The sequence below is a fragment of the Hypanus sabinus genome, unplaced genomic scaffold, assembly GCF_030144855.1.
Source record: "Hypanus sabinus isolate sHypSab1 unplaced genomic scaffold, sHypSab1.hap1 scaffold_450, whole genome shotgun sequence".
Classification (NCBI taxonomy): Eukaryota; Metazoa; Chordata; class Chondrichthyes; order Myliobatiformes; family Dasyatidae; genus Hypanus; species Hypanus sabinus.
In genome coordinates, this window is record NW_026781325.1 from 243,297 (window position 1) to 387,475 (window position 144,179).

Sequence of the window (144,179 nt, forward strand, 5' to 3'; positions counted from 1 at the left end):
CCCATCTCCACACCCAGAGAGACAAAGTTCCTTCCCATTCACTCGCATATCCACACCCTGAGTGACACCGTCCCTTCCCATTCACTCCAATATCCACAATCAGAGAGACACCGTCCCTTCCCATTCACTCCCATATCCACACCCAGAGAGACACCGTCTCTTCCCGTTCACTAACATATCCACACCCAGAGACACCATCCCATCCCTTTCACACCGATATTCACACCCAGAGAAACACCGTCCCTTCCCTTTCACTCCCATATCCACACGCAGAGAGACACCGTCCCTTCCCATTCAATCCCATGTCCACACCCAGAGAGACACAGTCTCTTCCCGTTCACTCCCATGTCCACACCCAGAGACACCGTCCCTTCTCATTCACTCCCATGTCCACACCCAGAGAGACACCGTCTCTTCCCGTTCACTCCCATATCCACACCCAGAGACACCGTCCCTTCCCTTTCACACTGATATTCACACCCAGAGAAACACCGTCCCTTCCCTTTCACTCCCATATCCACACGCAGAGAGACACCATCCCTTCCCGTTCACTCCCATATCCACACCCAGAGGGACACCCACTTCCCATTCACTCCCATATCCACACCCAGAGAGACACCGTCCCTTCCCATTCACTCCCATATCCACACGCAGAGAGATACCGTCCCTTCCCATTGAAACCCATATCCACACCCAGAGAGACACTGTCCCTTCCCATTCACTCCCATATCCACACCCAGAGAGACACCGTCCCTTCCCATTGAATCCCATATCCACACCCAGAGAGACACTGTCCCTTCCCATTCATTCCCATATCCACACCCAGAGAGTACCGTCCCTTCCCATTGAATCCCATATCCACACCTAGAGAGACACTGTCCCTTCCCATTCACTCCCATATCCACACCCAGAGAGACACCGTCCCTTCCCATTGAATCCCATATCCACACCCAAGAGACACTGTCCCTTCCCGTTCACTCCCATCTCCACACCCAGAGAGACAAAGTTCCTTCCCATTCACTCGCATGTCCACACCCTGAGTGACACCGTCCCTTCCCATTCACTCCAATATCCACAATCAGAGAGACACCGTCCCTTCCCATTCACTCCCATGTCCACACCCAGAGAGACACCGTCCCTTCCCTTTCACACCGATATTCACACCCAGAGAAACACCGTCCCTTCCCTTTCACTCCCATATCCACACGCAGAGAGACAACTTTCCTTCCCATTCACTCCCATATCCACACCCAGAGTGACACCATCCCTTCCCATTCACTCCCATATCCACATGCAGAGAGACACCGTCCCTTCCCATTCAATCCCATGTCCACACCCAGAGAGACACCGTCTCTTCCCGTTCACTCCCATATCCACACCCAGAGACACCGTCCCTTCCCATTCACTCCCATTTTCACACCCAGAGAGACACCGTCCCTTCCCATTCAATCCCATATCCACACCCAGAGAGACACCGTCCCTTCCCATTGAATCCCAAATCCACACACAGAGAGACACTGACCCTTCCCATTCACTCCCATATCCACACCCAGAGAGACTCCGTCCCTTCCCATTCACTCCCATATCCACACCGAAGAGACACTGTCCCTTCCCGTTCACTCCGATCTCCACACCCAGAGAGACAAATTTCCTTCCCATTCACTCGCATATCCACAGCCTGAGTGACACCGTCCCTTCCCATTCACTCCAATATCCACAATCAGAGAGACACCGTCCCTTCTCATTCACTCCCATGTCCACACCCAGAGAGACACCGTCTCTTCCCGTTCACTCCCATATCCACACCCAGAGACACCGTCCCTTCCCTTTCACACCGATATTCACACCCAGAGAAACACCGTCCCTTCCCTTTCACTCCCATATCCACACGCAGAGAGACACCATCCCTTCCCGTTCACTCCCATATCCACACCCAGAGGGACACCCACTTCCCATTCACTCCCATATCCACACCCAGAGAGACACCGTCCCTTCCCATTCACTCCCATATCCACACGCAGAGAGATACCGTCCCTTCCCATTGAAACCCATATCCACACCCAGAGAGACACTGTCCCTTCCCATTCACTCCCATATCCACACCTAGAGAGACACCGTCCCTTCCCATTGAATCCCATATCCACACCCAGAGAGACACTGTCCCTTCCCATTCATTCCCATATCCACACCCAGAGAGACACCGTCCCTTCCCATTGAATCCCATATCCACACCCAGAGAGACACTGTCCCTTCCCATTCATTCCCATATCCACACCCAGAGAGACACCGTCCCTTCCCATTGAATCCCATATCCACACACAGAGAGACACCTTTCCTTCCCATTCACTCCCATATCCACACCCAGAGTGACACCGTCCCTTCCCATTCACTCCCATATCCACAACCAGAGAGACACTGTCCCTTCCCATTCAATCCCATGTCCACACCCAGAGAGACACCGTCTCTTCCCGTTCACTCCCATATCCACACCCAGAGGGACACCGTCCCTTCCCTTTCACACCGAAATTCACACCCGGAGAGTTAACGTCCCATCCCTTTCACACCCATATCCACACCCAGAGAGACACCGTCCCTTCTCATTCACTCCGATAACCACATGCAGAGAGACACCGTCCCTTCCCATACACTCCCATGTCCACACCCAGAGAGACACCGTCCCTTCCCGTTCACTCCCATATCACACCCAGAGAGTCACCGTCCCTTCCCATTCATTCCCATATCTACACCAAGAGAGACACCGTCCCTTCACATTCAATCCCATATCCACACCCAGAGAGACACCGTCCCTTCCGATTCACTTCCATATCCACACCCAGAGAGACACCGTCCCTTCTCATTCACTCCCATATCCACATGCAGAGAGACACCGTCGCTTCCCATTCACTCCCATGTCCACACCCAGAGAGACACCGTCCCTTCCCATTCATTCTCATATCCACACCCAGAGAGACACCGTCCCTTCCCATTGAATCCCATATCCACACCCAGAGAGACACTGTCCCTTCCCATTCATTCCCATATCCACACCCAGAGAGACACCGTCCCTTCCCATTGAATCCCATATCCACACACAGAGAGACACCTTTCCTTCCCATTCACTCCCATATCCACACCCAGAGAGACACCGTCCCTTCCCATTCACTCCCATATCCACAACCAGAGAGACACTGTCCCTTCCCATTCAATCCCATGTCCACACCCAGAGAGACACCGTCTCTTCCCGTTCACTCCCATATCCACACCCAGAGGGACACCGTCCCTTCCCTTTCACACCGAAATTCACACCCGGAGAGTTAACGTCCCATCCCTTTCACACCCATATCCACACCCAGAGAGACACCGTCCCTTCTCATTCACTCCCATATCCACACCCAGAGAGACACCGTCCCTTCTCATTCACTCCGATATCCACATGCAGAGAGACACCGTCCCTTCCCATACACTCCCATGTCCACACCCAGAGAGACACCGTCCCTTCCCGTTCACTCCCATATCACACCCAGAGAGTCACCGTCCCTTCCCATTCATTCCCATATCTACACCAAGAGAGACACCGTCCCTTCACATTTAATCCCATATCCACACCCAGAGAGACACCGTCCCTTCCGATTCACTTCCATATCCACACCCAGAGAGACACCGTCCCTTCTCATTCACTCCCATATCCACATGCAGAGAGACACCGTCGCTTGCCATTCACTCCCATGTCCACACCCAGAGAGACACCGTCCCTTCCCATTCACTCCCATATCCACACCCAGAGAGATTCCATCCCTTCCCGTTCACTCCCATATCCACACCCAGATAGACACAGTCCCTTCCCATTCACTCCCATATCCACACCCAGAGAGACACCGTCCCTTCCCATTGAATCCCATATCCACACCCAAGAGACACTGTCCCTTCCCGTTCACTCCCATCTCCACACCCAGAGAGACAAAGTTCCTTCCCATTCACTCGCATATCCACACCCTGAGTGACACCGTCCCTTCCCATTCACTCCAATATCCACAATCAGAGAGACACCGTCCCTTCCCATTCACTCCCATATCCACACCCAGAGAGACACCGTCTCTTCCCGTTCACTAACATATCCACACCCAGAGACACCATCCCATCCCTTTCACACCGATATTCACACCCAGAGAAACACCGTCCCTTCCCTTTCACTCCCATATCCACACGCAGAGAGACACCGTCCCTTCCCATTCAATCCCATGTCCACACCCAGAGAGACACAGTCTCTTCCCGTTCACTCCCATGTCCACACCCAGAGACACCGTCCCTTCTCATTCACTCCCATGTCCACACCCAGAGAGACACCGTCTCTTCCCGTTCACTCCCATATCCACACCCAGAGACACCGTCCCTTCCCTTTCACACTGATATTCACACCCAGAGAAACACCGTCCCTTCCCTTTCACTCCCATATCCACACGCAGAGAGACACCATCCCTTCCCGTTCACTCCCATATCCACACCCAGAGGGACACCCACTTCCCATTCACTCCCATATCCACACCCAGAGAGACACCGTCCCTTCCCATTCACTCCCATATCCACACGCAGAGAGATACCGTCCCTTCCCATTGAAACCCATATCCACACCCAGAGAGACACTGTCCCTTCCCATTCACTCCCATATCCACACCCAGAGAGACACCGTCCCTTCCCATTGAATCCCATATCCACACCCAGAGAGACACTGTCCCTTCCCATTCATTCCCATATCCACACCCAGAGAGTACCGTCCCTTCCCATTGAATCCCATATCCACACCTAGAGAGACACTGTCCCTTCCCATTCACTCCCATATCCACACCCAGAGAGACACCGTCCCTTCCCATTGAATCCCATATCCACACCCAAGAGACACTGTCCCTTCCCGTTCACTCCCATCTCCACACCCAGAGAGACAAAGTTCCTTCCCATTCACTCGCATGTCCACACCCTGAGTGACACCGTCCCTTCCCATTCACTCCAATATCCACAATCAGAGAGACACCGTCCCTTCCCATTCACTCCCATGTCCACACCCAGAGAGACACCGTCTCTTCCCGTTCACTAACATATCCACACCCAGAGACACCGTCCCTTCCCTTTCACACCGATATTCACACCGAGAAACACCGTCCCTTCCCTTTCACTCCCATATCCACACGCAGAGAGACACCGTCCCTTCCCATTCAATCCCATATCCACACCCAGAGTGACACCGTCCCTTCCCATTCACTCCCATATCCACACGCAGAGAGACACCGTCCCTTCCCATTCAATCCCATGTCCACACCCAGAGAGACACCGTCTCTTCCCGTTCACTCCCATATCCACACCCAGAGACACCGTCCCTTCCCATTCACTCCCATTTTCACACCCAGAGAGACACCGTCCCTTCCCATTCACTCCCATATCCACACCCAGAGAGACACCGTCCCTTCCCATTGAATCCCAAATCCACACCCAGAGAGACACTGACCCTTCCCATTCACTCCCATATCCACACCCAGAGAGACTCTGTCCCTTCCCATTCACTCCCATATCCACACCGAAGAGACACTGTCCCTTCCCGTTCACTCCGATCTCCACACTCAGAGAGACAAATTTCCTTCCAATTCACTCGCATATCCACACCCTGAGTGACACCGTCCCTTCCCATTCACTCCAATATCCACAATCAGAGAGACACCGTCCCTTCTCATTCACTCCCATGTCCACACCCAGAGAGACACCGTCTCTTCCCGTTCACTCCCATATCCACACCCAGAGACACCGTCCCTTCCCTTTCACACCGATATTCACACCCAGAGAAACACCGTCCCTTCCCTTTCACTCCCATATCCACACGCAGTGAGACACCATCCCTTCCCGTTCACTCCCATATCCACACCCAGAGGGACACCCACTTCCCATTCACTCCCATATCCACACCCAGAGAGACACCGTCCCTTCCCATTCACTCCCATATCCACACGCAGAGAGATACCGTCCCTTCCCATTGAAACCCATATCCACACCCAGAGAGACACTGTCCCTTCCCATTCACTCCCATATCCACACCCAGAGAGACACTGTCCCTTCCCATTGAATCCCATATCCACACCCAGAGAGACACTGTCCCTTCCCATTCATTCCCATATCCACACCCAGAGAGACACCGTCCCTTCCCATTGAATCCCATATCCACACCCAGAGAGACACTGTCCCTTCCCATTCATTCCCATATCCACACCCAGAGAGACACCATCCCTTCCCATTGAATCCCATATCCACACACAGAGAGACACCTTTCCTTCCCATTCACTCCCATATCCACACCCAGAGTGACACCGTCCCTTCCCATTCACTCCCATATCCACAAACAGAGAGACACCGTCCCTCCCCATTCAATCCCATGTCCACACCCAGAGAGACACCGTCTCTTCTCGTTCACTCCCATATCCACACCCAGAGACACCGTCCCTTCCCTTTCACACCGATATTCACACCCAGAGAGACCCCGTCCCTTCCCGTTCACTCCGATACCCACACGCAGATAGACACCATCCCCTCCCGTTCACTCCCATATCCACACCCAGAGGGACACCGTCCCTTCCCTTTCACACCGAAATTCACACCCGGAGAGTTAACGTCCCATCCCTTTCACACCCATATCCACACCCATAGAGACACCGTCCCTTCTCATTCACTCCGATATCCACATGCAGAGAGACACCGTCCCTTCCCATACACTCCCATGTCCACACCCAGAGAGACACCGTCCCTTCCCGTTCACTCCCTATCACACCCAGAGAGTCACCGTCCCTTCCCATTCAATCCCATATCCACACCCAGAGAGACACCGTCCCTTCCGATTCACTTCCATATCCACACCCAGAGAGACACCGTCCCTTCTCATTCACTCCCATATCCACACCCAGAGGGACACCCACTTCCCATTCACTCCCATATCCACACCCAGAGAGACACCGTCCCTTCCCATTCACTCCCATATCCACACGCAGAGAGATACCGTCCCTTCCCATTGAAACCCATATCCACACCCAGAGAGACACTGTCCCTTCCCATTCACTCCGATATCCACATGCAGAGAGACACCGTCCCTTCCCATACACTCCCATGTCCACACCCAGAGAGACACCGTCCCTTCCCGTTCACTCCCTATCACACCCAGAGAGTCACCGTCCCTTCCCATTCAATCCCATATCCACACCCAGAGAGACACCGTCCCTTCCCATTCACTCCCATATCCATACCCTGAGAGACACCGTCCCTTCCCTTTCACACCGATATTCACACCCATAGAAACACCGTCCCTTCCCTTTCACTCCCATATCCACACGCAGAGAGACACCATCCCTTCCCGTTCACACCCATATCCACACCCAGAGGGACACCCACTTCCCATTCACTCCCATATCCACACCCAGAGAGACACCGTCCCTTCCCATTCACTCCCATATCCACACGCAGAGAGATACCGTCCCTTCCCATTGAAACCCATATCCACACCCAGAGAGACACTGTCCCTTCCCATTCACTCCCATATCCACACCCAGAGAGACACTGTCCCTTCCCATTGAATCCCATATCCACACCCAGAGAGACACTGTCCCTTCCCATTCATTCCCATATCCACACCCAGAGAGACACCGTCCCTTCCCATTGAATCCCATATCCACACCCAGAGAGACACTGTCCCTTCCCATTCATTCCCATATCCACACCCAGAGAGACACCATCCCTTCCCATTGAATCCCATATCCACACACAGAGAGACACCTTTCCTTCCCATTCACTCCCATATCCACACCCAGAGTGACACCGTCCCTTCCCATTCACTCCCATGTCCACAACCAGAGAGACACCGTCCCTTCCCGTTCACTCCCTATCACACCCAGAGAGTCACCGTCCCTTCCCATTCAATCCCATATCCACACCCAGAGAGACACCGTCCCTTCCCATTCACTCCCATATCCATACCCTGAGAGACACAGTCCCTTCCCATTCACTCCCATATCCACACGCAGAGAGACACCGTCCCTTCCCATTCAATCCCATGTCCACACCCAGAGAGACACCGTCTCTTCCCGTTCACTCCCATATCCACACCCAGAGACACCGTCCCTTCCCATTCACTCCCATTTTCACACCCAGAGAGACACCGTCCCTTCCCATTCACTCCCATATCCACACCCAGAGAGACACCGTCCCTTCCCATTGAATCCCAAATCCACACCCAGAGAGACACTGACCCTTCCCATTCACTCCCATATCCACACCCAGAGAGACTCCAACCCTTCCCATTCACTCCCATATCCACACCCAAGAGACACTGTCCCTTCCCGTTCACTTCCATCTCCACACCCAGAGAGACAAATTTCCTTCCCATTCACTCGCATATCCACACCCTGGGTGACACCGTCCCTTCCCATTCACTCCAATATCCACAATCAGAGAGACACCGTCCCTTCTCATTCACTCCCATGTCCACACCCAGAGAGACACCGTCTCTTCCCGTTCACTCCCATATCCACACCCAGAGACACCGTCCCTTCCCTTTCACACCGATATTCACACCCAGAGAAACACCGTCCCTTCCCTTTCACTCCCATATCCACACGCAGAGAGACACCATCCCTTCCTGTTCACTCCCATATCCACACCCAGAGGGACACCCACTTCCCATTCACTCCCATATCCACACCCAGAGAGACACCGTCCCTTCCCATTCACTCCCATATCCACACGCAGAGAGATACCGTCCCTTCCCATTGAAACCCATATCCACACCCAGAGAGACACTGGCCCTTCCCATTCACTCCCATATCCACACCCAGAGAGACACCGTCCCTTCCCATTGAATCCCATATCCACACCCAGAGAGACACTGTCCCTTCCCATTCATTCCCATATCCACACCCAGAGAGACACCGTCCCTTCCCATTGAATCCCATATCCACACCCAGAGAGACACTGTCCCTTCCCATTCATTCCCATATCCACACCCAGAGAGACACCATCCCTTCCCATTGAATCCCATATCCACACACAGAGAGACACCTTTCCTTCCCATTCACTCCCATATCCACACCCAGAGTGACAGCGTCCCTTCCCATTCACTCCCATATCCACAAACAGAGAGACACCGTCCCTCCCCATTCAATCCCATATCCATACCCTGAGAGACACAGTCCCTTCCCATTCACTCCCATATCCACACGCAGAGAGACACCGTCCCTTCCCGTTCACTCCCATATCCACACCCAGAGACACCGTCCTTTCCTTTTCACACCGATATTCACACCCAGAGAAACACCGTCCCTTCCCTTTCACTCCCATATCCACACGCAGAGAGACACCATCCCTTCCCGTTCACTCCCATATCCACACCCAGAGGGACACCCACTTCCCATTCACTCCCATATCCACACCCAGAGAGACACCGTCCCTTCCCATTCACTCCCATATGCACACGCAGAGAGATACCGTCCCTTCCCATTGAAACCCATATCCACACCCAGAGAGACACTGTCCCTTCCCATTCACTCCCATATCCACACCCAGAGAGACACCGTCCCTTCCCATTGAATCCCATATCCACACCCAGAGAGACACTGTCCCTTCCCATTCATTCCCATATCCACACCCAGAGAGACACCGTCCCTTCCCATTGAATCCCATATCCACACCCAGAGAGACTGTCCCTTCCCATTCATTCCCATATCCACACCCAGAGAGACACCATCCCTTCCCATTGAATCCCATATCCACACACAGAGAGACACCTTTCCTTCCCATTCACTCCCATATCCACACCCAGAGTGACAGCGTCCCTTCCCATTCACTCCCATATCCACAAACAGAGAGACACCGTCCCTCCCCATTCAATCCCATGTCCACACCCAGAGAGACACCGTCACTTCCCATTCACTCCCATATCCACACCCAGAGAAATCGTCCCTTCCCATTCACTCGCACATCACACCCACTGTCCCTTACCGTTCACTCCCATATCCACACCCAGAGAGACACCGTCCCTTCCCTTTCACTCCCATGTCACACCCAGAGAGACACCGTCCCTTCCCATTCAATCCCATAGCCACACCCAGAGACACCGTCCCTTCCCATTCACTCCCATATCCACACCCAGAGAGACACCGTCCCTTCCCATTCACTCCCATATCCACACCCAGAGAGACACCGTCCCTTCCCATTCACTCCCATATCCACACCCAGAGAGACACTGTCCCTTCCCATTCATTCCCATATCACACCCAGAGAGACACCATCCCTTCTCATTTAATCCGATATCCACATGCAGAGAGACACCATCCCTTCCCATTCACTCCCATATCCACACCCAGAGAGACACCGTCCCTTCCGATTCACTCCCATATCACACCCAGAGAGACCGTCCCTTCCTATTCAATCCCATATCCACACGCAGAGAGACACCGTCCCTTCCCATTCACTCCCATATCCACACCCAGAGAGACACCATCCCTTCCCATTCAATCCCATATCCACACCCAGAGAGACATCGTCACTTCCCATTCACTCCCATATCCACACCCAGAGAAATCGTCCCTTCCCATTCACTCCCACATCACACCCACTGTCCCTTACCGTTCACTCCCATATCCACACCCAGAGAGACACCGTCCCTTCCCTTTCACTCCCATGTCACACCCAGAGAGACACCGTCCCTTCCCATTCAATCCCATAGCCACACCCAGAGAGACACCATCCCTTCCCATTCAATCCCATATCCACACCCAGAGAGACACCGTCACTTCCCATTCACTCCCATATCCACACCCAGAGAAATCGTCCCTTCCCATTCACTCCCACATCACACCCACTGTCCCTTACCGTTCACTCCCATATCCACACCCAGAGAGACACCGTCCCTTCCCTTTCACTCCCATGTCACACCCAGAGAGACACCGTCCCTTCCCATTCAATCCCATAGCCACACCCAGAGAGACACCATCCCTTCCCATTCACTCCCATATCACACCCAGAGAGCCACCGTCCCTTCCCATTCATTCCCACTGACCACACTCTGATTGCGACCCCCCCTTCCCATTCACTCCCTCCATCCGCACTCCCAATGGGACCAACCCATTGCCACCCACCTCTACAGTCCATGGGGTGTGGAATCTCAGGAAATTTCTGCCCTGGTGGGAGGTTGAGGGGAGTATCGGTGGGATAATCTAAGAGCGAACGTCCGTGCTGGTCCAGAATGAAAGAGTACAGGTGTCCCCCGCGTTACGAATGTTCGCTTTACACCACTTCGCTTTTCCAAAAGACTTACATTAGGAACCTGTTTTCGCATTGCAAAGAGGATTTTCACTATTAAGAAAATCTTTCCCATATATACATTAATGGTTATTCGCTTTATGCCATGATGACTTAAAAAGATTTCGTAGGAACGCTCTACCTTTGTGGGGTGGGAGAGCCCCGTACACAATGACAATAAACTGCAGAATGAAGTGTAACAGTTACACAAAAAGTGCAGTGGGGGTAAACAAATAAATGGAAGGGCCACGGTGTTAGCTCAGGAGATAACATTGAATTCTTCTTTTAACATAAAAGAGGTCTGTCTGATCACAGCGGGATAGAAAATGTCCTTGAGTCTGGTGCTGTGTGCTTCCTGTCCGATGGCAGGGAAGGTAGTGAGAGTGTCTGGAGTGGACAGGGTCTTTGATTATGCTGGACGCTGTACTGGGACAGTGGGAGTGCGGACAGAGTGCTTGGAAGGGAGGATGATGTGACCTCAAATCTCTGAAGTTGCCATATCAAATCGTGATGCATCCAGACAGGACGCTTTCTCTGAAGCATCAATAAAAATTGGTGAGGGTGGATGGGCACATGCCATATTTCTTAGCAGAGGTGTTGGTGAGCTTTATTGGCTGTGGCAATGGTTGCACCAGCACGGATGTTCGTTCTTTAGTAATCCCACCAGTGCTCTCCCCCACCTCCCTCCAAGGCAGAGAATTCCTGAGATTCCCCATCCTGTGCCAGGTTCCAACCCCCCCCCCCCACCAGTGTTTAATGACCTGCTCCACTAAACCTGTAATTTTGTCCACTTGATCATGACTGTCTCACTGGGAAGACATCTCCTCATCTCCTCTGTTCTGTCCCCTGAATATCTGAGATGTCTATGTGTTTGCCCCTCATGTGCGTGTCTAACACACTAATCCCCTCTGTCTACACAATGTCCATATCCCTCCATTCCCCACACATCCATGTGTGTGTCTGACACACTAATCCCCTCTGTCTACACAATGTCCATATCCCTCCATCCCCCACATATTCATGTGCGTGTCTGACACACTAATCCCCTCTGTCTACACAATCTCCATATCCCTCCATTCCCCACACATTCATGTGTGTGTCTGACACACTAATCCCCTCTGTCTGCACAATGTCCATATCCCTCCATTCCCCACACATTCATTTGTCTAACACACTAATCCCCTCTGTCTACACAATGTCCATATCCCTCCATTCCCCACACATTCATGTGTCTGACACACTAATCCCCTCTGTCTACACAATGTCCGTATACCTCCATTCCCCACACGTTCATGAGTCTAACACACTAATCCCCTCTGTCTACACAATCTCCATATCCCTCCATTCCCCACACATTCATGTGTGTGTCTAATAGCTTTTAAAACACCCCTATTTCTGGGTGGGGTTAGTCCATACACTCCATATCGGTCACATTACCTGGCCCCCATCTACAGGTCAGGAGTGTGGTGGCCCCCCCCCCCATCCAGCCCAGCCCATCACGTGAAGCCCGTCTCCCGGGCGTGTCGCCATGCGGGCCGGGTGCTCCTCCAGTCTGGCCACCAGGTCCGGGAACAGTCGTGCATCCGGTTCCGCACTTGGACAACTGTCTTCCTAAGATTATTATTTGCCTTAAGTTCTTCTATAGTTTGGTTGTTTATCAGTGTTTGCTTAAACATAATTTTCATAAAGGTTGTTATATTTCTTTATTTTCCTGTGAATGCCTACATAATGAGTCTCAGGGTAGAATAGGGTGACAGATAAATACTTGGATAACACACTTCCTTTACCTTCTATGTCACAAAGGGTTAACACTTTCATTCCTAAATACCAGCCACCATGTGACCTCGTTAAGCAATTATTCGAAACCGTCTGATGCATCCACCGTATAAAGCCGGAGCTGGGACGGGACGGGAGTTAACGGGCACCATGGCGGATCTCAGCGTGGAAGTGGCGCAGGTGGGGATGGCGGTGACTGCCACTCTTTTGTAAGAGGTGGAGGTTATGAGGCATGGTTGGGAGGGACTGGAGATTAATGGGTGGAAAGGTAAGAGAGAAGGGTGGGACGATGGAGGAGGGAAAATAGTGGTTGAGTGGAGACAAGAGGAGGTGGGTGGGATAAATGTGTCAATGGGGGAGACATGATCTGGGTGGGAGATGGGGAGATGTCCTGCCCTTTAGACAGGCCTATGGAGGGATATAGGCCTCGTGCACTCGAGAGAAACTTGAATCATTGGAACATCGTGGCCAGCACTGGTGTCTCGGGCCGAACGGCCTTTCCCTGTTCAGTTCCCGGTTATACGGGTGAAGTGAGATGGAGAAACCGGTGAGGTCCGGGGGTGGGGGTCTGCACGGATGGGCCAGCCCCGTTCCCGGGCGCAAGGGAGGTCGCACCGTGGGCGATGGACGCGGTGCTCTGGGCAGGCTTGTCCGAAACGCTTCTCACGCCACCGCTCTCTCCGCAGCTAGCCATGGAGCAGGAGGTGGATGGGATGCTGCGGCACTTGACGGATGCCATGGAGAGCGGCGGGTTGCCCGCACTGGCCAGGGAGGTGCGGGAGATGCGGGAGAAAGTCAGGGACGTGACGGCGCAGGTGGCGGTGACCGGGCCGCCCGGCGTCGGCAAGACCACCTTCATTACCACGGCACTGCGACTGTCGGCGGAGGCGGCCGCCACTCTGCAGCAGGCGCCCAAGCCCGCGTCCTGCGCGCAGCCCGGCCAGCCCCGAGCCGTCTTCTGGGAGCTGCCCGCTATCGACGAGGCGTCGTTCTGCGCCGACGCCTACCTGCGGCAGGTGGACGCCGGCCAGTACACCGGCTTCCTCATCCTCTCCTGCGCGGAGTTCAGCCGGGAGATCCTGCGCCTGGCCTCCGAGCTGCGGAGCATGGGCAAACCCTTCTGCCTGATCCGCTCCAAGATTGACCTGCGACGGCGTTGCTACAGGAAGAGGCAGTTCGCGGATGAGGTGCTGTGCGCCCTGCGGAGGGAGCCGCTGCCCCACCTGGACCTGGAGTATGCCGTCGGCCGCCTCTTCCACGTGGATTGCAGGGACTCCGAGGACTTCGACTTCAAGCCGTGCGTGCAGGCGCTGCAGGACGCGTCGCCGTCCGCCCTACTGAGGCACTGCCTCCTCGTCTCTCTCAGTTACCTCTCCAACAAGTTCCAGCTGAAGACCTCCCTCAAGCAGCTCACCCCGATCTGGGCCATCCACAGCCTCGTGGTGGACCCAGTGGGCTCGGCCGGCCTGCCCTACCCGGTGAACGCGCGTTTCCTCGTGGACGAGATCTACCTCTACCGCCTGATCCTGGGCATCGACTTCCAGACGCTGCGGCTGCAAGCCCAGCGGCTGCGGCTGCCCGCCTTCGTGCTGTCGGACGAGCTGTGTGCCGGTCTGCCCTGCGCGCTCAGCGAGGTGGACGTCGTGGCCGAGCTGAACAAGTGGACTTCCCTGAAGGTTCCCGTCGCCAACAGTAAACTCAAGTGGGTGCCGCTGCTTCGGCAGCTGCCCGGCGGCCTGCTCTCCGGTGCCGCCGTCATCCGCCTGCTGGATTTCATGGTGACCCAGTACATGATCGATGTCTACAGGATCGAGAGCAAGATCGCGGCCGTACTGAGGGGGGATTGAGGCCGACACTGGGGAGGTGGTGGGCGGGGATTGCGACGCGAACGGGTTTGGAACGGGATCTGGTTTATCTATTGCAGGGTGGGTTGGCTTGATTCGGACTCTTGGGACTGCAGATGTCTGAAGTCACCTTAACAGAATCGTCTCTGAATCACCCACCAATGTTTTGTAGTGTTGGACCGTCTCCTGGGAAGTGGTGGTGGTGTAACCCATCCCCAGTGGATTGGGAGAAGGTGGTGTTTCTTCCTGGTCTGAAGTGGAGAGGTTGCACCCCGACCATGATAAAGTCCAAATATGCACTTTAATTTATTCCCCTTCCAACCTGACTTACAAGCACTCCAGGGATCATTTAAAAAAAAAGCAGATTTGAGAAAAACTGGTGTCCATGGTGTGGACAAATCCAGCAGAGATGGTTCTTTTTTTGGGGGGGGGGGGGGTCAGCTGGATTTGCCCACTTCAATGGGGTTTAATTGGATGTAGTCTTCTCCAGGGATGATTACTAATGCCACTTCACAAAGCCTTGTGGAAACGCGGGCTGTTTACCAGGTTTGGCATCTCTTCCTTGCTGGTGGCAGATCTCAGAAGACTACACCTCTATGACTTGACAAGTTGTGTAACTGGAGTGTGCGTTGCAAGCTGCCTGTCATTAAATGAAGTTGATGCTGGAATACTTTCGCTGCACTTGTCTAGCACTTTTGTACTTGTCACTTGAATTTAAATGGTTAATAAATGAAATTCACTAATTTATTTTGAAGCCTACATGGGTTTTTTATGAGCAGTTAATCACCAGGTTTACAAATTTTGGGATCACCCTGTGCATAGTTCATCTCCAGATCCCCGGGTCAGACTACGCCAGGAGCTCAGTTCCTCTTGGCACATGAAGGGTTTGTTATTCTAATAACAGCAGGGTAGAAGCTCTTTTGAGCCTGGCTTTCCTAACGGCAGAGAAAGTCTGCACGGAGTCTTGGATATCCAGACTGAAGATGTGCAGCAGACTGTTGTGTCCACAACTGTTGTGAGCTGAGGAGTTGAGCTGCCAATGAGTGATGCACTCAAATACAATGCTTTCTACTCCACATTTAAATGCAGAAACAAGCATGCCCCTCCTGAGGAAGTAGAGGTGTTGGTAGGATTTCTTCTTGACATTAACATGCTGGACCAGGACAGGCAAATGATAATGTTCACTCCTAGGAAATTTAAATAATCTCCAAAGAAGCTGGGGCTACGTTTACACTACACGAGCTGGACACTCCTCTTCTGTCCTACCTTCCCATCCATTATGATGAGATGAGGGCTCATCCACCTCAATCTTTCAGCTATTATCCTCTTCTATAATTAATCCTCACCTTCCTCTGGGGCAGAGAATTCTGATTCTACACAAGTCTCCACTTGCCCCCACCCCCCAGTGTTAAATCACCATTCTCTCACCTGTCCTGTTCCCTCTGGGTCTGAGATGTCTACTTGGTCAACCCTTGGATTGTCTGCCGAAGGACAAGTTTTCCACCAAACCAATGTTGTACTCCTGAGATCTCCAGAAAGGTCTTGGACGGTGTCGATGACCTCCACGCACCTGTTCCCAATCTTTGTGTTGCCCCTTCTAGGGTCTGGAATAGAGATGTGGTGATTTCTGGTCCAAATTAATATACATCTTGTTCTCCTGATTTACAAGGATGTCAGAATTCTATTTTTAATGTACAGTATTTCTGTTTTTGCACATTTTTAATCTATTTGATATACATAATTGATTTGTTTTATTTTCTCTCTGCTAGATTATATATTGCATTGGACTGCTGCTCAGTTAACACATTTCACATCACATGCCAGTTATAATAAACGTGATACTGACCAGCAAGAACTGGGAGAAAATCTTGTCCACGGTGTGGACTAATGCCAAAGTCAAGTGTTTGGGGTCAACTGGATTTGCCCATTTCAATGGCATTTAACATGGTCCTCTTGCAAGGGTTATCTACAAATGCTGCTTCTCTGCCCCCCCTTCCACCAGCATTCAAATGCCTTGTGAAACCAAGGGTTGTTTAGAAATGGTGGAATCTTTGCTCCGGGTCAGCAGGGAGGGGAGGATGTGGAATCTTGGAAGATCACATTTCCACATGGTCAGTCTGTGCCCGGGCAACTGGGGTCCACATGGTCAGTCTGTGCCCAGGTCATTTCCACATGGTCAGTCTGTGCCCGGGCAACTGGAGTCCACATGGTCAGTCTGTGCCCGGGTCGTTTCCACATGGTCAGACCGTGCCCGGGCAACTGAGGTCCACATGGTCAGTCTGTGCCCGGGTCATTTCCACATGGTCAGTCTGTGCCCAGGTCATTTCCACATGGTCAGTCTGTGCCCGGGCAACTGGGGTCCACATGGTCAGTCTGTGCCCGGGTCGTTTCCACATGGTCAGTCTGTGCCCGGGCAACTGGAGTCCACATGGTCAGACCGTGCCTGGGCAACTGAGGTCCACATGGTCAGTCTGTGCCCGGGTCATTTCCACATGGTCAGTCTGTGTCCGGGCAACTGGGGTCCACATGGTCAGTCTGTGCCCGGGTCGTTTCCACATGGTCAGACCGTGCCCGGGCAACTGGGGTCCACATGGTCAGTCTGTGCCCGGGTCGTTTCCACATGGTCAGACCGTGCCCGGGCAACTGGGGTCCACATGGTCAGACCGTGCCCGGGCAACTGGGGTCCACATGGTCAGACCGTGCCCGGGCAACTGGGGTCCACATGGTCAGTCTGTGCCCGGGCAACTGGGGTCCACATGGTCAGTCTGTGCCCGGGCAACTGGGGTCCACATGGTCAGTCTGTGCCCGGGCAACTGGGGTCCACATGGTCAGTCTGTGCCCGGGTCGTTTCCACATGGTCAGTCTGTGCCCGGGCAACTGGGGTCCACATGGTCAGACCGTGCCCGGGCAACTGGGGTCCACATGGTCAGTCTGTGCCCGGGCAACTGGAGTCCACATGGTCAGTCTGTGCCCGGGCAACTGGGGTCCACATGGTCAGTCTGTGCCCGGGTCTTTTCCACATGGTCAGTCTGTGCCCGGGCAACTGGGGTCCACATGGTCAGTCTGTGCCCGGGTCATTTCCACATGGTCAGTCTGTGCCCGGGCAACTGGGGTCCACATGGTCAGACCGTGCCCGGGCAACTGGGGTCCACATGGTCAGTCTGTGCCCGGGCAACTGGGGTCCACATGGTCAGTCTGTGCCCGGGTCATTTCCACATGGTCAGTCTGTGCCCGGGCAACTGGAGTGGGGATGGGAATTAATGCGACTGATGTTGGATTTCTTCCACCACACTTGTCCAGCACTTTTGTACTTGCCGCTCAAATTTAAATTATTGATAAATGGAATTAACTAATGCATTTTGTTTATCTTGGACAATGGATCAGCTAGGTTCACAAACACTGGAACTGCACACAAGGTGATCCAACCCCAATATCCCTGGGTAAGACCCATATCAAGAACACCATGTGCAGTTCCAAATCTTGCTTTCATCGGCTCAGTAGTGGTCCAATGATTTGTCATGAAGCTGTAACATCACCCTAAACAGAGTTGGCCTGGTTCTGATTGAACATAGAAGATGGTTGACTAGCTTGGGTGATGGTTTTACAAGTACAGGTTGTGGGACACATTTACCTTCTCTCTCTCTTCCCCCCCCCCCCCAGTAAGACCTGTGGGGACTGTTGCTATCCTCATCCCTCACATTAGGATGTCCCTGTAGAACTGAGATAAATTGGATTTTCTTCTGTCGGTGGGTGGTAAATGTGTGGAATTCATTGCCACCAAGGGCAATAGAGTTTATTAGATATATTTTATGCAGTAATTGATTAAATTTTTGACAGATTAACAATTTTTGTACTGAAGTTTCAAAACAGTGACATGCAGTCCCAGGCTGTGCACGTTCTGCCACAATTCCAGCACCGACATAGCATGCCCACAACTTAATATTAAACAGTGACATGCAGTCCCAGGCTGTGCACGTTCTGCCACAATTCCAGCACCGACATAGCATGCCCACAACTTAATATTAAACAGTGACATGCAGTCCCAGGCTGTGCTGTGCACCGTGCATGTTCTTCCAGCGTTGCATACGTATTCCTCAACACTACCTGCCTCTTCATCTGTCTTTGTATCATCCGAAAACTTGGCCACAGCATCATCAGCCTCATCCGAAGCATTGGCATATAAAGAAGTGGTTCCAAAATCTGCACTGTGATACTGGCAGCCAAGAGGGAAAGGCCCCCTTTATTGCCACTTTGCCTCCTGCCAGTCATCCGATCTTTTACCTATACTAATGTCTGTCTGATAGTACCACAGGCTCTAATTCTGTTAATCAGCCTCCCATTCAGCATCTTGTCAAAGTCTTTTAAAAATCCAAGTATACAACTTCCACTGACTCTCCTTTGCCTATGCTGCCTGTTCCTTCCTCAAAGAATTCCAACAGATTTGACAGGTAACATGCCACAAAACTCCATCCCTAATAAAGGACTCCAGCACCTTCCTGAGTACTGAAATCAGGTGAACACGAGGAGATCTGCAGATGCTGGAAATTCAAACAACAACACTCACAAAGTGCTGGTGGAACACAGCAGGCCAGGCAGCTGGTCCTGACGAAGGGTCTCGGCCCGAAACGTCGACAGCGCTTCTCACCATAGATGCTGCCTGGCCTGCTGTGTTCCACCAGCATTTTGTGTGTGTTGTTGTTTGAAATCAGGTTAACTGGCTTTTAATTTCCTTCTGCCTCTTCCATTCTGAGAGTGCAGTGACATCTCCAATTTCCCAGTTCTCTGAAGCTACTCTGGAATCCAGAGATTCTTGAAAGATCACTACAGATGCCTCCATAATCTCTTCAGCTAACTTTCAGAACCCTGCAGTGCAGTCCAGGTGATGTCCCCACCTTCACACCCTTCAGTTTCCCAAGCACCTTCGCTTGAGTAATGACTTCTGTATCCGACACTCTTAAATTTCTGGAATACTGTTGGTGTTTTCCACAGTGAAGACCCATGAATAATGCTCGTTAAGTTAATCTGCCATTTCTTCATTTTCAAGCCGTCCAAAATCCACCCAATGCGCTTTCAATTTTTATACAGTATGTTTGATAAAACTCCTGGTATCCTCTGTTATTGACTTCATATTTAATCTTTTCTATCCTTTTTTGTTACCTTCTGTTAGTTTTTTAAAGGTTCCCAATCCTCTAACTTCCCACTGATTTGTGCTATATAATATGCCTTCTCTTTAGCTTTAGCCGTGTTTTTCACATCCATCGTAAGCCGTGGTTGCCTCATTCTCCCATTGGAATACTACTTTTCATTTGGGATATATCGATGCCGCACTTTCCAAATTGCTTTCAGAAACTTCAGCTCATCACTGCTTGTGTTTAGTTCCAAACAACTTTAGCCTGCCCCCCTCTCATGCCTCTTTCGTTCCCTTTACTCCATTATAATACTGATATATCTGACTCCCTCTCAAACTGCAAGGTGAAATCATCATATTTACGATCACTACCTCCAAAGGATCCCTAATCAACACTGCTTCATTACACAACACCCAATCCTGAATTGCCTCCTCCCACCCCCCCCCCCCACCTTACTGGGCTCGACCAGAAGCAGCTCATAAAAGCCACTTCATCAGCATTTACAAATTCCTTCTCCAATACCAATCTGAATCCCCGTGACTGTCATAACATTCCCCCCTTTTTGTTTTTGCATGCCTTTTCTTTGTCCTATTGTAATTTGTATCCCACAGCCTGACTACTGTCCAGAGGCCCGTATATAACTCCTATTTACCATTGCAGCTTCTTAACGAGGATTCTACATTTTTTCAATCCTGTGTCACCTCAATCTCTGAGTTTGATTTTTTTTCAAACCAACGGAGCCACCTTACCCCCTCTGGCTGCCTTCCTGTCATATAGCAATTCCAGCACGGAAACAGGCCATCTTGGCCATTCTAGTCCGTGCCGAACGCTTACTCTCACCTAGTCCCACTGACCCGCACTCAGCCCATAACCCTCCATTCCTTGCCTGTCCATATACCTAACCAATTTTACTTTAAATGACAATACCGAACCTGCCTCTACCACTTCTACTGGAAGCTCATTCCACACAGCTTCCGCTCTCTGAGTAAAGAAGTTGCCCCTCGTGTTACCCCTAAACTGTCCTTCCAATGCAATGTGTAACCTGGCATGTTAAGCTGCCAGCTGTGATCTTTTCAGCCACGTTGCTGTCATGTCTACAATCTCATATCTGTCAGTCTCTAACTGTGCTACAAGGTCATCTACCTTATTCCGTATACTATGTGTGTTCAAGCATAACCCCTTCAGTCCTGTGTTTCTCATTCTTCTCAATGTTGCTCCCATGTGACTGGAAGTTAAATTCTGATCGCTTTCTAAACTGCACACTGCGTTTACTTGTAAACCAACAGGCCCATCCTCAGCTCTATCACTCCAGTTTCCATCCCCTTGCCAAATTACTTTAAACCCTTCCCAACTGCTCTGACAAACCTGCCCATAAGCATGTTGGTTCGTGTGTAACCTGTCCCTTTCGTACGGTCCTCAGAAAAGACCCCAATGATTTCTGGATCCCTGACCCCTGCACCAGCCTCTCAGCCAGGCATTCATCTGCTAAATCATCTATTCTTGCCCTCGCTGGCACAGGCAAGAATCCGGAAATTATTTCCATTGAGGTCTTGCTTTTCAACTTTTTACCTGACTCCCTCAATTCTCCTCTTCTACCACACGTCATTCATACCAGCATGTTCGATGAATTCTGGCTGCTTCCCTCCCCTGTCCCAAGAACGCTGTGGACCGGATTACAAATGCCCCAGGCCCTGGCATCTGGGAGGCAGCACACCATCTGGGTCTTTCCTTCACATACACAGAATCTCCTGTCTGCTCCTCTACGGAGTCTCCAATCACTACTGCTCCCCGCTTCCCTGCTGAGCCGCAGGGCCAGATCCATTTGCTAGGGCTTTCCAGGGATAGGTTGTCCCCAGAGCAATGTGGGAAATGGCCAAAGGGGTGCTCTGCTTGTGGTTCCTATCTACCTCCTCATTTGTCTGTAGGAACCAAAGGTAATCCAAATATGATTTGTAAAGAGCTGCAAGTGGATGCACCTTGCACAAGTGTAGTTATTAGGGAGACTGGATGTCTCCCAGAGCTGTGTACAGTAAGAAAGCTTAGCAGAAACCTGCCTATTGCCTTTCGCTCTTCTCACTAAAGACCGAAGCTAACCACTCTGAGACCGGCTCACTCCAACAATGGCTGCGCCACCCAAACCTGATTTTTTTTTTATTCAGCTTTTCCCAGGTGCTTGTTAGATCATTATGATCGCAGCCTGCTGAAAAGTCCCTAAATGTCCTGAGAGTTTTGAAAATCTCTAGCTACCTCAGCCAAACAAGCGATTGGTCACAATAATTGAAGCCTGCAGAAGAGTGGTGATAACTATAGAAATTTGCGAGAGATTTTGGTGATCTCCTAAACTCCTAACGAAATATTACTACAGGTGTGCCTTTGTAATGACTACATCAATATGTAAACCTAGGAGAGATGGTCAGATTGACACCTGAGGCGTGAAATTGCTTTTTGTTTTGGTGAGGACTTGTGTTCTCCCAACTTCCACCATCCACCATCAATTTCTTGGTCTTGCTGACACTGAGCGAAAAGTTGCTTCAGCATCTATCTCACTCCCGTACACCTTGTCACCACCTGAAACTCTGTCGCAGTTATGTCATCAAGGAATTGATTAGGTGCTTGATCTGTATCTGTCACACATTCATGGCGTAGAGAGAAGAGAGCAGTGGGCTAAGTACAGTCCCTCGAGGTGCAGTAGTTGGCAAGGATCTGCACTGACTGTGCTCTCACGATAAGATCGTCACGGATTCAGTTGCTGAGGGAAATGCAGATGTTTTTGAAACTTGTCGATTAGTAATGAGAGAATGATTGTGTTGAACATTCTGATCTTATCAATGATGAATGTATCCAAAAGACTTCCAGCAATTCATAACATCCTGCATTACAATGTCATCAATAACTCACTTCTCCATGTAGTTTAAACTCTTTATCTCTGTAGTGGTGTCCTGTGACTGCCTGACAAATGGGCCACTACCTCCTGTTGCCTATCAGCAGATTTCATTCCTTTTCTCTGCGGTTTGTGCTCTGATTTATGGTCTTGTTTTCCTGTAGTGAGTCAGATTATCTCACCACCATTTAAGCTGTATCCTCGCTCCAGCTGTTTTCATGCCCCCCACACACCCCACTTTTCATCTTTGCTCCAGCCATCTATGTTTTGCATTCAAAACATGACCCACTTCCCCTTTGATAACTTTTTCCTCCAAGTGACCTTTAAGACTTTTAAAGTTGAAAGTAAATTTATTATCAAAATACATGTATGTCACCATGTACTACCCTGAGATTTCTTTTCTTGAAGGCACTTGCAGTGGAACAAAGAAACGGAACAGAATCAGAGGAAAAACTTCACACAAAGACTGGCTAATGTGCAAAAGGGTTATACAGATAAAGCAGTATTTATAAAATAGAAGTGATTCTTAGAATGAGTTGTAGAGTCCTTGAAAGTGACCTTTAAGCTATCTCCACTACTGGCCAACTTTTCTATTGTCTCTTTCCAGTTTGTTTATTATTGAGATCAGTACAGCAACCCCTAGCTTAAGCACAAAATAATTTGCAATGACTAATTAACCTAGCAATTGGTGTATCACCATTTATTTTTATTGAGACACCACAGAGTTGACTCTTTTAAAAACTTGGAGACACTTTCTTTGTAGTTGGATGTGTAACCCTTTCACTGGGGCTCATGTATAAACTCTGCTCATTGACTAGCTCTGCGAACAGCCATGTGACTCAGCAGTGACAAGGCCACACTTCATAAACAATATGTCTAGGGTCGGTATGATTTGGAGTTCAGCCAAACAGGAACATTGTGAAGCCCCAGCTGGAGAAACCTCGATTTGAGCAAATGCTGTGTAACCACTGCCCATACACAATTATTGCTCGGCAAGGAATAACAGATCGTACACTGCATGAAGCCATAAAGAAAGTATATTTACCAATCTCGGCTTTATCAAACAGTTAAGAGGGAAAAGAAAAGGGCCCAATGTGGACATAACGTTGGAGGTCATGCTGCAGTTTTCGGGTTGTATCTCCTACTCACGTGTTGGACCATGTGAAAGCACCTGCCACAGTCGGAGCTTCTCAAACACACTGGCACACCCTCTCTGGAGTATCGGCCCTTGCTCAGAGCCACTCCTTTGCACAAAGCACCTATTGCAATGGAGACTCTCCTTCCAACAATGATCTGCAGCATCTTCCTTTCTGTCCTGCTCTGCAGCTCCTGCCAAAAGACTTCAAACCAGACTGTTTGTCACAAATCTCTCCCTGACCCACTCGCTCTAGAACCTTCTCCCAATCCCACCATCCTGACTAGCTGACACAACATTCCTCAGTTGTACAGCACAGCTTATCCTTAGCCGAAACCAGCAGGACACACTCATTTTGCAGGAAACTGCTAAAATGAAACACCTTGGCATAGAAACCTCAACCAGGGCATTATCGGTTTATATGCTGGGCCCAAGATAGATCCTCAGAGATGTTCCACTCAGGAAATTGAAGCTGTTCAAACTTCCTCAAGAGGTTAAGGAAATGTGGTACGTAGCCATGAAACCCTCATTTATTTTTATTTTTTATGCAGATGCACCATGCTCTGTCCGTGAGCACATGAAATGGACAGGGCTCAGCACTCCGTGGAAACCAGTCTCTGACTTGGTAAAGCAGCCAGCTTAATCAAAGACCCCACCCACTCTGGACACGCTCCCTTCTCCCCTCTCCCACTGGGCAGAAGATACAAAAGCCTGAAAGCACGTCCCTCCAGCTTGAAGTCCCGGTCCTGTCCTGTCCTGTCCTGTCCTGCCGTTATTAGAGTCTTGAATGGTCCCCTTGTAGGATAAGATGGACTCACAATCTATCTTGTACTTTACTGTTTACCTGCACTGCACTGTTTTGGTGCTTTTACACTGTTACTGTTTTACTTTATCCTAGCCCAATGCATGGTGTATATAAGACTAATGTGTATCCTGGTACATGTGCCAATAACATACCAATACCCTAGCCTTTGGCAACTGTGTTCACTAGCCAGTCTTGGTATGGTCTGCAAACCTACTAATCCACCCAACACACACAAAATGCTGGTGGAACACAGCAGGCTAGGCAGCATCTATAAGGAGAAGCACTGTCGACGTTTCGAGCCAAGACCCTTTGTCAGGACTGACGAAGGGTCTTGGCCCGAAACGTCGACAGTGCTTCTTTTTGATACTGCCTGGCCTGCTGTGTTCCACCAGCATTTTGTGCTTGTTGTTTGAATTTCCAGCATCTGCAGATTTCCTCGTGTTTGTTACTAACCCACCCATCTGTTTTCCTCCAATTCATTTACATATACATCACATCTAGTCGAGGTCCCTGTGTTTCACAGGGATCCATTCTATCGGTCACAGACATCCAGCCAGAGTAAATCCCATTAACTGCCACTTTCTGTCTTCGATGGGCAAGCCAGTTCTCAACCCAAGCAGCCAGGTCTCTTGGATCCTGTGCAACTTCTTCTGGAAGAGTCTCCCATTAAGGGCCCTGTCAAACACCTCACTAAGCTCTTCCTTTCTCAATCACCTCACTTAAAAAACTCAATCGTTAATAATGCATGACCTGCCACTTGGCATGGAACATTTTGGGCGTGCTATGTTGGTGCCGGACTATGTGGGTGACGCTTATGAGCTGTCCCCAGCACGTCCTTATGGTTACCGATAAAAGTGGCACATTTCACCCTGATTCAATGTACAAGTGGTTCCTTAAGGTTGTTATTGCCACAGGTGGTAATGCAGACAAGCTCCCACTACCCATTAAATAGTCCCCGAGAACCAAGTCCAGCTCCTGGCCTAGCTTGCGCAGTCATTTATACTGACAAGAGAAGGGGCGAAGGTGAGATACTGGTGCCTTGAAACCACTCGTTTTTGGCAGATGGGGCTCATCATGGAGAAGGAAAACTCTGATCCCAAGCCTCTGCTATCTAGCAGATATACCCACTAATGGCGAGGTCTTTGGGAGTAAACCCTGAGGGAAAAATCTGGAGCTGGAATCCCTAAGGCAGTCCTTCACTGAGTTCAGCTCGGACTGGCAATGCCTGCGATGCTGCTGGTACCAAACTATATCTGCCCCTGTTCTTCCTTTGGGTTCATCAGTTGTGTGGAGAGCAGAGCTTGCTCTCCATATTGTACTGGACAGGCTTGCGTATCTAACACGGCTAGAAAGCAACATCCACGGGTGACCCTGACTGATGGAGGTCTCACTTTCTCTCTCACTAGTGATAGAGAAACTTCTGCATGCTGACTGTTCGTTCAAATGCTCATAAATCTAATACCTGAGAATCTTCTCCCCAGCCACTGATTTGAGACTCTCCAGTGAGACATAACGGAAATTTATGGCTTATATTTGGATTCCTGCTTGCTTGGCGTTGGTCTTGATCATCCATCAAGTACAGTACTAATGTCAATCCCCCTTCCCCTCCTCCCCCCAGAAAATGCTGCTGTGGTTTTGACTATCTGTACTGAAGTGCTAAAATGGTGGGAATGTAGACCCATCTCACAGTTTGGAATGATCTAACTGAAACTTACAAATTTCTCGATGCATTTGATGTTGGGTGTATGTTTTCCAAGGCTGGGGAATCTAGGACCAGGGTCCCATTCTGGCATGGTGGTTTTTGTGATTAAGGACAGTGTGGAAGCAGGCTGCTTAACCTACTGAACAAGGTGCCTCCTTGCACAAACAAGAGAAAATCTGCAGATGCTGGAAATCCAGCAACACACAAAATGCTGGAGGAACTCAGCAGATCAGGCAGCATCCGTGGAAAAGGGTACCATCAATATTTTGGGCTGAGACTCTTCAGCAAGACTTCTCCAATTGCTCATGAAGGACCTGTTTCTGTACTCAAACAAATTTTAAAATATCATTAACATCAATAGTACACCCTTGGAACCTCTCCACTAAAAGGTAATAAATAAAACAAGGGCAATTTGACCCTGAACCCCAAATGGTGGACAAGTGTAGCTCCCGGGCGGGGTCAGTGTGAGTGAGCTTCCCCAAGGCAAATTAGCTGCCAACACTTGACTCAATTTGTTCCCTGTGAGTTGCCTCTTTTGTTCATAGATTAGTTGCTTCTTTGCACTTTCCTCCCCTCGAGTTCCCAAATCCCCATTTGCTCCTTGGATCTGGGCATTTATTTATTTTATTTTTCCTAACTTTTCCTTCAGAGCATGTTTTTTATCTTGGTGAGCCTGTCCCTTTAAGAGGCGGAAAGAAAGGCGCGAACAACCGCCTGCGGCCAGTGGATTCCGCCTTAGAAATACGACGGTTGGGCCGGCCGCGCGAGGTGGCGGAGCAGCGGGCGATTGGCTGGCGTCCGGGCACGTGGGTGGGAGCCGCTTGCTAATTGGGTTAGGGGGTTCCGAGTGTGTCCGCCCACTTTGTTCCCATCGCTATTTAAGCCCTTAGCCAGTGTCGGCTAAGCGGCAGAAGACAAGGAGGGTCCCGAGCTTTCAGGGATAGCGGAGACAGGTGTTGGCTTTAATTTATTTCTTTTTTAGGGGTCTCAGGCTACTAGGACAACGTGGACACCTTTCATTAACTTTTCTCGTTTTTGGGAGGGGAAGTAGGGGTGCAGGATGTTGGGGCATCACAGCAAGACGCCCCTTTTCATTTAACTTTTCTTTTTTGCGGCATCCAAGATCCCAGAACTTGTTTTTTCCTGAACGAAAGGACATACCTCCCAAGAATTGACCTTTTGTTGCTTGCCTAGTAGGCTTGGAAGTCAACCTTTGAGTATTGGCTAGCAAACTGTTTAAAGATCAGTTACCTGGGAATTTGCTACTGGGGTAGATTAAACAGGGTTTTGCTGAGGGGTAAGGTCAATATGACTTGAGGACATTGGCTGGTGGGCCAGATTGAAGGTCACTCACCATTGAGTGGTGGGCTGGGTTAGTCAACCTCGTGGGTATTGGCTAGAGGGCTGGGCTGAAGGCCAGTGGCTTGAGTATTGGCCAGTGGACTATGTTGGTTTTCTAAGCATAAGCTGAAGAGCAGGGTCAAAGGTTAATGTTAAGGGCATTGGCCAAAGGGTTGGGTCAAAGGTCAAGCTTTTGTACATTGTGTGAAGACAGCCAAAGGACTAGTTAAAGGTTAACCTCGACATTAGATAGAGGATTGGGTTAAAGAGCAACACCCTGTGGCTAACATTAAACTGAAGGATTACGTAAACTGTTCATCTGTTTGTAGAAGGGCCGAATCGAGGGTCAGTTGGCCAACCTGTGGCCATAAGTTGAATGTGCGTGGTGGAGAGAGTGGGTCACACTTCTGGGGACGTCACTAGTCAGGGAGAATAGTGGTCTAAGGTAGCAGCCTGTTGGTGGAGAGGTCCAGTTCTGAAGAACAAACTGGACTGTAGATAGAGATCTGAGCAAGGTGGGTGACACCATCAATCCTGTGGTAATCAGGAGAAGGCACAAAGTGACAGCAATAGTATTTTCTACATCTTGAAGCACCTATCGCCTTCCATGCAACTGAGGAGAAATGGCAATCAGCCAATCCCGGCAGCATAAAATTAGCAGTCATAGAGCTTATGGAGGACAGGCTCTTTTGCCTACCTGGTTAATGCTGACCTGATTTCCCACCCAGTCCTATTTACCTGCACCTAGCTCTCCATGTACTTCACATCCATCAACCTATCCAAACTTCTCTCAAATTTTGCAACCAAGCTCTCATCCACCACTTCCGCTGGTAGCTTGTTAATACTCACACCACCTTCTGAGTGAAATTTCCCCTCATTCCCATTAAGCTTTCCATCTTAAACCTTTGACTGCTGGTTCTAGTCTCACCCAACCTCAGTGCTCGCAATTACCCCCTTTCTACCCCTTACAGTTCTGTATACATCCATCAAATCTCCCCTCAATTTTCTCCACTCTAGGGAATAATGTCCTAACCTATTCAATCTTCCCTCAAAACTCAATCCTCAAGACCTGGCGACATCCTTGTAAATTTTCACTCTCAATTTTATTTACACCTTTCCTGTAGGTAGGTGACCAGACTGCTCACAATACTCTAAATTAGGCCTCACCAATATTCTATACAACTTCAACATAACATCCCTATCTCCTGCATTCAATACTTTGTTTATAAAGTTAAGTGTGCCAAAAGCTTTCTTTATGGTCCTATCTACCAGTCATACCACTTCCAATGAATTATGGGCCTGTATTCCCAGATCGCTTTGTTCTACCACACTCCTCAGTGCCTCACCATTCATGGTGTCAGACCTACCGTGGTTAGTCCTACCAAAGTGCAACACCTGACACTTGTCCGTATTAAATTTAAATTCCGTCTGCCTCTTCAACCCATTTTTCCAGCAGTCCAAACTAGACTTGCCATTATCTGGTGGACTAGGATAATCTGGATGTTGGCTAGTAGACTAGGGTAATGTCCTAGCCATTGGCTTGTAGATTAGGGTAATATGAGCACTGGCTTGTCGACTAGGGTAACCTGGCCATTGGTGAATTGTTTAGGATAATAACAGGACTAGGTAGAGAACTAAATACCATAAGATATAGCAGCAGAATTAGGCCATCTGGCCCATCAAGTCTGTTCTACAATTCCATTATTAGCTAGTAGACTAGGATAATTTGGCAATTGCCTCGTGAACTGAGGTAATCACCTTGGCATTGGATAGCAGACTAGGGTAACCTGGTCATTGGCTAGTGGACTAGAGTAATCTGGCAATTGGGTAGTAGACTAGTGTAATCTAATCATTGACTAGTGTTCTAGGGTAATCACCTGTCTGCCTGTCTATTGGCCAGTGGACTATGGTAATCTCTTGGGTGTTGACTAGTGGACTAAATTATTCTCCTGGTGGATGTTGGCTAGTGGACTAACTTGCTCTCCTAGGCATTAGCTAGTGGACTAGGATTATCTTCTATGCATTAGCTTGTGGACTGGGGTAATCTTGTCATTGGCTGGTGGACTACAGTAATTTGGCCATGGTTTAGGGCACTGGGGTAGTCTCCTGGCCTTGGTCTAGTGGACTAGGATAATCTGGTCATTGGTTAGTGAACTAGGGAAACTACTGGGCATTGACTGATTATTAGGGTAATTTCCTGGGTATTGAATATTGGAGTAGGGTAATCTCCTGGGCTTTGGATACTGGACTATGGAATCTCATGGGTGTTGGCTAGTGGACTAGGGTAAATTTCCCATCCATTGTTCAGTGGGCTATAGTAATCCCCTGTGCATTAGTTCATGGACTACAGTAACAATGTCCATTTCCTTGTGGACTAGGTTAATTTCCTTGCCATTGGGCAATTTCCTGGCAATGTCTTCTTAGGCTGGGGCAATCTTCTGGCATTGTCTGGTGCGCTAGGGCGATCTCCTGGTATTGTGTAGTGGGCTGGGACAATCTCCTGGCTGTTGACTAGTGGATTGAGATAATTTCCTGGCCATGGGCAAGCAAATTAAGGTAATCTTCTCTTCATTGTTTAGTGGATTGTGATAATCCACACAAGTGTTGACTGGTTGATTAGTGTCATCTCTTGACTATGGTGATGGGCTAGTGGACTAGGGTAATCTCCTGTCCATTGGCTAGTGTACTAGGGCAATCTTCTGACTAGTGGACCAGGGTAATCACTTGGGTGTTTGCTGGTGGACTAGGTTATTCTATTGGCTATTGGACTGGGCATCGCCTAGTGGACCAGGATATTCTGTGCATTTGCATGTGGTCTAGGGTGAACTATCCATTTGCTTGTGGACTTGGTTAATTTCCTTGCCATTGGCTAGTAGATGAGGATAATCTAGGCATTGGCTATTGGACTATGTAAGTATGAGTATTGGCTACAGAACTAGGGTAAGCTATGTTAATTTCTTTGTCATTAGATTAGGTTAATGAGAATCAGGTTTATTATCACTGGCATGTGTTGTGAAATTTGTTAACTTAGCAGCAGCAGTTCAATGCAATACATAATATAGAAGAATGAATGAATAAATAAATTCCAGTATACTTATAATGAATAGAATAAAATGCGTGCAAAAACAAATAATATATATCAAAATGTGACGTAGTGTTCAACGTCCATTTAGGAATCAGGTGGCAGAGGGGAAGAAGTTATTCCTGAATCGTTGAGTGAGTGCCTTCAGGCTTCTGTACCTCCAGCCTGAAGGTAACAATGAGTAAAGGGTATGCCCTGGGTCCTGGAGGTCCATAATAATGGACGCTGTCTTTCTGAGATGCCACTCCTTGAAGATTTCCTGGGTACTTTGTCGGCTAGTACCCAAGATGGAGTTGACTAAATTTACGACCCTCTGCAGCTTCTTTTTGGTCCTGTGCAATACCCCTGCCCCCATACCAGACAGTGATGCAGCCTGTCAGAATGCTCTCCACAGTACATCTATAGAAGTTTTTGTTGACATACCAAATTTCTTCAAACTCCTAATGAAATGTCTTCTTTATAACTGCATCGATATGTTGGGACCAGGTTAGGTCCTCAGAGATCTTGACACCCAGGAACTTGAAACTGCTCACTCTCTCCACTTCTGATCCCTCTATGAGGATTTGTCTTCCCCTTCCTGAAGCCGACAATCAGCTGTTTCATCTTACTGATGTTGAGTGCATAGTTGTTGCTGTGACACCACTCCACTAGTTGGTATAGCTCACTCCTGTACACCCTCTTGTCCCCATCTGAGATTCTACTAACAAATGGTTGTATCATCAGTAAATTTATAGATGGTATTTGAGCTATGCCTAGCCACACAGTCATGGGTATAGAGAGAGTAGAGTGGTGGGCTTAGCACACACCCCTGAGGTGCACCAGTGGAGGAGATATCATCACCAATCCACACAGACTGTGGTCTTCCGGTTAGGAAGTCGAGGATCCAATTGCAGAGGGAGGTACAGAGGCCCAGGTTCTGTAACTTCTCAGTCAGGGTTGTGGGAATGATGATAATAAATGCTGAGCTATAGTCAATGAACAGCACCCTGACACAGGTGTTTGTGTTGTCCAGGTGGTCTAAGGCCGTGTAAAGAGCCATTGAGATTGTGTCTGCTGTAGACCTATTGTGGCAATAGGCAAATTGCAATGGGTCTAGGTCCTTGCTGAGGCAGGAGTTCAGTCTCATCCTGACCAACCTCTCAAAGCATTTCATCACTGTCGGTGTGAGAGCTACTGCACTATAGTCATTAAGGCAGCTCACATTATTCTTCTTAGGCACTGGTATAATTATTGCCTCTTTGAAGCAAGTGGGAACTTCTGCCTGTAGCAGTGAGAGGTTGAAAATGACCTTAAATACTCCCACCAGTTGGTTGGCACAAGTTTTCAGAGCCTTACCAGGTACTTCTGCCTCCTTAAAGACTGCCTAACATTGGCCTCCCAGATAGAGATCACAGGGTCACTGAGTACGGCAGGGATCTTCACAGCTACAGTTATATTCTCCCTTTCAAAGTGGGCATAGAAACCATTCATGCTATTGGGTTTAGCTTTGTTGGTAGTAATGCCTTGCAAACCCTGCCAGAGTTGTACATCTAATGTCGCCTCAAACCTCATTCGAAGTTGTCTCTTCACCCTTGAAATAGGCCTCCACAAATCATACCTGGATTTCTGGTACAGACAGATCTAGCCTTCATCAGATTATGTACCTCCTCGTTTGCACACGGCTTTTGGGAACGTACAGCAAGTCTTTGTAGGCACACACTCCTCTTGGACCATGGTAATATAGTCATTAGCTATTAAACTAGGTAATCTTATGCACATTGGCTGCTGAACTAGGGTAATCTGGCCATTGGCTACTAGACTAAGATAATTGGGGCATCAGCTAGTAAACTGTGGTAATTTTGCCGTGGTATAGTGGACTAGCATAATCTCCTGGACATAGTCTAATGGATTAGGGTCCATTTGTCCATTTTGGACAAATTTAATTTCCTTGCTATTGGCTAGTGGACTAAATTAATCGAGGCATTGGCTGGTAGGGGTAATATGGGCGTTGGCTATTGAAATACAGCAATCTCCTGGCCATTGGCTAGTGGACTATGTTAATCACGTCATTGGCTAGTGGACTGGTAATCTGGTCATAATCTAGTGGACTAGGGTGTTCTCCTGGTTATTGGTTAGTGAACTAGTGTAAACTACTGGGTGATGGCTAGTTGACTAGGGTAATCTCCTAAATGTTGGCTAGTGATCTATGGTAATGCTCTGGGCATTAACTAGTGGATTATGGTAATTTCCTGGAAAGTAATCCCCTGATTGTTGGCTCTGATCATGGTGATCTCCTAGGCATTGGCTAATAGATTATGGTAATCTCCTGGACATTGAATATTTGCCTAGGGTAATGTCCTGGGCATTGGATATTGAACTAGGATAATCTGGGTGCTGGCTAGTGAATTATGGTAATACCCTGGGCATTAGCTAGTGGACTATGGCATTCTCCTAGGCATTGGCAAATGGATTAAGGTAATCTCCTGGCTGTTGGCTAGTGCACTAAGGTAATCTCCTGGGTTTTGGCTATTGAACTAGGGTAACCTTCTGGCCATTTTCTAGTGGACTAGGGCAATTTCCTGGCTGTTGGCTAGTGGATGGCAATAATTTCCTGGCCATGGGCTAGTGGACCAAGGTAATCTCTTGTTCATTGTCTAGTGGATTGTGATAATCTGGGAATTGACGAGTAGATCAAGGGTAATCTAAGCCATGGTCATGGTCTATTTGTCTTTGGTAATCTTCTAATCATGTGGGTAATCTCCTGGCCATGGGCTAGTGGACTAGGGTAATATCGTGGGCGATGGCTACTGGACTCAGGTAATCTCCTGGCCATTGATTGAAGAGCAGGGTCAAAGTTTGACCTCTCAGCAATCATCCAAAGTACCAGCTTGAACATCTACCTGTGTATTGGTCAGAGGTCATACTCCAAGATGTACCAGAGCGATGTACAGGAACAAATCAAATGAATTTCACATGTGACGCCTGGAAGATGGAGGAAGACCGCAGCAAGCATGAGGCGGCTGATTTTCTTCCATTGCTGTGTCTGGACACTATACTTCATGTACTTCACTGGAACGGGCTCCTTGTCCATCCCATACTAACCCCACTGACCTACCCTTCTCCACCAAGGCTGTTTAAATAGTACATCAATGTATTGAGAGGCTCTGCCTTCACCATTCCTTCAGGCAGTGCATTCCAGATCTGTCCCTTCTGGAGGAAGAAAAGAATCAGCTTCTCTGAAGCATTTATCCCAGGCAGCATCGTAGAATTTGGAAGAGTACAAGAACAGGCCTTTTGACCCAGCTTGTTTGTGCTGACTATGAATCCCATTCTGTCTGCAGACAGTGATTCTACCCCTCCTTGTCTGTTCATGTAGCTACTCGGTGAATTCTTTCTGGGAACTTTGGCTTAGGATAGGGAGCAATTCCTTCCCTCCTGAGGTTGAAAGTCCTCTCCCCTCCCCTCCTCCAATGCCCACCCCAACAGGCTTGGGAATGTTCGGCACCACGATTGGAAGATGAGACGTAGTAAAGAGTCTGCACGTGTTCTTGCTGAGTGGGATAGCATGTGGAGAAGCAGCAGAATGGCTGTTCCTGTTCCTCTGCCCTGGCAGCTTTGAGCAGCTGGAGATCTGCTCCTTTCCACTGAAAGGTCTCTCTCTGCTACAGAAGACGTAGTCAGGCTGTTCCTGTCAGTGGTGTAAGTCCCAGCGAAAGCAGTGACAATGCTGCCCCAGCTGCCTGCTCACTCTCCCAGTGTAATCTCTGGACAATCCTCCTCTTCCTGCTCACACTTCTGTTTCTTGACTACCCCCTCCTCCCTCAGTTTGTGTTGGATGGTGTCCTAGAGAAGCCAAGGTCAAGAGTCCATCTTATTCAAGAGGTCTGATCAAGTGATACCGGACAATCTGTGGCAGACAACCCCAGACCATGGCACTGCAGATTTGAGAGGGATTCCCACTAATTTCAGAACAGTCAGCCTGGCAAATCGAGGCACTTTCTTGTATACTGACACATTGTCTCAGCAACATATCTTGACTTCCCAATTTACTCAGCATTAGAATTCTCCATAATTCCTTCCTCATCTGAAGATGCTGTAAGTCCTTTGATCAGGTTTTGGTTGCCTGAACTGTTGGGTCTATAGTTGATCAACCCTTGGTAGTAATGTGTGCTGCCCAGTAACAATGTTAATGTTATTTTTCCTGTTTCTGTCCCTCAGTGGAGGAAGGCATTGAGACAACCATGAGAGCTTTGCTGGCAGCTTCAGCCCTTCTTTGCCTCTTTCTCAGAGGTAAGATTACCCCAATAACTCACCCAATTTACCCATGTTTCCTGCCCCGTTGCAGGATTTTGACAGATAACATTGACAATTCCTTACCCACTAAACTGCTGTTCAACTCACTACAGTTTCTTGCGTTCATCACTTTCAGCTCCCTTCACGATTCCCTGGCCCACTGCATTCCCACCTGCTGCTCCTATTGTGCAGCACTTCTGCATGCAATGCCTACCTTTTCTGCTCTTCCTACCCACCTGGGACTGAGGCCCAAGCAAGATTCACCCGCTTGTAGAGTCATAGAGTAGTACTGAATGGACACAGGTCCAACCAGTCCATGTCCACCCAGCTACTCCCAATTTCCTACATTCAGATCGTATCCCTCCAAGCCCCTCCCCTCCATTTATCTATCCAGGTGCTACTTAACCACTTCGTCTGGTAGATTATTCCATATACCCACCACCCTCTCCTTGAAAAAGTTTTCTCTCAGATCCCTTTGAAATTTTTACCCTCTCACCATTAACCTATGTCCCCCATCTTGGGACTCCCTACCCCAGGAAAAGACTGGCATCATCCATATTATTCTGCTCTTCAAAACTTTAAACACTTCCATAAGATCACCCTCATTCTCCTGTGTTCTAATAAACAAACACAAATAGCCCTATAACTCGGGCCCCCTAGTCCTAGCAATGTCCTCGTGAGTCTTCTCTGCACTTTTCCTGATCCAGTACAGTGTTTGATGTGTGGCCTTCTCTAGAGTGGAGAGACCAAACACAGACTGGGTGATCAGTCCACAGAGATGACCCTGACATTCTGTTCCTAGTCACTTTAAGTCCCTGTCCCTTTCCCACCTCTCTGTCAGTGAGCTCCTGGACTGTTACACTGAAGCCCAACACAAGCTTGTGGAACAACCCCTCGTCTGTCTGCAGGACTGGATATGAAACCACAGATGACTTGCTCTCTTTTCCCATTTTGCCTGGCTTCCCTCTTTGGCGTGGGCTTATCCCAGGAGACAAGGCACCACATCACACATACAATTGAATTTAACTGCCATAAATGTCATAAGACACAGGAACATAATTAGGCTTTTCAACCCATTGCATCTCTTACATCATTTGATAAAAGCTGATTATTTTCCCCCTCAACCCCATTTTCCTGCCTTCTCCATGTAATCTTTGACATCCTTGCTAATTAACAACTTATCGATCATTGCTTTAAATATACCCAATAACTTGGACTCCATAGCTGTCTGTGGCAATGAATTACATAGACTCACCATCCTCTGGCTAAAGAAACATTTCCTCGTTTCTATTCTGAAGGGTTGCCCCTACACTGAGATGGTGCTCTCTGGCGCTAGACTCCCCCACTAGGAAACATCCTCTCCATTTCCATGCTATCCAGGATTTCAATTATTTCACCCATCTTCTGCACTCACTCTCCCCCCTTCTCCAATATACAAATATACTTGTTTTGCTAGTTTCCACAGTTCTCAGACTGAGGGAGACCAAAGACAGGAATGGGTTATTTGTCTGAAACTCACCTGGCAGGACTTTGAGGATAACCCGGGAAGGAACTCCCAGCTTCGGACACTCATTCCACAGCCACTGTTAATCTCACTGCTGTCCTCCCACTTCAAACAACTGTCTTGTGATACCTTACAGTCACAAGTCATACAGCACGGATCAAAGCATGAACTGGAAATCAGTCATGCAGCATCCATGGAGGCGAATAAACATGTTGTAGCCGGGGAAAAGTACACACTCAGGACAATGACTACTTTTTCGGGTTTTAATTCCTTTATCTGTTTTAGATGTTTAAGTGCCAGAAGAGGGTCTTAAAACAAAACGAACGACTTTACAATCAGGTCCTGCTGTTACAATCTCCGTTTCACCTTCAGTCCACACACTTGTGTCTTGACCAATTGCGTATGCAGTATAAAAATACAAAGAAAATCACACAAAACTAATACGGTAGTGGCAATTCTACTTGGCCGGTGAGGAACTTAGCAAGCCACGCTATCCAGCGTCGAGTCCTTTACTCGTGAAAATCTTTCCTCACCATGCCTAGCACTTCTGGGGGAACTCAATTCCAAAGCCCTACTAGCTTCGGCAGCAGAAAGCAAAATGGTCTCCTCACTATCCCGCGCGTGTGTAATGACGTCACCATCTCCACTTAAAGGCACAGGTGACTATTCTAGCATTACCCGGATGAATACCTGAGTATGATAATGAGTAGCATTCGATTGTCACCCGGTTACATTCTCCTCTGCATTCAAGTAATTGTCCTCGATTACTCACTCACTACAAGGGTACTTTTAACTTCCTTAACTGCTTCTCTAAAGTGAACTGACTAAGACTAGCCAGTATCTCCGACGCTGCTGCCGGACTTATGGAGGCCTCAGCAAGGACTGATCTTGGTTCGTGATGTGGGTTAGGGTGCTGTCCAGCACTTACTCATTTACTCCTGCGGGGTGCTGCCCCAGGAGGGCTACCTCCCCCCCCCCCCCCCACCCCCAGCGTCAGCTTCCCAGTCTCAGTCCCAGAAGATGTCATATTTTTGGAAGATATGCTGTCTAGGCTAGAGTCAAGGTTCTGTACACCCTGTTCTGACATACCTTCTACCACTTTCACACCATTTTCTGAATCTTCAGAATCTGATTCCTGCCCCAGCGGTGAGCCGGCCTGAGTTACTGAAGTTTGCAGTCTCCTTCGGGGAGCTGGAGTGAGATGGTTCTCACAGGGCCTGATGTCTACCCTGTTCACCCTCCCAAGGTTCCACAGTGTATGTGATGCCCAGTACCTCTACCACCCTGTAGAGGTTGGATTCCAAGCATCCTGGATCTTGGATGGCCTAATGGTCTGTTCCTCAGGTAAACCAGCGCATTCACATCAACTTTGGGACAGTAAACTTCGTCCTCCTGCCAGGCAATGCGTTCTGCCGGCTTCTGTTCAGAGTATTCTTTTGCTCTGGCATGCACATCCCTCAGTCGGCTCTGCTGTACAGCTAGCCAGTGTGGTAAACTACATATACCTGTCTGGACACGCCCCCTGCTGACTGCTCCTGTGGCTCCTCCCACAGACCCCGGTATAAAGGCGATCGAGGCCTGGGGCCGGCCTCTCAGTCTCCAGGATGTAGTATGGTGGTCACTCACTGCTTGTTCCTTCTTCCAGTCAATAAAAGCCGATATCTCGCCTTTACGTCTCAGAGTGAGTTATTGATGGTGCATCAGCCAGTCATGTTTCCGGTCCACAGTCTGTTCTTGCCCCAGCAGAGCATCCATGGGCAAGTGGGGATATACCCCGAACAACAGATAGTAAGGTGAATACCTGGTGGTGGCGTGAGGGGTCGTATTATATGCATACTCCAACTCGGGTAGATGTTCTGGTCACCTGCATTTCTTTCCTGGAGGCAATGTATGCAACAAATCATGCATCGTCCGGTTGAAACGCTGGCACTGCACGTTGCCAGTCGGATGATGAGGTGTGGAACGGCTTTTCTTTACCCCGTATAGTTTGAAAAGCTCAGCTATGACCTCACTTTCAAAGTTATGGCCCTGGTCAGAATACAATCTCTCAGGAACCCCATACTTCATGAACCATTCCCTCAAGAGCAGCCTTGCTGTGGCATCTGCCTTTTGATCCCGATTCGGAAACGCTTGGGTGAATTTAGTGAAAACGTCCGTGACCACTAAGACATTCTCACGCCCGTCAGTCACCAGCTCCAACACAGCGAAATCTACAGCCTCAACTTCAAAAGGCCTAGAAGCCAGAAATGACTTCGTGGGGGGACAGATCCTAGGCTGCGGCATCTTAGTTAGCACACAACGTGGACAATTTTTGATCCACCGTGCCACATCCTCGTGTATGCCCACCCAAAAGCATCAGCTCCTCAACAACTGCAGAGTACGTCCTGTGCCTTGATGGCCCATAGAGTTATATACGTACTCTAACACTTTGCTCCTCAAGCTGGTAACACACCCCAAGCTGCTCACCCTATACAGTAACCCTTTACACTCCCTGATACTGCCCCAGTACTTTAACAGAGACAAAACAGGTTTAGGCAGAGTTTTATGCTCCTGGCCACTCAGCTTTCTTTTCTGATCCCATAACTCTCTTAGGCCACTTAACACAGGGTCTTGCTGCTGAAAAGTATGCAAGTCCCTATTAGAATAACCTGGGAGGGTTGGAGTGTTCCCTTGCATCGGACCACTTACATCACTAGTACCAGCTCTCCAGGCTTGAATCTGCTTAACCCTCAGCTGTTAAGACCAGCGGTAACCAGTGCCGCAGATCGCCACAGACCCATCAAACTCCGGCTCTTCTGAAAATGGCTGCCTAGAGAGTGCATCAGCCATGGTATTGCTCTGACCCGGACGATACTGGACATCAAAGTCAAACACTGACAGCTGTGACATCCATCTCTGCTCCACTGCTCCCAACTTGGCAGTTTTCAAGAGGGATAAGGGGTTACTGTCAGTGATACTGTGAATTTGGAACTCCGTAAGTATCCACAAACAACACACACAAAATGCTGGTGGAACACAGCAGGCCAGGCAGCATCTATAAGGAGACCACTGTCGACAGTTCGGGCAATTATCCACAAAACTTCTCGACGACAGCCCACTTAAGTGCAAGCAGCTCCAATTTCATGCTGCTATAATTCCTTTCGGCATTCCTTAATTGCCGGCATGCATATGCAATAACCCTCTTTGCCTCTCCCTGCTGTTGGTATAACACAGCTCCTCGCCCATGATTGTTGGCATCAGTCTCCACTATAAAGGGCACTATAAAGGGAGAAATCGGCAAAGCCAAGGATGGGGGAGCTGGTGGGTTTCTCTTTGAGCAAGTCAAAGGCAGTTTGACAGCCTTCCATCCAAGACCGTTGTAACAGTCGGTTTGTTTTACTTGGACTCCTTGCATTAGTACACAAATTCACTACATCATGCAGTGGACCTGCAATCGTTGATAATAACTGCAAGAGCCAAGAAACGATCTTAAGTCCTTAACTGTAGATGGTACTGGCCACTGCTGCACAGCTGAGACCTTCTCAGGATCTGTGCCTATCCGCTTGGCTGATATCTGGTGCCCTAAGTACTTGACTGCAGAAAATGACACTTCTCCAAATTTACCTTCAGATCATTCTCCTTGAGGCACATAAGCACAGTGTTGAGCCTCACCAAGTGTTCCTGAAAAGCCTGTGAATACACAGAACATCATCCAAGTGCACAAGCATGATTTGGAGAACTAGGTCATTCATGGTTGCCTGTATGAGCCTTTGAAAAGTCGCTGGTCCATTGCAGACCCCAAATGGCATACGAAGATATTCATTCAGACCAAACGGGGTTGAAAAAGCAGTCTTATGCCAATCACACTCCTCTACCGCCACTTGGTGGTAACAACTCGCAAGGTCTATTGTCGAGAAAATTTGCGCAGGGCATCAAAACTCTCATCAATACGCGGGAGCGGGGACGCATCCTTTCTGGTCTTAAGATTCAGTCTCCAATAATCTACACACAGTCTTATGCTGCCATCAGCCTTCCGGACCAACACCACAGGTAAGACATAGGCACTGCTGCTCTCCTGAATCACACCCTTCTTCAACAGCTTTGCGATCACTTCATTGTACTGATTTGGCGCAACGCAACGGTATGGCTGTCAAACAGGCTCGTCATCAACTGAATTTCATGCTTGACTTTGTCAGTGTACCCAAGGTCTTCCTCCTCCACTGCAAAGATATTTAACCAGTAAAGCTCTGAGCTGAGCTTGTTGTTCTTCACTACCCCTGATGTCGAGCTTGTCTAGAATTGACTCCAACTTGTGATTACTACTTTGCTCCTTTACACCCACTGTCACACGATCAATGCCAGCTGAGATTCGCTGAAACCTTACTGCACATTGTTGATCACTATCTATGCACTCCACCTTTGACAGGATACCCAGCCGGCTCCTAGGTGCGAGCCATACATCCTCTCAAGAGAGGTCTAAAATCTGTACTGGCACTATCCGATCACCAGAGTCAATGAGCGTCGGAATGACTACAATACCTCCTGGTAAAGGGGCTTGTGTAACATTTTATGGTCACTACCAGCATCGCCAGTGACTACAGATCCAGCAGGTATGTGCTCAGTATCTTTTCCCAATACTCGGACTACTGCTTTTCTTTCAGTAGTGTGCATCTGCACTTTCTGGAAAACATCTCTCCAATCAGAATCCAGCTTCCCTTCTAGGGCGGTGCCATATTCTGTGTAGACAAGTTGCCTACACTGGCTGATAATGTTCCTGCCTACATAGGTGGTTCGGTGCTAACAGGATCCCTGACTACTAGAAAGCCACAATTTGGTATCGTCATGCCCATTGCTCAAACCTCAGCTCTAGATACCCAAGGTAAGGAATATCAAGACCGTTTGCAGTTGTTAGCCTAAGCCAGCCAGTGGTGGACAACATATCCTTGTCCTCTCCATTCAAGTGTTCTCGAAAGAACTGTACAGTCAGGGTGCTCACTTGACTACCTGCATTCGACAGACAATGGACAGCTACACCTGATATTTCAAGCTCAGCAACTGGACATGTTCCTAAGGCACGTTGCAGCACCTGGTCACGGGATAGCGGCAGATCCTCTGTATCTATGAGGTTCCACTGAATTGCCTGACTCCCAAACTCCTGAGGGCGGGAGGATGCAGACTCCACTTTCCTTGCACCCCGCTTCTGTGGGCCAAATGCCCTCCCACCCAACACTTGAAACATATTGGTTGCCCATTCTCTGTGAACCTAGGCTGTAAATTACGTCTGCTGCTAGTAGCGCATGTAAGATCCCCCTATACAGTGAGATCTTTCACTGCTCGAGTCAATTCACAAAGGGCTTTGCCCTGCTCTGCGACCACTTTAAAGACATCATCTAGTGTGACAGACTCAGATTCCCGAGCTTTAACTATCGAGCACTGTGCCTGGCTACTACTACACCCTGACTTTCCAGACCCAGCGGCTCTTCTGTGAGCCACAGATGAGCCTCCTCTCACACCTCTATCATTGAGGACTCAGGGTGGTTCCGCACGAATCTGTGGAGCTCCCTTCTGAGGGAAGGATCCCTGATCCCCTCTATAAATTGATCTCTTAGTACCACCCTCTGATTAGTCACCTCACCTCCAATGGACTATTCACCCTATCTATGCCTTTTGATTTAGTGAACCTTCAGTCTCCTTCATTTCAGGGAGAACAGTTCTACCCTCTAGGGCACTTTATGACCCTTCCTGGGTTAATAGCTCCTGGGTTATCCATTAATTAATAGCTTTATAAATAATTTGTCAAAAAAGGTGATCAAACCTATTTAAGCAGTGTAAGCTCTGTTCATTAAAGACCAAGGTTTTCCATTCACTGGGCAATCTAACAGCTATTTCTGCTCTGTCTAGTGTTGGCACTCAAGTGTTACATGTGCCCCACACCAGAGGATAAGAACTGTGAAGAAACTGAGTGCGATGAGGAGGAGGTCTGCGTTTCAGTATTATCCAAACTGGAAAATGGTAAAAGAAACCCTCTCTGCCTGACTGTGTATCCTGCAGGGATGTTCCCCTCTTGAAACAGGTCAAAGCACCCCGCTGCACCATGCAGTCAGACTCTACCCAACCACACTCCATTTCTACGTCCTTCCTTTGCTTCATGCCATTGTTATGCTGTATGCCTCATCCTTTGCCAATGGAAGAGAGTTTCCACTCCCAAACTCCCCGCTACCGCCCTCTGAATCGCGGATGCAGACTTCCAGGTCCGTTGGTGAAGAGAGGCAACATGTTTAGATGTGAATGAGATGAAATGAGTAAATGCAATTCTATTGAGTGACTATAGACATAGGAGCATTATTAGGCCCTTTGACCCATTTAGTTTACTCTGCCATTCCATTGCCTGCTACCCAATGATTTCTGCACCTCGGGTTAGTAACCACTGTTCCCCTCTTCTTTTCAGAAACTTTCATAGAGAGAAGATGCTCCAATCCATTCAACTGTCACACCTCTTTCAACGCCGGTTGGATCAGTCAGACTGTGATCTGCTGCAAGACGGACAAATGCAATGTACAGACGTGGCCAGGTAATAGTGTGATCAAAGCACAGAGGGCAGCTTATTGTTAGATTGTCATGTCATGTGCACAGATGCAATGAGAAACTTACTTGCTGCAGCAGCATCAGATGCACAACATTCACAAGAATAGATATAAATTAGGTATAAAATATGTCCCGCTAGTCACAGAACTCCATTAAGAGAATCAAACTCTACTTTGTATCATCAAGCCAATTCTGAATGTATTTAAATCTCACGCGATCAGCCTGACATGTAGGATTTTGTCAAAGGCCTTAATGAAGACCATACAGACAACATCCACACCCGTCATCTATCTCCTTAATTACCTCTTCAGAAAAGTCCAAAAGATTTGTCAGAATATGACCTCCAATGCACAAAAACCATGTTGATTATTTCTGATCAGGCCTTGGTTATCCAGCTGATGGTAGATCTTGTTCCATGGAGTTCCCTTTAACTGAAATCAGGCAAAACCGATCAATCTCTTTCAAGTACACCCAGTGGACTCGGCCACCCTCAGTGGCAATGAGTTGACTCGCTGCTCATGGAAGCTGAAATGGATGCCTCAGCTCAAGCACTCTAGAACAAGAGATTCATTTTGTTGGAGCTGAAGGGACAGAGTCAGTACAGACCACAATAACATTCCTTTGTTTGTTCACCAGAAACCGAGAATACCAAACAGTGCTATGGATGTACTGATGAACAATGTAAAGAAGCGTTAAAGCCCATTTCCTGTGTAGGCCAGCAGAAAGTATGTGCAGTGGGATTCTTCAGAGGATCTTACCATTGTAAGTTACACTGTAGAGGATGCAGGTGGTTACTGAGAAGGGGAAGGTGGCAGATTTTGAAGGAGTTACAGAATGGGGAGAGATGCAGGTGTCAGGTGGGAAGGGGCACAGAATGTTCTGTTGTTTTCCAGTCCTAGTCTTTCCCTGATACCGGAATGACCTACCCTTAGGATGAGGTCAGGCAGCACTTTCCTGGCCCTCATTATTTAACAGCAAGTGATACCTCTTCCCATCCCTACCCATTCAAGGCCAACAAAAGCTGCCATCTTTGCACTGGAGTCCAGGTGCAGGCTGCCCTGTACGAGCTGAAGCAGGAGCCCAACTGTAACTTGCCCTAGCTTTGATAGACACTAGATGGCAAGCTTGATCCCATCCACTACCGTCGTGAGTGAGTCCTGCAGCCCAGCTCACATCCCAGTCCCCCCGAGCTGATACACAGGAGGAAAACGTGGCTCTATTTGCTCCCTCTCACACACACTCACACACTATTCAGCCTTCAAACCTATCTGACCATTAAATCTGATCACCATTGACCTTCAATATCAGATTCAGACTTGGTTACATTGAAACATACAGTGGAATTAGTTGTTTGTGTTAACAGCCACCACACAGGAATGTGATGGAGGAAGCCTGCAAATGTCACCACACATTCCAGTGCCAACATAGCATGCCCATGATACTCGGCAGAACGGTACATGCAGCAGCAACAAAATTAAACAACAACAAAGCAAGAACCTTTTCTACTTCCTCACCAAACAGGCCTCCAGCACCAGGATAGGCTCCGGGCCCCATCCAGTCTTTGGTCTCAGACTCATAAACTTTGGGCCTCTGACCAGCCCAGACTCACAGATGTCGGGCCTATGCTGACATCAATCTTCAGTCTCCCTGAGTTCTGCCCTCCATTTTTCTTCCCCCTGCCTTAGCTCCTCAACAAAAAAAGCATTGATCTGGGTAACCCTTTCTCAGCCTTGCAGACTTTGTGGGGTGGAAAGTGCTTCCGGGATCATCCACGGCCTAGCACTAGCAAGGACCCACTTCTTGGCTCAAACTGTGGAATGTCAGAATCGTTCTGAGAGACGTGTGTGGTGGAGGAGGAGGGAACTAGGTTGTAGCAGGAATGTGAAGAGCTAACCATTTCCCATGCTTGTAGTCCGCCAGAAACGTTTTCCATTCCGGGGATGTGTGAATGAGAAGATGTGCAGTACCTTCAACAGCATCTACCGTCTGAGGTGCTGCCGTGGGGAGCTCTGCAACAGAAGCAGCGTGCTTCACCAGGCATTGCCCCTGCTTGGCATGGCTCTTCTCATCTGCTGGAATCAGCCACTCCCATACACCTGTATCTAACATGCCTCCCAGGAGATTTGAGTTGAGTAAATGAAAGGATGGGTTTGGGGCAAGGATGGAGGGGGGCACACGGAGAACTACGCTGAAAGAGGAGCACTATGCTGTCCTTCTGGATAAGACATTAAACTGGAAATAAAAATCCCAATGCCCACTATTGGGAGGGTTTGCCGATATTTATCGCCGAGCCAGAACGCCGCCTCTGGACACGGGAGCTTGCCTATGCTGCCCCATTCCCATCTCCATGGTGATTTCAACTCTTAGGAAAACAAACCCTCTGTGACCTAGAAGAGTGGGGGTGGGGTAAATCACATGGAGGAAGGACAGGTCTGTGTTGCCATTCTGCTGGGGTATTGGAAGGATGTTCCTGCATCAGCCTTTGGGATGAGCAACGGGTGCCCGAAGATTTCGTGCTGAGCTGACCTTCTCATCTCTGGATGTTCTGTGTGAGGACTGAACCTCGAGCACTCCATCCTAACAGTTAGGAAGTATTGAGATTGGGCTCGGACTGTCTGCCCTTCTGGATTTGAGGTAGCACACTTTGCATCATTTGGACTTGGATTGTCTAAAACCCTTCTGGGCTTGTATTTGAGGTTGAATTTTGTCTTCATGTTATGTTCTAGGGTTACTTTGCAGTAAATAATAACTTTCTGAAATTCTATTGTGTGCTATTATATCCACAATCTGGACTCCAGTTGTTCATTTCCTGCTCTTTCCACACAGCCAGAATGACCTCAAGCACAATTTAAGCAATTCAAGGCATAGTGGGGCGGGCATTAAAAACTTGGTCTGAGAGGGAGATTTTAACAATCTTAAAAGAAAGGGGCAACAAGGCTTGTGGTCTAAATTCTGGAGTTTTGGGCCCAGACAATTGAAATAATGGAAATCAGAGGATTATTGAGATGATGTGATAGTAGGAGATGGTGGGGCATGGGATCATGGGACTGGTGGAATTCTAAAAGTAAGGAGAGTGTAGGGGCCAGGCGGGGTCACAGATGGGGAGGGGTGTGGGGGAGGAGGAGAACACAGAGACAGGGAAAGTTGTAGGGGTCACAGAGATAGGGAGGATTGTAGGGACTGAAGGGGGTCACAGAGATGGGGAGGGGCATGGGGGAGGAGGAGAACACAGACAGGGAAAGTTGTAGGGGTCACAGAGATAGGGAGGATTGTAGGGACTGAAGGGGGTCACAGAGATGGGGAGGGGTGTGGGGGAGGAGGAGAACACAGAGACAGGGAAAGTTGTAGGGGTCACAGAGATAGGGAGGATTGTAGGGACTGAAGGGGGTCACAGAGATGGGGAGGATTGTAGGGACTGAAGGGGGTCACAGAGATGGGGAGGATTGTAGGGACTGAAGGGGGTCACAGAGATGGGGAGGGGTGTGGGGGAAGAGGAGAACACAGAGACAGGGAAAGTTGTAGGGGTCACAGAGATAGGGAGGATTGTAGGGACGGAAGGGGGTCACAGAGATGGGGAGGATTGTAGGGACTGAAGGGGGTCACAGAGATGGGGAGGATTGTAGGGACTGAAGGGGGTCACAGAGATGGGGAGGATTGTAGAGACTGAAGGGGGTCACAGAGATGGGGAGGATTGTAGGGACTGAAGGGGGTCACAGAGATGGGGAGGGGCGTGGTGGAGGAGGAGAACACAGAGACAGGGAAAGTTGTAGGGGTCACAGAGATAGGGAGGATTGTAGGGACGGAAGGGGGTCACAGAGATGGGGAGGATTGTAGGGACTGAAGGGGGTCACAGAGATGGGGAGGATTGTAGGGACTGAAGGGGGTCACAGAGATGGGGAGGATTGTAGGGACTGAAGGGGGTCACAGAGATAGGGAGGATTGTAGGGACTGAAGGGGGTCACAGAGATGGGGAGGCATGTAGGGACTGAAGGGGGTCACAGAGATGGGGAGGATTGTAGGGACTGAAGGGGGTCACAGAGATGGGGAGGATTGTAGGGACTGAAGGGGGTCACAGAGATGGGGAGGCATGTAGGGACTGAAGGGGGTCACAGAGATGGGGAGGATTGTAGGGACTGAAGGGGGTCACAGAGATGGGGAGGATTGTAGGGACTGAAGGGGGTCACAGAGATGGGGAGGATTGTAGGGACTGAAGGGGGTCACAGAGATGGGGAGGATTGTAGGGACTGAAGGGGGTCACAGAGATGGGGAGGCATGTAGCGACTGAAGGGGGTCACAGAGATGGGGAGGATTGTAGGGACTGAAGGGGGTCACAGAGATAGGGAGGATTGTAGGGACTGAAGGGGGTCACAGAGATGGGGAGGCATGTAGGGACTGAAGGGGGTCACAGAGATGGGGAGGATTGTAGGGACTGAAGGGGGTCACAGAGATGGGGAGGGGCGTGGTGGAGGAGGAGAACACAGAGACAGGGAAAGTTGTAGGGGTCACAGAGATAGGGAGGATTGTAGGGACGGAAGGGGGTCACAGAGATGGGGAGGATTGTAGGGACTGAAGGGGGTCACAGAGATGGGGAGGATTGTAGGGACTGAAGGGGGTCACAGAGATGGGGAGGATTGTAGGGACTGAAGGGGGTCACAGAGATGGGGAGGATTGTAGGGACTGAAGGGGGTCACAGAGATAGGGAGGATTGTAGGGACTGAAGGGGGTCACAGAGATGGGGAGGATTGTAGGGACTGAAGGGGGTCACAGAGATGGGGAGGATTGTAGGGACTGAAGGGGGTCACAGAGATAGGGAGGATTGTAGGGACTGAAGGGGGTCACAGAGATGGGGAGGCATGTAGGGACTGAAGGGGGTCACAGAGATGGGGAGGATTGTAGGGACTGAAGGGGGTCACAGAGATGGGGAGGATTGTAGGGACTGAAGGGGGTCACAGAGATGGGGAGGCATGTAGGGACTGAAGGGGGTCACAGAGATGGGGAGGATTGTAGGGACTGAAGGAGGTCACAGAGATGGGGAGGATTGTAGGGACTGAAGGGGGTCACAGAGATGGGGAGGATTGTAGGGACTGAAGGGGGTCACAGAGATGGGGAGGATTGTAGGGACTGAAGGGGGTCACAGAGATGGGGAGGCATGTAGCGACTGAAGGGGGTCACAGAGATGGGGAGGATTGTAGGGACTGAAGGGGGTCACAGAGATAGGGAGGATTGTAGGGACTGAAGGGGGTCACAGAGATGGGGAGGCATGTAGGGACTGAAGGGGGTCACAGAGATGGGGAGGATTGTAGGGACTGAAGGGGGTCACAGAGATGGGGAGGGGCGTGGTGGAGGAGGAGAACACAGAGACAGGGAAAGTTGTAGGGGTCACAGAGATAGGGAGGATTGTAGGGACAGAAGGGGGTCACAGAGATGGGGAGGATTGTAGGGACTGAAGGGGGTCACAGAGATGGGGAGGATTGTAGGGACTGACGGGGGTCACAGAGATGGGGAGGATTGTAGGGACTGAAGGGGGTCACAGAGATGGGGAGGATTGTAGGGACTGAAGGGGGTCACAGAGATAGGGAGGATTGTAGGGACTGAAGGGGGTCACAGAGATGGGGAGGCATGTAGGGACTGAAGGGGGTCACAGAGATGGGGAGGATTGTAGGGACTGAAGGGGGTCACAGAGATGGGGAGGATTGTAGGGACTGAAGGGGGTCACAGAGATGGGGAGGCATGTAGGGACTGAAGGGGGTCACAGAGATGGGGAGGATTGTAGGGACTGAAGGGGGTCACAGAGATGGGGAGGATTGTAGGGACTGAAGGGGGTCACAGAGATGGGGAGGATTGTAGGGACTGAAGGGGGTCACAGAGATGGGGAGGATTGTAGGGACTGAAGGGGGTCACAGAGATGGGGAGGCATGTAGCGACTGAAGGGGGTCACAGAGATGGGGAGGATTGTAGGGACTGAAGGGGGTCACAGAGATAGGGAGGATTGTAGGGACTGAAGGGGGTCACAGAGATGGGGAGGCATGTAGGGACTGAAGGGGGTCACAGAGATGGGGAGGATTGTAGGGACTGAAGGGGGTCACAGAGATGGGGAGGATTGTAGGGACTGAAGGGGGTCACAGAGATGGGGAGGCATGTAGGGACTGAAGGGGGTCACAGAGATGGGGAGGATTGTAGGGACTGAAGGGGGTCACAGAGATGGGGAGGATTGTAGGGACTGAAGGGGGTCACAGAGATGGGGTGGTATGTAGGGGCCAGGAGGCATTCTTTTCCAACTCCACTATCTATCTAGTTCCTTCAACCATATGTTTATTCACGCTTTTCCAATCCCTCTTTCATTCCCCCACCTACTTCCCCATTATCTGAACATCACCCTCCCCTTAGTCCAATCTGCCCACCAGCTGCATACTGATCGATAACATAAGCAGAAGTTTTGTAGATGGTTTAAATCTGAAGCAACATGCACGCACGCACACAAACATCATAATCAGGTTTCTTATCACCGGCATGTGTCGTGAAATTTGTTAACTTAGCAGCAGTTCAATGAAATACATAATATAGAAAAAGAGGGGAAAAATAATTAAGTAAATCAATTAATGTATATTGAATAGATTAAAAATTGTGCAAAAAACAGAAATAATGTATTTTTTTTAAAAATGTGGTAGTGTTCACGGGTTTAATGTCCATTTCGGAATTGGATGGCAGAGGGGAAGAAGCTGTTCCTGAATCGCTGAGTATGTGCCTTCAGGCTTCTGTATCTCCTACCTGATGGTAACAGTGAGAAAAGGGCATGTCCTGGGTGCTGGATGTCCTTAATAATAGATGCTGCTTTTCTGAAACACCGCTCCTTGAAGATTTCCTGGGTACTTTGTAGGCTAGTACCCAAGATGAAGCTGCCTAAATTTATAACCATCTGCAGCTTCTTTCAGCCCCATGCAGTAGCCTCCCCATACCAGACAGTAATGCAGCCTGTTAGAACGCGGTCCACGGTACATCTCTATAGAAGATTTTGAGTGTATTTGTTGAAATTCCAAATCTCTGCAAACTCCTAATGACGTATAGTCACTGTCTTGCCTTCTTTATAACTGCATCGATATGTTGGGGCCAGGTTAGGTCCTTGGAGATCTTGACACCCAGGAACTTGAAGCTGCTCACTCTCTCCACTTCTGATCCCTCTATGAGGATTGGTATGTGTTCCTTCATCTCTCCCTTCCTGAAGTCCACAATCATCTCTTTTGTCTTCCATTGAGTGCAAGGTTGTTGCTGCGACACCACTCTACTAGTTAGTATATCTTGTTCCTGTACGCCCTCTCATCTCTATCTGGGATTCTACCAACAATGGGTGTATCATCAGCAAACTTATAGATGGTATTTGAGCTATGCCTAACCACATAGCCATGGGTATAGAGAGAGTAGAGCAGTGGGCTAAGCAAACACCCCTGAGGTGCACCAGTGTTGATTGTCAGCGAGGGGAGATATTATCACCAATCCACACAGATTGTGGTCTTCCAGTTAGGAAATCTAGGATCCAATTGCAGAGGGAGTACAGAGGCCCTTCTCAATCAGGATTGTGGGAATGATGGTATTAAATGCTGAGCTATAGTTGATGATCAGCATCCTGACATAGGTGTTTGTGTTGTCTAAGGCCATGTGAAGAGCCATTGAAATTGCATCTGCCATTGACCTGTTGTGGTGATAGACAAATTGCAGTGGGTCCAGGTCCTTGCTGAGGCAGGAGTTCAGTCTCGTCATGACCAACCTCTCAAAGCATTTCATCACTGTCGGTGTAAGTGCTACTGGGCAACAGTCATTAAGGCAGCCCACATTAATCTTCTTAGGCACTGGTATAATTGTTGCCTTTTTGAAGCAAGTGGGAACTTCCGCCTGTAGCAGTGAGAGATTGAAAATGTCCTTGAATACTCCAAACACGAGGAAATCTGCAGATGCTGGAAATACAAGTGACCCACACAAAATTCTGGTGGAACACAGCAGGCCAGGCAGCATCTACAGGGAGAAGCACTGTCGACGTTTCGGGCTGAGACCCTTCGTCCTGGCCTGCTGTATTTCACCAAAATTTTGTGTGTGTGTTACTTGAATACTTCAGTCAGTTAGTTGGCACTGGATTTCAGAGGGTTTTCAGAGCCTTACCAGGTACTCCAACGGGACCTTCCGCCTGGCGAGGGCTCACCCTCTTTAAAGAGACCCTAACATCGGCCTCTGAGACAGAGAGCACAGGGTCACCGGGTGCAGGAGGGATCTTCACAGCTGTAGTTATATTCTGCCTTTCAAAGTGGGCACAGAAGGTGTTGAGTTCACATGGTAGTGAAGCATCGCTGCCATTCATGATATTGGGTTTCACTTTGTAGGAAGTAATGTCCTGCCAGAGTTGTCGTGCAGTCGATGTCGCCTCCAACCTCATTTAAAATTATCTCTTCACCCTTGAAGTGGTCCTCTGCAAATCATACCTGCTTTTCTGGTACAGCCCAACCCAGATTTGAATGCCATAGATCTAGCCTTCAGCAGATGATGTACTTCCTGGTTCATTCTTGGCTTTTAGGTTGGGAATGTACAGTAAATCTTTGTAGGCACACACTCATCCACACAGGTTTTACTGAAGTCGGTAATGACTGCAGCATACTCATCCAGGTTCGAAGACGAATCCCTGAATACAGTCCAGTCTGCTGATTCAAAGCAGTCCTGTAGACACTCCTGTGCTTCCCTTGTCCATAACTTCTTGGTCCTCACTGCTGGTGCTGCAGTCTTCAGTCTCTGCCTATACTCAGCTAGTAGAAGTACAGCCAGGTGATCAGACTTCCCGAAGTGAGGGTGTGGAATAGCACAGTAGGCGTTCTTGATGGTGGTGTAACAGTGGTCCAGTGTGTTGTTTCCTCAGGTATTGCAAGTAATCTGCTGATGGTAATTGCTTAGTGATTTTTTTCAGACTGGCCTGGTTAAAATCTCCCAAAACGATGGAGAAGGCATTGGGGTGCGCTTTTTCACGTTTGTTGATCTCTTTGTTTTCTCGTTTTCTTTCTCTCGCTCTGTTGCGCTCTCTCTCTTGTTCTCCCACATTCACTCTCTCCCTTGCGCAATCCCTGCCCCATGCCCTCCCCCATGTGCCCTCCCCCCTTGCTCTCTCTCTCCCCCTCTCCTCCCTCTCTCTCTCCCCCTCTCTCTTCTGCTCTCACAGTGCTAGAGGTTGGGATTGAACTCATTCTCTGGAGCTGGAGACAACATTTCTATCCACTCTGTCACTGGGCCAGCTGAAACTAAGGCTCAGTAGAGAAGAATACAGGAACAGGAACACCTGTCTCCCCCTCTGCATCCCTACATCTTCGGAGGAGGAGTTGTCCTCTCCTCCTGCTCTGTGCTGACCCTGAGAAAGTCCAAGTCCAGTTTACTGACAGACGGAGAAGAACATGGTGCAAAGGTGCAATGAAAGACTTACTTGCAGCAGAGAAACCTCTCAGAGGACCACTCCTGGGCCCAGCCCTTGGATGCAACCATGAAGAAGGCATGCCAGTCTTTACACATTCTTAGAAGTTTAAGAAGATTCAGTATGTGATGGAGTGGGCTGTATCTACTACTTTTTGTAGGATTTCCCTTTCAAGGAAATTTTTATCTTTCTAGGACACCGTACTAGGCTGTGATGTAGCCAGTCAATATACTCTCCACCACACATCTATAGAAATTTGTGAAGGTTTTAGTTGTCATGCTGAACCTTCACAAACTTCTCAGGAAAAAGAGATGCTGCCGTGCTTTTTTCGTAATTGCACCTACTGCAGGACAAGTTCTCTGAAGTGATAACACCAGGAAATTTAATATTGCTGACCCTCTCCACCCTTGAACCGCTAATGAGGACTGGTTCATGGATCTCTGGTTTCCTCCTGAAGTCTTGCTGGCATTGAATGGCACCACTTAGCCATATTTCCGGTCTCCCTCCTGTATACTGATTCAGCCTACCACGGTAGTGTTGTCAGCAAACTTAAATATAGCATTGGGGATATCTTTAGTGTAAATTGAGTACAGCAAGGGAATAAGCATGCAGCCTTGTGGTGCACCTGTGCTGATGGAGATTGTGGAGGAGATGTTGTTCCCAATGGGAGCTGACTGGAGTCTGCATGTGAGGAAATCCAGGATCCAATTTCCTGCAGTACCCATTCGGTACAGCATCGTGGGCTGAAGGGCCTATATTGTGCTGTGTTTTTTCTATGTTTCCATGCTTGTCTGTTTCTCAAGGAGGTACTGAGGCCAAGGTCTTGGAGCTTATTGATTGGTTTAGAGTGTATAATGGGATTGATGTAGGGCATCCTGATGTGTGCATCTGTCCAGATGTCCCAGGGTTGAGTGAAGAACCGATGAGATGGGACCTGCTGTGGAGCTGTTGTACCGGGAGGCAAACTGGAGTCGATCCAAGTTGCTTCTCGGGTAGGGGCTGTTATGTTTTATCACCAGCCTCTCAAAACACATAATCACTGTAGGTATGACTGCTTCTTGAAGATGTGTACAGGAGCGCACAAACCAAACCACCTTAACACTACCTCGGACAATAACTCTTTCTTTTCCCTCTTCAAACCTTGCACTAGTGTTGTTATGTTTAATTTGTTCTATGTATTTATATTAGCGTCATGTGTAACACTTCAGTTCAGCATTCAACACAATCATTCCTCAGCACGTGATTGGAAAGCTGAGCCTACTGGGCCTGAACACCTCCCTCTGCAACTGGATCCTAGACATCCTGACTGGGAGATATCAGTCAGTCCGGATCGGGAGCAGCATCTCCAACACCATCACACTGAGCATGGGGGCCCCCCCAGGGTTATGTGCTCAGTCCACTGCTGTTGACTCTGCTGACCCACAACCGTGCTGCAACACACAGCTCGAATCATATCATCAAGTTCACCGATGACACGACCGTGGTGGGTCTCATCAGCAAGAACGATGAGTCAGCTTACAGAGAGGAGGTGCAGCAGCTAATGGACTGGTGCAGAGCCAACAACCTGTCTCTGAATGTGAGCAAAACAGAAGAGATGGTTGTTGACTTCAGGAGGGCACGGAGCGACCACTCCCCGCTGAACATCGACGGCTCCTCGATAGAGATCGTAAAGAGCACCAAATCTCTTGGTGTTCACCTGGCGGAGAATCTCACCTGGTCCCTCAACACCAGCTCCATAGCAAAGAAAGCCCAGCAGCGTCTCTACTTTCTGTGAAGGCTGAGGAAAGTCCATCTCCCACACCCCTTCCTCATCACATTCTACAGAGGATGTATCGAGAGCATCCTGAGCAGCTACATCACTGCCTGGTTCGGGAATTGCACCATCTCAGATCGCAAGACCCTGCAGTGGATAGTGCGGTCAGCTGAGAAGATCATCGGGGTCTCTCTTCCCACCATCAAGGACATTTACACCACATGCTGAACCCACAAAGCTAACAGCATTGTGAAGAACCCCACGCACCCCTCATACAAACTCTTCTCCCTCCTGCTGTCTGGGAAAAGGTACCGAAGCATTTGGGCTCTCACGACCAGACTATGTAACAGTTTCTTCCCCCAAACTATCAGACTCCTCAATACCCAGAGCCTGGACTGATACCTTAATGCCCTATTGTCCTGTTTATTATTTATTGTAATGCCTGCACTGTTTTTTGCACTTTATGCAGTCCTGGATAGGTCTATAGTCTAGTGTAGTGTTTTTTTTTACATAGTTCAGTCTAGTTTTCATACTGTGTCATGTAACACCATGGTCCTGAAAAACGTCGTCTCATTTTTACTGTGTACTGTACCAGCAGTTATGGTTGAAATGACAATAAAAAGTGACTTGACTTGACTTGACTTAACCCCAGCCATCAGTCTCCTCAATACTCAAAGTCTAGATTGACATCTACATCATGTAATTTGTCCTCTACCATGCCTATTGTCTTGTTTATTATTGTACTGCCCTGCAGTGTTTTGTGCACTTTATGTAGTCCTGTGCAGGTCTGTAGTCTAGTGTAGTTTTTAATGTTGTTTTACGTAGTCTAGCGTAGCCTTGTGCTGTCTCACATAGTCTAGTGTAGTTTTGTATTATGCTGCACCGGGGTCCTGGAGGAACATTGTTTCGTTTTTACTGTGTACTGTACCAGAAGTTTATGGTCGAAATGACAATAAACTTGAATTTGTTAATTTAAGTTTGTTAACATTCAAGTGACCACTTTATTAGGTATAGATTACACCTGTCTGTTAATGTAAATATCTGAGTTGCCATCATGTTGCAGCACCTCAATGCATAAAAATATACAAACATGGTCAAGAGGTTCTGTTGTTGTTCAGACCAGTTGCATGATTGTTGATGCCAGATGGGGCTGTTTGAGTATCTCAGAAACTGCTGATCTTTTGGGATTTTCATACACAAAAATCTCTAGAGCAGGGGTTCCTAACCTCTTTTATGCCCGACCTGCTGAGTTTTTTGTGTGTGTTGCTCTGGATTTCCAGCATCTGTAGAACTCTTATGTTAATGAAATCCAGAGTGTCCTCTAACTAAATGTATTCGAATGGAGATAAGACCTGGCCAGACAGAACAACCTCCATCTTTGCAGGACTGTTTTGAAAACATGGTATGGTGCATGTTCAGGAAGGTGGCTATCTGTAACCATCACGTCAACATTGATGAATATGTGAAATCTGTGATGTTTGTAATGCAGGTCAGAAACACTGGTCATCGACTTCAGGAAGCACAGCAGGCTACACAGCAATGTTACCTCTGATTTGTAATGACTACTGTGCACAAAAATCCTGCAATGTGCATTTTTCCCCCAGTGACAACAGCATGTGCGCATTGAATAACTTCTTCAATACAAGCAATATAAATAAGCCGGTTCTAAAATCTGCAGACTCTAAGTTGTCAATGCCATCCACATCAGTAGCTGAAAAAGGAAATGCAATTGTGTACGATTGTACAATTATACGATTGTATAATTCACTGTTATAGTCAAATGATGTGTATGGATGGCATGCAAAACAGTTTTTCACTGCAACTTGCTACAGGTGCTGTGCCACTACTGTACAAACAATCTAATTTTCCTGATAGACCCTGTATGTATGCCTCTGGTCATAAATTTGGATTTTGATATAGTATTCAGATCAGATTGAACATGTAAGGAATATAAACATGTTCTGTAAAAAGGAAAATATTAATAAAAACTGAGGCTGGTCAATTAAAGTCAGAAGTGGGAGAATTTATAAGTGTGTTTATAAATTTTATAAGATGCAAGGGATAGCATCTGGGGTGAGTTAGTGGGAATTGGAAGAATGAAACGAGTGGTGTAGATGAGTCGGCATGGATTCGGTGTTTCCACGCCCTGTCACTCTATGACAGGCTGTGACATCAAAACAGAAAACATGATAAAACATACAGTGGCATTCAGAAGTTTGGGCACCCTGGTCAAAATTTCTGTTACTGTGAGTAGCTAAGCGAGTTAAAGATGACCTGATTTCCAAAAGGCATAAAGTTAAAGATGACTTAATATTTCTAAAATTGATAAACTTTTGGGGGATGTTTTTGTAACAGAGGAAGACAGTGGATTAACGTGTTGGGAATTTCAGGCAGTTCTGTGTAGGGGAGTCTAAACTTAGAGGGCAAAGGTAAACATAAATGTGTTTGTTGTCATGTTGTCCCAGATACAGTGAAAACTTCCTTTTGCTTGTCACTATACTGATCATTTCATCACATCGGTGTATGGAAGTAGCAGAAGTAAAAATAATACCAGAATACAGAGAAAGTATAGTTCAGGCAGACGTAAGCTGCAAGGCCAGATAGGTAGATAAAGGTGAGTGGAAAAAAAATTAATTTTGTTTAATTAAAGGGGCAAGTTTTTCCACACAGAGTGAGAGCTGGGTAAAATTACACCATTTAAAAGGCATTCAGACAGCTACATGATAGGAAAGGATTACAGAGATCGGCCAAATGTGGGCAAATTGAACTAGGTATCTCATAGGCTGAAGGGCCAGGTTCTGTGTTATATAACTCCATTACTCTATGAGAGCAGAGGAAAGGGAGTAAATCATATGCATTTTCACCAAGGTCAACCACTGAGAAATATCAAAGTTTATTCGGCACAGGGGGGAACTGAACTGGGTCCCTGAGGTCAAGAACCAAACGGCTGAAGGGTAGTAAATGTTCCTGAACCGTGTGGTACTTCTCGATTTTGTACTGCTTGCCCGATGGGAGCTGCACATGGCCTGGATGGTAGCGATCCATGATGATAAATGTTGGCTTCTTGAGGTAGATACAACTGATGGTGCAGATAGATGTGCCAATACTGTAATCAGCGCCATGACCACACTGCACTGAAATTGACCTTTTTTTGTTGTAATTGTATTTTCTTGAAAAAAATCATGATTTATGTGTGCTTTTCTTGTGAATGTTGTGTATCTGACACTGTCCGTCTGATGCTGCTGCATGAACGTTTTCATTGCACCTGTAAACACTTGAACTTGTGCATCTGACAATGAACTTGGCTCTGACTTGGTCCTGCAGCTGGGAAGGGTTAGGAGGAACGGGGCAGGCCGCAGTACAAGGGCTGGTGTTGCAGTATTGTCATTGAGTAACAGCAAAGGAATGAGGAGGTGGGGAATGATCCCACAGACAGCAGAAGTTTAGAAAAGATATGGGCAAATGTCAGTGGTATTTCCACTGCAGGTCTAACCTTAGGCAAAAGGGGAAGTAGTGAATTTCATTTTCAGGTTGAATAGTTCTCCCTGTGAGACACAAGTCTTTTCGAAATGTCAGAGACCCAGAGGGGGTGGAATGTGTTGTACATTCCCAGGGTCAGACACAGAGTGAATCTCCCTCCACACCGTCCCATCACACACTCCCACGGTCAGACACAGAGTGAATCTCCCTCCACACCGTCACATCACACACTCCCAGGGTCAGACAGAGAGTGAATCTCCCTCCACATTGTCCCATCACACACTCCCCGGGTCAGACACAGAGTGAATCTCCCTCCACACCTTCCCATCATACACTCCCAGGGTGAGACACAGAGCAAATCTCCCTCCACATCGTCCCATCACATACTCCCAGGGTCAGATATAGAGTGAAACTCTCCACACTCCCATCACACACTCACGGGGTCAGACACAGAGTGAATCTCCCTCCTCACCGTCCCATCACACACTCCCAGGGTCAGTCACAGAGTGAATCTCCCTTCACACCGTCCCATCACACTCTCCCGGGGTCAGACAGAGTGAATCTCCCTCCACACCGTCCCATCACACTCTCACTGGGTCAGACAGAGTGAAACTCCCTCCACACTGTCCCATCACACACTCCCAGAATTAGACTCACAGACCACATGAAGCATTGATCGCTGATCCCTAACTGTCCTCTCCAAACCATAGTGTCTGGCTGCTAACCTCATCCTCATCTTTCCCTGTGGGAGGAGAAATTTGCTATGAATATCAAGAAGGAATCTTCCAGCCCTTTTCTCAAGTGATTCACCCCACTGCACAGTGAAACATGCTTTTTATCATTGGCCAGACATTGTAATGAACGTGGACCTGTCCAAAATTTCAAAGTAAATTTATTATCAAAGCACATACATGTCACCATGTGTAATTTATTTTCTCCATCACTTGAATCAAAGTATCTCTGTGACGGGAGGCGTTCTCCTCATCTTGACCCTGACAGTACTCTTTCCCATACCCTTAATACTCCCCACACCCACAGATCCCCTGCCATCTTTCCAGCCCTTTGGGAAATTCTCAACAGTTATTCATCCCAATTGCCACAGCTCACTTTTGTGCCAATATTTTCCCCCCTTTCCTCCATTGATTTCCTTACCTCACCCTTCCTTTGACCCTCCTCATTTGAGGCAGCCACTCCTCATTCACTCATATGTCCCATTCGATATGCTTTTAGCCTTCTCTCTCAGGACCTGCATCTGCCCAGGATCAAGCTGCTTCTGATTCACTCAAGCGACCTGATTCTGTCTCTTGTTAACCTGCCCTCCCGACACCACCAAGACCTGTCCTGACTCTCTCCTTGAGCAACTGGATTTAATCTCCCGTTAACCTGTCCCTCTCTTCCCAGCACCAGAGCCCTTCAACCCAGTGTGCACCTGGTGTACCCCCTTGACATACTCAGAGAGTACGTGTATGGTATGGGGGAGACAGCCGCCTCCTCACTTCCCCTCCATAATTAGACAGGGTGCAACAAAGCCTGTGAGAAATTAGATACTTCCCCTAACTCCTGAAATCCACAACGGATCAGGCTGTCCATTAGACAAAACAAACTTTTGTCTTTGTCTTGTGTTGGCTCTCCAAGTCTGTCACAGTCTACTCCCTCTCCACCACACTAGTGCGGGCTTTTCATTTGGGACTGGCTGTCCCTGTTTGTCCATTCACTGGCATTCACGAAGGTAATTCTAACAAGGAGAATGGTCCAGAAGAACTGTCTTGTTCCTCGTAGAAATCATCTGATGAGCTTCGGGACAAGCCACAGTCACAGTCATTTCTGGAATGGGAATGAGATATTTACAGTCATAGCTTCATCAACAGTAAAACTAACAAGCTGATCCTTCACTTAAGGACTGGTAAGGTTGGTGTACGTGTCCCAGTCTACGTTGAGGGAGAGGGTCAACAGCTTTACATTCCTGGGTGTTAACATCCCAGGTGAGTTGTCCTGAGCACAGCACACAGATACAATTACAAGGAAGTAATGTGCCTTTATGTTCTTAAGGAGATTTGCCTTGTCACCAAACTTCTACAGATGTGCTGTTGAAAGTATCCTGACTGGTTACATCTGGGTCTGTACGGAATGTACAGGAATGGAAGAAGCGGCAGAGAGTGGTGGGCTCAGCTCAATCCATCAGGGACACATCCCTCCCCACCATCGGTAGCACCTACAGGAGATGTGCTGTTGAAAGTATCCTGACTGGTTACATCTGGGTCTGTACGGAATGTACAGGAATGGAAGAAGCGGCAGAGAGTGGTGGGCTCAGCTCAATCCATCAGGGACACATCCCTCCCCACCATCGGTACCACCTACAGGAGATGTGATGTTGAAAGTATCCTGACTGGTTACATCTGGGTCTGTACGGAATGTACAGGAATGGAAGAAGCGGCAGAGAGTGGTGGGCTCAGCTCAATCCATCAGGGACACATCCCTCCCCACCATCGGTAGCACCTACAGGAGATGCTGCCTCAAGAAGGCAACGTCCACTGTCAGAGATCCCACCATTCAGGCCATGCCATCTTCAGCATGCTTTCATCTATGTCCTTCCTCACCTACCCTCCCTCCCACAGTGTGGCTCTCCCTTCTCGCCGCCCAAGGTGTACCTGCTCGTCTTGTCATCCTCCGACGCGCAAGGCCCAGAGCAACCAGCATAGCCAAGGTGATAACCAACAGGGTGACGTATAAGAGAATATTCCTCTGCTGCACAGGGTTCTCCTCAATGGATCCTGAAAAGATGAGAAACATGACTCACTGTCACCTGTCCCGTGTGGGAAATATTGGCATTAGCCTCCCACAGTTGAGTCAGCGTGTAGGGGCTTTCCAATGGAGAGAGACAGAGGCAAAGGGGGGGGGGGGAGGGAGTTCAGGAGAGCAGCCAGAATTGAGGGGGGGAGGAATGATGCTGGAGTTGGGGTTGAGCAAAGGTTAATTTTCAGGATTTGGGATATTGAGTTATATGAGGGAGGGTCACAAGGTGACGGAGGGGTGCAGGGGCTGGAGGAACTTCATATAGATTAAGAGGGATGTAGAGACTGAAAGAGCATCGCAGAGACAGGGAGGTGTGTAGGAGACGGGGGAATCACAGAGATGGAGAGGGGTGTAGGAAAGGGAGGAATCACAGAGACGGGGAGGTGTGTAGGAGACGGGGGAATCACAGAGATGGAGAGGGGTGTAGGAGACGGGGGAATCACAGAGATGGGGAGGGGTGTAGGAGACAAGGGGGGAATCACAGAGACGGGGAGGGGTGTAGGAGACGGGGGAATCACAGAGATGGGGAGGGGTGTAGGGGACAAGGGGGGAATCACAGAGATGGAGAGGGGTGTAGGAGACGGGGGAATCACAGAGATGGGGAGGGGTGTAGGAGACAAGGGGGGAATCACAGAGACGGGGAGGGGTGTAGGAGACAAGGGGGGAATCACAGAGATGGGGAGGGGTGTAGGAGACAAGGGGGGGAATCACAGAGATGAGGAGGGGTGTAGGAGACAAGGGGGGAATCACAGAGACGGGGAGGGGTGTAGGAGACAAGGGGGGAATCACAGAGACGGGGAGGGGTGTAGGAGACAAGGGGGGAATCACAGAGACGGGGAGGGGTGTAGGAGACAAGGGGGGAATCACAGAGACGGGGAGGGGTGTAGGAGACAAGGGGGGAATCACAGAGACGGGGAGGGGTGTAGGAGACAAGGGGGGAATCACAGAGACGGGGAGGGGTGTAGGAGACAAGGGGGGAATCACAGAGACGGGGAGGGGTGTAGGAGACAAGGGGGGAATCACAGAGACGGGGGGGTGTAGGAGACAAGGGGGGAATCACAGAGACGGGGAGGGGTGTAGGAGACAAGGGGGGAATCACAGATTTGAAGAGGGGTGTAGCAGCCAGAAGGGGTTGTGGAGACAGGGAGGAGTGTAGTGGCCAGGTATCACATTGACAGAAGGAACGTAGGGGCTGGATTCTTACCAGACCAGGCAGGGGAGGTGGTGCTCCTGTTTGTCCGTGTGTTGACGACAGTACAGGCAAAGCTGGATTTGGCGGTCACTTTCACCTGGATCATACTGCTGATGTTCCACAGCCTCAAGACGCCATCTTGGCTGAAGTCGTCCTGCCTCGTACCGAGTAACGGTCGGTTCTCCCCGTCTGTCCAATTCACTGTGGGCTTGGGATATCCACCGGACGAGTGGCAGGTCAGGTTCACCAAGTCCCCAGGTTGTACCCGTTCCGGATTTGGGCCCACGATGGTGGGCGTGCTGAAATTGGCTGTTAATGGAAGGAACAACGTGGTGACGGCACGGAATCTGTTCCAGGATCCAGGACTCATTCCAAACCCTGTCAGGAGGGAACGCTGTGGGAGGGGCATGGTGGTGTAGGAACGCTGTGGGAGGGGCATGGTGGTGTAGGAATGCTGTGGGAGGGACGCAGTAGTGTAGGAACATTGTGGGAGGGGCAAGGTGGTGTAGGAGTGTTGTGGGAGGGGCGCAGTGGTGTAGGAATGCTGTGGGAGGGGTACGGTGGTGTAGGAGCATTGTGGGAGGGGCGCAGTGGTGTAGGAGCACTGTGGGAGGGGCATGGTGGTGTAGGAACTTTGTGGGAGTGGTGCAGTGGTGTAGGAATGCTGTGGGAGGGGTACGGTGGTGTAGGAGCATTGTGGGAGGGGCCCAGTGGTGTAGGAGCATTGTGGGAGGGGCACAGTGGTGTAGGAACGTTGTGGGAGGGGCACGGTGGTGTAGGAATGCTGTGGGAGGGGTACGAAGGTGTAGGGGCACTGTGGGAGGGGCAAGGTGGTGTAGGAATGCTGTGGGAGGGGTACGAAGGTGTAGGGACACTGTGGGAGGGGCGCAGTGGTGTAGGAGCATTGTGGGAGGGGCACAGTGGTGTAGGAACGTTGTGGGAGGGGCACGGTGGTGTAGGGGCACTGTGGGAGGGGCAAGGTGGTGTAGGAATGCTGTGGGAGGGGCACGGTGTAGGAGCACTGTGGGAGGGGCACGGTGTAGGGGCACTGTGGGAGGGGCGCAGTGGTGTAGGAGCATTGTGGGAGGAGCACGAAGGTGTAGGGGCCCTGTGGGAGGGGCACGGTGGTGTAGGGGCACTGTGGGAGGGGCAAGGTGGTGTAGGGGCACTGTGGGAGGGGCGCAGTGGTGTAGGAGCATTGTGGGAGGAGCACGAAGGTGTAGGGGCCCTGTGGGAGGGGCAAGGTGGTGTAGGAGCACTGTGGGAGGGGCACGGTGTAGGGGCACTGTGGGAGGGTCGGTGAGGAGGGAGCACCGTGGGAGTGTTGGTGAGGAGGGAACACTGTGGGAGGGTCAGTGAGGAGGGAGCACCGTGGGAGTGTTGGTGAGGAGGGAGCACCGTGGGAGTGTTGGTGAGGAGGGAGCTCTGTGGGAAGGGTGTGGAGGGAGCTCTGAGGGTCAGTGAGGTGGGAGCACCGTGGGAGGGGGTGAGGAGGGAGCACTGTTGGAGGGGGTGAGGAGGGAGCACTGTTGGAGGGGGTGAGGAGGGAGCCCTTTGAGAGGGGGTGAGGAGCTCTGTGGGAGGGGGTGAGGAGGGTGTTCTGCGGGAGGGTTGGTGAGGAGGCTCTATGGGAGGGGGTGTGGAGGGAGATCTGTGGGAGGGGTGGTGAGGAGGGAGCGTTGTGGGAGGGAGGTGAGGAGGGAACACTGTGGGAGGGAGGTGAGGAGGGAGCACAGTGGGAGGGTTGGTGAGGAAGGAACGCTGAGGGAGGGGGTGAGGAGGGAGCTCAGGGTCAGTGAGGTGGGAGCACCGTGGGAGGGGGTGAGGAGGGAGCACTGTTGGAGGGGGTGAGGAGCTCAGGGTCAGTGAGGTGGGAGCACCGTGGGAGGGGGTGAGGAGGGAGCACAGTGGGAGGGTTGGTGAGGAAGGAGCTCTGAGGGAAGGGTGAGGAGGGAGCTCAGGGTCAGTGAGGTGGGAGCACCGTGGGAGGGGGTGAGGAAGCACTGTTGGAGGGGGTGAGGAGGGTGTTCTGCGGGAGGGTCGGTGAGGAGGGAGCACCGTGGGAGTGTTGGTGAGGAGGGAGCTCTGAGGGAGGGTTGGTGAGGAGGGAGCTCTGAGGGAAGGGGTGAGGAGGGAGCGTTGTGGGAAGGTTGGTGAGGAGGGAGCTCTGAGGGAGGGTTGGTGAAGAGGGAGCTCTGAGGGAGGGGGAGGAGGGAGCACTGTGGGAGGGTCAGTGAGGAGGGAGCACTGAGGGTCATTGAGGAGGGAGCGCTGTGGGAGGGTCAGTGAGGAGGGAGCACTGAGGGTCGTTGAGGAGGGAGCACTGTGGGAGGGTTGGTGAGGAGGGAGCACTGTGGGTGGGTTGGTGAGGAGCTCTGAGGGAGGGGGTGATGTGGGAGCGCTGAGGGAGGGTCGGTGAGGAGGGAGCTCTTTGAGAGGGGTGAGGAGGGAGCTCTGTGGGAGGGGGTGAGGGAGCACTGTTGGAGGGGGTGAGGAGGGTGTTCTGCGGGAGGGTTGGTGTGGAGGGAGCTCTGAAGGAGGGGGTGCGGAGGGAGATCTGTGGGAGGGGTGGTGAGGGAGCTCTTAGGGAGGGTTGGTGAGGAAGGAGCTCTGAGGGAGGGTGGTGAGGTTAATTGACTCATTCCCTACCTGCTACATAGAGCTGAATGTTAGCAGAGTACTGCACCTCCCAGTGTTTTGAGTTTGTCAGCACGATACACATGTAGCAACCCTCGTCCTCCAGCTGAAGTAGTTTGAGGGTCAGCGAGTTGTTGCCCTGGCTAAACTCCTGGCCATCCATCTCTGTCCGGCCATTGTACCTGTCGTCCTGCTCTTTGGCCTGGCCGCCTGTTGAATTCTGAATGTGCACGACAGTTTTCCCCCTTTGCCATAACACCGTCTTCGTTTGCAAGGTGCGTTTCTCGTCCCTGTGGGCGCACGGCAGGCTGACATGCTTTCCCATCATTCCCACCACTTCCAGTGGTTCTCCTGCAACTTGACCGGGATGGGGGAAACATACAGTTAGTACTGTTCTGTCTGCTCTGCCTCTCGTACCGAAGGGCGGTGGGGTGGGACGGGTTGGGTATCTCTGCTGTCCGCTGCTGAATAGGTCTGATGATGACGAGGTGTCAGCGACAGTGCAGAATGGTGTCAAGGATTGCAGCCTCAGCTGGTGGACCAAGGAGCAGCAAAGATAGTGAGGATAAGAGCGAGGTATTACAATTTTCTAAGATTCAAATCAGTAGGACTTTCACAGGGCCCTGGGGAATATTTCATAACAGTGACCCACAGGCATTTGGGCGCTGAGCGGAGGAGACCGGTTACCTTGCAGTTATATGAGACATTAATGGAGCATCTTGTTCGGTTTTTGTCGCCCCGCTGTAGAAAAGTTACCATTAAACTGTAGAGAGTGCAGAAGAGATTTAAAAGAATGTTGTTGGGATTCAAGGAATGGAGAGTAACGATTTTTTTCCTTTGCAGTGTAGGAGACTTGAGGGAGATCTTACACGAGGACCTTGGACGGCACAGGTTTAAGGTTAGAGGGGAGATATTTAATAGGGACCCACCCAAGGGGTTACTGTTCTACCCAGAGGGTTATGCGTATATGTAACAACATGCTGGGGGAAGCGGTTGAGGTAGGTACATTTAAACGGGCATGGATCGGAAAGGTTTCGAGCAGAGGGGTTCCTGGGAGCCCATGAACTTGGATGGAAAAAATTTACATATTTACTTTAACCAATTTCTAACAGAAATTTAACACTTCCTTCAACTTTTAAATGTTGGCAAGTAAGGCCTCATTTCCAATGATGAGACAGCCTACAGAAGTCAATGCCAAGAAAACAACCTCTCCCTCAGTGTCGAATAAAAGTTGATGGTGGATTACAGGAGGAATGGAGACAGGCTAGCCCCTTTTGACATCAATGGGACTGTAGTTGAGAGGGTGGGTAGTTTGAAGTTCCTCGGTGTACACGTCACTGAGGACCTCACGTGGTCTGTACACACCGGCTGTGTGGTGAAGTAAGCACAACAGCGCCTCTTTCACCTCAGATGGTTGAAGAAGTTCGGCATGAGTCCGCAAATCCTCGGAACTTTCTACAGGGACACCATTGAGAGCATCCTGACCGGCTGTGTTACCCTCAATCACAGGGCACTGCAGACAGTGGATGTGAACATTCCTCAATTCAGGACATCTACAGCAGTAGGTGTGTAGAAAAGGCCCAGAGGATCATCAGGGACACGGTACTGCAGTATAAATGCCAGGACCAACAGGTTCCGGGTCAGCTTCTTTCACCAGATTTATCAATAAACATTGATCTGATTGCATATCTGACCTACATTGATCTGACTGTGTATACAAAACAATTCAGTATAATCTTAGTGTTTGGGCAATATCCTCTCACATTTCCCCTCTTTATTGCTTCTACATTGCATAAAGAGACGCAGCAGAATTTTACTCCCTTGTATGTAATGAATAAGTACAAATAGTTTCAGGTGTACCTGTGACTTTGTCACCAATATTTTTATATCACATCACAGTCGTTACAAATGTCCCAACATATCGTTTATGCCATGCTCATCACTTTTTAATGCATAAATAAAGAAGCACATATGTCACAATTTAAAAAAAAATATTCTGATAATTGTATTTCAATAAAACTGGTGTCTTTTGTAATCTTAAGTATTTTATATATTTAAATACATTATTCTGTGACAGGGTCCATAGGCTTCAATGAACTGCCCAAGTGGTCCACGGCATAAAAAAGGTTGGGAACACCTGGAATAGAGGGATAAGGGCCAAAATGCAGGAAAATTGAACCAACTTGGATAAGAACCTTGATTGGCACGGAGCAGTTAAGCTGAAAGTCCTGATTCCGTGCTGAAAAATGCTGTACACATGCACCCACAAACACAACCCTCACAGAACTATGCACACACATTCTCACACGCACTCACACAGAATTACACACACAGACATTCTCACACAAAATTACACACATTCTCACAAGCACATTCTCACACAGAATTACACACACACACATTCTCACACAGAATTACACACACACGCACATTCTCACACAGAATTACGCACACACACACATTCTCACACAGAATTACACACACACATTCTCACACAGATTTACGCACACACACATTCTCACACAGAATTACACACACGCACATTCTCACACAGAATTACACACACACACACACATTCTCACACAGAATTACGCACACACACACATTCTCACACAGAATTACACACAAGCACATTCTCACACAGAATTACACACACACGCACATTCTCACACAGAATTACGCACACACACACATTCTCACACAGAATTACACACACACATTCTCACACAGATTTACGCACACACACATTCTCACACAGAATTACACACACGCACATTCTCACACAGAATTACACACACACACGCACATTCTCACACAGAATTACGCACACACACACATTCTCACACAGAATTACACACACACATTCTCACACAGATTTACGCACACACACATTCTCACACAGAATTACACACACGCACATTCTCACACAGAATTACACACACACACACACATTCTCACACAGAATTACGCACACACACACATTCTCACACAGAATTACACACAAGCACATTCTCACACAGAATTACACACACACGCACATTCTCACACAGAATTACGCACACACACACATTCTCACACAGAATTACACACACACATTCTCACACAGATTTACGCACACACACATTCTCACACAGAATTACACACACGCACATTCTCACACAGAATTACGCACACACACACATTCTCACACAGAATTACACACACACACACACATTCTCACACAGAATTACACACACACACATTCTCACACAGAATTACACACACGCACATTCTCACACAGAATTACACACACACACACACATTCTCACACAGAATTACGCACACACACACATTCTCACACAGAATTACACACAAGCACATTCTCACACAGAATTACACACACACACATTCTCACAAAATTACACACACACGCACACACACACATTCTCACACAGAATTACACACACACGCACATTCTCACACAGAATTACACACACACACACACACATTCTCACACAGAATTACGCACACACACATTCTCACGCACTCACACATTTTCACACACACTGTTTTGGAGGCTTTGATTGAACTCAGGTCTCTGGGCCTGTAAGATAGTGGCTCTCTAGCAAAGTATAATGTTTCCTACACCCCAACCCATCTTTGTCACCCCGATGTTGATGCTTGATTGCCTCAGCCATTGCTGGATTGGGAAGTTTTGTGACCCTCTTCTCATGAGCACATGCACTGAATGCCACAGATCCAAGCTCTCACCTGCTTGCACGCACATGATCAAAAGGTTCAGGCTCAGCAACCAGTCCTTCATCCTGCGGTAGAGAGAAACCATGGGAAATTAATCTCAGACCATTTAGCTTTGTGCCTAGGCTGCAGGCCTGTATTGTCTCCAGGGAGACCAAATGCCCCTTTTCTTTTTCTCTGTCCCATCCCCTCTCCCCACTCCATTGTCCCAGGAGGCTGGGTCTCTTTATAAGGATTTTCTGGCCTCATGGGGCCCTCAGGAATGTGTGGGGTCCCTTGTGGATTGTGGCCCTCTGTAGCAACGTCCTGGGGCTCACTACTGACATCCACTAAACCTTTGGATGCTTTTTAGAAAATAATTTAAGCTGTGGATCTCTTAAATAAGGCTGTAATTTTCCCAGGGCCCACTGATTATCTTTTAGGCTTTAACGTGAGAGCTGGACCTTTCCAGAAAGGCATTGGGCCTATCTACAGACACAATGCCATCTCCAGAAAGCCACGTGTCTCACTGGTCACCCTTGCTATGGCAAGGTGGTGATGCACAAGTCTGAGTGTGCACAGGGTAATGAAAAGACTTACTCGAGCAGCATCACAGGCACAAGGAGACACAACGTTCATAAAAATAGCATAACTTAGCATAAGTTATGCACAAATTTGCAAGAAAGAGCACAATTTGAACAAAATGTCCAGTTGTAATGCAGAATGGCCGTTGTTGTACTGTTGGTTGTACCAGCTGGTTGAAGAACCAAATGGTTGAAGGGAAGTTCCTGAACCTGCTGTGGAACTTCAGGCTTCTGTACCTCTAATGGAAGCTGAGAGAAGACGGCCTGTCCTCGGTGGTGAGGATCTTTGACGATGGACATTGCCTTCTTGAGACAATGCCTCCTGGCTGCACGTTCACCCTCCTTCACCATCCTGAAGCTTACAATCAGCTCTTCAGTTTCACTGAAGCTGAATGAGAGGTTGTTGCTGCAACACCACACCATCAGGTATTTGACCCCAATCATCGCCACTGATTCTTTCAGAGGTAATGGTGCTGTCAGTTAGTTAGTCAGTGCCAAGTGTTAAGCTTGTGATTAAGATCCCAAGGCCCTGGGAATTCTTTAAGGTTCTGAGGATAGACCATGGGAACTGAAGCTTTCTAGAAAGTCCTTTGGCCATTGGTGTGTCTCTATGGCTCTCACTGAAAGTCCTGGGATCTCGGTTTTGAACCCGCTAATGTGGGTCTAACTCCAGAGACCCTCTGGAAAGCTTTTAGTCCTCTGCTGCCCAGGAAACCACCTCCAGCAAAGCCCTGTGCCAATCAAAATACGTCCACTTTATCCAGGGCCCTGGGAGAAGATTTTGGATTTCCCAGTAAGGCACTCAGGCCCAATGGGAGCAATCCCAGCCTTAGGAATGGATCCAGCAGAGACGTGCTAACCTGGGAAGATGGTGAGAAGATGGGAGGGTGGGAGAGCTCACCTCGTGATTACTCTGCTCTCTTGTGCAGCTGGTCTGGTGGAAGCAGTTGAAGCCTCTGCTTGAAGTTTGGTGGCAAGGTTTTCAGCCTCTCTGGGGGAAACCCGGCTGAATCAAGGCCTCTCTTTGTGGTTAGAGGGCAAACAAGTCCATGCAGATTTTTCAAAAAGACCAGCTCCTTCTTCGAGGGACTTTATAGGTGGATTTTCTCAGCTAAATAAAGCCCTGAATCTTTGGAAGAATGTGCCGGCTTTGGGGAGAGTTCACATGAATGACCCTGGGAAGGAAAAGATTAACGTATGAGGATCTCTGGGCCTGTACTGGCTGGAGTTTAGATGACTGGGGGGAATCTTATTGAAACCTGACCAATATTGAACGACCTAGATAGAGCAGTTTTCCCAAGATCCCATCAGTCAGGGTAAGGGAAGGAGTGCCAGGGTTCAGATCTGATGACGGTGAAGGAACGTCTGACAGATGATCTGGGGATGGTGAAGGTCAGAATCAGGCAATGCTATCCCAAGGCTTTCATACTCCCCTCTGTCCTCAGACTGGAAAGAGCTGAGGGTTCAGGAGAGGCGGGCGGAGTTGCCCATGTGTTCTGTAGACTGCCACCGTGTGCCAGTGTTTGGGGCTTTGGTGCCAATCGAGCAGACCACTCCACCATTCTATCACGACTGGTTCCGTTTCATCAGTCTGGCAACTGAGTACAGGAGTTGGGACATTATGCTGCGGATGTAAAAAACATCGGTGAGACTACAATGGTGTTCAGTTCTGGTCGCCCAGCTATGGGGAAAAAGGCATGAAGCAGGAAAGAGTGCAGAGGGGATTTAGGAGGACACGAGGGGCTGAGTTGTGAAGGCTCAGACCTTACGCAGTTAAGAAGCCTAAGGCGTGACCTTACAAATGAAATCCTGAGATAGGGTGGATGTCATTTTCCCCCCGGTTGGGAACGAGGAACTAGAGGGAGCAGGTTCAATGTGAGGGGTGAGGTTTCATAGGAACCTGAGCCGAAACGTTATCACCCAGAGGATGGGAAGCTGGGCTGGCATGGACCAGTTGGGGTGAAAGGTCTTGTATTATTCAACCACTTTCTCCCTGTAACCCGAAACACCGTGACTAATCAATCCCCACTTTCAATATACCCAGTGATGGCCTCCACAGCCATCTGTGGCAATGAAATCCACAGATTCACCAGCCCCTGGCTAAAGCAATTCCTCCTCATCTCCATCCTAAAGGGATGTCCCTCTATTCAGAGGCTGTGCTCTCCGGTCCTAGACACCCTCTATAAGAGAATCCTCTCCATATCCACCTTGTCTAGGCCTTTCAATGTTCGATAGGTCTCCCCAACCCTGGGGACATCATTGTTATGAGTGCCCCATCACACGCCCCCAGGGTAAGAGACAAAGTGAAGCTCTTCTACATTGTCCTAGACTCTCCCACAATAGGCAACATCTTCTCCATATCCACTTTATCTAGGCCTTTCGATATTTGATAGGTTTCAATGAGGTTCTATCTCATTCTTCTAAACTCCAGTGAGTACAGGCCCAGAGTCATCCTACCCTCCTCTATCATCCCCGGGATCGTTCTTCTGCACCTTCTCTGGACCCTTTCCAATGCCAGCACATGGACCGTGCAGTTCGAGGGGACCAGCTTAACCCAACCTTCTCTGGGGAGAGTGGGTGGGGAAGGAGGGAGGGGTCTGAGTCAGTGAGGGGCAGCCTCAAGTGTGACTGTTGAAGGGGGTGAAAGGGCCTGTTCTCCACATGCCTCTCTGGGATCCCAGAGAGATCTCTCTCCACACGCCTCTCTGGGATCCCAGAGAGATCTCTCTCCACACGCCTCCCTGGGATCCCAGAGAGATCTCTCTCCACACGCCTCCCTGGGATCCCAGAGAGATCTCTCTGCACACGCCTCTCTGGGTTCCCAGAGAGATCTCTCTCCACACGCCTCCCTGGGATCCCAGAGAGATCTCTCTCCACACGCCTCCCTGGGATCCCAGAGAGATCTCTCTGCACACGCCTCTCTGGGATCCCAGCTCAAAGGTGAATCAACCTCAGAAATAAAATGGTTCTGCGGAGAGCCCAAGTGCAGGCAGTCAAGAGTAAACTAGGAGTAAACAGACGGTTCTGAAACAACCTGACCCAGAAGGCAGACTCACCTGTTAGTTACAAATGCAGAGCAGCACTATAGAGTTTCAGCCCATAACATTGTGCCAAATTAATTAAGCTAATGACACCTCATTCCTCCTCTCTCCCTGTACGTTCATGTGTGTGTCTAACAAAATCTTCAACACCTCTGTCATATCTTCCTCCACCCCCACCCCAGGCAGCACATTCCAAGCTGCCACCCCTCTCTGTATTAAAAAAAAACTTGCCCTCACATCTCCTTTAAACTTTGCCCCTCTCACGCAAGGCTGGGGAATCCGGAACTAGAGGCCGCAGGTTTAAGGCAAAGAGGGAGAGATTCCCAGGGAAAGAATGGAGGGCCTCTCTGGACATGGCCTACAATGCACTGTTTGCCATCCGGAATGATGCAGCTGTACGGGACGTTGGTGACACCGCGCACTGTAATTGTGTATGGTTCCAGGAAGGATGACCTCAGCTGGAGAGGATACAGGAAAGATTCACGAGGATGTTACTGGGACTGGAGGGTTTGAGTTATCAGGAGGGGCTGGACAGACTGGGACTGGAGTGAAGGGGTGACCTTATACAGGCTTATAGAACCATGAGGGGTGGAGATAAGATGGGAGATCACAATCTTTTCCCCGGGGTAGGGGAAGCAGAAGACACAGGTTTAAGGTAAGGGGCAGGTTTTCCAGGGGAAGTGTTTGAAGCAGGTACGTTAACAACATTTAAAGGACAGGTAGGTGCATGGATAGGAAAGGCGTAGAGTGATATGGGCCAAATGTGGGAAAGTAGAACTGGTGTAAGTTTGCCAGCAGGGACTGCTTGGACTGAAGGGCCTGCCTCTCTCACACGGGACATTTCGACACTGGGAGAAAGACCCTATCTCTGACTCTCAGATCTATCGTCAGTCTGCGCCTCTCCGGAGAAATCAATGTCTCTGCTGATAGCTCACACCCTCTAGTCCAGGCAGCACGCTGGTGAACCCTGTCCGAAGTCTCCTCACACAATACTCCCAACGCACCTGCCCGAAGATTTACACGGCTGCTACATGCCTGTGCTCAATGGCAAGCATTACTGTGGACTCGGACCGCAGGATCGCTCTGTACATCAGCAGGGTCCTGTCTCACCTCCCAAAGGGCAACACCTTGGACTCCATCGGCCATTTCCCTGCACACATGCGATGACTCGGTGGCCCCACATTGGGTTTGAGAGGACGGAGATGTATCTGAAGCTTCTGCGAGGTCCAGGGCTACATGGTAGGTCTCAGTTAGTCCCAGATTTGGCCCCGTTAGCCCTTAGCCCTGCAGCAGCCCCTGTAAAGTCCTGCATTAGAGCTGGGAAAGGCTTAGTGTAGGTCTGGGCTCTGAACTGTGCTACGAGGAGTGAGCGAAGGTTTTCTCTTTGGATGAGGTGATCTGGTAGCGGTGCATGAGGTGAAAAGGGACACAGATCGATTGGTAATCAGAGGCTTTTTCCCCAGGTGGAAATGGTTAATATGGGGGGGGGGGGGGAACGATGGAGGCTAACGGCGACTCCTTCTGAAACGGCTCTATTTCTATCTTTAATATCTTTTTTTTTTAACCCTTTCAGGGTTCTTTTGAAGACCCTGACCTGGAGTTACACGCTGACTTCGATTCTTTGTGGAAATGGGACCCGCTGTCAGGGCCTCACGGCCGGCCGCTTTTCCACGTGCCTGGAAGACTGGTGTGTCGTGGGAGACGGAAGGCCGTGAGCAGAGAGCTGGCTGCCGGCTGTGAGCCCGGAGACCCGAGATCTTTGGGCACAGAGCTCGGAAAAAGCAATGCAACAGACTTTTAACATGGTAAACCATCGAGCTGTTTGTTATGTCTCCTCTCTCGCTGTGAAACTTGACCCTGGTGGGCTTCAGTTTGCTCATCCCCCATCCCATTAAACAGACGTGTGGATTACCGGCCACAAGTATGTGTGAGAAAGAGAGGTAGAATGTCCAGCTGAGGGGCTCTGAAATGGGAGCTGTGTGAATGGGTAGTCATGGGATAGCAGACACTATGTGGACTGAAGGTTCTCTTTCTACACTCCCTTCCTCACACCTGAGATGAAGAGACTAGTGCTGCCCCTCCCAAGTGGACTGATGTAAACATCAGGTGACGTCAGGGCCCAGGGTGACCCCCCCCCCACTCCCCCTTCCATCCTCACAAATCAATGTCCACAAACTGGGCTGGCAGGGACGCAATGTTGGTCCCCTTACCCCTCCCCATCTCTGTAGCCTGTTGGTCCCCTTACCCCTCCCCATCTCTGTAGCCTGTTCATCCCCTTACCCCTCCCCAGCTCTGTATCCTGTTGGTCCCCTTACCCCTCCCCATCTCTGTAGCCTGTTGGTCCCCTTACCCCTCCCCATCTCTGTAGCCTGTTCATCCCCTTACCCCTCCCCATCTCTGTAGCCTGTTGGTCCCCTTACCCCTCCCCATCTCTGTAGCCTGTTGGTCCCCTTACCCCTCCCCATCTCTGTAGCCTGTTCATCCCCTTACCCCTCCCCAGCTCTGTATCCTGTTGGTCCCCTTACCCCTCCCCATCTCTGTAGCCTGTTCATCCCCTTACCCCTCCCCAGCTCTGTATCCTGTTGGTCCCCTTACCACTCCCCAACTCTGTATCCTGTTGCACCACTCACTGTCTCTGTAATCCCTTCTTGCCCCTAAACCCCCTCTATCTTTGTACCTATTCTCAAGCTCCCTATCCACATCCCCCCCTCCATGGAGGATTTTGTGTTTCTCCTCCCTCTCTCTCTCTGCCTATCCCCTCTTCCTTTACTCCATCTCTCTCCTATTCTTCCTTTCTGTCCCCATCTTCCTCTCTGCATATCCTTCTCTCCCTGTCCCTCTCCCTCTTTCCTCCCCATTGCCCTCTCTCCCCATCATTGAACATAGAAATTCGATCAGTATAGCACAGGAAAAAGACTATCTAGCCCACTAAATTGTGCAGAACCAGCTAAAGCCCCAGAAATGAATCCCTCCCACCTCACAATGCTCATGTCCCTCCATTGTCCTCATGTCCATGTGCCTATCCAATCATTTCTTAAAAGCCTCTGCCACCATTCCAGACATCCACTACTCTCTGAGTAAAAACCTTTCCCCTCACATCCCCCTTGAACCTACCCCCCCTCACCTTCAATGCATGCCCTCTGGTGTTAGACATTACAACCCTGGGAGACAGTTACCCCTGTCTACTCCTATTTATGGCCCTCATAAATCTATAATTCTCTGTTGGATCTCCCCTCAGCCTCCGCCAGAGGAAACAACCCAAGCTTATCCAGCCCCTCACGTCCCCTCTAAGAGCAGCGTCCTGGTAAACCCCTTCCGCACCCTCTCCAAAGCATCAACTGTCTTCCTGTAGTGGGGCGACTGGAACTGTCTGCAATAAACTGTCAGGCACGGGGCCTCACAGAGTTTTGTAAGCTGTGACAATTGTGAACCCAAGCATTCAAAACAAGCATTCCACAATCCTTCGTAACCACCGCATTGACCTATGTAGCCACTTCACAGAGCTGTGAAATGGTATCCCAAGATCTCTCTGTTCAGCAACACTGGGAAGGATTTACGACTGTACTAGCAAGTTGCAACACCTCACATCTATTTGGCTTAAACTCCATTTCTCAGCCCATATCTGCTTCTGATTTATATCACCCAATTATCTTTGCCAGTGTCCACCACTCCTCCAATCTTGTATCACCCACACACTTTACTAGCCCGCCCATCTGCATTTTCATCCCGGTCACATACAGCGGAGGTCCCGGCCCAGACCCCCGGTGGAACACCATGAACTGTAGACCTCCAGCTCGAATATGTCTCTTCAACCACTACCATCCGTCTTCTATACTCAAGGCAGTTCTGAATCCGAACAGCTGACTTACCGTGGACCCCATGCATCCTAATGTTCTGGATTAGCCTCCCATGAGGGACCGTCAAACTCCTTACTGAAATAGACAGCCTTCCCTCCGTCATTCTCTCTCCCCATCACTCTCTCCATCTCTCTCTGTCCTTCCCTTCCCTCCATCTCTTCGCTCTCTCGCCTCACCTCCCTGCCCCCTATCCCTCTCTCCATCTCCCCTTTCCCTCCCCCTCTCTCTCTCTTTCTGAATATTTCTCTCCCTTCCACCTTCTTTCCCTTTCTTTCTCTCTCCCTTGCCTATCGCCACTCCCTCACCCTCTCTCTCCCTCTCCCTCCCATCTCTGTTCTGCTTTTCCACATTATGTCATTCCTGGGATTAATCCCGGGTGGTTCCGAAGGTCAGGAGGAGCTGCATTTACCTGGGCAGGGTGTTGTCCGGCTCTCTCCCTCACAGGTTGCGCTCGGTCAGTGGAGGCTGGTAAGACGTCCCTGGAACATCAGAGTTCAACTGGAACCAAGACTGAAACCAGCGGACTTCCCCTCTGCCACAGGCCACGTGTCTGAGCTCTGAAGCGAATCCATTGGCCGAGAGGTTGGCTGGGGCTTTCCCCGCTGTGTGTCACCCCTCCCCTCGTCTCTCTCTCCTACCTGAAGTGGGAGATCTGTCTTCCCCCCCAGGGTGTTCCCTGCTCCTCCCCAATCACACAGAGACATCTCCACACTGCTGCCCCCTTCCTCCCTCAGTTCCTCTGCCCCTCTCCCTCACCCCACCTCTTCCTCCCTGCTGATATCTCTGCCTCTCTCTCTCCTCACCCCACCACTCTCTCATCCTCCGTCTCCCTATCACACCACACCCTCCGACCCCTGCAGTCTTGCTGTCTATACAACTCCCTTCAACTCCTACACTCCTGTCACCCCTCCAGCAATGTGATGAGGGAGTCCTGTGGGGGGGGGGTGAGAAGGGCGTGCGGAGTGAGTGCCTTGGGAGGGGTGTAGAGTGAGCACTGTGGGGGGGGTGAGGAGGGAATGCTGTGGGAGGGGGTGAGGAGGGAGCACTGTGAGAGGGGTGAGGAGGGAATGCTGTGGGAGGGGGTGAGGAGGGAGCACTGTGAGAGGGGTATGCTGTGGGAGGGGGTGAGGAGGGGATGCTGTGGGAGGGGTGAGGAGGGGATGCTGTGGGAGAGAGTGAGGAGGGGATGCTGTGGGAGGGGTGTAGAGTGAGCACTGTGAGAGGGGTGAGGAGGGAATGCTGTGAGAGGGGTGAGGAGGGAGCACTGTGAGAGGGGTGAGGAGGGAACACTGTGGGAGGGCTGAGGAGGGAATGCTGTGGGAGGGGTGAGGAGGGAATGCTGTGGGAGGGCTGAGGAGAGAGCACTGTGGGAGGGGTGAGGAGGGAATGCTGTGGGAGGGAGTGAGGAGGGAGCACTGTGAGAGGGGTGAGGAGGGAATGCTGTGGGAGGGGGTGAGGAGGGAGCACTGTGAGAGGGGTGAGGAGGGAATGCTGTGGGAGGGGGTGAGGAGGGGATGCTGTGGGGGGGGTGAGGAGGGAATGCTGTGGGAGGGGGTGAGGAGGGGATGCTGTGGGAGGGGTGTAGAGTGAGCACTGTGAGAGGGGTGAGGAGGGGATGCTGTGGGAGGGGTGTAGAGGGAGCACTGTGAGAGGGGTGAGGAGGGGATGCTGTGAGAGGGGTGAGGAGGGAATGCTGTGGGGGGGTGAGGAGGGGATGCTGTGGGAGGGGGTGAGGAGGGGATGCTGTGGGAGGGGTGAGGAGAGAATGCTGTGGGAGGGGTGAGGAGGGGATGCTGTGGGGGGGGTGAGGAGGGAATGCTGTGGGAGGGGGTGAGGAGGGGATGCTGTGGGAGGGGTGTAGAGTGAGCACTGTGAGAGGGGTGAGGAGGGAATGCTGTGAGAGGGGTGAGGAGGGAGCACTGTGAGAGGGGTGAGGAGGGAACACTGTGGGAGGGCTGAGGAGGGAATGCTGTGGGAGGGGTGAGGAGGGAATGCTGTGGGAGGGCTGAGGAGAGAGCACTGTGGGAGGGGTGAGGAGGGAATGCTGTGGGAGGGAGTGAGGAGGGAGCACTGTGAGAGGGGTGAGGAGGGAATGCTGTGGGAGGGGGTGAGGAGGGAGCACTGTGAGAGGGGTGAGGAGGGAATGCTGTGGGAGGGGGTGAGGAGGGGATGCTGTGGGGGGGGTGAGGAGGGAATGCTGTGGGAGGGGGTGAGGAGGGGATGCTGTGGGAGGGGTGTAGAGTGAGCACTGTGAGAGGGGTGAGGAGGGGATGCTGTGGGAGGGGTGTAGAGGGAGCACTGTGAGAGGGGTGAGGAGGGGATGCTGTGAGAGGGGTGAGGAGGGAATGCTGTGGGGGGGTGAGGAGGGGATGCTGTGGGAGGGGGTGAGGAGGGGATGCTGTGGGAGGGGTGAGGAGAGAATGCTGTGGGAGGGGGTGAGGAGGGGATGCTGTGGGGGGGGTGAGGAGGGAATGCTGTGGGAGGGGTGAGGAGGGAATGCTGTGGGAGGGGGTGAGGAGGGGATGCTGTGGGAGGGGTGTAGAGTGAGCACTGTGAGAGGGGTGAGGAGGGAATGCTGTGGGTGGGGTGAGGAGGGAATGCTGTGGGAGGGGGTGAGGAGGGAATGCTGTGGGTGGGGTGAGGAGGGAATGCTGTGGGAGGGGGTGAGGAGGGGATGCTGTGGGGGGGGTGAGGAGGGAATGCTGTGGGAGGGGTGAGGAGGGAATGCTGTGGGAGGGGTGAGGAGAGAATGCTGTGTGAGAGAGTGAGGAGGGAACTGTGGGAGGGGTGAGGAGGGGATGCTGTGGGAGGGGTGAGGAGGGAATCCTGTGGGAGGGGTGAGGAGGGGATGCTGTGGGAGGGGGTGAGGAGGGGATGCTGTGGGAGGGGGTGAGGAGGGAATGCTGTGGGAGGGGTGAGGAGGGAATCCTGTGGGAGGGGTGAGGAGGGGATGCTGTGGGAGGGGTGAGGAGGGAATCCTGTGGGAGGGGTGAGGAGGGGATGCTGTGGGAGGGGTGAGGAGGGAATGCTGTGGGAGGGGTGAGGAGGGAATGCTGTGGGAGGGGTGAGGAGAGAATGCTGTGGGAGAGAGTGAGGAGGGAATGCTGTGGGAGGGGTGAGGAGAGAATGCTGTGTGAGAGAGTGAGGAGGGAACTGTGGGAGGGGTGAGGAGGGGATGCTGTGGGAGGGGTGAGGAGGGAATGCTGTGGGAGGGGGTGAGGAGGGGATGCTGTGGGGGGGGGTGAGGAGGGAATGCTGTGGGAGGGGTGAGGAGGGGATGCTGTGGGAGGGGTGAGGAGAGAATGCTGTGTGAGAGAGTGAGGAGGGAACTGTGGGAGGGGGTGAGGAGGGGATGCTGTGGGAGGGGTGAGGAGGGAATCCTGTGGGAGGGGTGAGGAGGGGATGCTGTGGGAGGGGGTGAGGAGGGAATGCTGTGGGAGGGGGCACTTTTGGAGGGGGTGAGAAGAGATGAGTGAGCAGAGCAGGAGGCTAATAACAGACGTGACAGAAACTGTAGTTAGCATGGTTCTGGAAGGTGAAATCAGTCAGCTTTATCCAATCAAACCAAGTTCAATGTTACTTTCTGTACTGTAGATCTACAGAGTCTTTGAAGAGAAATTTACAGGAGCCTTTGAGGATGTAACTAGCAGTGCTGATGGAGGGGAGATTGTATTTGCATTTCCAGGAGGCATTTGACAAGGTTCCACACAAGAAGCTGCAGCACAGAGCCAGATCTCACGGTAGTGGGACTGAACAGAGTACTGGCACAGGCCATTCAGCCCATCTGCTCCTGCCTTCACCAAGTCCATTCCCCACACAGTCATGTGTTTGCCTAAGTGCCTCTTAATCACTCTATCATACCCTTCACTGGCACCCCTGACTTCACAATCCAGGCACACCACTCTCTGTGCAAAAAAGCTCACCCCACACATTTCTTTATTTTTGTAATTTATTTTTTATTGAAGTTCATCAAACAAACATTTCCATAAGATGTATTTCAGACATTGTACATATATATCATATAATCATATATATCACAAATCTCCACAAAGTATTTATTTTTATAGAAAAGAGTGGAAAGAAAAAACAAGCAAAAGGAAAGAGCTGTGTACAAGCAGGGAGTGATCTTTTTTTACAACAGTTTCTTTCTTTCTTTCTTTTTCAATTTTTTTATTGATTTTCATATATACATATAAAAAAAACATAACATAATAATGAGTAAATTATGAATACAATAGACTTGAAGTCACATTGATAATAAGATAACAATATCCTATTAAACATCAGCAGAAAAAAATACCTTAATCAATCAAGTCCATATGATTATATATGAAAAAAAACAAAAATAACCATTAAAAGAAGAAAAAATTTGAAAATATGTGAAAAAAGTATATATTAAGAAAAATAAAACACTAAACTAAACTAACATGGGCAATAGTAATAGCTTACAAGTATATGATAGTGTCAAAAGAACTCCGGAACTCCATACCTGAACATGAATAAGCAGAAAGAAGGTCTGGAAAAGGCCAAATTAATTCATATGAAAATGTCGAATAAACGGTCTCCAAGTTTCTTCAAATTTAATTGATGAGTCAAAAATAGTGCTTCTAATTTTTTCCAGGCTCAGATAAGAAATAGTTTGAGAAAACCACTGAGACGTGGTAGGAGGGTTTACTTCTTTCCAATTTTGTAATATAGACCTTCTGGCCATTAATGTTACAAACAACAGTTTCATTGAAGCTTTCTCCCTCTCATCTTAAAAGCATGACCTCCAGTTTAAGGAATTCTACCCTGGGGGTGGGGAAATCGTGGCTGTCTACTCCGTCTGTGCCTGTTGTAATCTATAAACCTCTATCAGATCTCCCCTCAGCTTCCACCCCTCCAGAGTTCATACTCACAGCCTCTCGCCCAGATGGCCCTCCACTCAGCTCTCCAAAGTCTGCACATCCTTCCTGCCCTGCGCTGCATTGTGGCTGCATGACACTCACACACACGACACCCTGCCTTCTTTACAAGCCTGTCTGCTTGTGCTGTCACTTTCAGGGAGCGGTGGATTTGCACCCCTTTTCTATTTTATTATTATCTGTATGTTTCCCCTTATACTTCACCTCCCAAAGTGCGATACAGGCCCTTCAGCCCATTATCCTGTGCTGACCTAACTCAATCTAATCCATCCCTTCAACATAATGCTCCATCTTCTTTCATCCATGTGCTTCTCCAAGTCTCCTAAATGTCCCCTGGCATCTGCCCCTAACACCACCCAGCAGCATGTTCTACCGTCTGTCACTCTGCCTCTGACATCCCACCCCCAACCACTTTAAAATTATGTCTGCTTGTATTCACTGCTTCAGGCTACCCACGCAATCCATGCCTCTTGTCATCCTGTACACCCCATCAAATCACCTCTCGTCTTCCTTTGCTCCAAAGAGAAAAGCCCCAGCTTGCTGATAACACAGAGTGCTGGAGGAACTCAGCACGGCAGGCAGCGGCTATGAGAAAGAGCCAACAGGCTGAGACCCCTCTATTTAGGACTTCTGTAAAAGGGTCTCAGCCCGAAACTCCAAACAGGATCTCCAGCAATGGATTTTTCCTCATGTGTGGGTATAGCCATAAGGGAGCGGAGGTTTGAGATCAGAATTTTCCTTCTAGATAAACTGCCAGCAATGGCGGACGGCCCCACCTGTCCGAAGTGACTGCTCTAAGGTGTCGGGAGCCATCTTTACCCTTTCCGTCAGTAGAAATGGTTCCACTGGGTTTAGTAGCTAAGCCTCATGTGAAGGCCAGGCTTGGTTGTCCGAGGCTATTTGAGACACACACCTTTGGGATAAATAGTGAGAGCTTATCCCCATTAGGGAACTGTGATGTTAAACACTTTGCAGAAAGAATGGCTATCGCAGACCAAAGCCTCACAAGATGCAGGTCTCTACCAGGCTTGAGTGACTACAACTAGTATACCGGAGGGTTCAGTTCTTCACTCGTGACCAGTTGCAAGGGTGTGGGCAACACAGAAACGACGAGTGGAGCTTAACGCAGGGAAACACATCTCAGTGAGAGATGACTACTGTCTAAGTGGGGAGAGCATTCAGATGAGAGAGGTACAGGTCCGTGTGTGCAGCTGCAATGAAAACTTCATTGTAGCTGCATCGTAGGCACAGATTGTCAGAAACCGAACATTCACTAGAAAAACAGAAGTTAGACATGAATTATACACAATTTTTACAAGAAAGAACACAATTAGAACTTAAAAGAAAGGTCCGCTGCAGTACAAGGTGGTGAGGTGTTGCTTCAATGATTAGGATTGTGTTGAATGGATGAAGGGAAGGAGCTGTTCCTGGTGATTTCAGACTGCGAGGAGACGGCGTGGTCTGGATGGTAGGGTCTCTGATGATGGGTGTTGCTTTTTGAGATGGTGCCTCCTGTAGATCCAACCAAAGTTGAGGAGGGATGGACTGGGCTGAGCAGACCACTGCCTGCAGTACGTTTGTTAAAGTGTTCAGTGACAAGACAAACCTACCTAACCTTGTAAGAAAGTGCGTTCCAGAGGGATTGAACAGTTCTGGTGTCAGAGGGGCAGCAGGTGGGGATTGCCAGTTTGGTGTTGGTCCACGGGGTGGGGATTCAAACGTAAGGATGTCCAGTTCCGACCCCAGCACGTTAGTAAGGCCCCAGCTGGACCCTGAATCTTGGCTCAGGAAGCCTCACTTAAGGAAGGACAGGCCGGAAGTGATTCAGCAGGTTATTCCTGGGGTGGGGGGGGGGGGTCCCATCACCAAGAGTTGGGTTTGAGTCCCATGGATTTAGAAAGATGAGGGCAACCTGACTGAGATCTCTCAGACCTTGACAGGACAGGAGAGAAGTTTCCCCAGTGGAAGGCTCACAATCCAGTGAACATTTTTGGATCTCCCTCCTCACCCCCTCCCACAGTGTTCCCTCCTCACCGCCCCTCCCACAGTGTTCCCTCCTCACTCCCCCTCCCACAGTGTTCCCTCCTCACCCCCTCCCACAGTGTTCCCTCCTCACCGCCCCTCCCACAGTGTTCCCTCCTCACCGCCCCTCCCATAGTGTTCCCTCCTCACCCCCTCCCATAGTGTTCCCTCCTCACCCCCTCCCACGGTGTTCCCTCCTCACCCCCTCCCACAGTGTTCCCTCCTCACCGCCCCTCCCACAGTGTTCCCTCCTCACCCCCTCCCACAGTGTTCCCTCCTCACCCCCTCCCACAGTGTTCCCTCCTCACCGCCCCTCCCATAGTGTTCCCTCCTCACCCCCTCCCACAGTGTTCCCTCCTCACCCCCTCCCACAGTGTTCCCTCCTCACCGCCCCTCCCATAGTGTTCCCTCCTCACCCCCTCCCACAGTGTTCCCTCCTCACCCCCTCCCACAGTGTTCCCTCCTCACCCCCACCCACAGCGTTCCCTCCTCACCCCCTCCCACAGTGTTCCCTCCTCACCCCCTCCCACAGCATCCCCTCCTCACCCCCTCCCACAGTGTTCCCTCCTCACCCCCTCCCACAGTGTTCCCTCCTCACCGCCCCTCCCATAGTGTTCCCTCCTCACCCCCTCCCACAGTGTTCCCTCCTCACCCCCTCCCACAGTGTTCCCTCCTCACCGCCCCTCCCATAGTGTTCCCTCCTCACCCCCTCCCACAGTGTTCCCTCCTCACCCCCTCCCACAGTGTTCCCTCCTCACCCCCTCCCACAGTTCCCTCCTCACCCCCTCCCACAGTGTTCCCTCCTCACCGCCCCTCCCATAGTGTTCCCTCCTCACCCCCTCCCACAGTTCCCTCCTCACCCCCTCCCACGGTGTTCCCTCCTCACCACTCCCTCCCACAGTGCTCCCTCCTCACCGCCCCTCCCACAGCGTTCCCTCCTCACCGCCCCTCCCACAGTGTTCCCTCCTCACCGCCCCTCCCATAGTGTTCCCTCCTCACCGCCCCACCCACAGTGTTCCCTCCTCACCGCCCCTCCCATAGTGTTCCCTCCTCACGCCCCTCCCATAGTTCCCTCCTCACCGCCCCACCCACAGTGTTCCCTCCTCACCGCCCCTCCCATAGTGTTCCCTCCTCACCGCCCCACCCACAGTGTTCCCTCCTCACCGCCCCTCCCATAGTGTTCCCTCCTCACCGCCCCTCCCACAGTGTTCCCTCCTCACCGCCCCTCCCATAGTGTTCCCTCCTCACCGCCCCACCCACAGCGTTCCCTCCTCACCCCCTCCCACAGTGTTCCCTCCTCACCCCCTCACAGAACTCCCTCCTCACCCCCTCCCTCAGAGCTCCCTCCTCACGCCCTCTCACAGAACTCCATCCCCACCGCCCCCCACAAGAGTTCCCTCCTCACCCCCTCCCACAGCATTCCCTCCTCACCCATTTCCACAGTGCTCACTCCACACCCCCACCCCACAGAGTTCCCTACTCACGGTCCCCTCCCACAGCATTCCCTCCTCACCACCCTTTCCTCTATGTGGCTCCTGTCATGATGAGATCAGTGAGGTAGTTTTTACAGGGGTATTCCAAAGGGCAGTTCTACTCCCCCGGAGTTGATGAATCACTTTGGAAAACTTCCACCCTGGGAGGGGATAGTCTTGTGTCAGAATTGTGTTGTGTTTGTCTCTGCCGGTTTCAAAGTTCCCATTTCCACAAAAGGCACGATCTGTTCCCATCAACTGACCCAGTGAGAAATCACCTCTAGGTTCAGAACACAAACTCCCATTACAGGCCCAGAACAGCACTCCAACCCCGACACCCTCCCATTGTCTGTAACCCCCGCAACCCTCCCATTCTCTGTAACCCCCTACACCCCTCCCATTCACTGTAACCCCCTCAACCCTCCCATTCTCTGTAACCCCCTCAACCCTCCCATCAACTGACCCAGTGAGAAATCACCTCTAGGTTCAGAACACAAACTCCCATTACAGGCCCAGAACAGCACTCCAACCCCGACACCCTCCCATTCTCTGTAAACCCCGCAACCCTCCCATTCTCTGTAACCCCCTACACCCCTCCCATTCACTGTAACCCCCTCAACCCTCCCATTCTCTGTAACCCCCTCAACCCTCCCAACTGACCCAGTGAGAAATCACCTCTAGGTTCAGAACACAAACTCCCATTACAGGCCCAGAACAGCACTCCAACCCCGACACCCTCCCATTGTCTGTAACCCCCGCAACCCTCCCATTCTCTGTAACCCCCTACACCCTCCCATTCTCTGTAACCCCCTACACCCTCCCATTCTCTGTAACCCCTTCAACCCTCCCATTCTCTGTAACCCCATACACCCTCCCATTCTCTGTAACCCCTATACCATCCCATTCTCTGTAACACCCTATCCCCTCCCATTCTCTGTAACCCCCTCAACCCTCCCATTCTCTGTAACCCCCTCAACCCTCCCCTCTGTAACCCCCTACACCCCTCCAATTCTCTGTAACCCCCTACACCCTCCCATTCTCTGTAACCCCCTCAACCCTCCCATTCTCTGTGGCCCCGTACACCCTCCCATTCTCTGTAACCCCCTCAATCCTCCCATTCTCTGTCATCCCTTACACCCCTCCGATTGTCTGTAACCCCCTACACCCTCCCATTCTCTGTAACCCCCTCAACCCTCCCATTCTCTGTAACCCCCTCAACCCTCCCATTCTCTGTAACCCCCTACCATTCTCTGTAACCCCCTACACACTCCCATTCTCTGTAACCCCCTCAACCCTCCCGTTCTCTGTTACCCCTACACACTCCTGTTCTCTGTAACCCCCTCAACCCTCCCATTCTCTGTAACCCCCTATACCCCTCTGATTCTCTGTAACCCCCTATACCCTCCCATTCTCTGTAACCCCCTACACACTCCCATTCTCTGTAACCCCCTCAACCCTCCCGTTCTCTGTTACCCCCTACACAATCCCGTTCTCTGTAACCCCCTCAACCCTCCCATTCTCTGTAACCCCCTACACCCCTCCGATTCTCTGTAACCCCCTATACCCTCCCATTCTCTGTAACCTCCTCAACCCTCCCATTCTCTATAACCCCCTCAACCCTCCCATTCTCTGTTACCCCCTACACCCTGCCATTCTCTGTAACCCCCTCAACCCTCCCATTCTCTGTAACCCCCTCAACCCTCCCATTCTCTGTTACCCCTACACCCTCCCATTCTCTGTAACCCCCTCAACCCTCCCATTCTCTGTAACCCCTTACACCCCTCTGATTCTCTGTTTACCCCCTACACCCTCCCATTCTCTGTAACCACCTCAACCCTCCCATTCTCTCCAACCCCTATACCCCTCCCATTCTCTAAAACCCCTCTACCCCTGCCATTCTCTGTAACCCCTACACTCTCCCGTTCTCTAACACCCCTACGTCCTTCCTATTCTCTGTACCCCCTACACCTGTCCCTTTCTCTGTAACCCCCTACATTCATCCCATGTCTGTAACCTCCTACACCCTTCCCTGTCTCTGTTAACCCCTACACCCCTCCTCATCGCTATTAACTCCTACACCGCTCCTGTGTCTGTAACCTCCTACACCCGCACTATATCTCTCCTCCTCTCTATCTCCCTGTCACACACTCTCACACCCTCAGTCTCTCTCTCTCTGTATCTCACTTCCCCTCTCTCTATCTCCTTCTTTCCCTCCCCCTCTCTCTCTTTCTCTCTATCTCCCTGTATTTCTCACACACTCACTGTCTCTCTTTCTGTTTCTCTCTCTCGCCCTCCCTCTATCTTTCTCTCCTTCCTTTCTCTGTCTCCCTCTCCATCTCTCTCCTTTCTGGCCCTCCCCTCTTTCTCCCTTTCTTTCCCTTACTCTCTGCTGAGTGTTGGGGACGTTGTGAGTTTCTGTTGCAGCCCCCAGTGGCCCGTGCTGTCCACAGTGACCCTGACGCCACCAGCTGTGAAAACTGAAACCAGAACTGGCCACATTGCTTTGGTCCCTGTCGCTCGAAACCTCCCCACCTGCTGCCAGTGAAACGAAAACTTGCATTTTCCCAGCGACGACCCCAGCTTTGCGTTCCTGATATCTTCTTGCAGCAATGTGCGGACGGGGGCTATTCCCTCTCGCGGTAATGCACATGGGAGGGTTCACGAGGTATCCGCGGTTGCCATGGCGCAGAGTGCCAGTGCTCACAGAAACACAGACCGAGAGCTGGGCAACAAGATTGGTGTCAAAGGTCAGCATGGACGTAGTGGACTGAATGGGCTGCTTCTCAGTTGTGTGAGTCACGGTGCAGTTCAGTATTGTCCAGTTCAAGCCTCGTGTAAGTGTCTGTGGTAACACGAAGGGGCTCAGAGTAACAATCCCACAGCAACAGCCGCGGAATAGTAATGACCATAGTAAATTTATTTATAGAGAACTCTTCATGCAGATGAGGTCATTCAGACTGCTTTACAACAAGATAGACATGGCTTCCTTGCAATGTTTCAGTTCTTGATTTTAATAATTAAAATGCAGAGTTGTTTTTCAGATGAAGGATACCGTGAAATACGTCAATGACCAAAAACGGTCCAAGGGCACACTGGGGGCAGCCCACAAGAGATGACGTGCTTCCGGTGCTGGCGTAGCGTGTCCACAATGTGCTGTCATACATCTTTGGACTGTGGGAGGGAACCTGCGCGGAGAGCGTACATGACTGAACCCGAGTTGCTGTCACTTTAAGAAAGCTATGCTAGCCACACGGACTAGGAGGGCCGAGATGGCCTGTTTCCGTGCTGTGATTGTTATATGGTTATTCACACACTGCACACCTGCTTGTTCGCTCACTTTTTGAGATACAGTGCAGAGTTGCCCTTCTGGCCCAGCAATCCCCCAATTTAACCCTAGCCTAATCACGGGACAGTTTACAATGCCCAGTTAACCTGCCATCTGTGGGAGGAAACCCACGCGGTCATGGGGAGATCGTGCAAACTCCTTACAGAGAGCGACAGGAACTGAAGGGGGGTCACTGGCACCGTAAAGCATTGAGCTAACCAGCACGTTACCATGCCGCCCAAATGTCTAATCATCCAATTATGTGGCAGCAACTCAACGTAGAAAAGCAGGCAGACATAGTTAAAGAGGTTCAGTTCAAGTCAGACGTACATGAGTACAGGCGGACAGAACAGTGTCCCTCTGGAGCCAAGGTGCAAAACACATTACCGACAGCACATAGCGCAAATAGTCATGATTTCAGAAAAGCGTACAGTCACAAAGGAAAGAATATAGACCATGTCCCCGAGTGAGCAGCTTGTTCTTCCAGCATGCCCACACTGTCTAGGCATCTCCTTCCGCGGCGACTGCTGTGGACAACGTCGCCACAGCCAAGGCGACACGGCTTCCCCGCCACCTGTCTCACCATTCAACCAATAAAGCAGATTGCAGTATTCTACACTACCAGTGTCTAAAAGGGTCTTGTGATCACAATGAAAACACCAAAACAATCACATGCAGCCTTTTTTTTGGACTGCAGGCCATTCCAAAGGTAGAAAACAAGTCCAGGCAGGCCACGAGAACATTATGAAATAAGTCCAGCTCTATTGCTATGGAACGATTTGTTGCTGAGATAGGCCAGCAGTATTTGATGTATTTAGTATCCAGCAGTGACATAATTGTAAAAAAGGCACACTAGATGAACAAATGCACCCTTGGTTGGAACCGGAGGGGGTAATGTGTTCAAGTGCACTGCCATCTTCCTGGAAGAAACTGCCACACTACTTGTTCAGACTAAAATCAGAATGAGGAAGAAATGTGATCTAAGTGACTGACTGGAATGTTTGTTGGTGCCAGACGGGGTGGTTTGAGTATCTCAGAAACTGCTGAACTCCTGGGATTTTCATGCACACCAGTCCCTAGACTTTACAGAGAATGGTGTAAAAAACAAGATAACATCCAGTGAGCAGGAACGTTGTGTTACTGAGAGTGGTGAGAGGAGAAAGGCCAGCCTTCTCGCTGACTGGAATGAGACAGTAACTCTGGTAGCCACCTGGCTTGCAGAAGAGCATCTCTGAATGAACAACAAGCGAACGGGCTAAGCGGCAGAAGGCCCCACTGGATTCCACTCCTGTGCCTATCAGAGTGGCTGTTGAGTGACACGAGGCTGAGGCTTTATAAGTGAGACCAAACTGGAGGCTGCTTTTCAAGCGAAGGTATTACACAAAGAAGGCTAGCTGACTGGCAGGAGGCAAAGAGTAGGAATGAAGGGGCCTTTTCCTGTAGGCTGCTTCTGACCAGTGGTGTTATGCAGATTTGGGACCACTTCTTTTCACGTTATAACTTAACGATTTGGATGACAGAATTTAAGGCTTTGTGGCCAAGTTGGTGGAGGATTCAAAGACCAGGAGGAGGTGCAAGTAATGTTGATGAAGCAGGGTGTTTGCAGAAGGACTCAGATAGATTGGGAGAATGGGGAAAGAAGTGGCAGATGGAATATAGTGTGGGAAAGTCTATGGCCATGCACTTCAGCAGAGGGAATAAAGACACAGGTAGTTTTCTAAGCATGGAGGAAATACTTTTTTAAATTTTATTTTTATTTGGATAAGGTATTACACAAACTTTTTTACATATAACGCCTTTTTCATCTATATTCTATATATATTTATGCATTCATAAATACACACGGAGATGCTATTAAAAGAAAATTAACTAGACACTTAAATAGATATTTATGTGCAAATGTAATTCCACACTATTAAACTAAATAATAATAATAGTTAAAATAGCAATAATAGTGGTTGAATAATTTCCATGTATCTTTTCTTGTCCATTTCTTTCTTGTCCAAAATAATGTGTGTAACCCTATGCAAATTCCATCATAGGTGTTTGTATCTTAACACATTCATGTTTGCTCCCACCCATAAACATATTTATCCAATTCCTGTGTACTTATTTACTTCAAATTATCTTTTCTCCCCCCAAATCTTTTCTTTTACTTGTGATAATTCCATATTTTCCAGAAATAAAGCAGTGAACATTCAAACCAAGGGACATTACATTAACACTATTTAGTAATAGTGTTGATGAGGAAAGCAGTATGAACCATCAAACATGGAGAAAATTCAAAAATCTGAAGTGCATAGGGGCTTGGGCTTGGGTTAGTCTCGATAGACCATGGAGTTGCACCTTGGAAAGTTTCCAGGGTGCAAGCTGTGCAAGGTTATTTTTAACCGAAGACCGGCAGTTGCCCAAGCTGCAAATCTCCCTCTCCATGCCACCGATGTTGTCCAAGGGAAGGGCATTAGGACTCATACAGCTTGGCACTGGTGTCACTGCAGAGCAGTGTGTGGTTCAGTGCCTTGCTCAAGGACACACACACAGCCTCAGCCAAGGCTCGAACTATCACTAGACGAACGCCTTAACCACTTGGCCATGCACCAACACTAGGCTTATCTACATATTGTGTCAAGAAACCTTCCTGAACACACCTAACAAACTCCACACCATCTAAATCCTTTGCTCTAGGAAGATGCCAATCGAAATTTGGGAAATTAACATCTCCCATCACAACAACTCTGTTATTATTACACCTTTCCAGGGTCTGTTTCCCTATCTGCTCCTTGATATCCCTGTTTCTATTGGGCAGCCTTTTAAAACACTCCCAGTAAAGTTATTGATCCCTTCCTGGTCCTAACCTCCACCCACAGAGACTCGGTAGACAATCCCTCCATGGCGCCGTGACAACTATCTCTGATCAAAAGTGCCACACCCTACCGTTTTACCTCCCTCCCTGTCCTTTCTGAAACAACTAAAAGCCTGGCATTCAAAGTAACCATTGGAGTTACTTGCATTTGGAGTGTTGTGAGCAGTTTTGGCCCCTTATCGAAGAAAAGGTGAGGAGGTTCAAGAGAATGATTCCATGAATGAAAGGGTTAATGTCTGAGGAGTGTTTGATGGCTCTGGGATGTACTCACTGGAGCTTAGAAGAATGAGGGGGGGGGGGGATCTCATTGAATCGTATCGAATATTGAAAGCCCTACATAGTGGATGTAGAGAGAATGTTTCCTGTATTGGGGGAGTCTAGGGTCAGATAGGGCAGCCTCAACATTTAGAACAGAAATGGGGAGGAATGTCTTTAGCCAAAAAGTGGTAAATGTGTGGAATTAATTCCACAGACAGTTGTGGAAGCCGAGTCATTAGGTGTCTTTAAAGCAGATTTGAATCGTTCTCATGAATCTGCTCCGGACTCTTGGTTCGTCAGGGTGCCAATTGTTTTGGGATGGTGGAGCAGACTTGATGACACAGTTAGTATAATTTTGCTTCAATGTCTTATGGTTGTGGGTAGTTTTAGACCTGGCATCTGAAAGAGGGTATTCCAGCATCAGAGATGATGAGAGTGGTGAAAGAGTTAATGCTGTGCATGAGGAGCATTGGACTGCTCACAGTCGGTAAGCCGTTTAAGGTTATGGGGAGAATTTACGGGGGTGAGACAGAGAGGGAATCATCCTCGATGGAACCGATGGCCTAATTATTTTCCAATAACTTGACTTCCTGGTCTTACTGTGCAGAGGGAGCATTGTGGGATGTGGAAATGCAGTTTTCGGACTACAGTTCAGCATTCAACACCCTAATAGCATCAGGCTCGAGGGGCCCCTCTGCAGCTGGACTTCCTGTCAGCTTCCTGCCAGACAATAAGACTGGGCCCTCTGACTCTCAGCACTGAGTCCCCTCCTTTACTCTCAACTGTGTCAACACCCACAGCCCTATTCTGCCAATTAATTTTGCAGATGACACTGCCTTATCCCAAACAATAATAGGTGAAGAGGTCATCTCTCTGACACAATGGTGTCAAGAGAACATCCTCTCCCTCAATGTCACAAAAACAAAGGAGCTGGTTGTGGACTACAGGAGGAATGGAGACAGGCCAACTCCTGTTGACATCAGTGGATCTGGGGCTGAGAGGGTGAACAGCTTTAGGTTCCTCAGCATCCACATCACCGAGGACCTCACGTGGTCTGTACACACCAGGGACTCTTTTACTTCAAACGGTTGAGGAAGTTTAATATAGGCCGCCAAATCCTAAGAATTTTCTACAGGGAAACAATGGAGAGCATCCTGACTGGCTGCATCACTGCCTGGTATGGGAACTGTACTTCCCTCAATCGCAGGACTCTGCAGATCAGCCCAGTGCATCTGTAGATGGGAACTTCCCACTATTCAGGACATTTACAAAGACAGGTGTGCTAACATGGCCCGTAGGATCATTGGGGACACGAGTCACCCCAACCACAAACTGTTCCAGCTGCTACAAACAGGGAAACGGTACCGAGGCATAAAAGCCAGGACCAACAGGCCATCAGCCTGCTGAATTCCTGCTGATTGGAACGTAGTCTATGTCACAAAGACATCTGTTTATTGTAAATTAAAATGACTGCACATTGAGACAGAGACGTAATGTGAAGATTCTTACTCCTCGTCCACATGATGTAAGAAAGAAAGTCAATTCAAGGGAAAGGAGTGAGGGAGGGATGGGGAGGGGAGTGAGAGAGAGTGAGGAATGGGGAGGGAAGAGAGTGAGGGACGGGAAGTGAGTGTGGGTCGGGGAGTGAGTGCTGGAGGGGAGTGAGGGATGGGTGTGAGTGAGGGATAGGGAGGGGAGTGAGTGAGGGATAGGTGTGAGTGAGGGACAGGGTGGGTGTGAGTGAGGGTCGGGATGGGGAGTGAGTGTGGTAGGGGAGTGGTTGTTGGAGGGGGGTGAGTGCTGGAGGGGCGTGAGAGTGAGACAGGGAGGGGAGTGAGGGATGGGCGTGTGAGGGATGGGGAGGGGAGTGAGTGAGGGAGTCGAGGGCAGTGATTGCTGTTGGAGTGTTGTGAGGAGGGAGTGCTCTTTGAGAGGCAGTGAGGGAGCAGTGCTGTGGAAAGGTTGGTGTGGAGGGAGCGGTATGGATGGAGGTGGAGAGGGGAAAGTAGATTTGGTCCCTCAATCGACCAGTGAAAAAACTCCAGTGTTCACCTTGATGGTGGGATCTTTCTGTGCTCTAATGCTGTGCCTGGCCCAACTGGAAGAGAGGACTCGTGGCCTCTGTGGGGAGAAGAGTGGGTGGCTGAGATGTATCGTAATCAACAGGGCTTGTTTCTGGGGGGCAGAATGAGGAAGCACAAGGAATGGTGCTAAAAAGAGGAAAGAGATGTTTCCACTGCCCACTCATGTCTGACGGCATAAACACGAGATGTCGCCTACTTCCAGCGAGAGAGCTCGAATGGAACAAAACTCACCACTAACCACAGGAACGTAGAGTACTTCCACAAAAACTATGTAATTCCCACTGTGTCTTACCCTGAGAGTGTGGACGCAGATTCACACTCTGTCTAACCCAGGGAGAGTGTGATAGGACAGTGTGGAGGGAGCTTCACTCTGTGTCTGACCCCGGGAGTGTGTGATGGGACGGTGTGGAGGGAGATTCACTCTGTGTCTGACCCCGGGAGTGTGTGATGGGACGGTGTGGAGGGAGATTCACTCTGTGTCTGACCCCGGGAGTGTGTGATGGGACGGTGTGGAGGGAGATTCACTCTGTGTCTGACCCTGGGAGTGTGTGATGGGACGGTGTGGAGGGAGTTTCACTCTGTATCTGACCCCGGGAGTGTGTGATGGGACGGTGTGGAGGGAGTTTCACTCTGTGTCTGACCCCGGGAGTGTGTGATGGGACGGTGTGGAGGGAGTTTCACTGTGTCTGACCCTGGGATTGTGTGATGGGACGGTGTGGAGGGAGATTCACTTTGTGTCTGAGTCTGTGAGAGTGTCATGGGACGGTGTGGAGGGAGATTCACTGTCTGTCTGACCCTGGGAGTGTGTGATGGGACGGTGTGGAGGCAGATTCACTCTGTGTCTGACCCTGGGAGAGAGTGATGGGACGGTGTGGAGGGAGATTCACTCTGTGTCTGACCCTGGGAGAGAGTGATGGGACAGTGTGGAGGGAGATTCACTGTCTGTCTGACCCTGGGAGTGTGTGATGGGACAGTGTGGAGGGAGATTCACTGTCTGTCTAACCCTGGGACAGAGTGATGGGAGATTTACTGTGTGTCTGACCCTGGGGGAGTCTGATGAGACGGTGCGGAGGGAGATTCACTCTGTGTCTGACCCTGGGAGTGTGTGATGGGACGGTGTGGAGGCAGATTCACTCTGTGTCTGACCCTGGGAGAGAGTGATGGGACAGTGTGGAGGGAGATTCACGGTCTGGTTGACCCTGGGGGAGTGTGATGGGACAGTGTGGAGGGAGATTCACTCTGTGTCTGACCCTGGGAGAGTGGGGTTAACAGTGTGGAGGGATATTCACTCTATGTCTGACCCTGGGATTGTGTGATGGGACGGTGTGGTGGGAGATTCACTTTGTGTCTGAGCCTGGGAGAGTGTGATGGGATGGTGTGGAGGGAGTTTCACTCTGTGTCTGACCCCGGGAGTGTGTGATGGGACGGTGTGGAGGGAGTTTCACTGTGTCTGACCCTGGGATTGTGTGATGGGACGGTGTGGAGGGAGATTCACTTTGTGTCTGAGTCTGTGAAAGTGTCATGGGACGGTGTGGAGGGAGATTCACTGTGTCTGACCATGGGAGTGTATGATGGGACGGTGTGGAGGGAGATTCACTCTGTCTGACCCTGGGAGTGTGTGATGGGACGGTGTGGAGGCAGATTCACTCTGTGTCTGACCCTGGGAGAGAGTGATGGGACGGTGTGGAGGGAGATTCACTCTGTGTCTGACCCTGGGAGAGAGTGATGGGACAGTGTGGAGGGAGATTCACTGTCTGTCTGACCCTGGGAGTGTGTGATGGGACGGTGTGGAGGCAGATTCACTCTGTGTCTGACCCTGGGAGAGAGTGATGGGACGGTGTGGAGGGAGATTCACTCTGTGTCTGACCCTGGGAGAGAGTGATGGGCCCGTGTGGAGGAAGATTCACTCCGTGTCTGACCCTGGGAGTGTGTGATGGGACAGTGTGGAGGGAGATTCACTGTCTGGTTGACCCTGGGGGAGTGTGATGGGACAGTGTGGAGGGAGACTCACTCTGTGTCTGACCCTGGGAGAGTCTGATGTGACGGTGTGGTGGGAGATTCACTTTGTGTCTGAGCCTGGGAGAGTGTGATGGGATGATGTGAAGGCAGATTCCCTCTGTGTCTGACACCAGGTGTGTGTGATGGGACAGTGTGGAGAGAGATTCACTCTGTGTCTGACCCTGGGAGAGTGGGGTTAACAGTGTGGAGGGATATTCACTCTATGTCTGACCCTGGGATTGTGTGATGGGACGGTGTGGAGGGAGATTCACTCTGTGTCTGACACCGGGAGTGTGTGATGGGACGGTGTGGAGAGAGATTCACTCTGTGTCTGACCCCGGGAGAGTGTGATGGGATGGTGTGGAGGGAGATTCACTCTGTGTCTGACCCTGGGAGTGTGTGATGGGATGGTGTGGAGGGAGATTCACTCTGTGTCTGACCCTGGGAGTGTGTGATGGGACTGTGTGGAGGGTGATTCACTCTGTGTCTGACCTTGGGAGAGTGTGATGGGACGGTGTGGAGGGAGATTCACTCTGTGTCTGACACCGGGAGTGTGTGACGGGGTACGGCAGAGGGTGATTCACTCTGTGTCGACCCCGGGAGTGTGTGATGGGGTACGGCAGAGGGTGATTCACTCTGTGTCTGACCCCGGGAGTGTGTGATGGGACGGTGCGGAGGGAGATTCACTCTGTGTCTGACCCTGGGAGAGTATGATGTGACGGTGTGGTGGGAGATTCACTTTGTGTCTGAACTTGGGAGAGTGTGATGGGACAGTGTGGAGGGAGATTCACTCTCTGTCTGACCCCGGGAGTGTGTGATGGGACGGTGTGGAGGGAGATTCACTCTGTGTCTGACCCCGGGAGTGTGTGATGGGACGGTGTGGAGGGAGATTCACTCTGTGTCTGACGCTGGGAGTGTGTGATGGGACGGTGTGGAGGGAGATTCACTCCGTGTCTGACCCTGGGAGTGTGTGATGGGATACTGTGGACGGAGATTCACTCTGTGTCTGATCCCAGGAGTGTGTGATGGAACAGTGTGGAGGGAGATTCACTCTATGTCTGACCATGGGAGTGTGTGATGGGACGGTGTGGAGGGAGATTCACTCTGTTCCTGACCCCGGGATTGTGTGATGGGACTGTGTGGAGGGAGATTCACTCTGTGTCTGATCCCAGGAGTGTGTGATGGAACAGTGTGGAGGGAGATTCACTCTGTTCCTGACCCCGGGATTGTGTGATGGGACTGTGTGGAGGGTGATTCACTCTGTCTCTGACCCAGGGAGTGTGTGATGGGACGGTGTGGAGGGAGATTCACTCTGTGTCTGACCCCGGGAGTGTGTGATGGGACGGTGTGGAGGGTGATTCACTCTGTGTCTGACACCAGGAGTGTGTGATGGGACGGTGTGGAGGGAGATTCACTCTGTGTCTGACCCCGGGAGTGTGTGATGGGACGGTGTGGAGGGTGATTCACTCTGTGTCTGACACCAGGAGTGTGTGATGGGACGGTGTGGAGGGAGATTCACTCTGTGTCTGACCCCGGGAGTGTGTGATGGGACGGTGTGGAGGGAGATTCACTCTGTGTCTGACGCTGGGAGTGTGTGATGGGACGGTGTGGAGGGAGATTCACTCCGTGTCTGACCCTGGGAGTGTGTGATGTGATACTGTGGACGGAGATTCACTCTGTGTCTGATCCCAGGAGTGTGTGATGGAACAGTGTGGAGGGAGATTCACTCTATGTCTGACCATGGGAGTGTGTGATGGGACGGTGTGGTGGGAGATTCACTCTGTGTCTGACCCCGGGATTGTGTGATGGGACTGTGTGGAGGGAGATTCACTCTGTGTCTGATCCCAGGAGTGTGTGATGGAACAGTGTGGAGGGAGATTCACTCTGTTCCTGACCCCGGGATTGTGTGATGGGACTGTGTGGAGGGTGATTCACTCTGTCTCTGACCCAGGGAGTGTGTGATGGGACGTTGTGGAGGGAGACTCACTCTGTGTCTGACCCCGGGAGTGTGTGATGGGACGGTGTGGAGGGTGATTCACTCTGTGTCTGACACCAGGAGTGTGTGATGGGACGGTGTGGAGGGAGATTCACTCTGTGTCTGACCCCGGGAGTGTGTGATGGGACGGTGTGGAGGGTGATTCACTCTGTGTCTGACACCAGGAGTGTGTGATGGGTCGGTGTGGAGGGAGATTCACTCTGTGTCTGACCCTGGAAGAGTGTGATGGGACTGTGTGAAGGCAGATTCACTCTGTGTCTGACCCTGGGAGAGTGTGATGGGTCAGTGTGGAGGGAGATTCACTCTGTGTCTGACACTGGGAGAGTGGGTTGGGACAGTCTGGAGGGAGTTTTACTCTGTGTCTGACCCCGGGAGTGTGTGATGCGACTGTGTGGAGGGAGATTCACTGAGTGTCTGACGCTGGGAGAGTGTGATTTGAGAGTTACTGTGTGTCCGATGCTGGGAGAGTGTGATGGGACAGTGTGGAGGGAGATTCACTCTGTGTCTGACCCTGGAAGTGTGTGATGGGACGGTGTGGAGGGTGATTCACTCTGTGTCTGACCTCGGGAGTGTGTGATGGGACTGTGAGTTGGGAGATTCACTGAGTGTCTGACGCTTGGAGAATGTGATGGGAGAGTTACTGTGTGTCCAACCCTGGGAGAGTGTGATGGGATAATGTAGAGGGAGACTCACTCCATGTCTGATCCTGGGAGAGTGGGGTTGGACAGTGTGGAGGGATATTCACTCTGTGTCTGATCCTGGGATTGTGTGATGGGACGGTGTGGCGGGAGATTCACTCTGTGTCTGACACCGGGAGTGTGTGATGGGATACTGTAGAGGGTGATTCACTCTGTGTCTGACCCCAGGAGTGTGTGATAGGACGGTGTGCAGGGATATACACTCTGTGTCTGACCCCGGGATTGTGTGATAGGACGGTGTGCAGGGATATACACTCTGTGTCTGACCCCGGGATTGTGTGATAGGACGGTGTGCAGGGATATACACTCTGTGTCTGACCCCGGGATTGTGTGATAGGACGGTGTGCAGGGATATACACTCTGTGTCTGACCCCGGGATTGTGTGATGGGTTGGTGTGGAGGGAGATTCACTCTGTGTCTGACCTCGGGAATGTGTGATGGGACTGTGTGGTGGGAGATTCACTCTGTGTCTGACCCTGGGAGAGTGGGGTTAACAGTGTGGAGGGATATTCACTCTATGTCTGACCCTGGGATTGTGTGATGGGACGGTGTGGAGGGAGATTCACTCTGTGTCTGACCCCGGGAGTGTGTGATGGGACGGTGTGGAGGGGAGATTCACTCTGGTCTGACCCTGGGAGAGTGTGATGGGACGGTGTGGAGAGAGATTCACTCTGTGTCTGACCCCGGGAGAGTGTGATGGGATGGTGTGGAGGGAGATTCACTCTGTGTCTGACCCTGGGAGTGTGTGATGGGATGGTGTGGAGGGAGATTCACTCTGTGTCTGACCCTGGGAGTGTGTGATGGGACTGTGTGGAGGGTGATTCACTCTGTGTCTGACCTTGGGAGAGTGTGATGGGACGGTGTGGAGGGAGATTCACTCTGTGTCTGACACCGGGAGTGTGTGATGGGGTACGGCAGAGGGTGATTCACTCTGTGTCTGACCCCGGGAGTGTGTGATGGGACGGTGCGGAGGGAGATTCACTCTGTGTCTGACCCTGGGAGAGTATGATGTGACGGTGTGGTGGGAGATTCACTTTGTGTCTGAACTTGGGAGAGTGTGATGGGACAGTGTGGAGGGAGATTCACTCTCTGTCTGACCCCGGGAGTGTGTGATGGGACGGTGTGGAGGGAGATTCACTCTGTGTCTGACCCCGGGAGTGTGTGATGGGACGGTGTGGAGGGAGATTCACTCTGTGTCTGACGCTGGGAGTGTGTGATGGGACGGTGTGGAGGGAGATTCACTCCGTGTCTGACCCTGGGAGTGTGTGATGGGATACTGTGGACGGAGATTCACTCTGTGTCTGATCCCAGGAGTGTGTGATGGAACAGTGTGGAGGGAGATTCACTCTATGTCTGACCATTGGAGTGTGTGATGGGACGGTGTGGAGGGAGATTCACTCTGTTCCTGACCCCGGGATTGTGTGATGGGACTGTGTGGAGGGAGATTCACTCTGTGTCTGATCCCAGGAGTGTGTGATGGAACAGTGTGGAGGGAGATTCACTCTGTTCCTGACCCCGGGATTGTGTGATGGGACTGTGTGGAGGGTGATTCACTCTGTCTCTGACCCAGGGAGTGTGTGATGGGACGGTGTGGAGGGAGATTCACTCTGTGTCTGACCCCGGGAGTGTGTGATGGGACGGTGTGGAGGGTGATTCACTCTGTGTCTGACACCAGGAGTGTGTGATGGGACGGTGTGGAGGGAGATTCACTCTGTGTCTGACCCCGGGAGTGTGTGATGGGACGGTGTGGAGGGTGATTCACTCTGTGTCTGACACCAGGAGTGTGTGATGGGACGGTGTGGAGGGAGATTCACTCTGTGTCTGACCCCGGGAGTGTGTGATGGGACGGTGTGGAGGGAGATTCACTCTGTGTCTGACGCTGGGAGTGTGTGATGGGACGGTGTGGAGGGAGATTCACTCCGTGTCTGACCCTGGGAGTGTGTGATGTGATACTGTGGACGGAGATTCACTCTGTGTCTGATCCCAGGAGTGTGTGATGGAACAGTGTGGAGGGAGATTCACTCTATGTCTGACCCTGGGATTGTGTGATGGGACGGTGTGGAGGGAGACTCACTCTGTGTCTGACACCGGGAGTGTGTGATGGGGTACGGCAGAGGGTGATTCACTCTGTGTCTGACCCCGGGAGTGTGTGATGGGACGGTGTGGAGGGTGATTCACTCTGTGTCTGACACCAGGAGTGTGTGATGGGACGGTGTGGAGGGAGATTCACTCTGTGTCTGACCCCGGGAGTGTGTGATGGGACGGTGTGGAGGGAGATTCACTCTGTGTCTGACGCTGGGAGTGTGTGATGGGACGGTGTGGAGGGAGATTCACTCCGTGTCTGACCCTGGGAGTGTGTGATGTGATACTGTGGACGGAGATTCACTCTGTGTCTGATCCCAGGAGTGTGTGATGGAACAGTGTGGAGGGAGATTCACTCTATGTCTGACCCTGGGATTGTGTGATGGGACAGTGTGGAGGGAGACTCACTCTGTGTCTGACACCGGGAGTGTGTGATGGGGTACGGCAGAGGGTGATTCACTCTGTGTCTGACCCCGGGAGTGTGTGATGGGACGGTGTGGAGAGAGATTCACTCTGTGTCTGACCCCGGGAGAGTGTGATGGGATGGTGTGGAGGGAGATTCACTCTGTGTCTGACCCTGGGAGTGTGTGATGGGATGGTGTGGAGGGAGATTCACTCTGTGTCTGACCCTGGGAGTGTGTGATGGGACTGTGTGGAGGGTGATTCACTCTGTGTCTGACCTTGGGAGAGTGTGATGGGACGGTGTGGAGGGAGATTCACTCTGTGTCTGACACCGGGAGTGTGTGACGGGGTACGGCAGAGGGTGATTCACTCTGTGTCGACCCCGGGAGTGTGTGATGGGGTACGGCAGAGGGTGATTCACTCTGTGTCTGACCCCGGGAGTGTGTGATGGGACGGTGCGGAGGGAGATTCACTCTGTGTCTGACCCTGGGAGAGTATGATGTGACGGTGTGGTGGGAGATTCACTTTGTGTCTGAACTTGGGAGAGTGTGATGGGACAGTGTGGAGGGAGATTCACTCTCTGTCTGACCCCGGGAGTGTGTGATGGGACGGTGTGGAGGGAGATTCACTCTGTGTCTGACCCCGGGAGTGTGTGATGGGACGGTGTGGAGGGAGATTCACTCTGTGTCTGACGCTGGGAGTGTGTGATGGGACGGTGTGGAGGGAGATTCACTCCGTGTCTGACCCTGGGAGTGTGTGATGGGATACTGTGGACGGAGATTCACTCTGTGTCTGATCCCAGGAGTGTGTGATGGAACAGTGTGGAGGGAGATTCACTCTATGTCTGACCATGGGAGTGTGTGATGGGACGGTGTGGAGGGAGATTCACTCTGTTCCTGACCCCGGGATTGTGTGATGGGACTGTGTGGAGGGAGATTCACTCTGTGTCTGATCCCAGGAGTGTGTGATGGAACAGTGTGGAGGGAGATTCACTCTGTTCCTGACCCCGGGATTGTGTGATGGGACTGTGTGGAGGGAGATTCACTTTGTGTCTGAGTCTGTGAGAGTGTCATGGGACGGTGTGGAGGGAGATTCACTGTCTGTCTGACCCTGGGAGTGTGTGATGGGACGGTGTGGAGGCAGATTCACTCTGTGTCTGACCCTGGGAGAGAGTGATGGGACGGTGTGGAGGGAGATTCACTCTTTGTCTGACCCTGGGAGAGAGTGATGGGACAGTGTGGAGGGAGATTCACTGTCTGTCTGACCCTGGGAGTGTGTGATGGGACAGTGTGGAGGGAGATTCACTGTCTGTCTAACCCTGGGACAGAGTGATGGGAGATTTACTGTGTGTCTGACCCTGGGGGAGTCTGATGAGACGGTGCGGAGGGAGATTCACTCTGTGTCTGACCCTGGGAGTGTGTGATGGGACGGTGTGGAGGCAGATTCACTCTGTGTCTGACCCTGGGAGAGAGTGATGGGACAGTGTGGAGGGAGATTCACGGTCTGGTTGACCCTGGGGGAGTGTGATGGGACAGTGTGGAGGGAGATTCACTCTGTGTCTGACCCTGGGAGAGTGGGGTTAACAGTGTGGAGGGATATTCACTCTATGTCTGACCCTGGGATTGTGTGATGGGACGGTGTGGTGGGAGATTCACTTTGTGTCTGAGCCTGGGAGAGTGTGATGGGATGGTGTGGAGGGAGTTTCACTCTGTGTCTGACCCCGGGAGTGTGTGATGGGACGGTGTGGAGGGAGTTTCACTGTGTCTGACCCTGGGATTGTGTGATGGGACGGTGTGGAGGGAGATTCACTTTGTGTCTGAGTCTGTGAAAGTGTCATGGGACGGTGTGGAGGGAGATTCACTGTGTCTGACCATGGGAGTGTATGATGGGACGGTGTGGAGGGAGATTCACTCTGTCTGACCCTGGGAGTGTGTGATGGGACGGTGTGGAGGCAGATTCACTCTGTGTCTGACCCTGGGAGAGAGTGATGGGACGGTGTGGAGGGAGATTCACTCTGTGTCTGACCCTGGGAGAGAGTGATGGGACAGTGTGGAGGGAGATTCACTGTCTGTCTGACCCTGGGAGTGTGTGATGGGACGGTGTGGAGGCAGATTCACTCTGTGTCTGACCCTGGGAGAGAGTGATGGGACGGTGTGGAGGGAGATTCACTCTGTGTCTGACCCTGGGAGAGAGTGATGGGCCCGTGTGGAGGAAGATTCACTCCGTGTCTGACCCTGGGAGTGTGTGATGGGACAGTGTGGAGGGAGATTCACTGTCTGGTTGACCCTGGGGGAGTGTGATGGGACAGTGTGGAGGGAGACTCACTCTGTGTCTGACCCTGGGAGAGTCTGATGTGACGGTGTGGTGGGAGATTCACTTTGTGTCTGAGCCTGGGAGAGTGTGATGGGATGATGTGAAGGCAGATTCCCTCTGTGTCTGACACCAGGTGTGTGTGATGGGACAGTGTGGAGAGAGATTCACTCTGTGTCTGACCCTGGGAGAGTGGGGTTAACAGTGTGGAGGGATATTCACTCTATGTCTGACCCTGGGATTGTGTGATGGGACGGTGTGGAGGGAGATTCACTCTGTTCCTGACCCCGGGATTGTGTGATGGGACTGTGTGGAGGGTGATTCACTCTGTCTCTGACCCAGGGAGTGTGTGATGGGACGTTGTGGAGGGAGACTCACTCTGTGTCTGACCCCGGGAGTGTGTGATGGGACGGTGTGGAGGGTGATTCACTCTGTGTCTGACACCAGGAGTGTGTGATGGGACGGTGTGGAGGGAGATTCACTCTGTGTCTGACCCCGGGAGTGTGTGATGGGACGGTGTGGAGGGTGATTCACTCTGTGTCTGACACCAGGAGTGTGTGATGGGTCGGTGTGGAGGGAGATTCACTCTGTGTCTGACCCTGGAAGAGTGTGATGGGACTGTGTGAAGGCAGATTCACTCTGTGTCTGACCCTGGGAGAGTGTGATGGGTCAGTGTGGAGGGAGATTCACTCTGTGTCTGACACTGGGAGAGTGGGTTGGGACAGTCTGGAGGGAGTTTTACTCTGTGTCTGACCCCGGGAGTGTGTGATGCGACTGTGTGGAGGGAGATTCACTGAGTGTCTGACGCTGGGAGAGTGTGATTTGAGAGTTACTGTGTGTCCGATGCTGGGAGAGTGTGATGGGACAGTGTGGAGGGAGATTCACTCTGTGTCTGACCCTGGAAGTGTGTGATGGGACGGTGTGGAGGGTGATTCACTCTGTGTCTGACCTCGGGAGTGTGTGATGGGACTGTGAGTTGGGAGATTCACTGAGTGTCTGACGCTTGGAGAATGTGATGGGAGAGTTACTGTGTGTCCAACCCTGGGAGAGTGTGATGGGATAATGTAGAGGGAGACTCACTCCATGTCTGATCCTGGGAGAGTGGGGTTGGACAGTGTGGAGGGATATTCACTCTGTGTCTGATCCTGGGATTGTGTGATGGGACGGTGTGGCGGGAGATTCACTCTGTGTCTGACACCGGGAGTGTGTGATGGGATACTGTAGAGGGTGATTCACTCTGTGTCTGACCCCAGGAGTGTGTGATAGGACGGTGTGCAGGGATATACACTCTGTGTCTGACCCCGGGATTGTGTGATAGGACGGTGTGCAGGGATATACACTCTGTGTCTGACCCCGGGATTGTGTGATAGGACGGTGTGCAGGGATATACACTCTGTGTCTGACCCCGGGATTGTGTGATAGGACGGTGTGCAGGGATATACACTCTGTGTCTGACCCCGGGATTGTGTGATGGGTTGGTGTGGAGGGAGATTCACTCTGTGTCTGACCTCGGGAATGTGTGATGGGACTGTGTGGTGGGAGATTCACTCTGTGTCTGACCCTGGGAGAGTGGGGTTAACAGTGTGGAGGGATATTCACTCTATGTCTGACCCTGGGATTGTGTGATGGGACGGTGTGGAGGGAGATTCACTCTGTGTCTGACCCCGGGAGTGTGTGATGGGACGGTGTGGAGGGGAGATTCACTCTGGTCTGACCCTGGGAGAGTGTGATGGGACGGTGTGGAGAGAGATTCACTCTGTGTCTGACCCCGGGAGAGTGTGATGGGATGGTGTGGAGGGAGATTCACTCTGTGTCTGACCCTGGGAGTGTGTGATGGGATGGTGTGGAGGGAGATTCACTCTGTGTCTGACCCTGGGAGTGTGTGATGGGACTGTGTGGAGGGTGATTCACTCTGTGTCTGACCTTGGGAGAGTGTGATGGGACGGTGTGGAGGGAGATTCACTCTGTGTCTGACACCGGGAGTGTGTGACGGGGTACGGCAGAGGGTGATTCACTCTGTGTCTGACCCCGGGAGTGTGTGATGGGACGGTGCGGAGGGAGATTCACTCTGTGTCTGACCCTGGGAGAGTATGATGTGACGGTGTGGTGGGAGATTCACTTTGTGTCTGAACTTGGGAGAGTGTGATGGGACAGTGTGGAGGGAGATTCACTCTCTGTCTGACCCCGGGAGTGTGTGATGGGACGGTGTGGAGGGAGATTCACTCTGTGTCTGACCCCGGGAGTGTGTGATGGGACGGTGTGGAGGGAGATTCACTCTGTGTCTGACGCTGGGAGTGTGTGATGGGACGGTGTGGAGGGAGATTCACTCCGTGTCTGACCCTGGGAGTGTGTGATGGGATACTGTGGACGGAGATTCACTCTGTGTCTGATCCCAGGAGTGTGTGATGGAACAGTGTGGAGGGAGATTCACTCTATGTCTGACCATTGGAGTGTGTGATGGGACGGTGTGGAGGGAGATTCACTCTGTTCCTGACCCCGGGATTGTGTGATGGGACTGTGTGGAGGGAGATTCACTCTGTGTCTGATCCCAGGAGTGTGTGATGGAACAGTGTGGAGGGAGATTCACTCTGTTCCTGACCCCGGGATTGTGTGATGGGACTGTGTGGAGGGTGATTCACTCTGTCTCTGACCCAGGGAGTGTGTGATGGGACGGTGTGGAGGGAGATTCACTCTGTGTCTGACCCCGGGAGTGTGTGATGGGACGGTGTGGAGGGTGATTCACTCTGTGTCTGACACCAGGAGTGTGTGATGGGACGGTGTGGAGGGAGATTCACTCTGTGTCTGACCCCGGGAGTGTGTGATGGGACGGTGTGGAGGGTGATTCACTCTGTGTCTGACACCAGGAGTGTGTGATGGGACGGTGTGGAGGGAGATTCACTCTGTGTCTGACCCCGGGAGTGTGTGATGGGACGGTGTGGAGGGAGATTCACTCTGTGTCTGACGCTGGGAGTGTGTGATGGGACGGTGTGGAGGGAGATTCACTCCGTGTCTGACCCTGGGAGTGTGTGATGTGATACTGTGGACGGAGATTCACTCTGTGTCTGATCCCAGGAGTGTGTGATGGAACAGTGTGGAGGGAGATTCACTCTATGTCTGACCCTGTGATTGTGTGATGGGACGGCGTGGAGGGAGATTCACTCTGTGTCTGACACCGGGAGTGTGTGATGGGGTACGGCAGAGGGTGATTCACTCTGTGTCTGACCCCGGGAGTGTGTGATGGGACGGTGTGGAGAGAGATTCACTCTGTGTCTGACCCCGGGAGAGTGTGATGGGATGGTGTGGAGGGAGATTCACTCTGTGTCTGACCCTGGGAGTGTGTGATGGGATGGTGTGGAGGGAGATTCACTCTGTGTCTGACCCTGGGAGTGTGTGATGGGACTGTGTGGAGGGTGATTCACTCTGTGTCTGACCTTGGGAGAGTGTGATGGGACGGTGTGGAGGGAGATTCACTCTGTGTCTGACACCGGGAGTGTGTGACGGGGTACGGCAGAGGGTGATTCACTCTGTGTCGACCCCGGGAGTGTGTGATGGGGTACGGCAGAGGGTGATTCACTCTGTGTCTGACCCCGGGAGTGTGTGATGGGACGGTGCGGAGGGAGATTCACTCTGTGTCTGACCCTGGGAGAGTATGATGTGACGGTGTGGTGGGAGATTCACTTTGTGTCTGAACTTGGGAGAGTGTGATGGGACAGTGTGGAGGGAGATTCACTCTCTGTCTGACCCCGGGAGTGTGTGATGGGACGGTGTGGAGGGAGATTCACTCTGTGTCTGACCCCGGGAGTGTGTGATGGGACGGTGTGGAGGGAGATTCACTCTGTGTCTGACGCTGGGAGTGTGTGATGGGACGGTGTGGAGGGAGATTCACTCCGTGTCTGACCCTGGGAGTGTGTGATGGGATACTGTGGACGGAGATTCACTCTGTGTCTGATCCCAGGAGTGTGTGATGGAACAGTGTGGAGGGAGATTCACTCTATGTCTGACCATGGGAGTGTGTGATGGGACGGTGTGGAGGGAGATTCACTCTGTTCCTGACCCCGGGATTGTGTGATGGGACTGTGTGGAGGGAGATTCACTCTGTGTCTGATCCCAGGAGTGTGTGATGGAACAGTGTGGAGGGAGATTCACTCTGTTCCTGACCCCGGGATTGTGTGATGGGACTGTGTGGAGGGTGATTCACTCTGTCTCTGACCCAGGGAGTGTGTGATGGGACGGTGTGGAGGGAGATTCACTCTGTGTCTGACCCCGGGAGTGTGTGATGGGACGGTGTGGAGGGTGATTCACTCTGTGTCTGACACCAGGAGTGTGTGATGGGACGGTGTGGAGGGAGATTCACTCTGTGTCTGACCCCGGGAGTGTGTGATGGGGTGTGGAGGGTGATTCACTCTGTGTCTGACACCAGGAGTGTGTGATGGGACGGTGTGGAGGGAGATTCACTCTGTGTCTGACCCCGGGAGTGTGTGATGGGACGGTGTGGAGGGAGATTCACTCTGTGTCTGACGCTGGGAGTGTGTGATGGGACGGTGTGGAGGGAGATTCACTCCGTGTCTGACCCTGGGAGTGTGTGATGTGATACTGTGGACGGAGATTCACTCTGTGTCTGATCCCAGGAGTGTGTGATGGAACAGTGTGGAGGGAGATTCACTCTATGTCTGACCATGGGAGTGTGTGATGGGACGGTGTGGTGGGAGATTCACTCTGTGTCTGACCCCGGGATTGTGTGATGGGACTGTGTGGAGGGAGATTCACTCTGTGTCTGATCCCAGGAGTGTGTGATGGAACAGTGTGGAGGGAGATTCACTCTGTTCCTGACCCCGGGATTGTGTGATGGGACTGTGTGGAGGGTGATTCACTCTGTCTCTGACCCAGGGAGTGTGTGATGGGACGGTGTGGAGGGAGATTCACTCTGTGTCTGACCCCGGGAGTGTGTGATGGGACGGTGTGGAGGGTGATTCACTCTGTGTCTGACACCAGGAGTGTGTGATGGAACAGTGTGGAGGGAGATTCACTCTGTTCCTGACCCCGGGATTGTGTGATGGGACTGTGTGGAGGGTGATTCACTCTGTCTCTGACCCAGGGAGTGTGTGATGGAACAGTGTGGAGGGAGATTCACTCTGTGTCTGACCCCGGGAGTGTGTGATGGGACGGTGTGGAGGGTGATTCACTCTGTGTCTGACACCAGGAGTGTGTGATGGGACGGTGTGGAGGGAGATTCACTCTGTGTCTGACCCCGGGAGTGTGTGATGGGGTGTGGAGGGTGATTCACTCTGTGTCTGACACCAGGAGTGTGTGATGGGACGGTGTGGAGGGAGATTCACTCTGTGTCTGACCCCGGGAGTGTGTGATGGGACGGTGTGGAGGGAGATTCACTCTGTGTCTGACGCTGGGAGTGTGTGATGGGACGGTGTGGAGGGAGATTCACTCCGTGTCTGACCCTGGGAGTGTGTGATGTGATACTGTGGACGGAGATTCACTCTGTGTCTGATCCCAGGAGTGTGTGATGGAACAGTGTGGAGGGAGATTCACTCTATGTCTGACCATGGGAGTGTGTGATGGGACGGTGTGGTGGGAGATTCACTCTGTGTCTGACCCCGGGATTGTGTGATGGGACTGTGTGGAGGGAGATTCACTCTGTGTCTGATCCCAGGAGTGTGTGATGGAACAGTGTGGAGGGAGATTCACTCTGTTCCTGACCCCGGGATTGTGTGATGGGACTGTGTGGAGGGTGATTCACTCTGTCTCTGACCCAGGGAGTGTGTGATGGGACGGTGTGGAGGGAGATTCACTCTGTGTCTGACCCCGGGAGTGTGTGATGGGACGGTGTGGAGGGTGATTCACTCTGTGTCTGACACCAGGAGTGTGTGATGGAACAGTGTGGAGGGAGATTCACTCTGTTCCTGACCCCGGGATTGTGTGATGGGACGGTGTGGAGGGTGATTCACTCTGTGTCTGACACCAGGAGTGTGTGATGGAACAGTGTGGAGGGAGATTCACTCTGTTCCTGACCCCGGGATTGTGTGATGGGACGGTGTGGAGGGTGATTCACTCTGTTCCTGACCCCGGGATTGTGTGATGGGACTGTGTGGAGGGAGATTCACTCTGTGTCTGATCCCAGGAGTGTGTGATGGAACAGTGTGGAGGGAGATTCACTCTGTTCCTGACCCCGGGATTGTGTGATGGGACTGTGTGGAGGGTGATTCACTCTGTCTCTGACCCAGGGAGTGTGTGATGGGACGTTGTGGAGGGAGATTCACTCCGTGTCTGACCCTGGGAGTGTGTGATGTGATACTGTGGACGGAGATTCACTCTGTGTCTGATCCCAGGAGTGTGTGATGGAACAGTGTGGAGGGAGATTCACTCTATGTCTGACCCTGGGATTGTGTGATGGGACGGTGTGGAGGGAGATTCACTCTGTGTCTGACACCGGGAGTGTGTGATGGGGTACGGCAGAGGGTGATTCACTCTGTGTCTGACCCCGGGAGTGTGTGATGGGACGGTGTGGAGAGAGATTCACTCTGTGTCTGACCCCGGGAGAGTGTGATGGGATGGTGTGGAGGGAGATTCACTCTGTGTCTGACCCTGGGAGTGTGTGATGGGATGGTGTGGAGGGAGATTCACTCTGTGTCTGACCCTGGGAGTGTGTGATGGGACTGTGTGGAGGGTGATTCACTCTGTGTCTGACCTTGGGAGAGTGTGATGGGACGGTGTGGAGGGAGATTCACTCTGTGTCTGACACCGGGAGTGTGTGACGGGGTACGGCAGAGGGTGATTCACTCTGTGTCGACCCCGGGAGTGTGTGATGGGGTACGGCAGAGGGTGATTCACTCTGTGTCTGACCCCGGGAGTGTGTGATGGGACGGTGCGGAGGGAGATTCACTCTGTGTCTGACCCTGGGAGAGTATGATGTGACGGTGTGGTGGGAGATTCACTTTGTGTCTGAACTTGGGAGAGTGTGATGGGACAGTGTGGAGGGAGATTCACTCTCTGTCTGACCCCGGGAGTGTGTGATGGGACGGTGTGGAGGGAGATTCACTCTGTGTCTGACCCCGGGAGTGTGTGATGGGACGGTGTGGAGGGAGATTCACTCTGTGTCTGACGCTGGGAGTGTGTGATGGGACGGTGTGGAGGGAGATTCACTCCGTGTCTGACCCTGGGAGTGTGTGATGGGATACTGTGGACGGAGATTCACTCTGTGTCTGATCCCAGGAGTGTGTGATGGAACAGTGTGGAGGGAGATTCACTCTATGTCTGACCATTGGAGTGTGTGATGGGACGGTGTGGAGGGAGATTCACTCTGTTCCTGACCCCGGGATTGTGTGATGGGACTGTGTGGAGGGAGATTCACTCTGTGTCTGATCCCAGGAGTGTGTGATGGAACAGTGTGGAGGGAGATTCACTCTGTTCCTGACCCCGGGATTGTGTGATGGGACTGTGTGGAGGGTGATTCACTCTGTCTCTGACCCAGGGAGTGTGTGATGGGACGGTGTGGAGGGAGATTCACTCTGTGTCTGACCCCGGGAGTGTGTGATGGGACGGTGTGGAGGGTGATTCACTCTGTGTCTGACACCAGGAGTGTGTGATGGGACGGTGTGGAGGGAGATTCACTCTGTGTCTGACCCCGGGAGTGTGTGATGGGGTGTGGAGGGTGATTCACTCTGTGTCTGACACCAGGAGTGTGTGATGGGACGGTGTGGAGGGAGATTCACTCTGTGTCTGACCCCGGGAGTGTGTGATGGGACGGTGTGGAGGGAGATTCACTCTTTGTCTGACGCTGGGAGTGTGTGATGGGACGGTGTGGAGGGAGATTCACTCCGTGTCTGACCCTAGGAGTGTGTGATGTGATACTGTGGACGGAGATTCACTCTGTGTCTGATCCCAGGAGTGTGTGATGGAACAGTGTGGAGGGAGATTCACTCTATGTCTGACCATGGGAGTGTGTGATGGGACGGTGTGGTGGGAGATTCACTCTGTGTCTGACCCCGGGATTGTGTGATGGGACTGTGTGGAGGGAGATTCACTCTGTGTCTGATCCCAGGAGTGTGTGATGGAACAGTGTGGAGGGAGATTCACTCTGTTCCTGACCCCGGGATTGTGTGATGGGACTGTGTGGAGGGTGATTCACTCTGTCTCTGACCCAGGGAGTGTGTGATGGGACGGTGTGGAGGGAGATTCACTCTGTGTCTGACCCCGGGAGTGTGTGATGGGACGGTGTGGAGGGTGATTCACTCTGTGTCTGACACCAGGAGTGTGTGATGGAACAGTGTGGAGGGAGATTCACTCTGTTCCTGACCCCGGGATTGTGTGATGGGACTGTGTGGAGGGTGATTCACTCTGTCTCTGACCCAGGGAGTGTGTGATGGGACGTTGTGGAGGGAGATTCACTCTGTGTCTGACCCCGGGAGTGTGTGATGGGACGGTGTGGAGGGTGATTCACTCTGTGTCTGACACCAGGAGTGTGTGATGGGACGGTGTGGAGGGAGATTCACTCTGTGTCTGACCCCGGGAGTGTGTGATGGGACGGTGTGGAGGGTGATTCACTCTGTGTTTGACACCAGGAGTGTGTGATGGGACGGTGTGGAGGGAGATTCACTCTGTGTCTGACCCTGGAAGAGTGTGATGGGACTGTGTGAAGGCAGATTCACTCTGTGTCTGACCCTGGGAGAGTGTGATGGGTCAGTGTGGAGGGAGATTCACTCTGTGTCTGACACTGGGAGAGTGGGTTGGGACAGTCTGGAGGGAGTTTTACTCTGTGTCTGACCCCGGGAGTGTGTGATGCCACTGTGTGGAGGGAGATTCACTGAGTGTCTGACGCTGGGAGAGTGTGATTTGAGAGTTACTGTGTGTCCGATGCTGGGAGAGTGTGATGGGACAGTGTGGAGGGAGATTCACTCTGTGTCTGACCCTGGAAGTGTGTGATGGGACGGTGTGGAGGGTGATTCACTCTGTGTCTGACCCTGGAAGTGTGTGATGGGACGGTGTGGAGGGAGATTCACACTGATTCTGACCCCGGGAGTGTGTGATGGGACGGTGTGGAGGGAGGGTCACTCTGTGTCTGATCCAGGGAGTGTGTGATGCGACAGTGTGGAGGGTGATTCACTCTGTGTCTGACCTCGGGAGTGTGTGATGGGACTGTGAGTTGGGAGATTCACTGAGTGTCTGACGCTTGGAGAATGTGATGGGAGAGTTACTGTGTGTCCAACCCTGGGAGAGTGTGATGGGATAATGTAGAGGGAGACTCACTCCATGTCTGATCCTGGGAGAGTGGGGTTGGACAGTGTGGAGGGATATTCACTCTGTGTCTGATCCTGGGATTGTGTGATGGGACGGTGTGGCGGGAGATTCACTCTGTGTCTGACACCGGGAGTGTGTGATGGGATACTGTAGAGGGTGATTCACTCTGTGTCTGACCCCAGGAGTGTGTGATAGGACGGTGTGCAGGGATATACACTCTGTGTCTGACCCCGGGATTGTGTGATAGGACGGTGTGCAGGGATATACACTCTGTGTCTGACCCCGGGATTGTGTGATGGGTTGGTGTGGAGGGAGATTCACTCTGTGTCTGACCCCGGGAGTGTGTGATGGGACGGTGTGGAGGGAGATTCACTTTGTGTCTCACCCTGGGAGAATGGGGTTGGACAGTATGGAGGGAGATTCACTCTGTGTCTGACCCTGGGAGTGTGTGATAGGACATTGTGGAGGGAGATTCACTCTGTGTCTGACACCGGGAGAGTGTGATGGGATACTGTAGAGTGTGATTCACTCTGTGTCTGACCCTGGGAGTGTGTGATAGGACATTGTGGAGGGATATACACTCTGTGTCTGACCCCGGGATTGTGTGATGGGACGGTGTGAAGGGAGATTCACTCTGTGTCTGACCCTGGGATTGTGTGATGTGATTGTGTGGAGGGAGATTCACTGAGTGTCTGACGCTGGGAGAGTGTGATTTGAGAGTTACTGTGTGTCCGATGCTGGGAGAGTGTGATGGGACAGTGTGGAGGGAGATTCACTCTGTGTCTGACCCTGGAAGTGTGTGATGGGACGGTGTGAAGGCAGATTCACTCTGTGTCTGACCCCAGGAGTGTGTGATGCGACAGTGTGGAGGGAGATTCACTGTGTGTCTGACCCTGGGAGAGTGTGATGGGTCGGTGTGTAGGGAGATTCACTCTGTGTCTGACCCCGGGAGTGTGTGATTGAACTGTGTGAAGGCAGATTCACTGTGTGTCTGACCCTGGGAGAGTGGGGTTGGACAGTGTGGAGGGAGATTCACTCTGTGTCTGACCCTGGGAGTGTTTGATGGGATGGTGAGGAGGGAGATTAACTCTGTTTGTGACCCTGTGAGTGTGTGATGGGACGGTGTGGAGGGAGATTCACTCTCTGTCTGACACCGGGAGTGTGTGATGGGATAATGTAGAGGGTGATTCACTCTGTGTCTGACCCCGGGATTGTGTGATGGGACTGTGTGGTGGGAGATTCACTGAATGTCGGACCCTGGGAGAGCATGATGGGAGATTTCCTGTGTGTCCGACCCTCGGAGAGTGTGATGGGACGGTGTGGAGGGAGATTCACTCTGTGTCTGACACTGGGAGAGTGTGATGGGACAGTGTGGAGAGATATTTACTCAGTGTTTGACTCTGGGAGTGTGTGATGGGATACTGTGGACGGAGATGCACTCTGTGTCTGATCCCAGGAGTGTGCGATGGAACAGTGTGGAGGGAGATTCACTCTGTCTCTGACATCAGGAGTGTGTGATGGGACGGTGTGGAGGGAGATTCAATCGTGTCTGATCCCCAGGGAGTGTGATGGGATACTGTAGAGGGAGATTCACTCTGTGTCTGACTCCGGGAGTGTGTGATGGGACGGTGTGGAGGGAGATTCACTGTCTGTCTGACCCTGGGAGAGTGTGATGTGAGATTTACTTTGGTTCTGACCCTCGGAGAGTGTGATGGGTCGGTGTGGAGGGAGATTCACTCTGTGTCTGACACTGGGAGAGTCGGTTGGGACAGTCTGGAGGGAGTTTTACTCTGTGCCTGACCCTGGGAGTGCGTGATGCGACTGTGTGGAGGGAGATTCACTGAGTGTCTGACGCTGGGAGAGTGTGATTTGAGAGTTACTGTGTGTCCGACCCAGGAGAGTGTGATGGGACTGTGTGAAGGCAGATTCATTCTGTGTCTGACCCTGGAAGAGTGTGATGCGACTGTGTGGAGGGAGATTCACTGAGTGTCTGACGCTGGGAGAGTGTGATTTGAGAGTTACTGTGTGTCCGATGCTGGGAGTGTGTGATGGGACAGTGTGGAGGGAGATTCACTCTGTGTCTGACCCTGGAAGTGTGTGATGGGACGGTGTGGAGGGAGATTCACACTGATTCTGACCCCGGGAGTGTGTGATGGGACGGTGTGGAGGGAGGGTCACTCTGTGTCTGATCCAGGGAGTGTGTGATGTGACAGTGTGGAGGGTGATTCACTCTGTGTCTGACCTCGGGAGTGTGTGATGGGACTGTGAGTTGGGAGATTCACTGAGTGTCTGACGCTTGAAGAATGTGATGGGAGAGTTACTGTGTGTCCGACCCTGGGAGAGTGTGATGGGATAATGTAGAGGGAGACTCACTCCATGTCTGACCCTGGGAGAGTGGGGTTGGACAGTGTGGAGGGATATTCACTCTGTGTCTGACCCTGGGATTGTGTGATGGGATGGTGTGGAGGGAGATTCACTCTGTGTCTGACTCCGGGAGTGTGTGATGGGATACGGTAGAGGGAGATTCACTCTGTGCCTGACCCCAGGAGTGTGTGATGGGACGGTGTGGAGGGAGATTCACTCTGTGCCTGACCCTGGGAGTGTGTGATGGGACTGTGTGGAGGGAGATTCACTCTGTGTCTGACCCCGGGATTGCGTGATGCGACTGTGTGGAGGGAGATTCACTGAGTGTCTGACGCTGGGAGAGTGTGATTTGAGAGTTACTGTGTGTCCGACCCAGGGATAGTGTGATGGGACAGTGTGGAGGGAGATTCACTCTGTGTCTGACCCTGGAAGTGTGTGATGGGACGGTGTGAAGGCAGATTCACTCTGTGTCTGACCCTGGGAGAATGGGGTTGGACAGTATGGAGGGATATTCACTCTGTGTCTGACCCTGGGATTGTGTGGTGGGACGTTGTGGAGGGAGATTGACTCTGTGTCTGACCCTAGGAGTGTGTGATGGGACGGTGTGGAGGGAGATTCACTCTGTGTCTGACCCTGGGAGAGTGTGATGGGACGGTGTGGAGGGAGATTCACTCTGTGTCTGACCCTTTTTTTTAATTACAAAATCCTTTATTACAAATTTCGGTGCTATACAATATATACAAAACAGTGCAAACACAATTACTGCACTACAAATAGACAATAGACATTACACCAGAATGTTGCCATCTCTGTGCACGATGGCAGTTACACCCCGCGGAGCCCAACGGTCTCGAAACTCCTCCAAAGCCACTGTGGACTGCGCGTGTTCCTTTTCAATAGTTACCCGGGCACGAACATACCCCCTAAACATTGCCAGGCAGTCTGCCCGGGGAGATCCTCCCGCCACCCGTTTCCAAGACCCACGGATGGCGGATTTCGCCAGACCCAGGAGCAAGTTGACTAGGACATCCTCATCCCTCCATGCCCCCTTCCTTACTGGATGACCATATATAAACAGGGTGGGACTAAAATACAGCCAGAAGGCGAGAAGCAGCCCACGAAAATATGCAAAAGGAGGCTGCAGCCTCACACACTCCATGTACATGTGGTACACGGTCTCCTCCAGCCCGCAGAAGTGGCATGTGGGTGGGAAGTCCATGTACAAACTGAAAAACTTATTGCAGGGCACTGCCCTATGCAGTACCCTCCAGCTGAGATCCCCCAGGTGCATGGGAAGAACCCCGGCGTAAAGGGACTTCCAGTGGGGACCCTCCTCACCTCTGGGTGGAAGGACCGACCGCCATGGCGTGTCGGGACGGTGGACAAGGGCAAGGAAGTGGAGGATGTGGAGTAGCAGCCCATACAGATACCTCCTACTTGCATCCCTGAATGGGACTGTGGGTATCGATGAGAGACGGCTCAAGTTGTGCGGACACGGCTCCCGGAGAAGATTGCGGGGTCTGGGCCCGACCAGCAGCTCGGCCTGAGTCGGTCCACACAACTGAGCCGCACCGACAGCCACTGAGGTAGGGCAAGGGCCGGCCAGGACCCCGCCCTCCGCCTGAGGAGGGGATTCCCGGCCTGAGGTGACCATGTTCCAGACTCTCAGTAGGTCCTGATAGAAGCCGGGCAGACTCCGCAAAGCAGTACGGCTGACGCCCGCCGGTGGTAGCCGCATGTCTTCGTGAAGACAGCAGCCTCTCCGGAGGAAGAAAGTCGCCAACACGTGCCACCTGGGAGGGTGCTCGGCGTACAGGAATCTCTGCAGAGTCCTGAGGCGGAGAGCCGCCAGTCGCGTTCGGACCAGCGACTGTCCGCCCTCTTCCACTGGGAGACTCAAGACCGCTGCAGAGACCCAGTGTTTCCTGTTGCCCCAGAAGAAGTCCACTAATTTCCTCTGCAGTCTTGCAACAAACGGGGCAGGAGGGGCCAAGGTGACCATCCGATACCACAACATGGAGGCCACCAGCTGGTTTATGACCACCACCCTGCCTCGATAGGAAAGCACCCTGAGAAGGCCTGACCAGTGCCCCAGCCGGGCCATGACTTTCATCTCCAGGTCCTGCCAGTTCGCCAGCCAGGTCTCCCCAGAAGGACTCAGGTAGACTCCCAGATAGAGGAGACGCCTAGTACTCACTCAAAAGCTCTCATCTCCTCCGGCAGGGAGTCCACCTGCCACTGACCCACTAAGAGTCCGGAACATTTCGCCCAGTTGATCCTGGCGGAGGATGCTGCCGAGAAAATGTCTTGGCACTCGCGCATCTTCCGCAGGTCATTGGGATCTGTCATCATGAGGAGTACATCATCAGCGTAGGCCGAGAGGACGACCTCCATGTCCGGTTCATGCAGAACCAGACCTGTCAGCCTTCGCCGTAGGAGGCTCAGGAATGGCTCGACACAGATCGCGTACAATTGACCGGACATGGGGCATCCCTGACGTACTCCTCTCCTGAAGGGAATGGGCGCTGCCAGTGATCCTTTGACCTTAACAAGGGACTCTGCGGCAGAGTAGAGGAGCCGAACTCGGGCCACAAAGTGTGGTCCGAGCCCAAAGGCCTGCAGAGTGCCCACCAGGAAACTGTGGTCTACCCGGTCAAACGCCTTCTCCTGGTCAAGAGAAAGAAACGCTGCCGGGGACCCAGTCTCCCGGTGCAGGTGGATCAGGTCCCGTACTAGGTGGACATTGTCCTGGATGGAGTGGCCCGGGACCCAGTCTCCCGGTGCAGGTGGATCAGGTCCCGCACTAGGTGGACATTGTCCTGGATGGAGTGGCCCGGGACCCAGTCTCCCGCTGCAGGTGGATCAGGTCCCGTACTAGGTGGACATTGTCCTGGATGGAGTGGCCCGGGACCCAGTCTCCCGGTGCAGGTGGATCAGGTCCCGCACTAGGTGGACATTGTCCTGGATGGAGTGGCCCGGGACCCAGTCTCCCGCTGCAGGTGGATCAGGTCCCGCACTAGGTGGACATTGTCCTGGATGGAGTGGCCCGGGACCCAGTCTCCCGCTGCAGGTGGATCAGGTCCCGCACTAGGTGGACATTGTCCTGGATGGAGCGGCCCGGGACCCAGTCTCCCGCTGCAGGTGGATCAGGTCCCGTACTGGGTGGACATTGTCCTGGATGGAATGGCCCGGGACCCAGTCTCCCGGTGCAGGTGGATCAGGTCCCGCACTAGGTGGACTTTGTCCTGGATGGAGTGGCCCAGGACCCAGTCTCCCGCTGCAGGTGGATCAGGTCCCGTACTGGGTGGACATTGTCCTGGATGGAGTGGCCCGGGACCCAGTCTCCCGCTGCAGGTGGATCAGGTCCCGTACTGGGTGGACATTGTCCTGGATGGAGTGGCCCGGGACCCAGTCTCCCGCTGCAGGTGGATCAGGTCCCGTACTGGGTGGACATTGTCCTGGATGGAGCGGCCCGGGACCCAGTCTCCCGGTGCAGGTGGATCAGGTCCCGTACTGGGTGGACATTGTCCTGGATGGAGCGGCCCGGGACCCAGTCTCCCGGTGCAGGTGGATCAGGTCCGTACTGGGTGGACATTGTCCTGGATGGAGTGGCCCGGGACCCAGTCTCCCGGTGCAGGTGGATCAGGTCCCGTACTGGGTGGACATTGTCCTGGATGGAGTGGCCCGGGACCCAGTCTCCTGGTGCAGGTGGATCAGGTCCCGTACTAGGTGGACATTGTCCTGGATGGAGCGGCCCGGGACTGTGTAAGATTGGTCAGGATGAATCACCTGTCTCAGTACTGAACCAAGACGGTTGGCCATTGCCCGGGCGAAGATCTTGTAGTCCGCACACAAGAGGGAGACCGGACGCCGGTTCTTTAGCAGGCGGAGGTCACACTTCTTGGGCAGCAGGACCACGACAGCTCTCCGCCACGAGAGGGGCAATTCCCCGGTGGCTAGGCTCTCCCCTAGAACAAGGCTGTAATCGACCCCCAGGACATCCCAAAAAGCCTGATAAAACTCCACACTCAGACCATCTGAGCCAGGGGATTTACCCCTCCGGAGTTGCCGAAGGGCAGCAGACAGCTCCTCCCCAGTCAGGGAGGCGTCCAGACGCGCTGCGTCTTCTGGGCTGACCTTTGGCAAATCTTCCCAGACCTCACTGCACGCCCCCGCATTTGACGGATCCGGTGAGAATAAGGACCGATAGAAAGTGCGGACTTCTTCGATAATTTCGTCAGGATCCGTGATGGAGGAGCCATCAGTAGCCAGTAGCTCCACCAGCTGCTTTTGAACTCCCCGCCACTTCTCCAACGAGTAGAAGAAGGGTGAGCCGCGGTCCAAATCTTGCAGCATTTGGATCCGCGACCTCACATACGCACCTCGGGACTGCTGAAGCTGCAGATTCCTGAGTGCGTCCTTTTTCTCCTGGTATTCCTGCCACGTTTGATGGTCTCCACCGGTCGAACCAAGACGGGTCTCCAGGTCAAGCAACGCTCTCTCAAGCCGCTCAATCTCAGAGCCCCGCCTCTTTGTCGACCCCCTAGTGTACTCCCGACACAAAGACCGGATCCGGGCCTTGCCCACATCCCACCACAGCCGTAGGGAGCAGAACTCTCTCCGTCTCCCTCTCCAGGTGGCCCAGAACGCTTGGAATGGATCCCGGAATCGGCTGTCCTCCAGCAGCCGGTTGTTAAAGTGCCATTACCCAGACCCCACCCGAGGGTGCAGAGGAGTAAATTCCACCCACACAAGGTGATGATCCGAGCACGACACCGGCCGCATGGAGGAAGCCGACACGCGGGAGACATAAGCCCGAGAGATATACAGGCGGTCTATCCGGGAACCCCCCTCTCTCGATCTTCTGGAGAAGGCGCTAGAGTCGGGCTGAAGATTCCGCCAGCTGTCCACCAAGTCAAAGGAGCCGACTAGCTCCTTTAACTTTTTCGCTGATGCCGGGTCGCGTTGGAGGCCCAAGCGGTCCTCCACCTCGAGGGTACAGTTGAAGTCTCCCCCGAGGATGAGGCAGTCCCCCGGGTCGATGGAACTCAGCAAGGTGGACAGCTGACAGAATAGGCGCGTCTGCATCACCCCGCGCCTCGGAGCGTACACGGTGATAAAATGTAACGGTACTCCATCCAGGCGCACAGCCAGGTGGAGCAGACGGCCGGGCGCAACATCTTGGACTCCTACGATTTCTGGCCGGAAGGTTGGGGCCAACAGGATCGCCACCCCACTAGAGTTGGAGTTAAGGTGACTCGTGTAGACCCCGCCCTGCCACTCCAGGAGCCAAGCGGACTCGTCTCCCGGGGTGGTATGGGTTTCCTGCAGGAAACTCACCGCGTATCTCCCGTCCCTGAGGACTGAGAGATTGTTATATCTGCGGAGAGAGCCCCTGCTACCGTTCACATTGAGACTAGCTATGGTAAGCTTCATGTCGGGAGCACACTAGGCCTCAGCACCAGTCCCCTTCCCACTGAGAGCGATGGCGCCCTCAGCCGCACTCTCCCGAAGAAAACCGAGAATATCCTTTGCTTTCCGGGCCCGACTGTTACCATCGCTACCCTGTGACCCACCATCTCCCGAAGGAGCGAGGCTGCTTTTCATCCTGATGTCCCGCACCAGGTCATCCAGGAAGGATTTCAGCTGCCGCCTGTCATTCCCCGACACAGAATTCCTTTTCCCCTTCCCCTTCCGTCTGAGGATGACCCTCAGGGACTTCACCAGCCTCGGCATGCTAGGCCAGCGAAGCGAGGCTCGTTTAGGCCGATGCTTTGCACCCACAGAGGAGTGAATAAACTCTCTGATCTCCTCCACAGGTATCAATGGGGACTTCTCTGGAGGGGTGAGGATGTCCATTGTCTCGCTGTCAAATGAATCCCCCTCCAACCCCTCACTGCAGACAGATCCCCCACCGTCCTCCTCAGGTGGTGTATAAGGTGGCTGCCCCTGGAACCTACACTGCACAGCGGGTACCTCCCCCATACCTTCCCGCTCCACCGTCGCATCAGTCTTACCCACAGTTGCGACGATGGAGGGAAAATCCCCAGGGACACCCTGCAGGCCATTAGTTGATGGGGTCGACATGCAGGTTACATCACCCTCCCCAGGAGACAGGCATGAAGGGGGACCCCAGCAGCTCTGGCCCAATGGATTCACTGGCAGCCTGATGCTGACTGTGAGAGAGCCTGGTCTCCTCTCCACCTGTACTACTTAATACATTTGCCTCCAGGGAGGCGCTGACTGCTAAGTCCTGGGTGGAGGGCTCCAGGTCTGTTTTAGTTGTGCAAACAGGCCCAGCACTAGCTTCATGCACAACCACACCTCCTACCACAGGACTGGTGTCTACATCTGGGGATTCAGGGTTAGAACAACTCCCACCCGGATCCCCACCCCTTTCTGGGACTCCCCCTCATCTGCATTCTCTGCCCTCTTGGGGGAACAATCCCATCTCCTCTTCAAGCCGGAGGAGCACACAGGTGTGGAATTCACCAACGGAGCGGTACTCTCCGCTCCTATCGCCCCGTCCAACCGTACGCTTCCCCGAGTCTCCCCCTCCACCTCAGGGCAAATGGGCGTGAGCTCTGCGGTCTCGGGGGCCGACTTCTTCACGTGTTTCGACTTCTTCCTCGTTTTCTTGCCCCGCCGGGACTCCACCCCGTCCCTCGCCTGAACCTCCCTGCACGTAGCCCCAGGAACACCCGCCTGAACCCCAGGGGTAGGAGCAGACATAGGAATAGGGGCAGGGTTAGAGACAGGGTCAGGGGCAGGAGCAGGAGCAGGGGCCGGCACAGGTGTAGGAGCAGGGATGGGATCAGGGGCAGAGTTAGCTGGGGCACTGGTTCCTGGTGGACTCCCTGGGTTTTCGGGTGCTAGGACAGTCCCTCCGAAAGTGCCCCACCTCCCCGCACGCATGGCACCGCGGGTGCTCAGAGCTCCAATACCCCTGATAATCTACCCCCTCGTGCCGGACAGTAAACCGGCCCTCAACTTCATCCTCCCTTTCCAGTTTCATGAATACCTGTCGCCGGAAAGAGATTACAGTCCGGAGGGTGCGCCTCCTGAATTTGTGCCTGATGGCAGTTATCTCTGACCGTACTTGCCCCAAGCGAGCCAATGCGGGAAGCAGGTCCTCGTTGGGGATGAAAGGCTGTACGTGACCGAGGACGATGCGTTGTGTGGGAGCTGTCACTAGCTCCATCTGGAAAAAGATGTTCCCCACCGTGATCCCTCTACTGAGGGCCCGATGCACCAACTCATCATTCCTCAGATAAAACACCGCCTTCCCGAACTCCTTCTCAGCGGCCAAAACACCATCTCTCCCCAACAAGTCCTCCATGGCCTCCGCGCACTTTTCCAGGGTAGTTCCAGTTCGCAAAATACATTGCACCCCGCGTTCAACTTTCACCGACCGAAACAGGGCGTTGTCCGAGGCCGGAGAGGCAGCCGCCTTTGCATAACTCCCCGCAGGCCTGCGACTCCCTGTAGACCGGTCTGGCGTGTTACTTGTGTGTCCGAACCGAGAATGATACGGTGGTGGTGTTTGTAAAGTCCTGGAGCTAGTTGAGTAACTGGCGGGAAAAGTTTGTACTCGACGGTACCTTGCTGGCTCCGTGCCAGAAATTCCAACGCCAGGAAAGGCTCCGTTAGTCCTGTAGAAACTTCCAGGCCGTGAGAGGTCGAGACGTCTCAAACGACGGTTCGGCTCCAACACCGAACGAGAATCCTGACGATAGAGATGGAAGGAGGTTGCCCCGATGTCAGTGGGGACAAACAACGTCGTTTGCCTCCGGTTTTGGGAGCGAAACTGCTTCACGGTGAGTTGCCAGCCGCCACAGCAGTGTGATACGCAGTTCGAAGCCGTCAACGAACCCGGTCCAAACTGGCAGAAAAACTCCAAACGAAGCTTCCACTCTAAACCAGCCGCTCACTTAGAAGTTCAAGGGACGTTGGAAACCAATTTCCAAGCAATTCAAGACCTTCATAAAGTAGTTTTTCCCCGATTTCTCCCAGCGCAATCAGAACAGCTCCACTCTGTGTCTGACCCTGGGAGTGTGTGATGGGACAGAGTTGAGTGATATTCTCTCTGTGTCTGTCCCTCTGACTGTGTTATGGGACGGTGGGGAGGGAGATTCCTTCTGTGTCTGACCCTGGGAGTGTATGATGAGACAGTGTGGAGGGAGATTCATTCTGTGTCTGACCCTGGGAGAGTCTGATGGGATACTGTAGATGGAGATTCACTCTGTGTCTGACCCCGGGAGTGTGTGATGGGATGGTGTGGAGGGAGATTCACTCTGTGTCTGACCCTGGGAATGTGTGATGGGACGTTGTGGTGGGAGATTCACTCTGTGTCTGACTCTTGGAGTGTGTGATGGGACAGTGTGAAGGGAGATTCACTGTGTGTCTGACCCCGGGAGTGTGTGATTGGACAGTGTAGAGGGATATTCACTCTGTGTCTGACTCTGGGAGTGTATGATGAGACGGTGTGGTGGGAGATTCACTGCTTGTCTGACCCAGGGAGTGTGTGTTGGAAGATTCACTGTGCGTCTGACGCTGGGAGAGTGTGATGGGACGGTGGGGAAGGAGATTCACTCTGTGTCTGACCCTGGGAGTGTGTGATGGGACAGTGTGGAGGGAGATTCACTCTGTGTCTGACCCCGGGAGTGTGTGATGGGACAGTGTGGAGGGATATTCACTCTGTGTCTCATCCTGTGAGAGTGTGATTGGATGGTATGGAGGGAGCTTCACTCTGTTTCTGACACTGCGAATGTATTGATGGGACGGTGTGGAGGGAGATTCAGTCTGTGTCTGATCCTGGGAGTGTGTGATGGGACGGTGTGGAGGGAGATTCACTCTGTGTCTGACCCTTGGAGTGTGTGATGGTACGGAGTGGAGGGAGATTCACTCTGTGTCTCACCACGGATCTGTTTGATGCGACAGTGTGGAGGGAGATTCACTCTGTGTCTGACCCTGGGAATGTGTGATGGGTCAGTGTGGAGGGAGATTCACTCTGTGTCTGACCCTGGGAGTGTGAGATGGGACAGTGTGGAGGGAGATTCACTCTGTGTCTGACCCCGGGAGTGCGTGATGGGACGGTGTGGAGGCAGATTTACTCTGTATCTGACCCCAGGAGTGTGTGATGGTACGGAGTGGAGGGAGATTCACTTTGTGTCTGAGCCTGGGAGAGTGTGATGGGACGGTGTGGAGGGAGATTCACTCTGTGTCTCACCCCGGGAGTGTGCGATGGGACAGTGTGAAGGGAGATCCACTCTGTGTCTGGCCCTGGGAGAGTGTGATGGACGGTTTGGAGGGTATTCACTCTGTGTCTCACCCCGGGAGTGTGTGATGGGTCGGTGTGGTGGGAGATTCACTCTTTGTCTGACTCTGGGAGTCTATGATGGGACGGTGTGGTTGCAGATTCACTCTGCATCTTACCCCAGACGTGTGTGATGGGACGGTGTTGAGAGAGATTCACTCTTGTATCTGACCCTGGGAGTGTGTGATGGGACGGTGTGGAGGGAGATCCACTTTGTGTCTGAGCCTGGGAGTGTGTGATGGGACGGTGTGCAGGGATAGTCACTCTGCAACTGAACACTGGGAGGTGTGACAGGATGGTGTGGCTCGAGCTTCACTCTGTCTGATCCTGGGAGTTTGTGATATTTCAGAGTGGTGGGGCTTTACTTTGTGTGATGGAACAACGTTTAATATGAGTGGACAGTGTGGAATGTGATGAGACTGTCTGGAATGTTTTGGGTTTGTGTGGAATGTGATGGGACAGAGCGGAATGTGATGAGACGGTGTGGAATATGATGGAACGGAGTGGAATGTGATGGGATGGTGTGGAATCTGATTGGACGGTGTGGAATGTGATGGGACGGTGTGGAATGTGATGGGACGGTGTGGAATATGATGGGACAGAGCGGAATGTGATGGGACGGTGCGGAATATGATGAGACTGTGTGGAATGTGATGGAATGGACTGGAATGTGATGAGACTGTTTGGAATGTGATGGGACGTTGTGGAATGTGATGGGACTGTGTGGAATGTGATGGGACTGTGTGGAATGTGATGGGACTGTGTGGAATGTGATGGGACTGTTTGGAATGTGATGGGACGTTGTGGAATGTGATGGAACAGTGTGGAATGTGATTGGACGGTGTGGAATGTGATGGGACGGTGTGGAATGTGATGGGACGGTGAGGAATATGATGGGGCGGTGTGGAATGTGATGGGACGGTGTGGAATGTGATGAGACTGTTTGGAATGTGATGAGACTGTTTGGAATGTGATGGGACGGTGTGGAATATGATGGGACGGTGTGGAATATGATGGGACTGTGTGGCATGTGATGGGACAGTGTGGAATGTGATGGAACGGTGTGGAATGTGATTGGACGGTGTGGAATGTGATGGGACGGTGTGGAATGTGATGGGACGGTGTGGAATATGATGGGACTGTGTGGAATGTGATGGGACTGTGTGGAATGTGATGGGACGGTGTGGAATGTGATGGGACGGTGTGGAATATGATGGGACGGTGTGGAATGTGATGGGACGGTGTGGAATGTGATGGGACAGTGTGGAATATGATGGGACGGTGTGGAATGTGATGGGACGGTGTGGAATGTGATGGGACAGTGTGGAATATGATGGGACTGTGTGGCATGTGATGGGACAGTGTGGAATGTGATGGAACGGTGTGGAATGTGATGAGACGGTGTGGAATGTGATTGGACGGTGTGGAATGTGATGGGACGGTGTGGCATGTGATGGGACGGTGTGGAATATGATGGGACTGTGTGGAATGTGATGAGACGGTGTGGAATGTGATTGGACGGTGTGGAATGTGATGGGACGGTGTGGAATGTGATGGGACGGTGTGGAATATGATGGGACAGAGCGGAATGTGATGGGACTGTGTGGAATGTGATGGGACGGTGTGGAATGTGATGGAAGGGTGTGGAATGTGATGAGACGGTGTGGAATGTGATGGGACTGTTTGGAATATGATGGGACAGTGTGGAATGTGATGGGACTGTGTGGAATGTGATGGGACGGTGTGGAATGTGATGGAAGGGTGTGGAATGTGATGAGACGGTGTGGGATGTGATGGGACTGTTTGGAATATGATGGGACAGTGTGGAATGTGATGGGACTGTGTGGAATGTGATGAGATGGTGTGGAATGTGATGGGACTGTGTGGAATGTGATGGGACGGTGTGGAATGTGATGAGACTGTGTGGCATGTGATGGAACGGTGTGGAATGTGATGAGACGGTGTGGAATGTGATGGGACTGTGTGGAATGTGATGGGACGGTGTGGAATGTGATGGAAGGGTGTGGAATGTGATGAGACGGTGTGGAATGTGATGGGACTGTTTAGAATATGATGGGACAGTGTGGAATGTGATGGGACTGTGTGGAATGTGATGAGACGGTGTGGAATGTGATGGGACTGTGTGGAATGTGATGGGACGGTGTGGAATGTGATGGGACGGTGTGGAATATGATGGGACGGTGTGGAATGTGATGGGACTGTGTGGCATGTGATGGAACGGTGTGGAATGTGATGAGACGGTGTGGAATGTGATTGGACGGTGTGGAATGTGATGGGACGGTGTGGAATGTGATGGGACGGTGTGGAATGTGATGGGACAGAGCGGAATGTGATGGGACTGTGTGGAATGTGATGGGACGGTGTGGAATGTGATGGGACTGTGTGGAATGTGATGGGACAGTGTGGAATGTGATGGGACTGTGTGGAATGTGATGGGACGGTGTGGAATGTGATGGAAGGGTGTGGAATGTGATGAGACTGGAATATGATGGGACTGTGTGGAATGTGATGGGACTGTGTGGAATGTGATGGGACGTTGTGGAATGTGATAGGACGGTGTGGAATGTGATGGGACGGTGTGGAATATGATGGGACGGTGTGGAATGTGATAGGACTGTGTGGAATATGATGGGACGGTGTGGAATGTGATGGGCTGTGTGGAATGCGATGGGACAGTGTGGAATGCGATGGGACTGTGTGGAATGTGATGGGACTGTGTGGAATGTGATGGAACGGTGTGGAATGTGATGGGACTGTGTGGAATGTGATGGGACTGTGTGGAATGTGGTGGGACGGTGTGGAATGTGATGGGACAGTGTGGAATGTGATGAGACTGTGTGGCATGTGATGGGACAGTGTGGAATGTTATGGGACGGTGTGGAATGTGATGGGACGGTGTGGAATGTCATGGGACGGTGTGGAATGTCATGGGACGGTGTGGAATGTAATGGGACAGTGTGGAATGTGATGAGACTGTGTGGAATGTGATGGAACAGTGTGGAATGTGATGAGACGGTGTGGAATGTGATGGGATGATGTGGAATGTGATGGGACGATGTGGAATGTGATGGAAGGGTGGGGAATCTGATGGGACTATGTGGAATCTGATGAGACTGTGTGCAATATGATGAGACTGTGTGGAATGTGATGGGACGGTGTGGAATATGATGGGACGGTGTGGAATGTGATGGGACCGTGTGGAATGTGATGGAAGGGTGTGGAATGTGATGGGACAGTGTGGAATGTGATGGGACTGTGTGGAATGTGATGGGACTGTGTGGAATGTGATGGGACTGTGTGGAATGTGATGGAACGGTGTGGAATGTGATGGAACGGTGTGGAATGTGATGGGACTGTGTGGAATGTGATGGAACGGTGTGGAATGTGATGGGACGATGTGGAATGTGATGGGACGATGTGGAATGTGATGGAAGGGTGTGGAATCTGATGGGACTGTGTGGAATCTGATGAGACTGTGTGGAATGTGATGGAACGGTGTGGAATGTGATGGGACTGTGTGGAATGTGATGGGACGATGTGGAATGTGATGGAAGGGTGTGGAATCTGATGGGTCTGTGTGGAATCTGATGAGACTGTGTGGAATATGATGAGACTGTGTGGAATGTGATGGGACGGTGTGGAATGTGATGGGACTGTGTGGAATGTGATGGGACTGTGTGGAATGTGATGGGACTGTGTGGAATGTGATGGGACGGTGTGGAATGTGATGGGACAGTGTGGAATGTGATGAGACTGTGTGGAATGTGATGAGACTGTGTGGCATTTTGATGGGACAGTGTGGAATGTGATGGGACTGTGTGGAATGTGATGGGACGGTGTGGAATGTGATGGAAGGGTGTGGAATGTGATGGGACTGTGTGGAATGTGATGGGACTGTGTGGAATATGATGAGACTGTGTGGAATGTGATGGGACGGTGTGGAATGTGATGGGACTGTGTGGAATGTGATGGGACTGTGTGGAATGTGATGGGACGATGTGGAATGTGATGGAAGGGTGTGGAATCTGATGGGACTGTGTGGAATCTGATGAGACTGTGTGGAATGTGATGGAACGGTGTGGAATGTGATGGGACTGTGTGGAATGTGATGGGACGATGTGGAATGTGATGGAAGGGTGTGGAATCTGATGGGTCTGTGTGGAATCTGATGAGACTGTGTGGAATATGATGAGACTGTGTGGAATGTGATGGGACGGTGTGGAATGTGATGGGACTGTGTGGAATGTGATGGGACTGTGTGGAATGTGATGGGACTGTGTGGAATGTGATGGGACGGTGTGGAATGTGATGGGACAGTGTGGAATGTGATGAGACTGTGTGGAATGTGATGAGACTGTGTGGCATTTTGATGGGACAGTGTGGAATGTGATGGGACTGTGTGGAATGTGATGGAACGGTGTGGAATATGATGGGACGGTGTGGAATGTGATGGGACGGTGTGGAATGTGATGGAAGGGTGTGGAATGTGATGGGACTGTGTGGAATGTGATGGGACTGTGTGGAATATGATGGGACAGTGTGGAATGTGATGGGACAGTGTGGACTATGATGGGACAGTGTGGAATGTGATGGGACTGTGTGGAATGTGATGGGACAGTGTGGAATATGATGGGACAGTGTGGAATGTGATGGGACTGTGTGGAATATGCTGGGACAGTGTGGAATGTGATGGGACTGTGTGGAATGTGATGGGACTGTGTGGAATATGATGGGACAGTGTGGAATGTGATGGGACAGTGTGGAATGTGATGGAACGGTGTGGAATGTGATGGGACTGTGTGGAATGTGATGGGACTGTGTGGAATGTGATGGGACGGTGTGGAATGTGATGGGACTGTGTGGAATGTGATGGGACTGTGTGGAATGTGATGGGACTGTGTGGAATGTGATGGGACTGTGTGGAATGTGATGGGACAGTGTGGAATGTGATGGGACTGTGTGGAATGTGATGGAATGGTGTGGAATGTGATGGGACTGTTTGGAATGTGATGGGACTGTGTGGAATGTGATGGAACGGTGTGGAATGTGATGGGACTGTGTGGAATGTGATGGGACTGTGTGGAATGTGATGGGACTGTGTGGAATGTGATGGGACGGTGTGGAATGTGATGGGACGGTGTGGAATGTGATGGGACGGTGTGGAATGTGATGGGACGGTGTGGAATGTGATGGGACTGTGTGGAATGTGATGGGACTGTGTGGAATGTGATGGGACAGTGTGGAATGTGATGGGACTTTGTGGAATGTGATGGGACTGTGTGGAATGTGATGGGACAGTGTGGAATGTGATGGGACTGTGTGGAATGTGATGGAACGGAGTGGAATGTGATGGGACTGTGTGGAATGTGATGGGACTGTGTGGAATGTGATGGGACTGTGTGGAATGTGATGGGACGGTGTGGAATGTGATGAGACTGTGTGGCATGTGATGGGACGGTGTGGAATGTGATGGGACTGTGTGGAATGTGATGGGACAGTGTGGAATGTGATGGGACTGTGTGGAATGTGATGGAACGGTGTGGAATGTGATGGGACGGTGTGGAATGTGATGGGACTGTGTGGAATGTGATGGGACTGTGTGGAATGTGATGGGACGGTGTGGAATGTGATGGGACGGTGTGGAATGTGATGGAACGGTGTGGAATGTGATGGAACGGTGTGGAATGTGATGGGACTGTGTGGAATGTGATGGGACGGTGTGGAATGTGATGGGACGGTGTGGAATATGATGGGACAGTGTGGAATATGATGAGACGGTGTGGAATGTGATGTGACGGTGTGGAATGTGATGGGACGGTGTGGAATGTGATGGGACGGTGTGGAATGTGATGGGACGGTGTGGAATGTGATGGGACGGTGTGGCATGTGATGGGACGGTGTGGCATGTGATGGGACGGTGTGGAATGTGATGGGACGGTGTGGAAAGTGATGGGACTGTGTGAAATGTGATGGGACGGTCTGGCATGTGATGGGACGGTCTGGAATGTGATGGGACGGTGTGGCATGTGATGGGACGGTGTGGAATGTGATGGGACTGTGTGGAATGTGATGAAACGGTGTGGAATGTGATGGGACGGTGTGGCATGTGATGGGACGGTGTGGCATGTGATGGGACGGTGTGGAATATGATGGGACTGTGTGGAAAGTGATGAAACAGTGTGGAATGTGATGGGACTGTGTGGAATGTGATGGGACTGTGTGGCATGTGATGGGACAGTGTGGAATGTGATAGGACTGTGTGTCATGTGATGGGACAGTGTGGAATGTGATGGAACGGTGTGGAATGTGATGGGACAGTGTGGAATGTGATGGGAAGGTGTGGAATGTGATAGGACTGTGTGGCATGTGATGGGACAGTGTGGAATGTGATGGGACTGTGTGGAATGTGATGGAACGGTGTGGAATGTGATGGGAAGGTGTGGAATGTGATAGGACTGTGTGGCATGTGATGGGACAGTGTGGAATGTGATGGAACGGTGTGGAATGTGATGGGACAGTGTGGAATGTGATGGGAAGGTGTGGAATGTGATGGGACTGTGTGGAATGTGATGGGACGGTGTGGAATGTGATGGGACTGAGTGGCATGTGATGGGACAGTGTGGAATGTGATGGAACGGTGTGGAATGTGATGGGACAGTGTGGAATGTGATGGGAAGGTGTGGAATGTGATGGGACTGTGTGGAATGTGATGGGACGGTGTGGAATGTGATGGGACGGTGTGGAATGTGATGGAAAGGTGTGGAATGTGATGGGACTGTGTCGAATGTGATGGGCCGGTGTGGAATGTGATGGGACAGTGTGGCATGTGCTGGGACTGTGGGGAATGTGATGGGACTGTGTAGAATGTGATGGAACGGTGTGGAATGTGATGGAACGGTGTGGAATGTGATGGGACGGTGTGGAATGTGATGGGACGGTGTGGAATGTGATGGGACTGTGTGGCATGTGATGGGACGGTGTGGAATGTGGTGGGACTGTGTGGAATGTGATGGGACTGTGTGGAATGTGATGGGACTGTGTGGAATGTGATGGGATGGTGTGGAATGTGATGGGACTGTGTGGCATGTGATGGGACGGTGTGGAATGTGATGGGACTGTGTGGCATGTGATGGGACAGTGTGGAATGTGATGGAACGGTGTGGAATGTGATGGGATTGTGTGGCATGTGATGGGACGGTGTGGAATGTGATGGGACTGTGTGGCATGTGATGGGACTGTGTGGAATGTGATGGGACTGTGTGGCATGTGATGGAACCGTGTGGAATGTGATGGGACAGTGTGGAGTGTGATGGGATGGTGTGGAATGTGATGAGACTGTTTGGAATGTGATGGGATGGTGTGGAATGTGATGAGACTGTTTGGAATGTGATGGGACAGTGTGGAATGTGATGGGATGGTGTGGAATGTGATGAGACTGTTTGGAATGTGATGGGACAGTGTGGAATGTGATGGGATGGTGTGGAATGTGATGGGACAGTGTGGAATGTGATGGGATGGTGTGGAATGTGATGAGACTGTTTGGAATGTGATGGGATGGTGTGGAATGTGATGGGACAGTGTGGAATGTGCGATGGGATGGTGTGGATGGTATGGGATAATGTTGAATGTGATGGGACGATTTGGAATGTGACTGAATGGTGTAGGGGTGATATATCTCCAGCTGTAACTCCTCTTTTTCCTGTCCATCTGTCTGTTTTGCAAATAACTGCTTCCTCCAGCATGTACCAATGCTTCAGCCCTCTATTTGTTTGAGCCCGGACACTCTAACGCATTGTCAAGCTGTGAGTGCTGATCCAGCTCGAGAGAACCGTGGAAATTGCGTGAAATGAGCTGTCCCAGGATAACATTTTATGATCAATTGTGGGAAAGGCGAGTGTCATTTGTCCCTCTGGCCTTGAACAGGACAGCCGATAACATGACTGAGGTCCAAAACTCAGATAGAGAGAGAGAGACAGAGAGAGAGAGAGAGAGAGAGAGAGATCCAAACATTGGTATGAGGTCTGTCTGTGTGTTCAGCACAGTTTATATTTGAAGGGGAAAGAACAATGAAATTAATGACGGGAAACAGGAAAACATTAATTTTCTGATGGTGACCCTCAGTCTGTGTTGAAATTCTCAATGTTCATCCAGTGCGAGTGGAGTCACTGAACACGAACACTGGACCTATTGAGAGCCATCAGTTCATCACAGGCCGTGAAGTCAATTGGTGAATGTTGACTTCCCCTACCCAGAGTGGGAGGGGAGACAGAGAACTATCAGGTCTCTTCAGCCAGCTTGGAGGGGACGTCCGGTCTTACTGTCACTGCTGGGGAATGGACTCACTGTACAGAGAGCAGACGATGACAAGGACATCGGAGTCAGATTGAGATTTGTTAGCACTCCATCCGCTCGATGTGGACTTTGTGGCAGCAGACCAGTGTAGAAATGTCAAATTACTACATTACAAGATCAATAAATTGCGCAAAGTCGAATAGCAGGGTAGTGTTGATGGGTTGGTGGCCATTCAGAAATCCGATGGATTTTACTCTGGGATCCGAGGGACTGAGTGATGGGAAGACTCCATTCCCTGTTAGATCATATTCTGGAGTCGAGGTATACGGCAAATATTAATTTCAACTGCAACCATTCTTCAGATTTGAATAGGGATTACAGATTGAATTTAAAACGCAGTCAGGACGATGGGTGTCCTGGATCTGCGGGCCGGGGTCAAATGCAAACAAAGAAACATTCCACTTCGATTGCTGAATATGCAAGAGTCAGGAGGGTTGGGATGTCAGTGCAAGAAGGCAGGTGTTTGAAAACTAAAGCAAGCATTGGAGATATGTTGTAACTATAGAATTGTCTCGCTGTCCTCTGATCTTTAGCAACGTGTAATATTGGGTCAGGCAGGCGTCTCCGCCCAGAGTGTCTAGACTTGTATTGTTAGAATAAAGCTTTCAATATCCATGAACTTCAGTGTCTCTCTGGTGACCATCTTCACAGTTACAACATGTGGCAAACTGAGAGGTGACCTGACCTCACAGAGGTGGGTAACAATCACCAGGGGCAGAGAGATGATGAGTACACCGAGACTTTTCTCCAGGGAAATAAACAAAAGAAGAAAGTCAGCAGTTTATTCCGAGATGGGGGAGATTGAAAAGGGTCCTCACCCAGGGAGGGGTGGGTATGTGCAATGAGCTGCTGGGAACAGTGACATGGAAAGCCTACAGCACAGTACAGGCCCTTCGGCCCACAAAGCTGTGCCGAGTATCTCCCTACCTTAGAATTACCTAGGTTTACCCATATCCCTCTATTTTTCTAAGCTCCATGTACCTATCCAGGAGTCCCTTAAAAGACCCTATCATTTCCACCTCCACCACCGTTGCCAGCAGCCCATTCCACGCACTCACCACTCTCTACATAAAAACTTACTGTGGTGAACTATGTGCCTGTCTGGACACGCCCCCTGCTGACTGCTCCTGTGGCTCCTCCCACAGGCCCCTGTATAAAGGCGATCTGAGGCCTGACGCTCGGCCTCAGTCTCCAGGACATAGTATGATGGACACTCACTCCTGGTTCCTTCTTCCAGTCAATAAAAGCCGATATCTCGCCTTACGTCTCAGAGTGAGTTATTGATGGTGCATCAATTTTATTGACTGGAAGTTTTAAAACATGAAAACCGTTTTACGTCCGGAACGGTTGGATTTGGACCCTCAAGACCCTGACGCAGCTCTCGCTTTTGAACACTGGCTTGCATGCTTCCAATCGTACTTGGAGGAGGTTTGTGCAACTGAACCCGCCATTATGCACAGAATTCTCCTCTCGAGGGTCACCCCAAAAGTTTATTCCACTACCCGGGACCTGTCGACCTACGATGGGGCACTGGACGCCCTCAAAAGACAGTACCTGCGGCCGGTGAACACCGTCTACGCAAGACATCGTTTAGCTACCCGGCAACAGCGGCCTGGCGAATCGTGCGCTGAGTTTCTCCGAGCACTACAGACACTCGTCCGAGCTTGCGACTGCAAGACGCTCACGGCAGAACAGCATGTGGAGCTGCTGGTGCGAGACGCCTTTGTGACCGGACTGAGGTCAGTGTCCGTGCGCCAGCGGTTGCTGGAAAATGCCGACCTGACCTTACGCTCGGCGATTGAGACGGCCAATGTTCTGGAAGCTGCTCTGCACAATGCTGACGCTGTCCAGTCGCTCGATTCCCCGCCGGTTCCGTGGACACCTCAGACCTCGCCGCCGCCGGCTCCCGAGAGCGAATTTGCCAACGCCGCTGCCAGTCGCGATTCCACGAGCTCCCTGAACCTGACCACGGCTGCGGCCCGTCAGAAGCCCGTGCTTTGTTATTTCTGTGGACTCAAAAAGCACTCTTGACAACGCTGTCCAGCGCGAGAAGCGACCTGCTCCAGCTGCGGAAAGCGGGGCCATTTCACCGAGGTCTGTAGGTCTAAACTACGAGCGGAGTGCAGCGCTGCGGGTGAGACGTGGGGGTCGCCATCTTGCATGCCCGGATGTGGGCGGCCATCTTTGTCGGCGTCAGCACGCCCCGCCCCCGATCCTCGGATGCTGACCGGGTACCCCGGATGTGGGCGGCCATCTTTGTCGACGTCAGCATGCCCCGCCCCCGACCCGCCAATGCTTACCGGGCACCCCGACGGCGATTCAACTCTGGCCACTGTGACCCTCGACCAAAGCGCCCCAGACCAGCTTGCAAGGTCCATGATGGACATCCGGGTGGAGGGGCACAGGACTAGATGCCTGTTTGACACGGGCAGCACTGAGAGTTTTATTGACCCGGACACAGTGCAACGCTGCGGACTCGTGACACGGCCGGTAAGCCAGAGGGTCACCTTGGCTTCTGGGTCGCATTCCGCAGACATCCGGGTGGGTTGTGTAGCGACATTGGTGGTGCAAGGCACAGAACATCGGAACTTTGCGCTACTGGTCATGCCTAAACTATGCGCACCTGTGCTATTGGGGCTGGACTTCCAGAGCCACCTCAAAAGTGTGACTATGGCATATGACGGGCCCCTCCCACCACTCACTGTCAGGAATCCTCAGTTCTGTGGGACTTCATCACTACTGACCACACACACACACGGGCCCACACGTCCCACCCAGCACCATGTCGACAGCTGCGCTACCAACACCACTTGCAGCCTCTCCACCCTAAAGATCCCTCCCCCACCGCTGTTCGCCAACCTGACCCCTGACTGTAAGCCTGTGGCAACCAAAAGCAGGAGGTACAGCGCGGGGGACCGGGCCTTCATTCAGTCAGAGGTGCAGCGGCTGCTCAGGGAGGGGATCATTGAGCCAAGCACAAGTCCTTGGCGGTCCCAGGTGGTTGTTGTTCGGACTGGGCAGAAAAATAAGATGGTTGTGGACTATAGTCAAACCAGCAATAGGTTCACGCAGCTTGACGCGTACCCCTACCCCACATCGCAGATATGGTCAACCAGATACCTCAGTACAAGGTGTACTCGACAATAGATCTGAAATCCGCTTATCACCAGCTCCCCATCTGCCCAGAGGACTGCCCCTACACCGCCTTCGAGGCGGGCGGCCGGCTCTATCACTTCCTGCGCGTCCCCTTCGGTGTCACAAATGGTGTCTCGGTCTTCCAGAGGGAAATGGACCGGATAGTGGACCAGTACCAACTGCAGGTCACATTTCCCTATCTGGATAACATCACCATCTGTGGTCACGACAGGCCAGATCACAACACCAACCTCCAACGATTTCTCCAAGTGGCCGCAGCTCTGAACCTTACTTATAACAGGGACAAGTGTGTGTTCGGAACCACCTGACTCGCTATCCTTGGGTATATCGTGGAGAACGGGGTCATTGGCCCTGATCCCGACCGTATGTGCCCCCTGTTAGAACTCCCTCTTCCCACCACTCTCAAAGCCCTCAGACGGTGCCTGGGCTTCTTTTCCTATTACGCCCAATGGGTCCCCCATTACGCAGACAAGGCACGCCCCCTGGTCAAGTCTACCACGTTTCCCCTCTCTGCTGAGGCCCGCGCAGCCTTCAGCTGCATTAAAGGGGACATTGCCAAAGCAACGATGCATGCGGTGGACGAGATCATTCCCTTCCAAGTGTGACGCCTCCGATTTCGCTCTGGCTGCTACCCTCAATCAGGTAGGCAGGCCAGTAGCATTCTTTACTCGTACCCTTCAAGGCCCTGAAATTCAGCACTCCGCGGTGGAGAAAGAAGCCAGGCCATAGTGGAGGCTGTTAGACACTGGAGGCACTATCTCGCCGGCAAAAGGTTCACCTTGCTGACCGACCAGCGCTCAGTTGCGTTCATGTTCAGCAACCAACAGCGGGGCAAAATCAAAAATGATAAGATTTTGCGGTGGAGAATAGAACTCTCCACCTACAACTATGATATCCTGTACCGGCCTGGCAGACTCAATGAGCCCCCTGATGCCCTATCCCGGGGAACATGTGCTAGCACACAGCTTGACCAGCTGTACGCCCTTCATGCACAACTTTGCCATCTGGGGGTCACCCGATTTTACCATTTTGTGAAAGCTCGGAACCTGCCGTACTCCCTGGAGGACATCAGGACGATGACCAGGGACTGCCAAATTTGCGCTGAGTGCAAACCGCACTTCTACCGTCCTGACACGGCACAACTTGTCAAGGCCACCCGCCCTTTTGAACGACTGAGTGTTGACTTTAAGGGCCCCCCTCCCTCCACTGACCGCAATGTCTATTTTCACAATGTTTTCTCAATGCGGTGCAGACTCGAGGGGCCAAATGGTCTACTTCTGCACCTATTGTCTATTGTATATTGTCTATTGTTATCGACGAGTACTCACGGTTCCCCTTTGCCATCCCCTGCCCCGATACCACTGCCACGTCCATCATGAAAGCCCTGTGCCAGCTCTTCACTCAGTTCGGATATCCCTGCTATATCCACAGTGATAGAGGGTCCTCCTTTATGAGTGACGAGCTGCGCCGGTACCTGCTAGCTAGGGGCATTGCTACTAATCGGACCACGAGTTATAATACCCGGGGTAATGGACAGATGGAGAGGGAGAATGCCACAGTGTGGAAGGCCACACTTTCAGCCCTTAACTCAAAAGGGTTGCTGTTCTCTCGATGGCAGGAGGTCCTCCCTGAGGCACTGCACTCTATCCACTCTCTGTTATGTACGTCCACCAATGCCACCCCTCACGAACGCCTATTCTCTTTTCCCAGGAAGTCTGTCACTGGGACCACCCTACCAGTTTGGCTGACGTCCCCGGGGCCAGTGCTGCTCCGGAAACATGTGAGGAGCAATAAATACTCCCCGCTGGTAGAGAGGGTTCACCTTCTACATGCGAACCCCCAGTATGCTTACGTGGTCTTACCTGATGGGCGGGAGGACACGGTCTCCATCCGCGACCTGGCACCCGCAGGTGCAGCAGACCACTACCCTGAAGACTCTCCGGTAACTATGAACCCTGCACCAGAGGTGACACCGTACACACCAGGCCCTACACAGACTCCTCACGACACTTGTATACCGGGCGTTTCGTACGCATTTATACCAGGCGCCTCGCACATGCGTGAGGGATCACCGGCGCCTAGTGGGCAGGAACAAGCGCAACCTCCGTCTCCTGTGCAATCACCGATGTTGCCGGCATCTATGCGATCACAGCCGGTGCTACGTAGATCGCAGCGACAGATTCAACCACCTGATAGACTTGACTTGTAAGAAACTTCGCCACATGGGGACTCTTTCAAACTAAGGGGGGGTGAATGTGGTGAACTATGTGCCTGTCGGGACACGCCCCTGCTGACTGCTCCTGTGGCTCCTCCCACAGGCCCCTGTATAAAGGCGATCTGAGGCCTGACGCTCGGCCTCAGTCTCCAGGACATAGTATGATGGACACTCACTCCTGGTTCCTTCTTCCAGTCAATAAAAGCCGATATCTCGTCTTACGTCTCAGTGTGAGTTATTGATGGTGCATCACTTACCCTTGACATCTCCTCTGTACCTACTCCCCAGCACCTTAAACCTGTGTCCTCTTGTGGCAACCATTTCAGCCCTGGGAAAAAGCCTCTGACTATCCACACGATCAATGCCTCTCATCATCTTGTACACCTCTATCAGGTCACCTCTCATCCTCCGTCGCTCCAAGGAGAAAAGGCCGAGTTCACTCAACCTATTCTCATAAGGCATGCTCCCCAATCCAGGCAACATCTTTGTAAATCTCCTCTGCACCCTTTCTATGGTTCCCACATCCTTCCTGTAGTGAGGCAACTAGATCTGAGCACAGTACTCCAAGTGGGGTCTGACCAGGGTCCTATATAGCTGCAACATTACCTCTCGGCTCCTAAACTCAATCTCATGATTGATGAAGGCCAATGCACCGTATGCCTTCTTAACCACAGAGTCAACCTGTGCAGCAGCTTTGAGCGTCCTATGGACTCGGACCCCAAGATCCCTCTGATCCTCCACAGTGCCAAGAGTCTTACCATTAATACTGTATTCTGCCATCATATTTGACCGACCAAAATGAACCACTACACCATTATCTGGGTTGAATTCCACCTGCCACTTCTCAGCCCAGTTTTGCATCCTATCCAGTTCTGCTGTAACCTCTGACAGCCCTCCACACTATCCACAACACCTCCAACCTTTGTGTCATCAGCAAATTTAGTAACCCATCCATCCACTTCCTCATCCAGGTCATTTATAAAAATCACGAAGAGTAGGGGTCCCAGAACAGATCCCTGAGGCAGTCCACTGGTCACCAGCCTCCATGCAGAATATGACCCATCTACAACCACTCTTTGCTTTCTGTGGCCAAGCCTGTTCTGGATCCACAAAGCAATGTCCCCTTGGATCCCATGCCTCCTTACTTTCTCAATAAGCCTTGCATGGGGTACCTTATCAAATGCTGTCTTTCATCAGTGTGCTCATTCACATCCTCTTAAAATGGAATCAGGCTCGTAAGGCACAACCTGCCAAATGACAAAGCCATGCTGACTATTCCTAGTCATATTATGCCTCTCCAAATATTTAGAAATCCTGCCTCTCAGGATCTTGAGAGGGAACTTGAGGACAATATGAGTGAGGTTGATGTTCTGGAGCATGTTGAGGGAGAGGAGGTGTTGGAGTTGTTAAAATTATTAGAATGGATAAGTCCCCAGGGCCTGATGGAATATTCCCCAGGCTGCTCCACGAGGCAAGGGAAGAGATTGCTGAGGCTCTGGCTAGGACCTTTATGTCCTCATTGTCCACGGGAATGGTACCGGAGGATTGGAGGGAGGCTAATGTTCTCCCCTCGTTCAAAAAAGGTAGTAGGGATAGTCTGGGTAATTACAGACCAGTGAGCCTTACGTCCATGGTGGGAAAGCTGTTGGAAAAGATTCTTAGAGATAGGATCTTTGGGCATTTAGAGAATCATGGTCTGATCAGGGACAGTCAGCATGGTTTTGTGAAGGGCAGATCGTGTCTAACAAGCCTGATAGAGTTCTTTGAGGAGGTGACCAGGCATATAGATGAGGGTAGTGCAGTGTTGGCGCATGGCCTAGTGGGCAAGGCATCAGACTAGCAACCTGAAGGTCACTGGTTCGAGCCTCAGCTGAGGCAGCGTGTTTGTGTCCTTGAGCAAGGCACTTAACAACACATTGCTCTGCGACGTCACTGGTGCCAAGCTGCATGGGTCCTAGTGCCCTTCCCCTGGACAACATCGGTGGTGTGGAGAGGGGAAGGCCTGCAGCTTGGACAACTGCCGGTCTCCCACACAACCCTGCCCAGGCCTGCGCCCTGGAAATTCCAGGCGCAGATCCATGGTCTCTCAAGATCGACAGATGCCACCACCAGTGCAGCAGATCACATCTACATGGATTTTAGTAAGGCATTTGATAAGTTTCCACACGGTAGGCTTATTCAGAAAGTCAGAAGGCATGGGATCCAGGGAAGTTTGGCCAGGTGGATTCAGAATTAGCTTGCCTGCAGAAGGCAGAGGATCGTGGTGGAGGGAGTACATTCAGATTGAAGGGTTGTGACTAGTGGTGTCACACAGGATCGGTTCTGGGACCTCAACTTTTTGTGATTTTTATTAACAACCTGGATATGGGGGTAGAAGGGTGGGTTGGCAAGTTTGCAGATGACACAAAGGTTGGTGGTGTTGTGGATAGTGTAGAGGATTGTGGAAGATTGCAGAGAGACATTGATCGGATGCAGAAGTGGGCTGAGAAGCGGCAGATGGAGTTCAACCTGGAGAAATGTGAGGTGGTACACTTTGGAAGGACACAGATCCCTGAAAGTTGCCTCACAGGTAGATAGGGTAGTTAAGAAAGCTTATGGGGTGTTAGCTTTCATAAATCGAAGGATAGAGTTTAAGAGACGCGATGTAATGATGCAGCTCTATAAAACTCTGGTTAGGCCACACTTGGAGTACTGTATCCAGTTCTGGTTGCCTCACTATAGGAAGGATGTGGAAGCATTAAAAAGGGTACAGAGGAGATTTACCAGGATGCTGCCCGGTTTATAGAGTATGGATTATGATCAGAGATTAAGGGAGCTAGGGCTTTACTCTTTGGAGAGAAGGAGGATGAGAGGAGACATGATAGAGGTGTAGTGTACAAGATATTAAGAGGAATAGATAGAGTGGACAGCCAGCACCTCTTCCCCAGGGCACCACTGCTCAGTACAAGAGGACAAGGCTTTAAGGTAAGGGGAGGGAAGTTCAAGGGGGATATTAGAGGAAGGTTTTTCACTCAGAGAGTGGTTGGTGCATGGAATACACTGCCTGAGTCAGTGGTGGAGGCAGATACACTAGTGAAGTTTAAGAGACTACTAGACAGGTATATGGAGGAATTTAAGGTGGGGGGTTATATGGGAGGCAGGGTTTGAGGGTCGGCACAACATTGGGGCTGAAGGGCCTGTAATGTGCTGTAATGTTCTCTGTTCTATCAGCTTACCAACCACAGAAGTATGACTCACTGGTCAATAATTTCTTGGGCTATCTCTACTCCCTTTCTTGAACACGGGAATAACATCTGCAGCCCTCCAATCCTGGAAACTATCCTGTTCTCATCGATGATGTGAAAATCATTGCCAGAGGCTCAGCAGTCTCCTCCCTTGCCTCCCACAGTTGCCTGGGGTACATCCCGCCAGGTCCTGGTGACCTATCGAACTCCAAAAGCTCCAGAACATCCTCTTCCTTAATATCTACTTTTGGAAACACAGACAAGGCTGTGTATAGAAACGATCTGAAGATATGGTAAATGGGATTTGCTGTGATGGACAGCTTGCTTGGCATAGACTGTTTGGACAACAGGCCAATTTCATTCAGTATAAAATTCCCTGAGCTGAGAACAAATACTGGAAAAACTAAACTGGAATTGGCAGAGGTGGAGACTGCCGCAGATCCAAAAGGAAATATTTTCAAAGAAGTAAGAATACTAAGTGCAAAACAGGAACAATGGGTTCAGATAATTTTGCTTTTGATCAAAACTGAAAAGTGAGAGTAGAGAACACATGGGACAGGGAGTAATTAACTGACCGGTGAGTGTACAGACTGACCATCCATGGGACAGGGGTTAACCCACTGACCGGTGAGTGTACAGAGATTAACCCAGTGACCGGTGAGTGCACAGACAGTCCATGGGACTTGGTGTGATGTTCTGACCGGTGAGTGTCCAGACTGAGAGCCTATACTCAGAGACTGAGGTGGGCGTTCCACTGACTGGGATTGGGTTCTGACCAACTTGGATACTGTGTAGTAGGGTGGGGTGGAGGAGAGTCCACCATGATACTGGCAGTGAGGAGGGAGCACTGTGGGAGGGTGAGGACGGATTGTTGTGGGGGGGTGAGGACGGAGCATTGTTGGGGTGGTGAGGAGGGTGCACTGTCGGAGGGACGATGAGGCAGGATCACTGTGGGGTGGCAGTGAGGAGGGAGCACTGTGGGAGGGGGTGAGGACGGATTATTGTGGGAGGGGGTGAGGACGGATTGTTGTGGGAGGGGGTGAGGACGGATTATTGTGGGAGGGGGTGAGGACGGATTATTGTGGGAGGGGGTGAGGACGGATTGTTGTGGGAGGGGGTGAGGACGGATTATTGTGGGACGGGTATGGATTATTGTGGGAGGGGGTGACGGATTATTGTGGGAGGGGGTGAGGATGGATTATTGTGGGAGGGGGTGAGGATGGACTATAGTGGGAGGGGGTGAGGACGGATTATTGTGGGAGGGGGTGAGGATGGACTATAGTGGGAGGGGGTGAGGACGGATTATTGTGGGAGGGGGTGAGGATGGATTATTGTGGGGAGGGGTGAAGACGGATTATTGTGGGATGGGGTGAGGATGGATTATTGTGGGAGGGGGTGAGGATGGACTATAGTGGGAGGGGGTGAGGATGGATTATTGTGGGTGGGGGTGAGGATGGACTATAGTGGGAGGGGGTGTGGACGGATTATTGTGGGAGGGGGTGAGGATGGATTATTGTGGGAGGGGGTGATGACGGATTATTGTGGGATGGGGTGAAGACGGATTGTTGTGGGAGGGTGAGGATGGATTGTTGTGGGAGGGGGTGAGGATGGATTGTTGTGGGAGGGATAAGGATGGATTGTTGTGGGAGGGGGTGAGGATGGATTATTGTGGGCGGGGGATAGGATGGATTATTGTGGGAGGGGGTGAGGATGGATTGTTGTGGGGGAGTGAGGATGGATTATGTGGGAGGGGGTGAGGATGGATTGTTGTTGGAGGGGTGAGGATGGATTATTGTGGGAGGGGGTGAAGACGGATTGTTGTGGGGTGGGGTGAGGATGGTTTGTTGGGGGAGGGGGTGAGGATGGATTGTTGTGGGAGGGGGTGAGGTGGATTGTTGGGGGAGGGGGTGTGGACGGATTGTTGTGGGAGGGGTGTGGACGGATTGTTGTGGGAGGGGGTGTGGATGGATGGTTGTGGGTGGGGGTGAGGATGGATTATTGTGGGAGGGGGTGGGATGGATTATTGTGGGAGGGGTGAGGAAGGATTGTTGTGGGAGGGGGTGAGGACGGATTATTGTAGGAGGGGTAAGATGGATTGTGAGGGAGGGTGAGGTGGATTATTGTGGGGTGGGGGTGAGGATGGATTGTTGTGGGTGGAGGTGAGGATGGATTATTGTGGGTGGGGGTGAGGATGGATTGTTTTGGGAGGGGTGAGGATGGATTATTGTGGGAGGGGGTGAGGATGGATTGTTGTGGGAGGGGTAAGGATGGTTGTTGTGGGAGGGGGTGAGGATGGATTATTGTAGGAGGGGGTGAGGAGGATTGTTGTGGAGGGGGTGAGGACGGGTTGTTGTGGGAGGGGTTGAGGATGGATTATTGTGGGAGGGGGTGGGAGGATTGTTGTGGGAGGGGTGAGACGGTTGTTGTGGGAGGGGGTGGATGGATTGTTGTGGGAGGGGGTGTGGATGGATTGTTGTGGGAGGGGGTGAGGATGGTTTGGTGTAGGAGGGGGTGGGGGGTTGTTGTGGGAGGGGGTGAGGTCGGATTGTTGTGGGAGGGGTTGAGGATGGATTATTGTGGGGGGGGTGGATGGATTGTGTGGGGGGGTGAGGAGGATTGTTGTGGGTGGGGGTGGTGAGGATGGATGTTGTGGGTGGGGGTGAGGATGGATTGTTGTGGGAGGGAGTGAGGATGGATGTTGTGGGAGGGGGTGAGGACGGATTGTTGTGGGGGAGTGAGGATGGATTGTTGTGGGGGAGTGAGGATGGATTGTTGGTGGAGGGGGGTGAGGATGGATGTTGTGGGAGGGGGTGAGGATGGTGTTGTGGGGGTGTGAGGATGGATTGTTGTGGGAGGGGGTGAGGATGGATTGTTGTGGGAGGGGGTGAGGATGGATTGTTGTGGGAGGGGGTGAGGATGGATGTTGTGGGGGAGTGAGGATGGATTGTTGTGGGAGGGGGTGAGGATGGTTATTGTGGGAGGGGGTGAGGTGGATTGTTGTGGGGGGGTAGGATGGATGTTGTGGGAGGGGGTGAGGATGGATTATTGTGGGGGGGGTGAGGACGGTTGTTGTGGGGGGTAAGGATGGATGTTGTGGGAGGGGGGTGAGGACGGATTGTTGTGGGAGGGGTAAGGATGGATTATTGTGTGGGGGGGGTGAGGACGGTTGGTTGTGGGAGGGGGTGAGGACGGATTATTGTGGAGGGGGTGAGGATGGATTGTTGTGGGAGGGGTGAGGATGGATTATTGTGGGAGGGGGTGAGGACGGATTGTTGTGGGAGGGTAAGGATGGATTATGTGGGAGGGGGTGAGGACGGATTGTTGTGGGAGGGGTGAGGACGGATTATTGTGGGAGGGGTGAGGATGGATGTTGTGGGAGGGGGTGAGGATGGATATTGGGGAGGGGTGAGGACGGATTATTGTGGGTGGGGTGAGGTGGATTGTTGTGAGAGGGGGTGAGGCGGATTGTTGTGGGAGGGGGTGAGGATGGATTATTGTGGGAGGGGGTGAGGACGGATTGTTGTGGGAGGGGGTGAGGAGGATTATTGTGGGAGGGGGTGAGGATGGATTGTTGTGGGAGGGGGGTGAGGATGGTTATTGTGGGAGGGGTGACGGATTATTGTGGGAGGGGGTGTAGGATGGATATTGTGGCAGGGGTGAGGATGGATTATTGTGGGAGGGAGTGAGGACGGATTATTGTGGGAGGGGTAAGGATGGATTGTTGTGGAGGGGTTGAGGATGGATTATTGTGGGAGGGTAGGATGGATTGTTTTGGGAGGGGTTGAGGATGGATTATTGTGGGAGGGGGTGAGGACGTATTGTTGTGGGAGGGGTGAGGACGGATTGTGTGGGAGGGGGTGAGGAGAGATTGTTGTGGGAGGGGGTGAAGTTGGATTGTTGTGGGAGGGGGTGAGGACGGATTGTTGTGGGAGGCGGTGAGGATGGATTATTGTGGGAGGGGTGTGGATGGATTATTGTGGGGGTGAGGACGGATTATTGTGGGAGGGGGTGAGATGGATTG

The 144,179-nt window shown here is 51.4% G+C and overlaps 2 protein-coding genes across 2 annotated transcripts; one reads left to right on the forward strand and one right to left on the reverse strand.

Annotated features, from left to right (window-relative positions):
* The first annotated feature begins 13,721 nt into the window (after positions 1–13,721).
* Positions 13,722–14,945, forward strand: LOC132388992 (interferon-inducible GTPase 5-like). The gene has a single exon (XM_059961404.1). The coding sequence runs from the start codon at positions 13,722–13,724 to the stop codon at positions 14,943–14,945; it is 1,224 nt and encodes a 407-aa protein (XP_059817387.1).
* A 44,061-nt stretch (positions 14,946–59,006) lies between these two features.
* LOC132388993 (uncharacterized) lies at positions 59,007–120,606 on the reverse strand. Its single transcript, XM_059961405.1, has 10 exons — positions 120,381–120,606; positions 117,664–117,842; positions 86,629–87,087; positions 73,645–73,747; positions 69,851–69,938; positions 68,402–68,454; positions 64,664–65,008; positions 62,027–62,323; positions 60,678–60,800; positions 59,007–59,853 (listed from the first exon to the last, which is right to left on the reverse strand). Exons 1-10 carry the CDS (start codon positions 120,604–120,606, stop codon positions 59,765–59,767), a joined length of 1,962 nt encoding a protein of 653 aa, XP_059817388.1. The 3' UTR covers positions 59,007–59,764.
* Positions 120,607–144,179: the final 23,573 nt, after the last annotated feature.

Excerpts from the sequence above, each read along its gene's own strand:
- LOC132388992 (XM_059961404.1), top strand. The coding sequence starts at position 13,722 with ATGGACGCGGTGCTCTGGGCAGGCTTGTCCGAAACGCTTCTCACGCCA.
- LOC132388993 (XM_059961405.1), bottom strand. The coding sequence starts at position 120,606 with ATGTCTGCTCCTACCCCTGGGGTTCAGGCGGGTGTTCCTGGGGCTACG. Across the intron at positions 69,939-73,644 it reads ACGTGGAAAAGCGGCCGGCC|AGGCTGAAAACCTTGCCACC; the intron begins GTGAGGCCCTGA and ends TTTCCCCCAGAG. Across the intron at positions 60,801-62,026 it reads CACCTCCCCTGCCTGGTCTG|GATCCATTGAGGAGAACCCT; the intron begins GTAAGAATCCAG and ends TCATCTTTTCAG.